Raw genomic sequence first — 144,179 nt, 5'->3', positions numbered from 1 at the left:
CAAGGAGAGATAAGAAGGTCTTCTTAAGTGAACAAAGCAAAGAAATAGAGGAAAACAATAGATTGGGAAAGACTGGAGATCTCTTTAAGAAAATTGGAGATGTCAAGGGAACATTTCACTGAGGATGGGCATGATAAAGGACAGAAACAGTAAGGACGTGACAGAAGCAGAAGAGATTAAGAAGAGGTGGCAAGAATACACAGAAGAACTATACAAAAAAGGTCTTAATGATCTGGATAATCACAATTGTGTGGTCACTCACCTAAAGCCAGATATCCAGGAGTGTGAAGTCAAGTGGGCTTTAGGAGGCATTACAATGAACAAAGCTAGTGGAGGAGATGGAATTCCAGCTAAGCTATTTAAAGTCCTAAAAGATGATGCTGTTAAAATGCTGCACTCAAAGTCAGCAAACTTGGAAAACTCAGCAGTGGCCACAGGACTAGAAAAAGTCAGTTTTCATTCCAATCCCAAAGAAGGGCAATGACAAAGAATATTCAAACTATTAATACCGTACAGTTGTGTTCATTTCACAAGCTAGCAAAGCTATGCTCAAAATCCTTCAAGCTAGGCTTCAGCAGTACATGAACCAAGAATTTTCAGATGTACAAGCTGGGTTTCAAAGAGGCAGAGGAACCAGAGACCAAATTGCCAGCATTTGTTAGATCATGAAGAAAGCAAGAGAGTTCCAGAAAAACATCTACTGCTTCACTGACTAGGCTGAACCCTTTGACTGTGTGGATCACAACAAACTGGGAAATTCTTAAAGAGATGGGAATACCAGACCACCTCACCTGTGTCATGAGAATCCTGTATGTGGATCAAGAGGCAATAACTAGAATTGGACATGGAACAATGCACTGGCTCAAAATTAGGAAAGGAGTATGTCAAGGCTATATATTGCCACCCTACTTACTTAATTTCTATGCAGAGTACATCATGCTAAATGCCAGACAGGATGAATCACAAACCGAAATCAAGATTGCCAGGAGAAATATCAATAGCCTCAGATATGCAGATGATATCACTCCAAATGACAGAAAGTGAAGAGAAACTAAAAAGCTTCTTGAGGGTGAAAGAGGAGAGTGAAAAAGCTGGCTTGAAACTCAACATTCAAAAAACTAAGATCATAGCATCCAGTGCCAACACTTCAGGCAAATAGAAGGGGGAAAAGTGGAAGCATTGACAGGCCATATCGTCAAAGCTGTGGTTTTTCCAGTAGTCATGTATAGATGTGAGAGCTGAGTGCCAAAGAATTAATGCTTTTGAACTGTGGTGCTGGAGAAGACTCTTGAGAGTCCATTTGACTGCAAGAAAATCAAATCAGTCAATCCTAAAGGAAATCAACTCTGAATATTCATTGGAAGGACTGATGCTGAAGTTGAAACCCCAATGCTTTGGTCACCTAATGCGAAAAACCGATTCATTGGAAAAGACTCTGATGGTGGGAAAGACTGAGAACAGGAAGAGAAGGGGGCGACAGAGGATGAGATGGTGAGATAGCATCACCGACTCAGTGGACATAAATTTGAGCAAGCTCTGGGAGATAGAGGACAGAGGAGCCTGGTGGGCTGCAGTCCATGGGTTCGCAGAGTCGGACACAACTTAGTGACTGAACAACAGCAACATCTACAACACACACAACATTGCATACCAATGTTACTCCAATAAAATAAAAAATTATGGGGCTTCCCTGGTGGTCCAGTGGTTGAGTCTGCTTTGCAATGCAGGGGACACCAGTTCAATCCCTGGTATGGGAAGGTCCCACATGCCAAAAACTTCATTTTTTTGTGTGTGTGGTTGAGTAGTATTGAATCTTCTTTATCAGTTCATCCTTTGATGAGCACTTTGGTTACTTCCATATTTTGGTAATTGTAAACAATGCTACTCTGAACATTGGCATGCATGTATATTTTGGTATTAGTGTTTTAGGCCTTTTTTTGGGGGGGGGTATACACCCAGGAGTGGAGTAGCTGGGTCATATGGTAGCTCGATTTTTAGATTTTTTAAATCTTTTAATATATTGCATAAGTATTTTATGATCTAGTTACCAATGTATTTAATTTTTTTCAGTCATTTTTTATTTTTTTTATTTTTTTATTTTTTTTAAATATCATTTTATTAGTTGGAGGCCAATCACTTCACAACATTTCAGTGGGTTTTGTCATACACTGACATGAATCAGCCATAGAGGTACACGTATTCCCCATCCCGATCCCCCCCCCCCACCTCCCTCTCCACCCTACTCCTCAGGGTCTTCCCAGTGCACCAGGCCCGAGCACTTGACTCATGCATCCCACCTGGGCTGGTGGTCTGTTTCACCATAGATAATATACATGCTGTTCTTTCAAAACATCCCACCCTCACCTTCTCCCCCAGAGTTCAAAAGTCTGTTCTGTACTTCTGTGTCTCTTTTTCTGTTTTGCATATAGGGTTATCGCTACCATCTATCTAAATTCCATATATATGTGTTAGTAAAAAACCATTGAGGTTCAGAGGGAAATATATAATAGTCAAAGTAAAAATATAATAGCAATTTCCCATATACTTCCTGCTCCCACACAGGCATAATTCCCCTCATTCTCAACATCCCACAAAAGAGTGGTTCCTTTGTACCATTGGTGGATCTATATTGATATATCACACTAATTCAAAGACCATAGTTTATTTACCTTATGGTTCATTCTTAGTGATACATATTCTGTGAGACTGGCCAAATGTATAGGGACATGAACCCATCATTACAGTATTATACAGATTATTTTCATTATTCTCAGAGTTCTCTAGACTCAGACTATTCATTACCCCATCTCTGCCTCCCTGGGTAACCACTGACCTTTTAGCAGTCTTATAATATGACTTTGATATATAAGATATATTTGGAATCATAATAATAATCCAACCACTATGGAAAACAGTTTGGAGATTCCTTAAAAAACTAGAAGCTACAATATGATCTAGCAACTCCACTACTGGGTATAAACCTGAAACAAAACAAAACAAAAGCAAAAACACTGATTTGAAAGGATATTTAAACCCCAGTGTTCATTGCAGCACTATTCACATTGAAACAATCCAACTTACCATCATCAGTCAGCATATAAGAAATTGCGGTATATATACTTATGCAATGGACTATAACTCAGCCACAAAAAAAGAAAGAAAGAATGTTATTTAAGGCAACATAGACGGACCGAGGGAATATTATGCCTAGTGAAATAAGTCAGATAGAGGAAGACACATGTTATATGATCATTTATATCTGGAATCTAAAAATTAATACAAATGAATTCATGTACAAAACAAAAACAGATTCACAGACACAGAAAGCAAACATATGGTTTCAAAGGAGAAAAGGAGAAGAAGAAGGACAAGTTAGGAGTATAGTACTAACTACTATTGGAGAAGGAAATGGCAACCCACTGCAGTATTCTTGCCTAGGAAATCCGATGGATGGAAGAGCCTGGCGAGCTGTAATCCGTGGGTTTGCAAAGAGTCAGACACGACTGAGTGCCTGACCATACAAACTACTATATGTAACACAGATGAGCAACAAGGATTTACTCTATGGCACAGGGGATTTTATTCAATATCTTATAACAACCTGTAATGGAATGTAATAAAGAGAAAATCCAGGGGGACTTCCCTGGTGGTCCAGTAGTTAAGACTTAGCCTTCCAGTGCAGGGGGAGTGGGTTCAGTCCCTGGATGGGAAGCTAAGATCCCACATGCCTGTGAACATGCCAAAAGAACAAAACATAAAACCAGAAGCATTGTTGCAATAAATTCAATAAAGACTTAAAAAAAAAAAGTCCTTGTTACTCTCTGTTAGTTCCACCCTCTCCTTCCCACACTGTGTACACTAGCCTGTTCTCTGTTTCTGCGTCTCTATTTCACTCAGTCGGTTGTGTCTGACTCTGTGAGACCCTATGGACTGCAACCTGCCAGGATCCTCTGTCCGTGGGATTTCCCAGGCAAGAATACTGGAGTGGGTTACCATTTCCTTCTCCAGGGGATCTTCCACGCCCAGGGATTGAACTAGCGTCTCTTGCACTGGCAGGCAGACTCTTCACCACTGAAACACCAGGGAAGCCCTAGCTTCTACGAAACTGTCCGTATCTCCATAACATATCCTGGACTAACTCGTTTAATCCTGCTTCCCTGAAGTAAGAGAATGAGGGATCTCCAGGACTGACCCACAGAACTCGGCCATCTTCTCTATAAACACCCCTCCTCCACTAGCTAATAAGGTATTCTAACTAGCTGAGGAGCTGAGTTCTTGGGGCTTCAGCTGTCTTTGCATAGTAATAGGTGAAAAAAATATCACGTGACTCCACTTCACGTCACTTCACCATGACGGGTGCCAGACACAAGTGTTTCTGGGACCATAGTCGGGCTTGTACCCACCCATGTGGCCTTGGGCAAGTGGTAATCCTCCCAAGCCTCCATTTTCTCATCTGTAAAATCCGAGAACAAGGGAGATGTCAGAAGTTGAATGAGCAAGAGATAGAGGTGGAAGTATATGGTTTTCAAAGTTACAACATTAACCAATGCAATATAGGGGAACTAGCAATTTAACTATTAAAGAAGTGGGAGGGGTATGACAGAGGTGGTGACATAAGCTAAATGCTTGCTTTGACAGCAGGACATCAGATGTCAAGCATATTATTTAGCAATCAAGAGGTAGCCTTCAGAGGCAGTAAAAACATGACAGGTAAAAGTACTTACCTTTAGGGATTGGGATTCAAGATAGGAAAAGACACAGCTGTAGCTTTTCATTGCTGGATTTTCCAAAGGTTTTGCTTTTTACTTTTATTTATTGATTAAAAAAATTGGGGGGGGGCGGCTGTTGTACCACTTGGCATGTGGTATGACAGTCCCCTAACCAGGGATGAAACACACACACCCTGCACTGGAAGCGTGGAGTCCTAACCACTGGACCCCCAGGGAAATCTTCCAAAGGGTTTGCTTTTTAATCCTGGTCATGTATTACATTGATTTAATTTTTTAAAGAAGAAAATAGCTATAATTCTATTAGCTAGGTTTGTAATAGCTTGACAAGTGAATTGATTTCATCTGTTCTTTTCTCTGGAGTTGAATTTACATGTCCTATGGGGACATTGGAAGGAGTTTATTTTTATAGCTCTGGAAACTGTTAAGTTTCTGGAGTTCCTTAAAGTCTGTTTTGTATGTCTCAATTTATAATATGTTGGTAAATCATTCCAAATAAAGTCTCTTTTCTTGTAAAAATATGTAAAGAAATAGCACCAGATGACTCAAGTTTGAAGTGGGTACTTTCATCCCCGAGGCACTTGAGCAGGGTGGCAGGCAGCCACGGCGGCCTGAGTAGCACCTGCTCTGCTCAGCTGAGCCTGGCCCTGACCTCAGAATCAGAACCTTGATCCCAGTCTGCAAACCCAACCCCCACCCCAACCGCCTCCTCCGGGCCAAACTGGAAACCTTTGACCCATTAACCCCAAGTCCACAGGCCTGAAGGGCCAATAGATAGGCTTCAGGGGACCCACCTGTGCACGTGTTGGTTGCTCAGTTGCGTCCAATGCTTTGCCACTCCATGGGCTGTAGCCCACCAGGCTCCTCTGTTCATGCTCCAGGCAAGAGTGGAGTGGGTTGCCATTTTTCAGGGGATCTTCCCAACACAGGGATCAAACTCGGATCTCCTGCATTGCAGGAAGATTCTCTCTCTCTCTTTTTTTTAATTAATTAATTTATTTTCGGCTGCCTCAGGTTTTAATTGTGGCGCATGGGCTCAGTTGCCCCTTAGTTTGTGGGATCTTTAGTTCCCTGACCAGGGATTGAACCCACATCCCCTGTGTTGGGAAGTGGCTTCTTAACCACTGGACCACCAGAGAAGTTCTGATGCAGGCTGATTCTTCTTCTGAGCCACCAGGGAAGCAACAAAACCCCAGAATTATATTTGCAATTGCATGTTTTTCTGGGAAGGGTGTCCAGATAGTCTTCAGATCGTCAAAGTCTTTGGGACCCTGGAACTGAAAAGGTCTTACCGACTGTAACTCTCTACTACTCCTGATGAAGCAAACTTCAGGGGTTTTTATACCATCATAAACAGTAAAGGGTGATCCTCTACCCTTCCTTATGTTTCAGAGTGGTAGCTAAGAGCTCCAGCTCTAGGTCAGAATGTCTGGATTGGAAGCCTACATTGACCATTTCCTAGCTGTGTGATCTCAGGCGAATTACTTAACCTCTCTGTGTCCCTATTTTCTCAACTATAAAATGAAGCAAATAATATCACCAACCTCATTGACTTGTTTTGAGGTTAAATTCAAAGGCCAAAAAAATTCATTTTTGGCCTTTATTTTGCTTAAAGTCTCCTGTGACCTTCTTGAAGACAGGGGTCATATCTGATTCATTTCTGTGTCTCAAATATCTATCATTGTGCCTGGCATACAGTAGTGCTCAATAAATGAATGCATGGATCTGGAATTCAGGCTTTGCAAAGTTTCTACCCAAGCTTGCCCCAGTTACAACCTTTTTAAAAGCCTTCCATCCTTGATCGAGTGATTTTTAAGTGCCCAATTCATCCATTCACTCATTATCCATTCAATAAACGAATGTTTATTTAGTCCCTATTTTGTGCACCGGGGATATGGCAGTAAAAAAAAACAGCCAAGCCTCTTTAACTCATGGAATTTATATTCTCCTTTCATTTATGAAATCTTTGTGGGGACCTCCGCCTGGCAGTGCCATTCTGATGCCACTTGTTGGGAAGATAGCGGTGAAGGGCACAGACAAGGCCTTTTAGATTTACAATCCTGATGAATAAACACATGCATGCTAAGTCACTTCATCTGTGTCTGACTCTGTGACCCTACAGACAGTAGCCCACCAGGCTCCTCTGTCCATGGGATTCTCCAGGCAAGAATACTGGAGTGGGTTGCCATGCCTTCCTCCAGGAGATCTTCCTGACCCAGGGATCGAACCCACATCTCTTACATCTCCTATATTAGCATGCAGGTTCTTCACCACTAGCGCCACCTGGGAAGTTCTGAATAAATACATGGATATCAATCAAAGCTAGTCTCACACTCAAATCAAAATACTCATAGCTCCCAGGCAGTTTGATAGTCCCAGAGCCCCTGTCTCAAGTACAGGGGCCCTCCTGGTGTCCTCCTCTGGGTTCCCTGTTCCCTTGTACTGGGCTGCCTTCCCTTCCCTTTCCCCTTCCCTGGTTCTGACCCAGGGGCAGAGCCTGGGCTGGCTTGGGACACTCCAGTCTTGCCTGGGCTGTTGTTAGCGTGGGAGTTAGGAGAGCCAGCACTGCTAGGGCGTGTGGGGTGGGGCAGGCAAGAGCTGGCTCTGGGTTGGCAGTAACTGGGACCCCCCAGGCCAAGTGCAGAGAGATACTGCAGAGGTTCTGAGAGTAACCAGGGACACAGGGGCACAGAGCTCACCACACACATCCTTCCTGCTGTTTTCTCTCCATGAACAGGTTTGTAACCATAACATCCTTTGTAGCTGTGGAAGGGAGGGAAGATACAGTCCGTTACGTCAAATAAAATCTTGTTACTGGGTTATGAAGGCTCCACACAGAACCCAGAGGCTGGACAAATCAGCCCGTGACTCCTTTTTTCCAGTTGCCTCTGCCCACACCTACAAGACAAACAGCTGTCTAGTCATCCGACCTCCTCCCACGACACAGCGAGTCTCAGCACCGACCTTCAGCCTGCTTCAGCAGTTCCTCTGGGGTCTCCCCCACCCTCTCATCTTCCACCCTTCCTGACCTCGGGGCACCCAAAGCTATCTGCCTCAGTCTTCCCCTCCCCCCACCTCCCGCCTCAGGTTCTGTAATCAGCTATTTTTACTTCAGTGACTATATACACATTCATTGTGTTTCTTGGGACTGGGGTGGGGGAGCTAGGATTTAGGGGCTACTTCACTTTCAGGAGGACTTCCCTGGTGGCTCAGAGGTAAAAAAAAAAATCCATCTGCCAACGCAGCAGACATGGGTTCAATACCTGGGACGGAAAGGTCCCCTGGAGATGGAAACAGAAACCCACTCCAGTATTCTTGCTTGGAAAATCCTGTGGACAGAGGAGCCTGACGGGCTATAGTCCATGGGGTCGCAAAGAGTTAGACCCAACTTGGCAACTAAATCACCACAACCATCACGTTCAGGGGTCTGAATCATCTCTTGCTTTAGGACTGGCCTTCTACTCAGGTAAAGCAGTTGAAGGAGAGAGTCTGGAAGAACTTCAGAGTGAAGAAAGAGACCACGGCGTGGGTCCCTAGGAGTGCTGGGTTCACCCTCACTTTTATGCAGTGTGGAGCACCTTTAATTTCTTCCCTCCTTTTCCACCTAAATAATCCTTACTTAGTTCTTAAGATTCAGTTCAAACAGCTCCTTTTCCGGGTCACAGTCTCAGAGCCCTCCAGTCCACACGACCTCAAGTTGCTCTGAGTCTGTAGAGCTGTCATTGTATACGCAACAAGTTCAGTCACAGTGCGGGGTGTCTTCTCCTGGGTCGGGAACTGGTCCTACTGGTTATGGGCCATGTGGGTCTCTGTGGAGAAGATGCTTGAGGGCAGAGTCTACACGGCGAACTCTTCTGGGACAGAAGCCAGGCCTCTACCTCTGGGAACCTCTCTCACCCCTTGGCATCTTGATGGTGAGTGGGAGGTATGGACGACCTTGCTGACGGACGGCTGATTGAAGATGGGAACTTGCTGCGTCATTTGATTTCACCCCTGGTAAGACAGGGTGGTAGCTGGCACTTTGGGGAGGGGCCCAGACCTTGATCATTCTCTGCTTCATATGCCGCCTCAGCAAAAAACCGAGGCTGACTAGGAATCCAAAGGAGTGGAAATTACAGGGAACGTCATGCTTTTCTGGGCTCATGTTCCAAACCGATGATAAAACATTCAGGTACACATCCATTCCTAGCTCAGAAACCACAACAGACGGGTTCAAGTGTGGGCAGTAATTAGAGGCCAAGGTGAGAGAACAGAGTCATCCATCGGGCCCTGGAAAACCTCATCAAAGGAAAGGAACACAGAATAAAGGCTCCCTAGGTTTGTTTTGGAAGAAAGGCTGGGATTTTATGTCCTGGCTCCTACACGTACAAGAGGCCTGGCACTGGCTTGGAACGTCCGAATAGAAAACCCGGTGATTATGTGCTGTGGGCAGGGCCGGTCTGGTTTCTCACTGCCACATCCATTTCCCGTGGTGGGTGGCAGGTCTAGAAGGCACAGCGGTGCCAAGTTTTCTCAGCTCTCTTCTCAGTCTGGGGAAGTTAGAATTAAGGCCAAAGGGCATAGTCTGAAAACACACAGTGAGCTACTGTGAAGATGGTTTGAACAAGATGGGCCAAGTTCCAACCAAAACTGCTAGTTCTTTATGAACAGAATCAAAGCCATGGAATATATATTCCAGTGGCAAAACCAGCCTGGGTGAAGAGGCACGGAAAGCAGGAAGAGAGTGAAGAAGCACGTAGTCTGATCTGGGCCAGCAAAGGGTTTGGCCAACTTTATTATCTATCCCGAGGACTGCATGGAAGCACCCAGGAATTTCTGAATCCTGTGAGAGGTTTAGGGTCATGGTCCCTGCTCTCTCCCTTGGCCCTAGTGTCGGCACCCTCTGTTAAGGGAGATGGCTCCTTTCCTTTGTCCTGCCAAACCAACTAAATACAAATGATCTAATTTGGTAAAAATAGTCATTGGATACCTTTACATATAGGAGCTATGGAAGCGGGAGGTCCCCCCAAAAGAGAACCTGTGGTCCCCACCATTTGGGGGCTCAAGGAAGGAGATGGTCACTGGGAAGGTCAGGGCTGGGAGGGTCCCACAGAAAAAAAATTTGCACCATTTTATAGTCCCACCAGTTGTGGATGAGTGTTCCAGTTCCTTCTCATCTCTATTAACACTTGGTTTGGTCAGAAGTTTTTGTTCTAGTCATTCTGTTATTAGTTAATTTCGGCTGGGCTGGGTCGTTGTTGCTGCGCAGGACTTTCTCTAGTTGCAGTGAGCTGGGACTACTCTTCGTTGTGGGCATGGGCTTCGCTTTGTGGTGACGGCTCTTGTTGCAGAGCACGGGCTCTAGGCACGCAGGCTTCAATAGCGGCACTGTAGGCTCAGTAGTTGTGGCCCACCCGCTTTATTTGCTCCTCGGCATGTGGGGCCTTCCCAGACCAGGGATCTAACCTGTGTTCCTTGCATTGGCAGGTGGATTCTTAACCACTGTACCGCCAGGGAAGCCCTCTAGTCATTCCACTGAGTGTATTATTATATACAGTGTTTTTTACTTAACATTACATCATGAGTATTCCCCATGATAATAAATATTCTTTGGAAACACCATTTTCTGTGGATGTATTATATATCATTATATGGGTGACTCATATTCAAGTTAAGTAATTCCCTCTTGGTGAACATTTATTTTATTTGTTGTTTTCTCCATAAATAAAGCTGTTAAAACATCTTTGTCAGAGTAAGTGGTTATTTCCTTAGGATAAATTACTCAAGTAATTCTTTCTTATGGTATAAAAATTAGTAAAATACAGAAGCAGAAGGAAAACCTCATCTACAATTTCACCACTGTGAGAAAACCATTTTCAACAATTTACGGTACAATTTTCCAACTAACTAGCTAACCAGTTAGCACTTACATTTTTGAGAGTCCATTCTTTTTCTTCACTGCACTAAACTGTATCTTGAAATAAGGTTAATTTTCTTCAAAGCTATGTCCATTTGAAAAAGTTATAAAGGATCATAGTGGAGAATGAACATTTTTAGGACTCGATACATACTGTTACATGCATAGCATTTTGGTGCAAGAAAAAGGGATTCTAGCATTTCATCTGTCCAGTGGGCAAATTTGGATGTTCTTAATTGAAAGGATCTGAACCTTAAGGATAATCACCTAGCTTAAGGGCGTGCGTGTGTGTGCTAGGTTGCTTCAGACTTCTCTGACTCTGAGACACTATGGAGCACAGCCCACCAGGCTCCTCTGTCCATGGGGATTCTCCAGGAAAGAATACTGGAGTGGGTTGCCATGCCCTCCTCCACGGGATCTTCAAGACCCCGGGACTGAATCCTTGACTCCAGCATCTTCTGCATTGACAGGCAGATTCTTTATCACTAGAGCCACTTGGGAAGGCCCACAGCAAGGGCAATCCCCTACAAATCTCAGGGCAGACTCAGAGATATCATCTCTAAAAATCTCAGCTGAGACTTCGCTGGTAGTCCAGTAACTAAGACTCTGTGCTCCCAATGCAGGGGCCCGGGTTTGATCCCAAGTCAGGGAACTATTAATAGATCCCACATGCTGCAGCTAAGACCTGAGGCAGTAAAAAACAAAAATAAATATATTTTTTAAAAGGTAGAATGAACTGCTAGACACACCGTCTCTGGACCCAGGGAGAATTTCCTAAATGCTGGGGGTGTACTAAAAGCAGAGAGACCCTGCTGGACTATGGACACAGGCCCTGACAGGCGAATGTCTCCAAGCCTTCAGGCTGGTGAGCCCACAGGCAAAACCACTCTCAAGAAGGGAAGAGGGAAGAGAAAAACTTTGTTTTTTTTTTTTTCCATCCAGGGGTTATATTTATAGGAGTATAGATACAAGCAAGTACTTAGAAGAAACTCTTAGAAAATGTCCCTGTGTTGCCTTTGTACTTCCTACGTGCCAGGCAGTGGATTCAATGCTTTATGTGCATTTACTCCTTCAATATTCACAGTGACTCTATGAAATCATTAATACTTTTACCCCAATTTTTTAGACAAGGAAATAGAGGCTCAGAGAAATTAAGTAAATTGCTTGAGATCACACAGCTCATATGTATGGCCTGAGCCTCTTGGACCAGAGCCCTAATTATATGGACCCACATAGTCCCGTAATTCCCAGCCTGTCCCCTATCTCCTGTACTTGGCAGTTCTCTGAACCGGGCCACAGTCATACCACCTCTGCTCTGGTCATTGTATCTACACGTGAATCTACACCTGGTCACACGGGTACTTTGGAAAGTATAATAGCAGGATGGAAGAAATATGAGTGATTCTCCCAGGGCTCCCAGGTGAAGGAGGCAGCATTGTGTGGCACAAAGGGCATGGGCCTGGGGGTTAGAAGGACTGAGTCCTAGCCTGAGACCTGCCGTAACAGCCTCATGACCACGGGTAAGTCATTTAACCTCTCCAGATCTCTGTCAGTTCCCCAGCATCATTTCCCCGTTTGAATACAAGGCCTCCCTCGGGGTCCTTGTGAGGACTAACTGAGACCATGTATTTCAGTATGAAACCCCTGGAGCCATTCAGCTGCCAGAGCAGACTTCTTGAATGGAATCCATGTGGACTCCTGTCCACTTGCTGGTTATGGAATTCTAAGTAATTTAACTTGCTGGGCTTCAGTCTCTCCTCTGCAGAATGGACCCACCTCATAGGGTTACTGTAAGGTCCAAAGAGATGATGCCTGGGGCTGAGTGAGCAGTACATACATGCTGTGATTATATTAATAACTCTGTAATCTATACCTCCCCCTACTTGGATTGATTTTTTCCCTGTCATGTAAGCCCCCATTCTGCCTGTGTCACCCATGAGGATGGCATGAATTTCCCACAGGCCTCTGGTTCTCTTCAGAGGTTTGCCACAGGGCAAGACATGCTTGGTGTTGTGGTTGGAAAGTGTTTAAGCACAGAGCCAGGCAGATAGCTGACTCCTGCTCATTTTTTTTTTTAAATCAGGTGAACAATATATTTAAAAATCATCACTGCCATGACTCCTGCTCATTGAGGTGAAAGCCTCCTGTCTCTTTTTTCATTGCACAGTGATTTTATTATCATGGACAAGATGCTGTCCCAGAAATACTTCACACCACAATAGTGTCTAGGGGGCTTTTCGGCTGGTGCCAGTGGTAAAGAACCCGCCTGCAATGCAGGAGACATAATGAGACATGGGTTCGATCCCTAAGTTGGGAATATCCCCTGGAGGAGGGCTTGGCAACCCACTCTAGTCTTCTTGCCTGGAGAATCCCATGGACAGAGGAGCCTGGAGGGCTATGGTCTATGGGGTCTCAAAGAGTCGGACACTACTGAGGTGACTTAGTACACACGCACAGTGTCTAAAGTGAAATTCTATTGTGTATGTGTTCCTTCCCTGAAACCAGGGAAGAGCCAGGGCTGCAGAAAGAGTGGGAGCAGGAGGGGAGGGCACTGTACAGACATTACTCATATGCTCTTCACTTTAAAGACTGCTGAAGGCACGGTATCCTTGCCCCTGTGTTTTAATAAAATAGCCTCAGTGGCACATTGCCTCAAAACCTGTAGGCAAATCACACTGATTCAGACCAGATGGACTTTGTAAAATGTCAGCATGTTTGACTTTGCATTCAATTCCAAATATTTCTAATTTCCCTTGTGATCTCTTCTTTGATCCATGGGGTACTTCCAGAAATCTTTCTTTTATTGATTTCTAGCTTAATTTCACTCTGGTTAGAGAACATAATTTGATGTCAATTCTTTTTAAATTGTGAAGGTTTGTTTTTCGGGTCCAGGTTATAGTGGGGTATATTTCATGTGCACTTGAAAAGAGTGGGTAACCACTCTTGGGTGGAGTATCTTATAAAGATTAATTAGGTGAATTTGGCTAATAGTTTTGGTCTTCTCTCTCTTTCCCATTTTTCTATCTGCTTATTCTTTCTTGCTACTAGAGAAGAGTCATGAAATCTCCAACTATAATTATAGATTTCTCTATTCTATCAGTTTTTATTTTAGATATATTCAAGCTCTATTATTGGGTGCTACACATTTAGAATTGTTATGTCTTCTCAATAAAATTATTTTTTATCTTTATGTAATGTACCTCCTATCCCTGGTAATATTTCTTATTTTTTAATCTATCCAGCATTCTTTTGATTTATCCTTCTTTATCCTTTTACTTTTAAACAATTTGCATCTTTATATGGAAAGTATGTTTCTTATAGGCAGCCTACAGTTTGATCCAGCTTTTTCATTTCTATCTGATAATCTCTGACTTTTACTAGGGGTGGCTTAGACTATTTACACTTGATGTAATTATTGCTATGTTGGACTTACAACCTTCATCTTGCTAGTTGTTTTCCATTTGTCACAACTTGTCTTCATTCCTTTTTTCTCTTTTTCTCTCTTCTTTTGAATTAATTTAGTATTTTAAATTATTTCATTTTACCTCCACTTAAACTATCTTAATTGAAAGTGTTCTCATACATACTAAAGTCTTTTGACATACTGATTCATTTAATGCATTATATATTTTTTTCAAGCGCTATGTTTTTATTTATTTATAGCTGTGCTGGGTTTTCATTTGCTGAGCAGGCTTTTCTCTAGTTGTGGTGATTGAGGGCTCCTCTCTAGCTGCAGTGGCGTCTCTTGTCATACTCTTGTAGAGAACAGGCTCTCTAGGGCACAGGCTCAGTGGTTGTGGCACACACGTGGTTTAATTATCCACGGCTTGGGAGATCTTCCCGGATCAGGGATCGAACCCAAATCTCCCGCATTGGCAGGTAGATTCTTTACCACTGAACCACCAAGGAAGCCCTATTTTTAATTTTTTTTTTTTTTTTTTGCTGCTCTAGGTCTTTGTTGCTGCATGTTGGCTTTCACTAGTTGCAGTGGGAACTATTCTCTAGTTATTGTGTGTGGGCTTCTCACTGCCGTGGCTTCTCTTGTTGCAGAGCTTAGACTCTAGGTGAAATGGGATTCAGTAGTTAGAGTGCTTGGGTTCAGTAGTGGTGGGGCACAGGCCTAGTTGCCCTGAGGCATGTGGGATCCTCCCAGACTAGGGATCAAACCTGTGTCCCTTGCACTGGCAGGCATATTCCCAACCACTGAATCATCAGGGAAACCACCACCCCCGCCCCCGCCTTTTTATTTTAATTGAAATAACAGTGGACTTTGGAATCTACCAAACCTGAATTTGAAACCTGACTCTGCTAACCTGACTGGCCATCTGGCCTTTGTCAACTTAATCTCTATGGGATTCAATTTCCCCATTTGTAAAACTGGATGATCATTACTACTCTTCTGAGTACGGTAAAAATCAAATGAAAAAATTTTATAGTATCTAATGCTTACTTTTAAAAAATGCACAATTTGAGAGTTGTGAGTTAAGTTTTATTTGAGGCAAAATGAAGTAATGCTCAAAATTCTCCAAGCCAGCTTCAGCAATACGTGAACCATGAACGTCCAGATGTTCAAGCTGGTTTTAGAAAAGGCAGAGAAACCAGAGATCAAATTGCCAACATCTGCTGGATCATTGAAAAAGCAAGAGAATTCCAGAAAAACATCTATTTCTGCTATATTGATCATGCCAAAGCTTTTCACTGTGTGGCTCACAATGAACTGAAAAATTCTGAAAGAGATGAGAATACCAGACCACCTGACCTGCCTCTTGAGAAACCTGTATGCAGGTCAGGAAGCAACAGTTTGAACTGGACATAGAACAACAAACTGGTTCCAAATAGGAAAAGGAGTACATCAAGGCTGTATATTGTCACCCTGCTTATTTAACTTCTATGCAGAGTACATCATGAGAAATGCTGGGCTGAATGAAGCACAAGCTGGAATCAAGATTGCTGGGAGAAATATCAATAACCTCAGATATGCAGATGACACCACCCTTATGGCAGAAAGTGAAGAAGAACTAAGGAGCCTCTTGATGAAAGTGAAAGAGGAGATTGAAAAATTTGGCTTAAAGCTCAACATTCAGAAAACTGAGATCATGGCATCTGGTCCCATCACTTCATGGCAAATAGATGGGGAAACAATGGAAACAGTGTCAGACTTTATTTTTGGGGGCTCCAAAATCACTGCAGATGGTGATTGCAGCCATGAAATTAAAAGCGGCTTACTCCTTGGAAGGAAAGTTATGACCAACCTAGACAGCATATTAAAAGCAGAGACATTACTTTGCCAACAAAGGTCCATCTAGCCAAGGCTGCAGTTTTTCCAATAGTCATGTATGGATGTGAGAGTTGGACTCTAAAGCAAACTGAGTACCGAAGAATTGATGCTTTTGAACTGTGGTGTTGGAGAAGACTCTTGAGAGTCCCTTGGGCTGGAAGGAGATCCAACCAGTCAATCCTAAAGGAGATCAATCCTTCCAATGAAGGACTGATGTTGAAGCTGAAACTTCAAATACTTTGGCCACCTGATGTGAAGAGTTGACTCATTTGAAAAGACCCTGATGCTGGTGTTATAGCCATGCTTTCCGGGAAACAAACTCACTCAGAAGGACAATGCAGATATGGAGTGCAGTTTACTACACTGGCAGGCCCAAGGCAGAGTCTCCTCTTAGCCAAGGACCCTGACCAGCATTTGTGAAAATCTTTTATACCCCATGTGTCCAAACCCACCAGCCCAAATCCCTTGAGGCTTACAAAGGAAGGGTAAATACAATCAAAATAACCCCATTATTCAAGTGTTCTGTGTTCAAACAGTTAATAATCAATAAGCCTGTGGTTACATTCCCATAGATACTGTCCGGAGGCAGGGGTGATTAGTGTCTGTTTTCTCTTAGGCAATGAGTAACCTGGATGTGATCTTCAAGATTCCCCTGCCCAGAGGGGGTCTTATCCTTCCATTGTCATTCCCACAGGCGCTAAGCACAGAGTTCAGAGTCCACTGGAGAGGTGGCTGCGCACAACCAGCACGGACAGGTCTGAGATGGAATCCAGGCCCTATGAATTCCTTCTTCACTGGGAAAGATTGAGGACAGGAGAAGAAGGGGACGACAGAGGATGAGACGGTTGGATCGCATCACCGACACAATGGACATGAGTTTGGGTAAACTATGGGAGTTGGTAAAGGACAGGGAGACCTGGCATGCTCCAGTCCATGGGATCACAAAGAGTCGGAGACAACTGAGCGACTGAACTGAACTGAACTGAGGACTATAGCCCAGGAGATAATATTTCAGATAACTCTGAGAAACTGCTCCAAACAATCAGGGGAAGATCAGTATATATGTGATCTTGGTGAAGGGGAAGTATATGAAATCAAGCACATAGTTTTGCAGAAGATTTCTGCTCGTCACAAATGTCACCATGAAGGATTTCAGTGCTTTTCTAGATATGAGGAGATGCTAGAATTGGGCTCATAAAACCAGTTCCTGAAAATATCTAACTATCTTAAGATCTGTCCTGCCAGTTTTTCCAGAACACAGTGTGCCTCATTTCTGCTCTCCACCCTGAACTCCCTTCAAAGGGTGTTGAAAATCACCAGCTGCAGCAACACATGATTTAATCCTTGTAGAGCTAGATGACAAGTGCCCATGGCAACTGACAATTTCCCATTGATTCTAGCATAGGTCTAGAACACAATAAAGGATTAATTAGTGCTATTTACTTTCACTGTATTTGTTTTCTACACAGCTCTGTTTCTAAAAGAGATCTGATCTTTATTAAGGAAGCAAATGCACGCATGTGTGTTCAGTTGCTCAGCTGTGTTCTTCTCTTCTCGACCCCATGGACTGTAGCCTTCCAGACTCCTCTGTCCATGGGATTCTCCAGTCAAGAATTCTGGAGTGGGTTGAGATTTCCTCCTCCAGGGAATCTTCCTGACTCAGGGATTAAACCTTGCATCTTCTGCATTGGCAGGCGAATTCTTTACCACTGAGCCACTTGAGAAACCCAAAGGAGCAAATACCTGGCCTATTTACCGTCACTCCTGTATTTCTTCAAGCCCAGCAGAGACATTGCTAACAAATCACAGTGTTGTTTTAAATAAGCAGCACTTCCTTCCTTTTTTCTTTTTAATGTATAATCTTCCTTATTGTGTCACTCAGTTAGCAATGGGCCAAAATATAGAATCCATCCACCACCAAGGACTAATCAACCCTAAAGTCTTTTCAATACATTTATCATTTTAGTTGGGTTAAATCCCCTCTTCCTCTGAGGACTTTTTATCTTTATTTATTAAACATTTTGCTAATGTATTGCAAGGGAAAACTTTAGTTAGTTCAGCTCCAATGATTTCAAATGCTGAATCAATGAGGTTTTTATTTGGCATCTGTGAAACCAGACACTGAAGAAGAGACTGAGGAGAAAGTAAAGTTGTTGGCCAGAGGTCAGGGGCAGGGCCTCAGGCTGGCTCATCAGGCTCCATTTAGAGCCTGACACGAGCATGTGATGAGGGCGTGGCGTCTCGTGATGGGCACCAACTATTCCTCCTGGGGCCTCGGGTGTCACTTGGCTACAGACGGACAAAGAACAATCTGTCATTTGCTTTGAAAAAAGCCTTGACCTTACCCCATCGCAAAGCACCCAACAGTCCTGGTTCAGCTGCCTCTCCCCAACCCAGCCCTGAAAATAAAGCCTTCCTGTTAATGGTGCCAGGCCGTCTGCCATTCCAGGGACTTGCCGGTGCCCAGGGACAGACATGCAGCTCTGTCCCCTAAGGATCCTGAGTCTACTGGGTGGGGACCAGCCTGGTCAGTGGCGCCACCGCTGCCCTCCTTGTAACCCCAGGAAGGGCCTATCTTATAACAGGATTCAGTTCTTATTATTGAGGGAAACATCGGCAAGAGAACAAGCTCACTGCCTGGAGGGAGATTAGGAGAGACCCCTGGAACCCCGGCTCAACCTGTGGGACCCTGTGGGGTTCCGGGGGCCTGAAAGCCTCTCCGTGTCCTGTTTTTTGTTTGTAGGTCAAGCAGTACATATAACAATACCTTTGAGCTCTTCTGCAGAACTAAAACCCACAACAAATGGAAGATGCTACCACTCTGAAGATGTCATTTTCAGAGAAAATCAAGGGACAATTTGCAGTCAGATTAAAAAAACCACAGAAGCTCACCAGAAGATCACCTAGCCAGATTAAAAAAGGAAAATAGGCCCTGCACACACCCTGATCCTTATCAGCAACCCCACTCTTGAACCATGGCTACTGATTCTTTGCAACCCCATGGACAGTAGCCTGCCAGGCTCCTCGGTCCGTGGAATTCTTCAGGCAAGAATACTGGAATAGGTTGCCATTTCCTTCTGCAGGGAATTCTTCCCAACCCAGGGATTGAACCCAGGTCTCCTACATTGCAGGAGGATTCTTTACCATCTGAGCCACAAGATAAAACTCTTCACAAAATGCCCCCAGGTTAGGACACACAGGTTTTGAGGCTGTGCCTCCTGTGTCCCCCTTTGCCTGGCAAAGGAATAAAGCTATTCTTTTCTACTTCACCCAAAACTCTTTCTCCAAGATTTGATTTAGCATTGTTGTATAGAGTTCACTTTAAGCATCAGTAACAGCATGAGATGGTTGGATGGCATCACTGACTCAATGGACATGGGTTTGGGTGGGCTCCAGAAGGTGGTGATAGACAGGGAGGCCTGGCATGCTTAGGTTCATGGGATCGCAAAGAGTTGGACACACCTGAGCGACTGAACCGAACTGAACTGAACAGCATGCAGGGGGGTGAGATTTCTGGACATTTCCCTTATTATGTGTAGAGTATTCTATGCTTTCACCAGTTTGGACCATAATGATAAAGGGGAAGAGTGTCTACTCTTCATACACTCCTATGATTGGGCAGATGTGACCAGAACCCTTACAAATAAATGAGAATCCAGAAAGAGTGCCTTCTCTTCTTATTTATCACAGACAGGACTTCTTTCTCTGGCATTTACTATTTACAAATTGTTTTGGTCCAAATGTATAAGAATGGCAAAAATGAATAAATAAGTGCATAGATGGATGCACACACACACACCAAGATTCATTTTTCTTTTAGATTCTTTTTTAAAAATATTTATTTTGATTTATTCAGTTGCACTTCAACCTTATATTTCAAATCCTAAAAGATAATGCAGTGAAAGTGCTGCACTCAATATGCCAGCAAATTGGGAAAACTCAGCAGTGGCCACAGGACTGGAAAAGGTCAGTTTTCATTCCAATTCCAAAGAAAGGCAATGCCAAAGAATGCTCAAACAACCACACAATTGCACTCATCTCACACGCTAGCAAAGTAAAGCTCAAAATTCTCCAAGTCAGTCTTCAGCAATACGTGAATCATGAACATCCAGATGTTCAAGCTGGTTTTAGAAAAGGCAGAGAAACCAGAGATCAAATTGCCAACATCTGCTGGATCATCGAAAAATCAAGAGAGTTCCAGGAAAACATCTATTCTCCTTTATTGACTATGCCAAAGCCTTTGACTGTATGGATCACAATAAACTGTGGAAAACTCTGAAAGAGATGAGAATACCAGACCACCTGACCTGCCTCTTGAGAAACCTGTATGCAGGTCAGGAAGCAACAGTTTGAATTGGACATAGAACAACAAACAGACTGGTTCCAATAGGAAAAGGAGTACGTCAAGGCTGTATATTGTCACCCTGCTTATTTAACTTCTATGCAGAGTACATCATGAGAAACGCTGGGCTGAATGAAGCACAAGCTGGAATCAAGATTGCTGGGAGAAATATCAATAACCTCAGATATGCAGATGACACCACCCTTATGGCAGAAAGTGAAGAACTAAGGAGCCTCTTGATGAAAGTGAAAGAGGAGATTGAAAAATTTGGCTTAAAGCTCAACATTCAGAAAACTGAGATCATGGCATCCAGTCCCATCACTTCATGGCAAATAGATGGGGAAACAATGGAAACAGTGTCAGACTTTATTTTTGGGGGCTCCAAAATCACTGCAGATGGTGATTGCAGCCATGAAATTAAAAGCGGCTTACTCCTTGGAAGGAAAGTTACGACCAACCTAGACCGCATATTAAAAGCAGAGACTTTACTTTGCCAACAAAGATCCATCTAGCCAAGGCTGCAGTTTTTTCCAGTAGTCATGTACGGATGTGAGAGTTGGACTCTAAAGAAAGCTGAGTACCGAAGAATTGGTGCTTTTGAACTGTGGTGTTGGAGAAGACTCTTGAGAGTCCCTTGGGCTGGAAGGAGATCCAACCAGTTCATCCTAAAGGAGATCAGTCCTGAGTGTTCATTGGAAGGACTAATATTGAAGCTGAAACTCCAATACTTTGACCACCTGATGTGAAGAGCTGACTCATTTGAAAAGACCCTGATGCTGGGAAAGGTTGAAGGCAGGAGGAGAAGGGAACAACAGAGGATGAGATGGTTGGATCACATCACCGACTCAATGGACATGAGTTTGGATAAACTCCAGGAGTTGGTGATGGACAGGGAGGCATGGCATGTTGTAGTCCATGGGGTCACAAAGAGTTGGACATGACTGAGTGACTGAACAGAACTGAGCTGAACTGGGTCTTAATTGCAGCATATGGGATCTATTTCCCTGATCAGAGATCAAACCCCAAGCCCCCTGCACTGGGAGTGTGGAGCCTTAGCCACTGGACCACCAGAGAAGTCCCACACACCAAGATGATTACTCTGAGTTGTTACTGGTGCTTTTGAAATCTCTCTGCAAAGCAGAGGTACAACTTAAACCCATGACCACTGAGTTCTTTTGCCTCAGATACTGCATCATGTTCATGTCTATCTAGAAATGTCACCGATCTGTGCCAACTTGACTTAGACAAAGTAATAATGGTAATGCATAATGACAATCCCCTTAGCCCCTGGATCCAATAGAAACTGTCGCTCTCTAGACCTCCTCTCAGCCCCACCTCAGAACTTCTCTCCCCTTCCTTCTTTCTTCAAAGTTCACTTAAGTGTCTGGGTTTCTGGGAGCCTTTGGTGATTCCTAGGAAAAAATCATCAATCAGGCTCTGTTCCATGGCAGTTTGCTTCTGAAACATGCCCTCTGTCACGTGATATTAAAATGAACTTATCATCTTCTTTTTCTTGTTAGACTGTGAGATCTCTAAAAGCAGAGAACAAGAGTAGTTTGTCATTCTAAAGGCCTAGCTACATCCTCAATAATGGTTACTTGAACTGAATGGGATTTATTTGAATTGAGTTAAAATGATTCATTAACTCAAAATTCAGATATGAATTTATCTGTGGCTCAGCTGGTAAAGAATCCGTCTGAAATGTGGGAGACCTGGGTTTGATCCCTGGGTTGGGAAGATCCCCTAGAGAGGAGAAAGACTACCCACTCCAGTATCCTGGCCTGGAGAATTTCATGGACTGTATAGTCCATGGGGTTGCAAAGAGTCAGACACAACTGAGTGATTTTCACTTTCATTTCACAGTATGACAGGAAGCCTATATGATAATATATCTGCAGTATCAAAAGAACAAGGAGCAAACATTCTCATGAGCCATGTCCAAGTTTGCCACCCATGTGATTGTACATGCATACTGTGGGCAAGACAGCCACATTGAATGCACAAGATTTATAATTTTGAGATACAAGAATGTGATAGAGTGAGGCAGTTTTGAAATGATGGCAAAAATATTGTGTGAGAATGTTTTGCATAGACACCATGTGTTGTTCCCAGAGTTGACTCAAACTAGAACCATACATTTAACTGCAAGTTTGAGACAGCCTCAGAAAAGATTCATGGGTCCCCTCCAGGTACATGTTCTAGAAGTTTTACTATCCTTAATGGTCAACCAGTAATCACACCCTTCTCAGGACTTTGCCTGCATCATCTCATACTGTCCTCCCCACAACCTCATGAGGCAGACAGTATTGACCTCTCACTTCTTAGATGTGCAAATGGAGGCAGACTGAGGGTAAGTCTGGCTCATAGATATTAAGTGGCAAGGTGGGATCTAAACCCAAGCCGGTTTCAGAGTCCACAGTCTCTACATTCCAGGTGTTAAACACAGCAACCCAGTACAACTAATCTACCTCTAGCAAACATGTCCTTGCTTGCATGCATGCTAAGTCGCTTCAGTCATGTCCAACTCTGTGCGACCCTATGGACTGTAGCCCACCAGGCTCCTCTGTCCATGGGATTCTCCAGGCAAGAGTACTGGAGTGGGTTGCTATGCCCTCTTCCAGGGGATCTTCCCAACCCAGGGATTGAACCCACATCTCTTATGTCTCCTGTATTGGCAGGCGAGTTCTTTACCACTAGTGCCACCTGGGAAGACCAAACATGGCCTTAGATCCAAGTTAATCCAAATTATTGAATGTTTACCTCTTGATTCACCAACTCAATGGACATGAGTTTGAGCGAACTCCAGTAGTTGGTGAAGGACAGGGAAGCCTGGCATGCTGCAGTCCATGGGGTCACAAAGAGTTGGACACAACTGAGCAACTAAAGTCACTGGCCTCTTCATCTCCAGTTGTGTCTTTTGTGCAAAAAAGATATTTAGCACTCTATAATCACACCATGACTATTTGAAGAGGGTTCTAAAGCTCTGAGTTTTATTTCTGCAGTTTAAATTAGCTTAATTTTCCTCCCAGAGATGTCCCCTCTTTTCCTATTTTATTAGTCACCCACATTTTTAAGGGCACATTTTAATTTTTTAGATAGACTTCCAAATTATGAAGGCCTAAACTGGATAGGAATATTTTCCAGTTAAGGCCTGATCAAGGCCATATGTGGGAAAAGTATTCAGTTTTGCTTATCTTTCCTCATTAACATTCCAGCATCATGTTGTTTTATTTTCTCAATAGTTTCTCTACTGCTGACTAATTCTGTGCTAGTGACATAGTTGCTAACTTTAAAAATCTCATCATAATTTTTTTTTTTCACTATAGCTCTTGTGAGCCATTTCTCATCTTGTATTTGCGGTATGGCTCATTTTTTTTTTTAAATGTGTCAAGACCAATTTAAAAGGGTCATGATGAGTTAAGTTCTCACTATTTAGGATGTTAGCAACTCCACCTAATTTGGTATCAGCCAACACAAGATGCTTATTCTCAGCTCTATCATGTGGGTCACTGATAAAGTATTCATATCAGTCTTTTCCCATAAATATATTTTTCTGATTTCCAGATTGCCTGGGAGTGTTGAACTAAGTTCACGTTTTAATGCTTTCCAAGAACTATACTTGATTATCTGAGCTTTTTGCTGACTTATGAAAAAAAACAATCACAATTTACTTCCAAATCTGAAGAAATACTGATGTTTGGCCACTGCTCAGTTTCTGGAAGACAACCAAGATTGAATTTATTCTAAATACAGGAGGGACAGCAATGTTCTTTGGAAGCAAAAGCTTGGCCTGTATATCTGGAACTTCTTGTGAGGGCTCTGCTCTCATTTTGTTTCTAGACTGGCATTCCTTGTAGTTATTGCTAAACAGAGAAAAATTACAATCTGGTAGCAAGCCAGGGCAACTATAAACTTAGGATTGGAAGTCTTTAAACACAGGTTTTTATATTGTTTATTTTATATATTGTGTCCTATAAAGGAGAACACAGGCCTTCTTTTATAAAGGAAATTTTATAGCTGTTTCTTTGTTTTCATGTTTGCAGGGTCAACTGATGCATGGCTCGTGCCAATAAATCCCAGACCTGGAGAACCACCTGGAGAGTTTGGAAAATTCACAGGGTCAACTTCTTCTTGTATTTCCTGAATCTCCATCTTGTAGGTGGTGTGTTTTTTTGATGTTTCTATTTTTGTTTTCTTCTAGTTTTATTGAGATATAATAAACATAAGGGTTTCCCTGGTAGCTCAACTAGTAAAGAACCTGCCTGCAATGCAGGAGACCTGGACTCCATCCCTGGGTTGGGAAGATCCCCTGGAGAAGGGAATGGCCACCCACTCCAGTATTCTGGCCTGGAGAATTTTGTGGACTGTATAGTCCATGGAGTTGCAAAGAGTTGGACACAACTAAACAACTTTCACTTCACTTTCAAACATATGGCACTGCACAAGTTTAAGGTATTCAGCATAACGACTTGACTTACATACAACCTGAAAGTGTTATCACAAGTTAAGCGACCATCCATCCTTTCATATAGCTACAAAATTCAAGAAATGGAAAAAAGTATTTTTCCCTAGTGATGAGAACTCCTAGGATTTACTGTCTTAACTTTTACATATAACATACAGCAGTGTTAATTACATTTATCAGGTCATACATTACATTCCTAGTACTTATTTATCTTGTAACCTGAAGTTTGTAACTTTTGACTACCTTCTTCCAGTTCCCCACTCCACCCACCCTACCCAGCCCTCTCTTCTGCCTCCAGTAACCACAAATCAGATCTTTTTTTATGAGTTTGTTTATTCATTTTTGAAGTACAATATACTTGACCTACAACACTACGTTAGTTCCTGGTGTACAACACACTGATTTGATATTTCTATATATTTCAAAATTATAAAATAAACAAAAAATAACCACCTTGAGCAGTCTAGTTACCATGAGTCACCAAACAAAATCTCAGGGTCTCTGGCTATGGGACTCAAGGTCCCAGAGCTACTGCTGGCCTGCTGGTAGGTGGGGTCAGATCTGGATGGCTGGCTGCAGGGCGGGGGTCCTGGTGCTAGTGCTAGCCCTCTAGTGGGTAGAGCTGGGTCCCAGGATCTCTGGTTGTGGGGCCTTGGGAATCCTAGAGCTGATGTCGCTCTGCTGGTGGGCACGGCTGAGGCTTGGGGAGCCCCAGGACTGGTACCCCTGCCCTCCGCCCACTGATGGGTGAGTCTTTGTCCCAGTGCTCATAAGCCCAGAGGCAAGCAGGGTGGGTCTCAGGGTGGCTGGGGGCTCAGAAGAGCCTGGGGCAGTTGACCTCCTGGTGGATGGGGCTGTGTCCCAGTCCAGCCAGCTGCTTGGCTTGGGGCCTCCCAGGACTGGTACTGGGCAGGTCTGAGTCCTGGGCTCAAGAAGGAGGACTCCAAAATGTCAGTTGCCAGCACCAGCATCCTTGAGACAGATGAGCTCCCAAAATAGACTGCTGGCAGTGCATGTGTCCCCAGGGGGAGCCCCACTTGTCTCTTGTCTCTTCGGAAGGCTCTCCAAGGTCAGCAGGTGAGTTGACCCAGGCTCCTTTCAAATTCCCGCTTCTTCCCTGGGCCCCAGAGTGTGAGATTTTGTATGTCCCCTTTAAGAGTGGAGTCTGTTTCCCACAGCCCTATTGAGCTCCTGAAAGTAAGCCCCACTGGTTTAAAGCCAAATGTTCTGAGTGCTCATTCCCCCAGGGCAGGACCCTCTGGCTGGCACCCAAAGCAGGGTTTGGACCCTTTACCTCTTGGGAAGAACCTGCGCAATTGTGATCACCCTCTCATTTGTGAGTCGCCTACCTGCAGATGTGGGTCTTGGCTATACCCTGACTCCACTTCTCCTACCCATCTCCTTGTGTCTCCTTTATATTTTTAGCTGTAGAAGATCTTCTCTGCTAATCTTCAGGTTGTTCTCATTGACAGTTGCTCTATAATGAGCTATAATTTTGGTGTGAATGTGGAAATAAATGAGCTCAGGGTCTCCTTACTCTGTCATCTTGGCCACACTTTTGCAGGTGGTATTGAGATATGGGGGAAGGACATCTCTATTTTTTAAAACCTCTCCAAACTGCTTAAATCATTTATAGCTAATCTAAGTAATGAAGCAGTCATTTGAAGAGGGAATAAACCTACATGTACATATGCAGAAAGATCTTACATTTGCCACACAGAATGTGAAGTAAGTTCCCATTTGACATGAAATTTGTCCTAAATTTTTGATATTTATATATACTTATATACATACACTTACAATGTATACTGTCTACATTTAGATGCATCACCAGTTCAATTCAGTTCAGTTCACCAGAGGTACCTGTTAATCAGAAAGCATACCACGTGTAGTACCAGAGCACCTGTTCCCAGTGTAGCCAGTGAGATGACGGATTGTAGGGAAGAAGAGAGGGTCCCAGGGGAGGGACCTGGAAGTCTGGCATCTCAGGGGGGCTGGGAGCAGTGCTTATTTATCAATACCAACTGGCATGGAAATATTTCATCATTTTCACAGCTGGATGAGGCTTGGTCTCACATTTTCATTCATAAAACAATCCTGGAGGGATTCCTAATAACCTGAAATAAGCAGTCTATCAGTCAACACCCGCTGATTCAAGTAGAAAGATAATTTACTAGGAGCATATTAGGTAAAATCACCAAGAAAGCTCAGAAAATATCAAGAATTAAAGAATGGGCCACCAGACATAACCACAGACAAGCCTACACTGCTGAACCAGTCCAGTGAGCCCCCTGCTGCCACCATCCCTGGTCACTGATGCTGGCACCACACCACTTGCAGATTTTGGGACAGCACTTCACACATCACCTTTTGACATCACCTTTCCCTCTCACTGGACTGTGATCCCCATGAGCATAGGAACGTATCTTATTAATCTCCCAATTTCCAGTCCCCACTTCAGTCTCTGGCACAGAGTGAACAAAATGCTGAATGAAATAAAAGAGCAAATAGAGTTTAATTGCCAGGTATTAGACTAATATAGGCAGAGAGGGTAAGAACTGTACCTGGCTGTCTGTCACTTTAGAGCCTCAGAAACGAACAGGTATACATGCGTTTTTACCCTTCATTCCTCCATTATGGTTGGTTGGACGTGGCTTCAACAAAAACACATGGCTTGGGTTTTGTGGTGGATTCATTTCTGCCTCTTTCTCTAAAGTGAGCATTCTTTTTAGCAGAGATTTGCATAAAACCATGGTGCCATGTAGTTGTTATCTTAATTTCAAATATAAGAGTCCAGATGAAGTGAATTTAGGAGTCAGTTGTACCTGCATCTTTTAGGACTTCTGTTTAAATTGCCTACACACATGAAGGAATATCCAGCCATACCTCTGAGCTTTTCCTAAGCAAGCAACTCAAAACCAAATACGGTTCATGTTGACCAGGATTCTGGAGAGAGGAGGAAGAACCACATAGTGGTTTTCATAGTAGCCACAAAAAGCCAGAAGTAGAGAACACATATCAGAATTCAGTCCCCACTGTACCTGCAAACACCCTATGTAATTCTTCCAAGTTTCATCTGCTTTTCTCCAGGCCATGAGAAGAGTTGGAAGATGAAGGATAATAAAATGATAACAACAATCATGATACAAAAATAGTGGAAGGTCGTTTGTTTACTTATTATTGTATACTATCCACTCACAGAAAAAGATCTGATAAAATTAATTATAAAATATATAAGCTCAGAGAAATGAAAATTTATGTTCAAACAAAAACTTGTACATAAATGTTGATAGCAGCTTTATCTGTAATAACTCCAAGCTGGAAACAACTCATATGTCCTTAGAAGGGTGAACTAAACAAGTTGTGGTACATTCACATCACAGGATACAACTCAGCAATAAAAAGGAACAAACTAGTTTTCTTAATTTTTATTTTATATTGGATTATAGTTGATTTCAATGTTGTGTTGGTTTTAGGTGTACAGCAAAGTGATTCAGTTATATATTTCTAATTTTTTCAGATTCTTTCCCATATAGGTTATTACAGAACCTTGAGCTGAGTTCCCTGTGCTATACAGTGGGTTCTTATTATTTATTTTATATAATGTATATATGTTAATCCAAACTCCTAATTTATCCTTCTCTCCCACCTTTCCCCTTTGATAACCATACATTTATTTTCTGTTTTGTAAATAGTGTGTTTTGTAAAAGCTCATCTGTATCATTTTTTTAGATTCCACATATAAGTGATATCATATGGTATTTGTCTTTGTCTGACTTACTTCACTTTGTATAATAAACTCTAGGTCCATCCATGTTGCTGCAAAAGGCATTATTCTTTTTATGTCCAAGTAATATTCTATTGTATATATCACATCTTCTTTATCCATTCATCTATCCATGCCTTGGATATTGTAAATAGTGCTTCAAAGAATGAATTATTGATACATGCAACATCCTGGATGAATTCCCACAAATTATGTTGACTGAAAAAAACCAATGCCCAAAAGTTAGCTACTGTATGATTTTATGTTTATAATATTCTTGAAATGACATAATTATAGAACTGGAGGACAGATTAATGGTTGTCAGAGGCTGAGGGTGGAGACAGGAGAGAGGTATGTGGCGATAAATGGGCAATATGAGGAATGGAATGCTTTGTATCTTGTCTGGATCGATATCAATATCCTGGTTGTGAAACTGTACTGTAATTGTGCAAGATGTTACCACTGAGAAAACTGGGTAAAGGGTTCACAGGATCCCTCTGTACTATTTCTTACAAATTCGTGTAAACCTGCCACAAAATTTCAAAAATTTTAAATTTAATTTTAAAAAGGAACAACAAAAAAAGACATAAGCAACACAAAATCGGGAAGATAGCAAAAAAAATCTGAGAGACTGGGGCTCTAAGTTCTTATGATTAAGCAGTAAATTTATTTCTGTGCTTCCTTGAAGCAAAAGATGAAGAGGAAACCATGATAAGTTAAATAGTCTTGTTCTGTGATGAAAGAAATCACAGAAAAATTTTAGAAGAGACTGTCTTTTCCCTGGCAGTCAATTCTAGAAGAGAAATGAACTTAATCTTAAAATAGAACATACAGGGCACAAAAACACATCTACAGAATTGAAGCTGACTCAGAGCTCAGGTGCCGTTAATTTTTTAATCCTTGATGGCCCATGACTTGGTTAAGGAATCTTAGAGGAAAAAAATGATACAACTTTCCCAGCTGGTCTTACATAGAAGTGGAGTAGATGATCACCCAAAAAGTTTGACCTTCAGGGAAACCAAAAAGACACTTCCCAGACCAGGGATGTATTTCCTTCCTGCAGTGTCTGAAAGTCCACCATTTAGAACGCACTTCTTTGGCTAAGTACTTTTGCTAAGTAAGTCTACTGAAAATTCAGAGACTGCCCCTTGCTCAAGTAGAACACACAGAAGGGGCCTCTGGGCATCTAAGGTAATCAAAAGAACTTGGGGAGAGAGTGTCACATCCTGATTTCCCTCCTGTGACTCCAGGTGCCTTTCCTATTAAGGGCAACCCCCAACCTGTGCTTCACATCCCAGCCCTCAAGGTCTCAGCTCCTACAAACATCCCCTTCCTCTACCAGATCATCTGTATCAGTATACAGACACATTCCAGACTCCATTCTCCATCTCCCACCCCCAGCCCATCTCCTGTCTCTATAAAGCCAAAATCCAAGACATTCCAACAATAAAACTGCACCCCCTTGATCCTACCTCTCCCCATGTATACTGCCGCATTTCTTTCCTCCCCTTCACAGCAAACCTTCCCTTGTCCATGGTCTTAGTATCCACCATCCACTTTCTCACCTCAGCCCATTTCAAGGGGGCTCCACACCTTAAAGTTTGCACAGTTGTCCTTCACACCCCCAAATCTGATGGTCACCTCTCTCTTGTCCTCTTACTAATTCCCTCCGCAGCATTTCTACCCAGCTGCATGTCACATTTTTTCCTCTGGTCTTCCATGACTTTTCCTCTTGCCTTACTGGCTGATGGCACATTCTGAAGTTGAGTTTTGTTGTTGGAGCATGGAAGGGTTTGCTGCACGTTGCTTGCTCCTCTTCCATCCCCTCTCAGCTGGAGAGTGATCTAAGCTGGTCCTTTGTCTTCTCCAGTTTCATTCTCCTTAGGTCATCTTACCCAGGCCCATGGCCAGTTACCCACAAATCTGTATCCCCAGTTCTCCCCAGAACGCCTGATCTCTACATCCAAAGGCCAACTCATCTCTGCATGGGTGGCTGGTTGACATCTCAAATTTAACATTCCCAAATAGAATTCAAGATTTTCGCCCTCAACCTATTCCTCGCACACTGTCCCTCGTGCAAGCACCAATCACCCAATTCCTCAGGCCAAAGAGTTTAGAGGTTTCTTTGCTTTCACTTTTCTCATCCTCAACATCCAATCCACCAGCAAATCCTGTCAACCATTCCTTATCCGGAACCCATCCCTAGTTCACGAGGCTATCTTCCCTCCCTTGGGCCACCTCTGTAGCCTCTAACAGGCCTCCCAGCCTTCCCTCTCCATCCTCCACCCCAGCCCTGTTTTCCATACCGTGGCCACAGCAATCCTTTCAAATGAAATGGGATCATATTACTCCTTTGCCTAAAATTCTCTATCTGATCCCTATCCTAATTAGATAAAGTCCCAACATCTTGCCACAACCCACAGAGCACAAACTGCTCCCTGCTAACTCCTTCTCAACCCACCCCCTATCAGAAAGGGGCTCCAGCTATGTGGAAGGCCACAGACTATGTCTGCCTTGTCATAGAAGTATCCTCAGGGCTTCATGCAGAGATACACAACACATATTTGTGAAATAATTAAACAATGAGTTGGGCTTCCCTGGTGGCTCAGATGGTAAATAATCTGCCTGTGATGTAGGAGACCTGGGTTCGATCCCTGGGTCGGGAAGATCCCCTGGAGAAGAGAATGTCAACCCACTCCATTATTCTTAACTGGGGAACCCCATGGACACAGGAGCCTGGAGGGCTACAGGCAGACATGACTTGAGTGACTAACAATAAATAAATGCAACAAAATAAAAGCAATGCTTTAGTAAGACAAATTGATGATTCTTAACTGGTAACAACACCTCTGTAACTCAGGATCCTGGCTTGAAAAGGCAGCAGTGTAACCCCCATTCTTCCTGGTTTGCTGTGAGAACTAATGGAAAAATTTTCTCCAGTTCTAAAAACCCACCCACTATGTTCTTTAATGGGTAGATGTTAGTGGGTAGCGTGCAATGACATTTAGGGCTCCTCCTCGTTTCTTCTCTGTGCGCAGTGACACAAGACTCTTCAATCCTCAAGCAAACGCTCCATTTGTGCCTTGTATGTCTGCATCAGCGTGTGATTATCAGCCACCGTGAGGCACGTGCATGAAGGGAAAAGGCTGAGTGTGGGGGAGGAGATCATTACCCCCCAGTAAAGCAGCAGTGTGGGGGGAGGAAGCTGCACGTTCATCCAGAGCCAGTGGGCTCAGAGAAGTCACACGGAAGAACGCACGCCCCTGAAGGAGGAAGCATGCTCTAAACCCACTGCCCTGCTGCTGGCAGGGTCTCAGGTTGATCCCAGCTCTGCAAGCATGTCATCGATTCATTGCTTTTTGTTACTGCTTTTTTTTCTGGAGGGTATGTTTTGCTTTAACGCGCTGTGTTGGTTAACACACTCACGCATGGTTTGGTCCGCACTCATTGTAAAGTAACAGGACTGGGGAAGATGGTATAAAAATCAACCGGCAATCACATACGGAAAGTTGATAGCTACTCATTTTTTTTCTCATCTTCCTTTCCACTGCCTGCCTTTTTTCCCCCCTTCTATAAATATTTAAGTTCATGCCTCTAAAAATGGATGGAGTGTTAGAAAACAATAACACCAAAACAAATTTACCAAATATTCTTCAATAACAAATATTTCCTTAGTGGTAAATTTCCCTTGTACATGTACATATGTAAACACACATTAAATAGTATATGTATCCTAAACTAATTAGCTTATTCAAATCAGGATCCAAGCAAGGACCTTAGATGTCTTCTAAGTCTCTTTTTTTAACCTAAAGTTTCTCTCTCCGTCCTTTATTCCCGTTTTCATTTATGAAAAAGAGGTTATTTTTCATGCATGTATGGCTGAGTCCCTTCGCTGTTCACCAGAAACTATCACAACATTGTTTGTTAATTGGCTATGTGCTTGCATGCGTGCTAAGTCGCTTCATGTCCGACTCTGTGTGACCACATGGACTGCAGCCTGCCAGGCTCCTCTGTCCATGGGATTCTCCAGGCAAGAACACTGGAATAGGTTGCCATGCCCTCCTCCAGGGTACCTCTCCCACCCAGGGACTTGCACAATCAAAATAAATATTAAAATAAAGATTTAAAAAAAAGAAGGATTTTTTTTTCTGTTGAGTTTCCTGCATTTAAAATTTTTCTGATGTAAACTCTGTTGTATTATTTAGCATATTTCTCCTCCTTGAATTTTCTATAAATCAAATGTTAGATTTAGACGCTCAATCAGCTTTGGGTTTTGTTTTTTGGAAGGAACACCTCATAGGTGGTGTTGTATCTTCCCATCTGGGCATTTGAGGACCAGATGTCTCTCATGATGTTAATCACTTGTGATAATCATTGCAGGGACTCGTTATTCCATTAAGGTTTTGCAAGATGGTAAAATTCTAACCATCAAATTAAAAGACGCTTACTCCGTGGAAGGAAAGTTATGACCAACTTAGATAGCATATTAAAAAGCAGACACATTACGTTGCCAACAAAGATCCGTCTAGTCAAGGCTATGGTTTTTCCAGTGGTCATGTATGGATGTGAGAGTTGGACTGTGAAGAAAGCTGAGCGCCGAAGAATTGATGCTTTTGAACTGCGGTGTTGGAGAAGAGTCTTGAGAGTCCCTTGGACTGGAAGGAGATCCAACCAGTCCCTCCTAAAGGAGATCAGTCCTGGGTGTTCATTGGAAGGACTAATGCTGAAGTTGAAACTCTAGTACTTTGGCCACCTCATGTGAAGAGTTGACTCATTGGAAAAGACCCCGATGCTAGGAGGGATTGGGGGCAGGAGGAGAAGGAGTCGACAGAGGATGAGATGGCTGGATGGCATCACTGACTCAATGGACATGAGTTTGAGTAAACTCCAGGAGTTGGTGATGGACAGGAAGGCCTGGCGTGCTGTGATTCATGGGGTTGCAAAAAGTCGTGTCCAACTCTGCGACCACATGGTCTGTAGGCTTCCCTGTCCATCACCAACTCCCAAAGCTTGCTCAAACTCACGTCCATCAAGTCAGTGATGCTATCCAATGATCTTATCTTTTGTCGTCCCCTTCTCCTCCTGCCTTCAATCTTTCCCAGCATCGGGGTCTTTTCTAAGGAGTCAATTCTTCACATCAGGTGGCCCAAGTATTGGAAAAGAGGCAAATTCAAATGCACTAGCCACGCTGCTTGCTAAGAGTGTTCATAAGAGCGTTGGTGCAGGAGGAGGTGGAGAGACCAGTGGACGTGAGAAGTTTCCATGCCTCTCCAGGATCCTGTTTCTGCACAAATGATTCTTAGCTGACCCATTGCTGAGCCTGTAGTCTCCAGGTCACAGGTTCGCCCTAACTGCACGTTCCCTGCAGCTGCTATTAAGCTTCATCCTGACTCTGTAGGTCAACTCTGAGGACAAGAAGTTTACCCTATACTTGAGTCCCTGGTAAACTTTGCAAGGCACTGAACCCTGAGTAGACTATCAGTAAATGACTGATGACTGTCTGTAAATTCAAGAAAAGTTCTTTATTTTATCACTATCATAAAATGAAGTCGCTCAGTCGTGTCCGACTCCTTGCGACCCCATGGACTGTAGCCTACCAGGCTCCTCCCTTCAATTGAATCCTCCTGGATTCTCCAGGCAAGAATACTGGAGTGGGTTGCCATTTCCTTCTCCAGGGGATTTTCCCAACTCAGGGATTGAACCCGGGTCTCCTGCATTCCAGGCAGACACTTTAACCTCTGAGCCATCCTCAAAAGCACTTCTGAAGTGTTTCTCTGGCCACAGGGCTGCATGGAAAGACAGTTTCACCCTTCAATAAGCTTTTATTTATTCATTTATTTATTGTTTGGAAGTGACTCTTTAAGTCTTTATTGAATTTGTTACAATATTGTTTCTCTTTAATTTTTCTTTTTTTTTTTTTTGCCAAGAAGCATGTGGGATCTTAGCTCCCAACCAGGGATCAAACCCTCACCTCCTTCACTGGAAGGCCCCAGTGCAGGAGGCCCAGGTTCGATGCCTGCTCAGGGAACTAGGTTCCACATGAAATATTTTAGAAGTAAATAATTAAAAATGTTTTAGATGGGTACTGGCTGACACAGGAGTATGTTTGAGATGTACCACTTTGTGTAGGAGGGAGGTTGCAGACAAGGGTACACAGAATGACCTCATTTTTGTTTGTACATACATGCACACAAATGATTGAAAGGAGATTTACCTAAACATCAACAATGAGTTATCCTGAGTGATGAGATTATGGGCACTTTTTTTCCTTTGTGTTTTCTAAGGTTCTTTTTTTTTTTTTTTGCACTGAACAAGGATTAATTATGTAATTAGGCAGATGGTAGCATTAAACATCATTCCTAGAAGTACAGGTTGATATGGGGCAACTACAAATAGACTTTGGTTCTAAATAGCTCCAGTGTTCTGACACTGGCGAGCTGGGGTGGGACAGGTGTTCCCTGCAAAGGTACCAGGTGTGGGTGGCCAGCTTCGTGCCAGGTTTCAGAGTGACCTGAGCTCTTGGGCCCCAGGACTTTCTCCTATTGCTCTGCCCAGGCCTCTGGCTTAGAGACAGGAGAAGTAAGGGAAATGAGATCAAACCCTTCTGTACAAAGAGGATGAGGGGCCCCAAGGTACAAAGCCAGTGGTGCAGGACATCAAGCCACTTGGCATGGCTCCCCCACCTACACTGCCTCAGGGCCTGCCCACAGACAGAAACTCCAGGCAGAGAACAGCAAACCCACTGCCAGACACAGACTGCTCTGGAGACATCCTGCAAAAACAAGGGCATAGTTCACCCTGTGCTCTTGGTGCCCTGAAACCGCTTGCTTTCTGCAACCTGAAACTTGCTCAGAGGGAGGAGAGCTGAAGGGCAATGGTCCTGGAGGAGGCACATTTATTTTTCTTTCTTGGTAAAAAAAAAGAAAATTAGCTAGAGTTCTCTGGTGGCGTTAGTGATAAAGAACCTGCCTGCCAATGCAGGAGATATAAGAGACAAGGGTTTGATCTTTGGGTCAGGAAGATTCCCTGGAGGAGGGCATGGCAACCCACACCAGTATTCTTGCCAGGACAATCTATGGACAGAGAAGCCTGGCGGGCTACAATCCATGGGGTTGCAAAGAGTCAGACCTGACTGAGCGACTTAGCACGCACACACTGGTGGCCTAGTGATTAGGATTCTGGGCCCAGGTTCAACCTCTGGTCAGGGAACTGAGATCCTCTAAGCCTTGTAGTGCAGCAAAAAAAAAAAAAAAAAAAATTAGCTAGAGACCAAAATGCCGTATGTCAAGTTCTAAGTAGGGTGATTTGTATCTATGATGGAACTGAAGCTCAAACAGAGGTAAGAATGGAAATGCTGACATGGTTGACCCGGCTGAATCCTAGAAGAGGGTGATAGTTCAAATGTTACAGGAGCCTGCAGGGGTCACCCTGAGAACTAAGACTGAATAGAAAACATTTTGCAGCCCTTGGAAAAGGTTAAGAAATAACATGATCTTTGCTTCATGAAGTCTTCCCTGCTTTCCTAACCAAGCCCACAGCCCAGCTTAACTGCACAAGCCCCATTGCCACCTGAACCCTATTAGAAACCCAGGAAATATCCCCTGATACTCCCACCCCATCTCTGCCTCTCCAGACCCGTCACATCTTCCAGGGGTTTGGAAAATGTGCTGCAAGACCAATGCTCTATGCTCATCTCCCAATCTCCCGACCTGAGAGGCTCTCTCCTTTAAGACCTATTGCATTGTGTTTCTTGATTTCTGACTTCTAGACTCCTTTCTGTACATGTGCTTATCTTATCCTTCCACTTTTTTCCAGAAAGCAACCTGAATAAAGACCATATGTGGTCCAGCTCTATGCCCACACGTCAGGTTTGACATAAATATCTGCTGAACATTTTTTTAAAGTTTTTTAATTTTAGAACAGTTCTAAAGAAAGTTGCAAAGACATATTGGAAATTCCTGTATCCCCACATCCAGTTTCTGATCACTAACATTTTATATTAGTGTGTTACTTTCCTTATTACTGTTGCTTGGGTGCTAAGTTGGGTCCAGCTATTTTGCAACCCCATGGACTGCAGTGCACCAAACTCCTCTGTCCATGGGATTTCCCAGGCAAGAATACTGGACTGGATTGCCATTTCCTTCCCCAGTCGATCTTCCTGACCCAGGGATGGAACCCACATCTCCTGCATTGGCAGGCAGATTCTTTACCACTAAGCCACCAGGAAAGTCCATGGTACATTAAGGAACCAATACTGCTACATTGTAATGAACTATAATCCATACTTCATTAGCATTTCCTTAGTTTCTGCATATCCTATCCAGGATACTAGATTAGATTTAGTCATCACGTGGCAATTTTCAGACTTTCCCTGTTTTAATTAGGATATAATTCACATACCATAAAATTCACTCTTTTATCAGGGATAGTCTATTGACAAAGTTGTGTAAAATTAGCACTATCTAATTCCAAGGCATTTACATCACCCCAAAAAGAAATCCTGCTAGCAGTCAATCCCCATTTCCTCCTCTCCTTAGTGTCTGGCAACCACTAATCTACCTTGTCTTTATGGATTTCCCTATTCTGGACGTTTCATAGAATTGTAATCACAGAATATGTTGCCGTTTCTGTCTGGCTTCTTTCACTTCTGGCTTTCACTTCTGGCTTCTTTCACTTCTTTCACTTTTCAAGTTTCATTCACCTTGTAGCAAGAATTAGTACACCGTTCCTTTTTATGACGATATAATATTTCATTGCATGGATATACCATATTTTTGTTTATTCATTCATCAGTTGCTGATCATTTGGTTTGTTCCACTTCTTTGTCTATTATGAATGATGTCTTTGTCTTTGAATATTTGTGGACCAGTTTTGACGTAAACATATGTTTTCGATTCTCTTGGGTATACACCTAAGAGTGGAATGCTAGGTCGTGTGGTATATGCTTAACTTTTTGAGGAACTGACAGTTTTCTTAAATGGTTGCAACATTTTACATTCCCATCAGGAATGTTGTGAAGGTTCTGATTCCTCCACATCCTTATCAACACCTGCTCTTCTCTAGCTTTTTGCTCATAGCTATCCTAGTGGGTGTGAAGTAAGAGTTCACTGTGGGTTTGATTTAACAACTAAAAATGTTGAATGCTTTCTCATGTGCTTAGTAGCCATTTGTACATCTTCTCTGGAGTAATGTCTATTCAAACCTTTTGCCAAGTTTTTTTGTTTGTTTGTTTGTTTGCCAAGTTTTAAATTGGATTACTTTTTATTGTCAAATTGTAAGAGTTTATTATGTATTCTTAATACTAGACCCTTATCATATATAGGAGTTACAAATATCTCCTCCCATTCTGTGGATTGTGTTTTCACATTTTTCTCTATGACAGCTTTATTGATAAAAACAATGTATATACTGAATTATATATCAATTGCTAACAGCTTTATTAAAATATAATTCATATGCCATGAATTCATCATTAAAGCGTACAATTTCATTTTCTTAGTATATTCACAAATTGTGGTACAATCATTACCCTAATTTTCTTTCTTTCTATTTTATTATTTTTATTTGGCTTCGCTGGGTCTTAGTAGGAGTGTGTTGGATCTAGCTTCCCAACCAAGGATTGAACCCAGGTCTTTTGCACTGAGAGTGCCGAGTCTTGGCCACCAGACCAACAGGTAACTCCCCCTAATTTTTTCTTTGAAACACAAAAGTTATTCATTTTGATGACGTCCAATTGATCATTCTCTGGCTGCTTATGCTTTTGATATTATCCACATTTAAGAAACCATTACCTAGTCCAAGATCAGGAAAATTACTCCTACATTTTAAGAGTTCTCTAGTTTTAGCCCTTATATTTAGGCTTATGGTTTACTTGAGTCAAATTTTACATAAAATATAAAGTAGGGACCCAACTTCACTCTTGCTTGCACATCCTGTCTCACTTGTTCACGATGATAAAGTCAGCTGGCACGTTGTAAGCTCTTTTTGGAGGGACTTTCGTGGAAAAGGACCGAGGAAGGCCTTGGGCCAACAGCATGCCAGGAACTCAGTCCTGCCAACAACCACTTGAGTCATGCTGGAAGCAGATGACCTCTCTTTTGCAACATTCCCCACCACTGCAATCAGTTATCTGAATTCTTCCCCAAGACTGTCAAGTCAGAACTACCTGTATCTTTTCTATACTGAACTCCCCGCACCGAACATGGTACCTAGCATAGAGTTAATGAAAAAAATGAATAAAAGATTGAAGGAATTAATAAATAAAGGACAATAAAGCCTCACAGGTCAGAAAGAAGGCAGGAGAAAAAAAAGAAGCCCAGTGCCTTAGTAAAGACAGTAATAAAAGTCTCAAAATTCCCAGGATTTACTTTTTAAATATAAAAAAAAAAACCCACAAAAATAAAACCATGTCAACATGTTCTAGATAAAAATTTGTTATGACAGAGTGCATTATAACCAAATTCCCTAAGCAAATAAAAAGTTCCACAGGGGTTAGTTCATAGTTCAAGATTTTTTTCTTTTCTCCCCAGGATCTTTATTTGAGAAAAATGCTGCAATTTTAACATGAGTAACAGGAGTTGACCTGGAACATAAGGGATGACAGTGAAGCCAGGCTGTGTGTTGTACAGAAGATGCCCTGCATGATCAACAGGCTGGAGCTGCTGTGCCTCTGTTCTTGATATAAATCTGGGGAACCTTTAGCTAAATGCAAAAAGGAGGATTTTTGAAATTTGAGGATAAACCCATGGCCACAGGAAGGTAAATTCACTGATTGTTTTAGTTGGTGAAACTCCTACAAGACTTTTTAAAGGATAATACTGTATACAATCAGCAGTCAAAAAACAGCTTCCTCCAGCTGGCTCCCTGCAAGGGCATGCAGGGCTCGGCTCCCCTTTGCAGCCCGCTCTTCTTCCTCTCCGCCTCGCACACCCTCGCCCTGTACACCCAGGACTCTGGCCGTCCTCGGTCACAGGACATACCTTTTCATCTCTGGGCCTCTACACACTGTCTCTCTCGACTGGAGGCTCCTGTTTAGTGCCACCCAGTCCCCACAACACCAATTTCAAAATCTGAACGCTCCTGACTCCCCTGGAAAAGTGACAAGTGAGAGTGAAAGTCGCTCAGTTATGTCCGACTCTTTGCCACCCCATGGACTATAGAGTCAATGGAATTCTCCAGGCCAGAATACCAGAGAGGGTAGCCTTTCCCTTCTCCAGGGGATCTTCCCAACCCAGGGATCAAACCCAGGTCTCCTGCATTGCAGGTGGATTCTTTACCAACTAAGCTATGAGGGAAGCCCAATTCCCCTGGAAGTGAGGGCTGTAGTGATCTATTGATCTGTCCTCAAAGGGCACTTGGATTTATCTCTTTAAAGGTCTAACTCATTCAGTGTTGTATCACTAGCAGGCATGTGTTTTACTGATCCTCTCTTGACTACTCAGATCAGAGGATATGGTCTCTGTTTTGATGATCTTTTTTCCTTACATAAACCAGCACAAGGATGTGGATAGAGCAAGGGCTAGAAACATAAGTTTTTTTAAATAAACAAATGAAAAAAATGAATGAAATGTACATGCTAAAAGGCCTTTAAATGAGTCAGATGTACTTTATATCCCAATGCCAATAATAATATAGCCACAGAAAGAGATTTAATGTTAAAAATATTCTATTTTGCCTTTTTATGATATTTTGTTTTCAGATGTACCAATTACTCTCTCTCATAAAACAAAAAGGAACTCAAAAATGAAAACAGAATGTTCTTCTGTTATGTCTTACTCTTTGAGACTGCAGCACACCAGGCCTCCCTGTCCCTCACCATCTCCCAGAGTTTACCCAAGTTCATATCCATTGCATTCATTGGTGATGCTATATAAGCATCTCATCCTCTGCCTCCCTCTTCTACTTTACCTTCAATCTTTCCCAGAATCGGGGACTTTTCCAGTGAATTGGCTCTTGGCATCAGGTGGCCAAAGTATTGGAGTTTCTGCATCAGTCCTTCCAATGAATATTTAGGGTTGATTTTCTTTAGGATTCACTGGTTTGATCTCCTTGCTGTCCAAAGGACTCTCAAGAGTCTTCTCCAGCATCACAGTTCAAAAGCATCAATTCTCTTAAGGTGCTCAGCCTTCTTTATGATCCAACTCTTACATCCTTACATAACTACTAGAAAGACCAAAGCTTTGACTATATGGACCTTTGTTGACAAAGTGATGTCTTTGCTTTTTTTCTTTTCCTTTGCTTTTTAATACACTATCTATGTTTGTCATAGCCTTCTTTCCAAGAAGCAAGGGTCTTTTAATTTCATGGCTGCAGTCACCAGCCTGTGATTTTGGAGCCCAAGAAGAAAAAAATCTATTACTACTTCCACTCTTTCCCCTCTACTTGCCATGAAGTGATGGGACCAGATGCCATGATCTTTGTTTTTTTTATGTTGAGTTTTAAGCCAGCTTTTTTACTCTCCTCCTTTACCCTCATCAAAAGGCTCTTCAGTACCCCTTTCTGCCATTAGAGTGGTATCATCTGCATATCTGAGGTTGTTGATACTTCTCCCAGCAGTCTTGATTCCAGCTTGTAACTCATCCAGCCCAATATTTTGCATGATGTATTCAGCATATAAGTTAAATAAACAGAGTGACAATATTCAGCCTTGTCATACTCCTTTCCTAACTTTGAACCAGTCTGTTGTTCCATGTAAGGTTCTAACTGTTGCTTCTTGACCTGCATACAGGTTTCTCAGGAGCCAGGTCAAAACGATCTGGTATTCCTACTCTTTAAAAACCTTCCACACTTTGCTGTGAACCACACAGTCAAAGGCTTTCGTGTAGTCAATGAAGCAAAAGTAAATGTTTTTGGGGAATTCCCTTGCTTTCTCTATGATCCAACGAATGTTGGCAATTTGATCTCTGGTTCCTCTGCCTTTTCTAAACCCAGCTTGTACATTTGGAAGTTCTCCATTCAAGTACTGCTGAAGCCTAGCTTGAAGGATGTTGAACACAACCTTACCAGCATGGGGCTTCCCTGGTAGCTCAGTTGGTAAAGAATCCACCTGCAATGCAGGAGACCCCAGTTCAATTCCTGGGTCAGGAAGATCCCCTGGAGAAGGGGTAGGCTACCCACTCCAGTATTCTTGGACTTCCCTTGCTGGCTCAGCTGGTAAAGAATCCCCCTGCAATGCAGGAGACCTGCGTTTAATCCCCGGGTTGGGAAGATTCCCTGGAGAAGGGAAAGGCTACCCACTCCAGTAATCTGGCCTGGAAAATTCCATGTACTGTACAGTTCATGGGGTGGCAAAGAGTTGGACACGACTGAGTGACTTTTACTTTCTTTCACTTTACTAGCATAGGAAGTGAGCCCAGTTGTCTGGTGGTGTGGTGACTCAGATGGTAAAGAATCTGCCTCCAATGTAGGAGACCCAGGTTCGATCCCCAGGTTGGGAAGATCCCCTGAAGAAGGGAATGGCAAGTCACTCCAGCATTCTTGCCTGGAAAATTCCCTGGACGGGGAGCCTGGCAGGCTATAGTCCATGGGGTCACAAAGAGTTGGACATGACTAAGCAACTTTCACTTTTGAACATTTTTTAACACTGCCCTTCTTTGGAATTGGGAAGAAAACTGACATTTTCCAGTCCTGCAGCCACTGCTGAGTTTTCTAAATTTGCTGACATATTGAGTGCAGCACTTTAACAGCATCTTTTAGGATTTTAAATAGCTCAGCTGGAATTCCATCACTTCCACTAGCTTTATTGGTAGTAATGCTTCCTAAGGTCCACTTGACTTCATATACCAGGATGTCTGGCTCTAGGTGAGTGACGATACCATCATGGTTATCTGGGTCATCAATACCTTTTTTGTACAGTTCTTCTGTGTATTCCTGCCACCTCTCCTTAACCTCTTCTACCTCTGTTAAGTCTTCACCATTTTTGTCCTTCATCATGCCCATCCTGGCATGAAATGTTCCTTTGATAGCTCCAATTTTCTTAGAGATCTCTAGTCTTTCCCATTTTATTGTTTTCTTCTACTTCTTTGCATTGTTCATTGAGCAGTATAAAAAGGCAAATGTCCTAATACATTACTCTAAACAGTCATGTAAAGCCAAGAAAGTAAATAATTAACAAAATAAACTATTAAATATAGCAAAATGAGCTTTTCAAAAGCTTCCTAGAATTCTTTAGTCTACTGTTGAACTTTTAGCAAGATAATCTGGATAAATTTTAAAGTTTAATAATAAACATTAGTCTTATATAAGTGATTAAGTCAAAGTAGTTTACTTCAAATATAAGAATTAACTACAGAAGTGGAATGTATAGATTATTTAGGGAATGTTGTTTGAGAGGACAGTGTTCTCATGACTAAGTCCAGTGTATCCTGAATCCTCACGTTATTTCTTTCTATCAGGGAAGACGATTTCCCAGACTTCATGCTTTCTTCTGGATCAAGGGGGATAAGGGTATGGGGGTTGAACTGACATCGAGGCTCCCCCAAGATGCCAACTCTGTGGAAAGAATTATTGGTATAGATGAATCTTTGCTGAGGTCAAACACTAAGGCACAACTAAGGTTGTGCTTTGTATGTGTATAAAGCTAAGACTGATACACACACACACACACACACACACACAGATTTATGCACCTATTACTTTTTTTAAGCTTTCCCTATTTCTATGAACCACCACTGTAGTCTTAAATATGGGTCCAAAAACTTGACACCGAGCAAGATTTTGTACCACATTTCCCAAAGATTATTCTTCTAATGGGAAAACCTCAGTCTTACAAAGTCTGCTACTCACTTCACCAAATTAAAACTGTTTGAAGTCTAGTATAACTTTCTAGTTTTTTCTAGCCTAGATGCGTATACCAAGAGCTGATCTGGAAAGAAAACAGGTGGACAGGAGCCAGGGATGGTAGGAAGACTGTGTTTCCACCTTTTTTCAACTTTCTGGCAGAAGCACTGTATCTGAGCCCCTGCCCCTCCTGGGTCCCAACTAGGAAGCAACACACAACTCTCTGTCTCTCCTTCCTCTCCCCTGGGGCCACTTACATTGGCATGTGCAAAGAGTCCAGAGTTTCCCTGGGCTCTTGCATCTGGGCTGGGAATTTCGTGCCTATTTGACGGTACTTTTTCTCAGAGACATTCTGAGCTTTTTCTCTGAGAGAGGGCAGCAGAGTGGACATGACTGGAGAGCGCATGTGAATGGCTTTTTTAATCGCTGGGCGTTTTGCCATCATTCTCCTGGCAGGGAGAAGTAGGGATGACATTTAGGTCACATCATCCTGTTTTCTAGCAACGTCCTTGAACTTAGGAGAGTCAAAAGGTCATACCTGAATTGTACAAAAGTCATGCGCTTCTTTTCCCCTCCTGACTCTTCATCCTCACGCTTCCTTCGAGGAATGTTGAACATGTTGGAACGAAAGAGCCTTCCTATTTCTTCCTCAATCTCTGTGAAGTGTTGACGTCGGAAGACAATCCAGGCTACGTATGTACAGAATGTATAAAAGGACTACGACAGAAGACAGACAAGAATCACAGTCCACAGCAATGACATGAAAAATGACATGGGAAACTCCTGTCTATGGAACACCGCTAAGGAGACGCAAACCAAGATGACCCACTCTCTCCACATGCCTGAAGAGCTGTAGGAACTTATACACGTACTCACTTTTGCAGGAGGAAAATCAGACCAAAGATTTAAGGAATGGCACACAGTTTATTAGGATCCTTTTTAGAAGATATTTACTAAAAATATCTGCCTGAAAAGTAACTATTGGTTATTGCTATACTTCATGTTTCATGTCAAACAGCAGAGTCCCCAAAGGTAAGTAACTCACCTCAAAGAATTTCCAGTCTTTTTGTGTATCTGATATTTTCCCCCTGAAATAAAACAAATCACAACTATAGGTTAAAAGGGAAGCTCAATATTCCAGTGATCTAGGCAATCCTTTATCTTCAAAAGGGCTCTTTGCAGATTATTACCAATGATCTCATAACTATTTGCTCACATAAATGCTATCAAAAAGGCACTGTGAATGAGTGCCAATGTCTTTTTCTTCAACTTCCGAGGTTACCCAGCTCAAAACCCCTAGTGTTTGGTTAATCAATATATCCTGTGATAAACCATAATGGAAAAGAACATGAAAAATGATGTTTATGTGACTGAATCACTTTGTACAGCAGAAATTAACACAACATTGTAAATTAACTACACTTTATTAAAAAAATAAATAAAGTGGGACTCATAGAAAAAGCTAAAATAAATTAATAGAAATTCAAGATATACATAATGAGTATAAATTCAGGATAAACAAGCCAGCAAGGAAATACATTCTTCCAAATATATCTGGTAAAGTGTATGTCCGGGAGGTGAGAAGAGGGAAACAGTGGTGAAGAGGTAACACAAGGTGTTAGCAGGAATGGAAATAAAGAACTAGAGACTGACTTTAAAATAAAGAAAAAAAAAATCTCAAACAGTGGTTATGGCTATTGGATGCAAAAAGAGTCAGAAACAAAACAGACACAGGTTGATAAGAGCGTAATCCAGAAGAAATATAATACAACCCACAAATGTGACTTAAAACCTTCTAGGAGTAACAGTAAAAAGAAACAGGTGATATTAATTTTAATAATATACTTATTTTACCCCCAAATATTATCATTTCAATATATAATCAATATTTTAAGTTATCAGTGAGTTATTTTATTCACTTTTAAACTCCTTCTACAGTGCATATTTCACACTTACAGCACATATTAATGTGGATCAGCCACATTCCAAGCACTCAGTAGCCACAGGTGGTAAGTGGCTGCCATGCTGGTCAACAAAGAGGCCTTACATTTACCTGCGAGGGTAAAATCCAAAGGAAAGAGGGGGAAGCCAGGCTGTTGGTAAACTCAGAGACTGTCACAGTCTGTTTGTGGTTTCTTTTTCCTTCCTGCTAAATGAGACTCTTAGCTCTAAACCAAATCATATTTTCAGTCATTCCTGAAGGGGTGTAAAGCCTAGAGCCAGACATATGGGGTTCTGGGGTGGGGAGAGAAAAAAAAACTGTGTTCCCACTAGGACCCCTGCTGCCTTAGGTTTAAAAGATGGTCAAGGCCTGCTCTGTACAAGGGAAGAGAAATTTCAAAGGCATGTGCTTTGGGGAGGGAAAAGAGGCCTTGGTGCAAGTGACTGAAGGTAAGGGTTGGGGAGAAGGACTTTAAGATGACTTAAGCACCTGAGCTTCAAAGAAACCTCTTTGTCCCCATTCCCATCCCCACCGCCAGTCAGGTGACAGCTGCCCTGAGCGCAGAGGAGGAGGGTATGCCTTCTAGGGTAGAGGTGGGGTTGGAGCCAGAATTGGCCATAACCAAAGACCAGATCCAGTTCTATGGGCCTGTGCCATTTGGAGGTTTTCTCATCTATCCCGGAAAACACAGCACTTTTACTCAACAAGTTCATCAAAATTTTGCTGAAGCTTTTGTAATATCAGGATTTCACAGATGTATTTAGAACAGAAAGACATGTCCTCCTACTTCTCAAGAATCATGAAAGCACTAAATTAACAGCCGCTAAATTATTGGTTCTACTGAAAGCTTTATCTCCAGAGATAAACAGCATAAGGTGTTCTAGTCCAACATTAAGTATGCATACATTAGAAAGAAAAGTCAGAAAATACACAGAATAGAAGCTTGTTCACAACAGGAAGAAGTTAAATAATGTTAAAATCAGTTCATAACTCATAACTGGCAAAAACATTGTCCTTATCTTCTCTAAATAAAAACAACCAAAAAGAGCAATACAAACTTCATGCAAGGATACAATCAACACCCATGGCCAATTAACAACTTTTTCTGGTAAAGTCATGTTATAATCTGTTTTACTCAATATCCATTGTTCAGCAATTTGGCCTATATAAAATTTGTTACGTGAATGGGGGTAGTGAGCTAAAAAACTGATTATTCTCCAAAGCAGGTGACATGACCCACAATGGCAGAAAGACCAACATCTCTAGGTAATGTACTGAGGCAATCACTTGTAAAAATGAGTTCTTTTAAAAATTTGTATAAAAAAATACAATGTAATAAAAATGTACTTAAAAATGTTTTTTAGAGTGTTCTTTTAACCTTGTTATAGATGGAATGTGTCTTTCCTCCACCCTAATTCATATGTTGAAGCCCTTAAAACCTTTCCAAAGTGATGATAATTGGAATTGGGGCCTTTGGGGGATAACTGAGCTTAGATGAGGTCAAGAGGATGTGGCCCCATAATGGGGTTAGTGTCCTTTAAAGAAGAGGAAAAGACACTAGGAAGCTGTCTAGATTTGTTATATTTTTCCTTTCAACTCCAATTCCAGTTCCTATGGAATATTGTTCTTTACAGCATTGGACTTTACTTTCACCACCAGACACAGCCACAACTGAGTTTCTGCTTTGGTCTAGCCACTTTATTCCTGATAAATCTAGACAGTATATTAAAAAGCAGAGAAATCACTTTGCTGACAAAGGTCCATATAGTCAAAGCTATGGTTTTTCCAGTAGTCATGCATTGATGTGAGAGCTGGACCATTAAAAAAAGCTGAGTGCTGAAGAACTGATGTTTTTGAACTGTGGTGCTGGAGAACACTTTGGAGGGTCCCTTGGACAGCAAGGAGATCAAACTAGTCAATCCTAAAGAAAACCAACCCTGAATATTCATTGGAAGGACTTGTTGAAGCTGAAGCTAGAATACTTTGACCACCTGATGTGAAGAGCTGACTCACTGGAAAAAATCCTGATGCTGGGAAAGATTGAAGGCAAAAGGAGAAGGGGGCAGCAGAGAATGAGATGGTTAGATGGCATCACTGACTCAATGGACATGAATTTGACCAAACTCTGGGAGATAGTGGAGGACAGAGAAACCTGGCGTGCTATAATCCATGAGGTGGCAAAGAGTCAGACATGACTCAATGACTGAATAACAACAACAAAAAAACAGCGCAAATGAACAAAGTTACTTATATAAAGATATTCAATGTTAAAACAGAAAGCATAAAAACTGAAACTACACAGTGTACATAAGAGGAATGATTAAGCAAACTGGTACATTTTATCACAGAATAATCACAGTGCTATTCAAAGTAGTAGGTGAGATTATATAAGCAGAATACTAGAATAAGGCTCACAGAAAAAATGTGGAACACATAAAAGTATATACAATACAAATATTTGTATTTTGAAAAATGTGGGGGAATGTGGAGACAAGAGAAATTATGTATTGGGTTCTTTGCCAATAAAGTTTAAAAAAATTTTAAAAGTCTGACCATGACCAGAGACGGGTCTTGAGCCTATTGTGAAATTAGTACTCAGAGAGGGAGATTTGGGGTTAAGGATTGGAATTTTCTCTCCTGTGATCCCCAACTTTCCTGTGATATGACAGTTTAAAATTTTAATTATATTAGTTATTATAAACTGTCATCCTAAGGTAAAAAATATCCTTCCACAAATGGGGTCATTTTACTACTCCTACCTTACTCATACCCACAACTGTTTCTAAAAAACAAGCAGCAGAAGGGCAGAGGACACACCCAATACCCACTTCAACACTGGCCCATCACTCGGCTTCTTACCCAAGGCAGCCAAGTAGCCCTTGTCTGGCAACAGGAAAGCAAGATTTCATTGAGCTGATATAATTTGAGAGAATTTTTTTACTTTTACTGTTCTTACTCTTTTATTTGGAAGATAATTGCTTGATAATATTGTGTTGGTTTCTGCCATACAACAACGTGAATCAGAAGTAAGTATACATATGTCCCCTCTCTCTTGAACATCCCTCCTCATCCCACCCCTCTAGGTCATCAGAGCACCAGGCTGAGCTCCCTGTGTATACTGCAACTTCCTACTAGCTATCTATTTTACATACAGTAATATATATGTTTCAATCCTATTCAATCTGAAAGAAACTTAAACCCAAGTGGTAGCAGGTTGTTAAAATACCTGTCACACTAGAAACTAACACAGCATTGTAAATCAACTTTAATTGAAAGAAAGAAAAAAAAATCGGCTGAGATTCTGGGGTTCTTCCTGGACTCACTTGGCTCTCTCCAACACTACATTACATGAGTTTGGGACAGTCTCAGTTGAGCCCACTTATTCTGTACAACAAAGAATAAGCCTTTCTCAAGGGCACCAAAAGTCAAAGTTAAGGGTCGTTAAGGATGTGGATATACACACAAGTGAAGATCTAAATGGGTGCTTACTTTCCGCAGCTCATGTGATGCTTATCAGGCATTCCCAAGCCCAGGACGAGGACACAGTACTTCTGTGCCAAGTATTTCTGTGCTGCTTCTAACTTACTGATAATCATTTCCATTTCTTTTTTCTCTACAAGGCCTCTGAAAAGAAAAACAAAAATCTGGATTAATTTCTTTTTTCTCTACAAGGCCCCCTGAAGAGAAAAACAATAATCTGGATTAATTTGGTAAATGTCTTTATCAACTAGTGAAAAGTCAGAAGTATAAACTATTTTGAAAGAAACAGAAGTGAGTCAACACATTTCACTTATCGTTTCTTTTTTTTTATTTGAGCTGGGGCAGAGGAAGGTCCTCCAAGTCCTTGGCATTTATCATTGTAATCAGCATCTCCAGTTTATGCCGAATATTATTAATTTATTTTATTTATTTTTGGTTGTGCTGAGTTTTCAGTCCTGAACCTGGGCCTTTCCTAGTCGCAGAGGGTTACTCTTCCATTGCAGTGTGAGGGCTTCTCATTACAGTGCCTTCTCTTGTTGCGGGGCACAGGCTCTAGAGCGTGGGCTCAGTAGTTGTGGCTCATGGGCTTAGTTGCTCTGCAGCCTGAGGGATCTTCCCAGATGAGGGATCAAACCTGTGTCCTCTGCAGTGACAGGGGGGTTCCTATCCAGTGTACCACCAGGGAAGTCCTGAGTATTCATTTTTTAAAGATTCTTTATATACTGTGTGCTATGTACTCTTGAGAGTCCTGAGTGTTCATTGGAAGGATTGAACTCCAATACTTTGGCCACCTGATGCAAAGAGCTCATTTGAAAAGATTCTGATGCTGTGAAAGATTGAGGGTGGGAGGAAAAGGGGCTGAGGATGAGATGGTTGAATGGCATCACGGACTCAATAGATATGAGTTTGAGTAAACTCCAGGAGTTGGTGATGGACAGGGAGGCCTGGCGTGCTTCAGCCCATGGGGTCTCAAAGAGTCAGACACGGTTGAGAGACTGATGTACCCTTAATTTTATACAGAGACAGTCCTAATTGAGAACAGCTCAACTAACAAATTCCCTATCCTAGTTTCTGAGGCAGTGAGTAGCCCACTTTCCTGCTGTTTCGCTATAACAGCCATGGAGACTTTCCCACCTTAGCTGCCTATGGGTTTTCTGACGTTCCTACTACGTTTGGGGGCTCAATGTTTGAACTACTCAACGTTTATCCACCCTCAGTTCTTCGTTTGCTAAAAAGGCACTAGTGAGGAACTACTCTGGGAACTCTGGCATCAATTACAATCACCTTCCTGCTTCCCAGTAAAACACAGCCCCATCCAATTGAATTGCAAATGTACTTTCTAAAAGACAATCTGTTTTTAGGTTATAGCATGTCTGAAGCCTAATTTTAGAAGCTTTGCAGTACAATACAATAGGAAACAATATTGCCGACAATATATTCCAGTGATTGCTATTGAAAAATGAAGTGTCACTATCTTGTTTCCTGCCCTTTTGTTTTCAGAAAGATTTAAACCAGATGAAATGCACTTTAAACAACAGGAACAGCAGACTGCCCCTTCTGCTGTTAACCACTAGACTAACCACAGGAGGATAAGCTGTGGGGAAAGGGAGTGGGTTTAAGGATATCATAGATGTTTCCAAGCACAAAACTTTATCACACATGGTGAGAAGGCCTGTGAGTCATAAGAATAACATGAGCTTCTGCAGAAGATAAAAGTGGGTTCCAACTTTAAATGCCCAAATATCATATAACCCAACACACACTCTCCCAGGAGCACCCCAGTGACCATCACTGTTTCCTGCCTCCCTGTTTCCTTCAGAAGCACCACCTTCAGCCTTTACCTCTACTTTGCCAAATCCGCCAATAGTTAATCTCTCCTTTTGCTGCTGAAAACAAAGCAAACCAAACAACAACGAAGAAATGGTTTGAAATGTTTGGGCAAATGGTTCTCAAGTCTTAATAGTGTAAAAAATTTCACCTGGGGTATTTGCTAGAAGTCCAAATTTCCAATGCCAACTCCTCTTTCAGATTTTGGTTCCATTAAATCTGGGTAGAGCCTAGCATTTAAAACAAACCCAGGTATAATCCTCTGGAAAAAATTTTGGTAATAATTTCAAGTGCCACACAATTAGCCATAAGTTTTGATCCAACAATCTCTCCTGGAAATTTTTTTAAAAAATCATCCAAAGTTAGGGGAGAAATGTAACATATGAAGGTATCAATGCAATTATTTATGTCTATCAGAAAAACTGGAGACTCCAAAAATATATAAAATGGAAGGATAATAGGAATAGTAATACAGGCTGGAGTAACACAGCCAATTACTGTTTAAGGACTTGACAAGGATCTAACATATGAGTCCCTGTGGGATTTAAGCCAGGCACCAAAGTCTGTGCTGTTATCACTATACTACATTGCTTCTTAACAGGCAGATCTATAAGTCACTAACATACAGTGGCTTGATGGAACGGTATGCCAACATTAAAAATTATAATTATGAAGCTTGTAACAACTTGAAAATACTTATGATGTTTAAAACTGCATACATAATTGAGCCTTTGTTCGGAAGCTGTAAGTCCTAATTACAAATGGATAGCCTTAGCGACAGAATGCCAATCTGACTAGTGAGGGATGAGAGCACACCACACAGACAGACTGTGGAGTCAGAGGCATGCGTTCTGGTCTCAGCTCCACCACTAACTTGGCAGGTAACCTCCAGCCAGCTATTTAAACTCTCTGAGCCTTAGCCTCATCATCGGTAAAATGGGGATAAGGCTTCTTCTTCTGGAATGAGGTCTTTTAGTCATCTAAGATCATCAAAGTTTATCTTTGACATCTTTCTATATCTCTTCCCACTCACCTCTCACAGGTTATAGGCTTTCCTTCCAAGTGTCAACCACTAGGTTAGGATAAAATGTATTATCTAATCTGGACAATAACTGAAAGTGAGTGCTAACTATTATCTCTATGTTAGACCTCATTATTTTGACTGAAATTAATTTTTAAGTTATGCCCAGATATCTCAATGTAATTTAATTTGTTTCTATTATAATAAATAAACCAATCAACTAATGGAAACTTGAAAATGAAGGTATGCTTTTTTAGAATCACACCACAGAACCATTACTTTTAAGGCTTGAATTTTTCAGTCATTATGTAACTGATTCATTCTATGAAAATATACAAATATCACTGAAAAAAAAGGTGAGTGTTAGTCGCTCAGTTGTGTCTGACTCTTTGCAACCCCATGGACTGTAGCCCCCCAGACTACTCTGTCCATGGAATTCTTCAGGCAACAATACTAGAGTGGATAGCCATTCCCCTCTTCAGGGGATCTTCCCAACCCAGGGATTGAACCCAGGTCTCCTGCACTGCAGACAGATTCTTTATCATCTGAGCCACCAAGGAACCCCTAACCAAATATTACTGGGTTCTATAATTTTAGTACATTTCAAAAATAACTAAGAAACGTTTCTTCTCTGTTATCTATTCTTATAGATTAAGAACTGAAACAATGTCTCTGACTTGAGTAGCAATAACCTACAGAATTTGAAAACACCATACAAAATAAAAGCTAATATGCTATCAAAGTCTAATAAATTTCATCTTTGGAAACAGTAAGACTCCTCAAAGTTTCTGAGCCCACGGCTAGCTTGAGCCCCTCTGCTACCATAGAAACACTTCATAATCCCTGGCTGCTCTGCTGGATGTTGCATATTATAATGGCTTTACTGGAGCAGCAATGTTTGAATTATTTATTTGGTTCCTTAGAAAACTGCTATCCCAATACATTCATCTGTCCACAAAATGTTTCTCAGGCTGCTTGTTTATGTGCAAGGATTTTGCATTTTGAAAACATTCCACAGCAACAAACTGATGACTCCTATCCAGCATTTCTAAGAGCTAAATCATTGGGTTGGTTCCACATGTACTGGGGAGGGCAATGGAAAAGTTTCATGGCTTGCAAAGGTCACCATGCCTGAGAGGCATTGTTCCGCTTGGGACGCTGAGTTCCCAGATTCTTGCCCTGTATAGCTCTGAGCCACCTCCACCTAAAGTGATTAAATTCTGCATATGTAGCCTAAGAAATCTTGTTTTCTTCTGTGATGCGGAAAATCATTTGGGTCAAACCTGTTAATTTTTTTTAATTCTTAGTTTTTTTTTTAATTAGATGCTTACAAATGCTTTAGCAAGAACTTTGTAAGCATGAAAAACAGAAATGATATCTATATCCACATTGTTCAATTCCTCTGAATTGAGGAATATTATAAAATAGATCTCATTTCAAAAACTTGCTAAATAAAAGTAAAGTATTTTATTAATAACTTCCTAACACTGACTACAAGTTGGAATCATTATATTTTTGAGTCACTGGATTAAATAAAATACCTTGTTAAAATTAATTTCACCTGTATCTTTTTACAATTTAAAAATATAGCTATCAGAAAAGTTTAAATTACATACATAGCTCTCAAAAGTTGAGCATACTCTTCTATTGGGCAGTGCTGGTCTATATTATTTGGAATATTTAGTTAACAGAATACCCATCTGAATTATTCAGTGAGCATTAAAACTGGAGAACTCAAAAAAAAAAAAAAAACTGGAGAACTCCTCCCTATAAAATGTTTAAAAATAATAAACATTTTATTTTTTTTATCTTATAAGAGAAATACTAAATAACATTTTATCTTAATAATCCAAGATTTCTCAATTCCCATCATCTCTTTAGCCTACACAAAAGTTAGTTTTAATACTGGCAGTGATACAGCTTTGAAGTGCACTATGGGGAATTTCCTGGTGGTCCAGCGGTTAGGACTGGTGCTTTCACTGCCAGGGCCCTGGGTTCAGTCCCTGGTGGGGAACTAACATCCTGGAAGCCCCGAGGCTCAGCCAGAAATAAAGAAATCAATTTTTTTAAATGCACTATAAAATTCTACTTACACCATATAGCTTTTGGGTTTCTTTTCCTGTGAGATTTTTTCCAAGTAATAATATAAGTAGTACAACAATGCCATAAGGAAATTGTCAAGATTCTTATTCCTATGAGGAGATTAAAAGAAAATAATGACAACGTATTTCAATCATGAAGCTAGTCATAAAAAAATACATGGGCACACAACACAAGAAGAAGTAGAAGTACATGTCAGCATACCCATCACACAACTAATTTACATTTAAAATTCTATCTATTATAACTGTTGAAGATATAAGAAATCTGACTTTTGTAAGCAAAACTTTTTAGGAGGTCACAATTGAATTACAATTTTGCTTATCAGTTAGTTTTCATTTTTTAAAATTTTGTATACTATAGGTAACTTTATTGTTTAAAAAATGTACACAAATGTATGAGGTAAAAAGGCTCTCCCCTCACTCTTTTGGTCACCATCTTACTCCTTAGTGGAACCCACTGTTAAGAGTTTGGCATGAACCCATCCTAACCTTTCTAGAGCACATATAAGGTCCTTCCCTACCAACACACATACATATGCATGAATATATGCTTTAAATTTTTTTTCTAACAAATGGGGCAATGCTGTATACACAAGTCTTTGAAACTTGCTTCTGTCACTTATCTGTGTAGGATGGACCTCTTTTCCATGATACCGTGTACAAATTTTTCTCATTTTTTTCAACAGCTGGATAAAGTATTCTGTAGCTCATAATTTAATCCTATACTGATGGATATTTAGGTTTTTAAAAAATATTATAGACATTGCTGCAGTAATCATGCAAAAATCATAGCCACATTTTTTAGTAACTTCCTAGAAGTGAAAAGGCTAGGACACAGAATATCTCTACATTAAAGTTTCATATAAGTTTTGCTCTCCAAAAAGATTGCATTGATTTACAGTCCTACGTCATGTGTTTTAAAACTAAAAGCCTTTGTTTTCTTTCCAAATATTCTTACAAAATTTTTGCTGCTTCTTTTCTAGCCCCAGATGGAAATGTTTACTGTGGCATGCTTTCCTTAACCATACCTTGAGAGCAAGATGAAGATGAGCAGTGCAGACTTTTTTTTCCACGATATTAATAATTACCTGTCCTAGGCTGGGTTCTCTCAGAAACGTGCATGAGACAGATATGAGAGTAAGTAGTTTACTTGGAAGTGACCAGAGTAAACATCAGTAAGGCAGCGGAGAGGTGAGACAGAAAAGGGGTGCTAACAAGTTCATTATCACTGTGTAGTTCAGTCCCATGGGGGACTCTGGGAGACAGTGTAGAAAACTCAAGAGTTATCCTGACAGGTGGAAGGTGGGCTATTTATCTGCCAACTCTCCCTCCAGCACATCGCTGACTGGAGGCTGTTTCTGGGACGCTGACTCCCTAGTGTCCCAAGCTTGCCCTGTAGTCTGGCTGAGGGTGCTCCTGCCACAGAATAAAGCAAGCATCAGGCAGAGACTCTCAGATGTTTGCCATGAATGGTCTTCACTGAATGCTGAGGGAATCTGAGGGCGCTCCCACAGGTCAGGACACCCATTTTCCACTGAGCGGTCGCAAGTGCAGCTGTCACGTGGAGCACCTTCCATGCACAGCTACCTGCGACACCAGGGCTTCCAAACTTGTATCTGAGGAAACTGACGCTTAGGAAGGACAAGAAGCTCTGCCAGAGTCACACACCTAGTACTTGGGGCTGCCAGACGTGAGAACACTGATCTTCAGTAAGTGAGCATACCCTTTAACTAACATACACACAGTGCATACTTGCTGGAACTCTGACAATATGCTCTCCATACTCTTTGACTTTATTTTGGGCTCCTGTGACCTGACTTTTTCTCCCTTTGGTCTCAATCTTTGAAACAGAATCCTGAGAGGATGGCTAGCATAGAGCCAGCTCTTCCTCCTAAACTCAGATTTTTCATCATTTATCAGATGGAATGACTTCAAAATAAAAGATAAAGGATCTAAAACGTCTCACAAGCGTTACATACCTCATAAATGTTGTAAAGGAACAGATACGCGGCATCTCAGTATCTTGTAGTAAAAGCAAAGCCACAACTGAAGGGAGAGAAGATGGACAGTTGAAAAAGGAACAAACTGCTGCCTTAGAGGCTGACACCAGGGAACACATGTAAGGGTGATGACACAGTTACTCACATTTAGCATCGTGGAGTGTAACGTTGCCCTGCTGACTCCGTTTCTCCAAGCCTCTGGGAGACTTATCATCTCTTAGAGCAAACCGTTTATCTGTCAACCTGTTAGGGGACATGACAGTTTCTAGGAGTGCTTTAAAAAAAAATTTTTTTTTTTAATTTTTGGCTATGCTGGGTCCTTGTTGCTGCAAGGGGTTTTCTGGTTGCACAAGCAGGGGTTACTCTTTAGTTGCAGTGAGCAGGTTTCCCATTGCCAGGGCTTCTTTCTTTGGGGACCACAGGCTCTAGGGCACGTGGACTTCTGCAGTTGCAGCACATGGACTCAGTAGATATGGCTCCCAGGCTCTAGAACACAGGCTCAACAGTTGTGGGACATGGGCCTAGCTGCTCCACAGCATGTGGGATCTCCCCGGATCAGGGATGGAACTCGAATCTCCTGCACAGCAGGTGGATTCTTTACCACTGAATCCCCAGGGAAGCCCTTTAGTAGTCCTTTGAAAGATTTTAGTTGTATTTAATCTATCCTGAGGCACAGAAAGTATTTACTATAAAGTAAGAAGACCCTGAGTGTTATGCATGGGTTTCATTTAATGTAGGATCATTTTGGAATATATTTTATTAAACATTGTATATACTATGCTAGGGATAGGAGGAATGCATACTGCCTGACATAAAATGAAAATACCAATTTCACCCAAAATAGAACATTTAGCTCATCTATTTTTGGCATATCTATCCTTTTCAATTCTTTTTAAAAGTATAAGAAGCTGAAAATTCATTTGTAGCCAAATTATCACAAGGATACACTGGGATGACTAGCTCCCATCATAACTGTGAAATAGTGCATGTTCTTTCCTTGATGCGTATTTACATTTCAACTTAAGATGATGGGAGTGATATTTTCTTAAGAGTTTGTAGAGGCGTAAGCCATTCTGCTAAGAGGCACTATCAGCAACACTGCCATGGTGGTAGTTAAGCTACCTGTCTGAAGCTGGACCATCAATTTCAACAAAGTGAACTGCTTTGCCTTTCTTTCCTCTTTCCTTGAGTTCTACTGCAGGTGTAAAACTGTAATAGAAATGAGAAAATTAGGAACTTCATCTTTTCTTGGGAGAAACTAATCAGAGCATTGCCATGGCTCATGGAACCTTAGGGCTGATACGTATTGTGTGTCCTGGAGAGAATCGGAGGCACAGCCACACTTAATCCATGTATTCACATGTGGAACCACCACCTAGGAAAAGATGAAAAGATCGGACTTTGTATTCGGCATCTGCATATCACTAGACCCCAGAATATCACCATAAACAAAACATTTCATCTGAAACTCCAGCTGTAACTTCACAAGAAATAGAAGGCTTGTGATCAATTTGGAAGGATTTTTTTTTTTTTTTAATTTACTGAGTACTTGTTACGTGCAAAGTGCTTCGAAGTATGATCTCATTCAATCCTCATAGCAACTCTATGAGGAAAATATTACTACTGTCACAATTTGTCCATTATGAGAAAGACTGAATTTTAGAAAGAGATCAAGTAAACTGACCAAGATCACTTAGCAAGTTGCAGAGCCAGAACTGGGGCCAGTTCTCTAGCTACAGAGCCATGTGTTTACCCACCAGGCAGTCGTGCCTCCCAAGCAGGACTCAGTTGTCATCGCTGTGGACTCTTCTAGAAGCTTGATTATCTCTAAGGAGGTTTAAGGACCTTTACTTAACTCAGGGTTTCTTAGACTCTTTAGTTTTTGTACAACCATTATTAAGCAGTAATGGGCCTAACTAACAATGGACCACAATTAAGCAACAATAAATATATACTGAGGCCACACTCTGTGTCAGGCATTGCTGTAATATCAAAAATAAGTGTTGTCTGACAAAGGTGTCCACTTTCACTACTATTATTCAACATAGTTTTGGAAGTCCTAGCTACAGCAATCAGAGAAGAAAAAGAGATAAAAGGAATCCAGATTGGAAAAGAAGTAGTAAAGCTCTGTTTGCAGGTGACATGATACTGTACATAGAAAACCCTAAAGATAGTATCAGAAAATTACTTGAGCTAATCAGTGATTTTTAGCAAAGTTGCAGGATACAAAATCAATACACAGAAATCATTTGCATTTCTATATACTAACAATGAAAAATCAGAAAGAGAAATTAGGAAATCAATCCTATTCACCATTGCAACAGAAAGAATTAAATATCTAGGAATAAACTTACCTAAGGAGACAAAAGAATTGTACATAGAAAATTATAAGACACTGATGAAAGAAATCAAAGATGACATAAACAGATGGAGAGATATTCCATGTTCCTGGGTAGGAAGAATCAATATTGTGAAAATGACTATACTACCAAATGCAATCTATAGATTCAATGTGATCCCTATCAAATTACCAATGGCATTTTTCATAAAACTAGAACAAAAAGTTTCACAATTCATATGGAAACACAAAAGACCCCAAATAGCCAAAGCAGTCTTGAGAAAGAAGAACGGAGCTGGAAGAATCAACTTTCTTGACTTCAGGTTACACCACAAAGCTATGGTCATCAAGACAGTATGGTACTGGCACACAAACAGAAATACAGACCAAAGGAACAAAATAGAAAGCCCAGAAATAAACCTATGCACCTATGGGTACCTTATTTTTGACAAAGGAGGCAAGAATATACAATGGGGTAAAGACAGCCTCTTCGATAAATGGTGCTGGGAAAACTGAACACACATGTAAAAGAATGAAATTTAGAACACTTCCTAACACCATACACAAAGATGAACTCAAAATGGATTAAACACCTACAGGTAAGACTAGAAACTATAAAACTCTCAGAGGAACACATAGACAGAACACTCGATGACATAAATCAAAGCAAGATTCTCTATGACCCACCTCCTAGAATAATGACCCACTCCCTAGAATAGAAATATGACCCACCTCCTAGAATAATGGAAATAAAAGCAAAAATAAACAAGTGGACCTGATTAAACTTATAAGCTTTTGCACAGCAAAGGAAACTATAAGCAAGGTGAAAAGACAACCCTCAGAATGGGAGAAAATAATAGCAAATGAAACAACTGACCAAGGATTAATTTCCAAAATATACAAGCAGCTCATACAACTCAATGCCAGAAAAACAACCCAATCAAAAAGTGGGGGAAAGACCTAAACAGACATTTCTCCAAAGAAAACATACAGATGGCTAACAAAGACATGAAAAGATGCTCAACACTGCTCATAATCAGAGAAATGCAAATCAAAACCACAATGAGATATAGCCTCACACTGGTCAGAATGGCCATCATCAAAAAGTCTACAAACAATAAATGCTGGACAGGGTGTGGAGAAAAAGGAATGCTCTTGCACTGTTGGTGGGAATGTAAATTGATACAACCACTATGGAAGACAGTATGGAGATTCCTTAAAAAACTAGGAATAAAATCACCATATGACTCAGCAATCCCACTCCTAGGTATCTACCCTGAGGAAACCAAAATTGAAAAAGACACATGTATCCCATTGTTCACTGCAGCACTATTTACAATAGTTAGAACATGGAAGCAACCTAGATGTCCATCGACAGATGAACGGATAAAGAAGTTGTGGTACATATACACAATGGAATATTACTCAACCATAAAAAAGAACACATTTGAGTCAGTTCAGATAAGGTGGATGAACCTAGAACCTATTATACAGAGTGAAGTGAGTCAGAAAGAGAAAGATAACTATCATATTCTAACACACATACACGGAATCTAGAAAAATGGTACTGAAGAATTTATTTACAGGGCAGTAGTGGAGAAACAGACACAGAGAATAGACTTCTGGACATGGGGAGAGGGGAGGAGAGGGTGAGATGTATGGAAAGAGTAACATGGAAACTTACATTACCATGTGTAAAATAGACAGCCAATGGGAATTTGCTGTATGGCTCAGGAAACTCAAACAGGGGCTCTGTATCAACCAAGAGGGGTGGGATGAGGTGGGAGATGGGAGGGAGGTTCAAAAGGTGGGGGGGGGGGGTATATGTATACCTATGGCTGATTCATGTTGAGGTTTGACAGAAAACAACAAAATTCTGTAAAGCAATTATCCTTCAATAAAAAAATAAATTTAAAAAAAACCATTGTCTGATTACAGTCAATGCGCAGACTCTCAGGATTATTAGGAAATGCTTAATAGGAAAACAGAAAAAAGTGTTTTAAAGATCAGCAGGATGCAGTTCCTGCCTTATAAAGAATGCATTTTCTAAGAGAATTGTGGTGTCTACCAAATACATTAGTTTGGCAGCCATTGTGGATTATGATGTTTATTTTTCTGCCTGAAATAATGCCACACTGATAACATGACTTAGAAGCTTAATCTCTGCCCACAGTTACAGGTCTCTTTGTTAAGTTTAAGTGTAGATACAGTAGATAGCAGCACTTTTTCCCAGACTAATCATTCTCTAAGCATGAACATACACTCTTATCATCTCCTTGTCAACATGTTTTTTTTTTTTTCAACATAAGTTTTGAAACAACTTCCTTTACATTTTTTCTGGCATTGGTTGCCCACAAAGTCATAATTTTAGAGAAACACCTCCCACAGGAATAATAAAGTTTATCAGTTTGGTACTTTCTTCTTCCAGGAGTTTTTGCCAACATCCTGGCAATATTCAGATTGAAAACTAGGTTAGAATCTAAAAGCATGTATATACTTTTAGATATGTCACCTCAAGGGAATGACTTTTTTCTTTTTTTTCAGAACATTGGCACCAAGTTGGTTAGTGGATGATTCCTGAACTTTTCATTCTTTCTTGTCCTCTTCTTATCACTGGTCTCCATGGATTGGGTATTTAGGGGGAGGGTGTGCTGAAAGACTGAGGGAATGGTGAGAAAAAAAGAAGTGAAAGGATACAAAATGGTGATAGTGGCTATCTCCAGAGAGAGATGGGGATTGGACAGGACAGAGGTGGTGTGGTGATGAAGAGAGCTGTATGCTTTTGTATTATTTGCGGGTGTGTTTTTTTTTTTGTAATAACAAGAATTTGTGTCACGTGCATGCTGTCATGTCTGACTCTTTCTGACCTTTGGACTGTAGCCTTCTTTTAGGCTCCTCCGTCCATGGGATTTTCCAGGCAAGAATACTGGAGTTAAAAAAAAAAAAAAAAAAGAATACTGGAGTAGACTGCCATTTCCTCCTCCAAGAATAAAAAGAATGTACTGTTATATAACCCATGTACCTTAAAAAATGTTGATAGAGGTATAGAGGAAGTGGTGTGGTCAATACATTCTATTGACAGACCATTTAGTCTTTAACAAGATGGTCAATTCCCCTAAACATTTAGACATTTTCTAAAATGTGAAAGTCCATTCTGTGAAGTCCATTCTGCTTGCTGGATATCTAATGTGCAGCATTAATATTAATATAACCAGCCTGTATAAGAACACAAAGCTGTTTTCAGTTTTCCCTTGGACCATCAACGTGTTTTGGGCACTTATAAGCCATTGGCTGTTAACTCTCCCCCCAGGCTAAAGAAATTTCAGGTCACCAGCCCGTCCCATGGTTTCTCTTCTCTAGAAGATGAGAGAATATAGAAACACCCAATCTCAGTTATTGTCAAATGAAACTGCTTCCCTCCTAACCTTGTTTCAGATCCATCTCTACAATTCAACATTTCTTCCCCTATTAGTTTGCCTGAGTTAAACTGGAGATGAGAGAGCCTTATGATAAGGAAAAGGACACATTTGGGATCTTACAGATCAGGTCTGTGAACTAAGTCAAGTGAACTTAGAATTATAAAGTCATAAGACCATAGAATTTGGGGTTAGAGGACATCAAAAAAATCATCCAGTACATGGATGTCATTTTACTGATGGAGAACTAAGGCTCAGAGAGGCTGACCATGTCTCAGCATTTGGAACTTGTGGCAGTGCATGCCCTTAGCCAACAGTCTGACATTTACTGCTAAACCTTCATCTTTATTTTTATGACCTCTGGACACATAACACCTTCCCACACTTGTCTGAGTGGTTTTTAACTTGGCTAAAGTCATCCTCTGGTTCAGATGGTGAGATGGATTCCTCCTTGTGAGTGTCCTCCCATAGCTCTGAAAGCAGACTATGCTCATAGTGCTTTTGGAATCACTAAGCAGCAGCACTAGTAATAATTGAAAATTGTCCCTTAAATTGCACCTCTGATTGGCTCCCAAACCACAGTCTGACCTAGCTCCATACTTTCTTCCAATCTTCACAGTCCCCCCTTCAATCTGGCAACCTATTTAGACCATGTTGTGTTGATGTGCTTTCCTGATATTTATAGAACAATCATGTCATTTTCCTTTGCCCTGAAACAAATGAGAAAAAACAGTCATATTTTCTCCTAGAACTCATCACTAAGATGCAGAGGGTTGGACCACTCTTGGCTTCCACACCAGTTAGAGCTCTTCAGGGGTTACGAGTCTTTTCTTAGGCTATGGTGAAAAATAAGTCCAAGGCTTCTGAAGGTATAGTTTCCTGTGCATCCTCAGGGGAGTCCATGACCTTAAGACTCTGACAGGGGCTGATTCTCTCTCAGCTGGAAGTAGAAGGCAACTGAAACACGAAATGATAGAACTACAGACACTCTGTCAGAGAGATGCATGTCTTGTGGGCCAACTCACCTGTGAATAAAGGTATTCCTTTTTTCAAAAGATACTCTGATGGGGACCATTTTAAAAGTCTTTATTGAATTTGTTACAATATTGCTTCTGTTTTATGTTTGGATTTTTGGTCCCAACGCATGTGGTATCTTAGCTCCCTGACCAAGGATTGAACCCATGCTCCTGCATTGGAAGACGAAGTCTTAACCACTGGACAGCCAGGGAAGTCTCCAACGTATTCCCTCTTTAACAAATAAGAAAGAAATGGGCATGCAAGCTGATGAACTATGCAATGCCCTCATTTACTCCTCAGAAGGCATTATTATTTAATTTTCTGAATAAGGGAACTTATAATTAACAAGGCTAAGTAACTTGACAAATTATGACCACCAAATTAGTAGCAGAACCAGGATTTGAACCCAGGTCTCCCTCCAAACCACTCTCCATGGTCTTTTTCTTAAGAAATAATGACTACCCTTTCCCTGCCCATTACTGTGTTATTTCATGCATGGAGATAATGGGTATACTGCTATATTCTGATACAGTTATCCTCCTCAGGGTATAATCTGCAAAGGTCAGACAAACTCTGCCTGTGAATAGGGCACTACTTCTCTGAAGGGTAAGAGTCCCAGTGTCATTCATCCAGGAAAGATGCCAGGAACTGCAAGGCGGGGGAGAGGAAAAGGGGTCATCTTCTCTTGACCTGAATCTGAGAGTACCTAGATGTCTGTGAACTCCTGTTGGCTAGTGGGTGTAAAAGGTGGTCTACCTACCCTAGGTGGAGGGAGACCAAAACCATGGAAGAAATTCCCAAGGTCTTAAATTGATGTGCTAGAACTTGAACACTCCTGAGATCAAGCTGTTACTTTGCAAAGCAGATTATCTGGGTATATGACACCAAATTCCCTCCCACAGCCCCCATGTCCTCAGTACAGTATGCACTTGTTCAGTAAACATTTGGTGAGTGCCTACTCTGTGAAATTCTGGAGATGGCTTCAGGGATGTGAAGATGACTAAGACAGTTCCTGCCACTGAGGGCTTACAGTCTATTGGAGGGAGATACTGTTTAAAGTGGAAAGGACTTTGGCATCAGATAAATCTTGGTTCGAAATGTCAGTTCTGCTGTTCTGACTATGTAACTTTGGCTTAATTGCTTAACCTCCCTGAGCCATGTTTCTTTATCTATGAAGTGGAGAGGAAATATTAACACTCACCTTTCAAGGCTGTTTTATGAATCAGAAAAATATGCAAATGCCTGGGACATAACAGGTGCATAGCAGATGGTGGCTAGTCTTGTTAGTTTAGCAAAAACACTTTTAATAGAGTCAATATTTTCCCAGTGGAGAATTAAAACTAGTTCTAATCTTCCCTAGTAGCTCAGTTGGTAAAGAATCTGCCTGCAATGCAGGAGAACCTGGTTCGATTTCTGGGTAGGGAAGATCTGCTGGAGAAGGGATAGTCTACCCATTCCAGTATTCTTGGGCTTCCCTTATGGCTCAGCTGGTAAAGAATCCACCTGCAATGCGGGAAACCTGGGTTTGATTCTTGGGTTGGGAAGATAGGATCCCCTGGAGAAGGGAAAGGCTACCCACTCCAGTATCCTGGCCTGGGTCACAAAGAGTCGGACGTGACTTTCACTTTCTTTCTTCTAATCTAATAATTTTACCTTGTAAAATTTACTGTCTATTGCAGCAGGTATAACACGGTCTCATTAATGTAAAACTCTTTCTATAACTCAAAAAAGCAATTTTATAAAGTAGTTAATAATATAGAGTGTTAACCAAGTAGACCTAGATTTAAAACATCTTAGTCACCTCTGAGTTGTGTGATCTGGCCAAGTCAGTTAGCTTTCCTCAAACTTCTTAGCCCTTTGACATCAGTTTCTTCATATATAAAAGTGGATTAACATGCAACTGTTTCAAAGCGTTAATAAACTGATTAGCACAGTTTCTGGTACATAGGAAGCAGCTGATAAATGTCATCAGAAAGTGATATCTGGAAGGCTGCCAAAATAGTTATCTCCAGATGGTGAGAGTTCAGGAGACATTCATTTTATTCTTTGTACTCTTCTGTATTGCTTGAATTTTTTTTTTTACACAAACATGTAATTTTCATAAAAGCTATAATATAATAAAATTGTTAACATTTACCTTCTGAATTCAAGTGTTTTGGTTTCATCCTTCCAGTACCACATACCTAATCGCAATCCCAATTGCTGTAAAATGAAATGATTGCAGCAAAAATAATTAAAGGTTCAATTTAAAAGCAACACGTCATAATGAACTTTTAACAATAATTCTATTTGCTCTTTAACGCTATAGAGCCTTAAACTTTCTTTTTTTAACTTGATGCCAGGATTCTATCTTATTATTTCGGGGTGTAGTTTCAGTAAACAGTAAGGAAGGGAGGAAAGTAGGGGAGAAAGGAAGGAAGGGAAGGAACAGCGGAAGGCTAAGAGCCTGCATCACCTCAAGGCTCACCATACCTATTTACCGATTAATTGGGACTTAGACCACAATAAACTGGTGCTCAAGGCGGCCCCAATCTTTCAGAGAAGTTAAGCACCTGTTGTAACCCTGACCCAGGCCTTCAAAAGCAAGCGAGCGTACTACAGGTTCGCGCTCTCTAAGGCTGCGTAGCTACCAGCCCGGAGCCTTTCCTCTCCGGGGGTCCCAGCCGGACCAAGCAGGGCTGCTTCCTCCGAGGCTTTCTTATTTCGCAGACAACCCATCAGAGGTGGTGAGGTGGAACTTCCCTACATCTGGATATCAGCGTGGGGAGCCGGAATTCAATTCTGACCGTTTGCTGAACACACCTCCATCATCTGGTTTTCGTAGACCACTTTGCCCAGGTCTCTTCGAGTGCGGCTCGCCCCAGGTTACGGCGGCGCCCCTCCCGGGGAGCGCGGAAGGCAAGGCCGCGGCCCAGCCACCAAGCCCCTTCGGGCGCCGGAGGTGGGCGGGGGCCGCGGGGTTGTCCTTCTACCCGCCGTGGGGTGGGGGTCGGCCGAAGCTGCACTTACATCCGACCGGGCAGAGTGAGAGTCCCACCGCCGCCGCCTCGAATAAAACTCCGGGACACTGCTCATGGTCTCCAGCGCGCCGCTTCAGAGCGTCGCCTGGAAACCGTGGCTGGGGGCGGGGCCGGGGCTGGGGGCGGGACCCTGCTTCCTACGCCGCGGCGGCTGGTGGGCGTAGCTCCCGCCTCTGCCAACACCCTGGGCTGCCGTGGAGCACTGGCGTCTCATTGCGAAGCTGCCCGAGGGTTTCTTCTTTAGGGGTCAGTTCTTGCCTTCCCACCGAGAAGCCGACCACGTCACTGGCTTTGTTTTTAATTAGAAAAACTAGATTCAGTTCCATAGGGAAGCTCCCTTTGTTCCCAAGTTTGCTAGCACTAAATGAAGTTTAAATCCAGGTTGGAGAAACAAACAAAAAAAAACATCCAGACTGGGACTAAATTAAGTGGGATGGAGTGGGGGGTGGGGTGGCGTGGCGTGAGCGGCGCAACCGTGGAAATCAAGGTTTTTGAAACTGGGTTCTGCAGCATAACTAGATGTGGAAGTCTGAAGTCGTCTGAAGATACCCAAATGATCGGTGTTTGAGGATTCTTAAGGAGCAATGTATGTAAAGCATCACCCTGAAGTAAAGTACTGAGAATTAGTGTTGCTGAAAGCAAAGAACCTTGGTTTGTGTCAATGGGTATTCAACAGTGTCTCTCAATTGTGTACAACTCTTTTGCAGCCCCCTATGGACTGTAACCCATTATGCTCCTCCGTCCATGGGATTTCCCAGGCAAGAATACTGGAGTAGGGAGCCATTTCCTTCTCCAGGGGATGGAACCCCCTCTCTCCTGCTTTGACAAGTGGATTCTTAACCACTGAGCAACCTGGGAAAGTCCACGTTCAACTTCATTTCTGCATTTACTTTTCAAACCATGTGTCTCGTAATTTCTTCTTACAACTGAGTTGATATGCAGATTGTTTGGTATTTTCCCCCTTCTAACACTGATGGTAAGCAATGCTAAATGACACTATATGACTGGGAATGCCTCATATATTCTGCTTTTGTTTTAGCCCCACAACTTAATTAGCATTAAATAGATGGTCAGTAAATACCTGATTTTATTTTCATATAAACTTTACATTGGTGGGATGATGGGTAACACCCATTTACTAGTTGGTTTCTTTTTTTTTTTTTTTCAGCTGCACTCTGCACACATGTGGGATCTTAGTGCCCCAACCAGGCATTGAATTTGGCACCCCCTACATCAGAAGGTGGAGTTTTAACCACTGGGGAAGTTCCTCGCATAAACTTTACGAACAAGAGCAATAGACACTCCACTGCTTCCCCTTAACCCCACCATCCTAGTCTACTTGGTAACACACAATCACTGTTCACAGTAGTATAGAATTGTAAACACCAAGATTCATGATCCACTCTCGAGTCCACTGCTGGTAACTGCTCCAATTGGCTCAGATATAAGGAAACCCACCAGTACACTGGCAATGTTGCTCTGAGGCTATGGCCTTAGAGGCTGGCTTATTATAAGATGACTCATTTGAAAATAATTCACCAAAATATCCCAGTCATCAAATGCTTGTCTCCAACCTGGGTATTTAACTTTGGGTGGGAACAAGGAGAAATAATGAGTTGAAGCTCCAAAAAGGATCAAGGAAGAACAAGGACTCTGGGTGGTACCAATTTACCACACTTCCAGGCAACCTCTTCAGTTTAGCTAAATGAGTGAAGAAATGCTAATAGAAAACCAAAGATCTTTTATACCTTACCATGTTTAACTTTAGACTGTCTAATATACAAAACTAAAGGTAAAAATAAAGGAATTGAGAACCCAAAATAATGACCTACATAAAAGTTACATGACAAGTTACCACAGGTTTGCCAGAGGGACATGTTAATACTTAGAGGAAACCCTGGATAACTCTGAAGGTTCCATCTTATATTTCTGTGTCACTAGACCCTAAGGAAAGAGGGAGTAAAAATTGTTTTTATGACTCTAAATCACTATTTTTAAAGTGACCCATTCATCAATTAGATTTTCCACCAGTTAGTTTTTTTTTAAAGACATTAGAAACTCATAACCTAATATGGAAATATAATTTTCTCTTAAAAAACAAAATCATAATGCAATGAAGTAGGGGAAAGGTGCTGTCTAAATATTTAATAATTTCAAATGCCCTGTAAGGGAAATTTTTTTTTTTTTGGCCTAATTAAGTTCTCAAGATCAAAGAACTAAGAGCATATGACATAAAACTAAGTTGACTGTCTCAAATTTTAGGCCCAAGATATTAACTAGATATTATGCATATTTATACTATGAAAAAATCAGTGGACAGATTTTCAAAATGTTATAATTCTACTTTTAAAACTAATATAAGAAACAGCAATACCAGTATTTGAATTAGCAACTCCATTTCTGGTGCTTATTTCTTCAATCTTCAATTAAAACATCCTAATCTGTACTTAAAGGGATGGAGGAAGAGTCTGACTTTTTCACTTGTTTAAGGGAAAAACATTTCAACATTAAGTAGCACACTATTAAATTTTAGAAATACATATATCCTAAAATATCTCCATCCCAAAAGCTGAAAATACTTGTAAAAAGCTATAAAAAGAATAAATACTGAACTCTTCTTCTAAAGATCCATAATTTTTCTTGAAGGATTTAAATTTTATATCTAATTTTAATGCTTAAGGATAGTCCTTCAAAACAGTTGCCTCATACATTAAATATACAGAAACAATTGAATATTACTGTTGTTTTATATATATATATATATATATATATATATATATATATATATTCCTTTAGCAGTTGTCTTGTGATCATATGGATTTGAGAATCTTTAAAACTTCAGTTCCAGTGTAAAAGCAAGACAAATATGCCTCACAACTTTTAAAAACTACATCCAATCGAAATACCTTATCATGAGCCCAGTATTTGATCTTCATAAGAGAGACCTTTTGATTTCATCTAGTCAGATTATATTCATGTTTAAGATTATACACAGAATATTTTTAGTTCTCCTTGACATAGAAAATATATTATGTATTTTAATATGTATGCTAAATTTAAAGATGTAAAGAGCACTAGTATCTCCTAATGCACAAGTCAGATACATTAACTTCCATTATACATATAAATTAATATGATAACAAATTTAGAGTAATCTTGTTTTGAAATCTCATACAACTAAAATACTCTGAACAATTTTGACAGGTGTCTAGATTCATTGCCTCAAAACAGGGACAATTATGTTAATTAGACATTCAAGAAAGAAGAAATTAAGTCCCCGTTATAAGAAACGTACTTTTTCAATCCCTAAGCATTTTATACATATTTCATTAGCTGTAGTCATGACCACTAGTCCCTAGCATAGTATTACTTTCAAGGGCAAGTGATGTTAATTATTCCTTAAACTGTAATTTAGCCTCATCCTGAACTCAAGTACTTTTTCCATTGTCATTTGACTATGGCTGATCTAACATCTGCTAAAGGGTTCCCATGAGTTATTGAGTTACCAACTTCAACTGACCCTGGAAACATGAATGGCTACTTTAGTGGCTTTTTATCTTAAGCAATATTTAGATCTGGGTAAATTTGAGAAGACAAAATTAAAAGCACTCAAGAGTTTTACAAATTACTTTTCAAAATAACAGAAAATGAAGTATCTACATAGATTGATGTTAGTGTTACAGCAAGTTACCAGAGGTCAGGCTATAGGATCAAAGAGATTACCATTTGGCATTTTTCTGATCCTTTAGAAACTAATATCTTCTAAAAATGAGGTCTAGTCAAACTAATACCAAACTGCACTTAAAGAAAGACCCCCCTATACTTTGTATACTTTGAAGTTAGAGCAAGGGATAAACACTCAATAAAGAACTAACAAAAGGTTAACAGAATGAGTATCATCTTGGTAAAAACTCAGGTGAAACGTCACTCTAAGGCTACTAATTACCTGACTCTTTTAATACCAAGGTAACTTGTCAAATATTTATGCGATGCTATCTGCAATGAAATATCCTTAATGCTTCTTTGCTGAAAACTTTCCACTCTGGCAACAGCACTGAAAAACTCAAGTTGTGTTCACCTTTCAGAATGTAAGGAACAACTACCTTTTAAAAAAAGGTCTATTTTGAAGCAATTTTACAACTGCCTTTTTATCTTCCTCCCCCCACCCAAATGAGACTTGTTAAAAGAAAAAAAAAATCATAGGTACAAAGAGTCAGCGCTTACATGAGAGGACTGTGACCGAAGCTCAATACTTTTAGGCTATTTTGTTCTCTAGTTTTTATATTTCAAAAATTCCTCTCTCTGCTTGATATGAAAGAGTCCACTAGTAAGTTTAAAATTAGCTTCTATATGTCACTGTTATCTTATGAACAACAGGAAGTAAATCTACATCACTTGGAAGGAGATATTAAATTGTCTGTATGGTGAAAACATTAGATTAACTATGCATTTTCCAATCAGCTTTACTCAATTTCTTTCAAATTCTCCTTAAAGAGAATAAATCAGTACAAAGCAGATGAGTCAGTCCACTAAAATATAAACATGAACCCCCCCTCCTTCCAAGGATGTGGATTTTTAAAGCTTAAGCCCAGGATAGTGGATTTCAAAGGGTTATATTTCTATCTGTAACAATCTCAAATTGGAAATATTGGAAAATGAACAAGTTGCATATTGACAAAATACAGGACTATCTTGCAGTTTATCTTTTAAAAAAAGAAATATATTCTAGTGATTTAAGGCAGGTATTGAAAAAGCACTATGATCGTCAAATCAGAACAACAAAAAACTATTATCTTCCTTTACAATCCAAGTAATTTAAGTGCTGAAAACATATTCTTCTTGAATTTGCCACATGCCCAGAATTTGAACTGTTTTACTAGAAAAAGTTGACAAAAGTTTGACTGAATTTGAACTCAATATTAAGTGGCTTTAACCTTTGTCTGTTGGATCTTGTTTCAGACACCTGTATGCAGCAGAAAGCAAACCTGTTTCATATTATGTTAGGTTATTTTCAGAAGACAACTCCTTTTGTTTACAGAAAGAATCTTTGTACTTAACCCTGGAATACAGCTTGTATTTTGCTGGAATATTCAGGTGGATTTTCACTTGAACATTTATGCCAACTCTGGTTTCTGTGTTATAAGGAGGGTAAAGTTTACCCAGATCTTCTCCCCTTAAGTTGCTGGTAATTCAAAGCAGGAAACTCATCTGAGAATTAGATAAGATTGAGTTAGACAAATATCACCTTATACTAATACCTTATTTAGTTAAAGACCCACATGGGTAAAACAGTAAGAAAACAAGATTGAAAACTCCAAGACAGTAATTTTTAGATCAATTTCAGCTTTTTACTTTTAAATCTGTATTTATGCGTTTGCAAAAAGTATGCCTTTCTTTAACATTACTGCAATGTTCACTTTTCAAGTAGTACATACAAATAAGCAATTCAAGCTTCTATGTACTTTATTGTTACCAAACTTCTACAGAACCTGTGTGAAAACTTCAGGTTTCCCGTCTCAAATCTCCATGCACAAACTAAGCTAACCAAAAAACGTTCAAGTCAGCAAACAAGCAAAATGCATTAAAGAGATATCTTAAATAATGTTTCTAAAAAATCAAACTTTAGAACTAATCTTGTATCATTAAACTAAGTTGCTGCACCTTTCCTTTCATATGCATACACCGGTTAAACACTTCCAATAATAGATCTCGTATTTGGCACAAGGACATTTCAAAGAAGAAACAGAAACAAAAGGAAAAAGAAAATAGAAAGGAAAAGAGGTTTTTACGCTGTCTTGAGTGCAGGTTTAGTCCACTTCCTCGATGGTCGGTCCGCCGGATGCTCCTGAACCGCCGCCGCCGCCAGAGCCGCCTTGGTATAGTTTGCTGATGATGGGGTTGCACACTCTTTCGAGCTCTTTCTGCTTGTGTTCATACTCATCTTTTTCCGCCATCTGGTTCCGGTCGAGCCAGTTGATCACCTCCTGACACTTGTCGAGAATCTTGTTTTTGTCCTGATCGCTAATCTTGCCCCTCAGTTTCTCGTCTTCCACCGTCTGCTTGATGTTGTAGGTATAGGACTCCACAGCGTTTTTGGCGGCTACTCGGTCGCGATTGGCCTCATCTTCCGACTTGTACCGCTCCGCCTCCTGCACCATCCGGTCAATGTCATCCTTGCTCAGACGACCCTTGTCGTTGGTAATGGTGATTTTGTTTTCTTTACCGGTGCTCTTGTCGGCGGCGGTGACGTTGAGGATGCCATTGGCGTCGATGTCGAAGGTGACCTCGATCTGGGGGACCCCGCGGGGCGCTGGGGGGATCCCGGTCAGGTCGAACTTGCCCAACAGGTTATTGTCCTTGGTCATGGCCCGTTCGCCCTCGTACACCTGCACCAGCACGCTGCTCTGGTTGTCTGAGTAGGTGGTGAAGGTCTGCGTCTGCTTGGTGGGGATCGTGGTGTTCCTTTTGATGAGAGGAGTCATGACGCCGCCAGCCGTCTCGATGCCCAGGGACAACGGGGTCACGTCGAGTAGCAGCAGGTCCTGTACGTTCTCTGACTTGTCCCCGATGAGAATGGCTGCCTGCACCGCGGCTCCGTAGGCCACTGCCTCGTCGGGGTTGATACTCTTGTTCAGCTCCTTGCCATTGAAGAAATCCTGCAGCAGCTTCTGGATCTTAGGGATGCGAGTGGAGCCGCCCACCAGCACGATCTCCTGGATCTGGCCCTTGTCCAGCTTGGCATCGCGCAGAGCCTTCTCCACCGGCTCCAGGGTCCCGCGGAAAAGGTCTGCGTTGAGCTCCTCGAAGCGGGCGCGGGTGATGGACGTGTAGAAATCCACGCCCTCGTAGAGCGAGTCGATCTCGATGCTGGCCTGCGTGGACGAGCTCAGGGTGCGCTTGGCGCGCTCGCAGGCGGTGCGGAGTCGCCGCACCGCACGCTTGTTGGGTGCAATGTCCTTCTTGTGCTTACGTTTGAACTCCTCCGCCAGGTGGCTCACCATGCGGTTATCGAAGTCCTCCCCGCCCAGATGAGTGTCGCCAGCCGTGGACTTCACTTCGAAGATGCCGTCCTCGATGGTCAGGATGGACACGTCGAAGGTGCCGCCGCCCAGGTCGAAGATAAGCACGTTCTTCTCGCCTCCCGCGCAGCCCTTCTTGTCCAGGCCGTAGGCAATGGCCGCCGCCGTGGGCTCGTTGATGATGCGCAGCACGTTGAGGCCCGTAATGGTGCCCGCGTCCTTGGTGGCCTGGCGCTGCGAGTCATTGAAATAGGCCGGGACGGTGATGACCGCGCTCTGCACCTTGCCCCCCAGGTAGGCTTCGGCAATCTCCTTCATTTTAGTGAGGACCATGGAGGAGATCTCCTCGGGGAAGAAGGTCTTGATCTCTCCTTTGTACTCCACCTGCACTTTGGGCTTCCCTCCCTCGCTCACCACCCGGAACGGCCAGTGCTTCATGTCAGACTGCACTGTGGCGTCCTCGAACTTCCGACCGATCAGCCTCTTGGCGTCGAAGATGGTATTGGTGGGGTTCATGGCCACCTGGTTCTTGGCTGCATCGCCGATGAGGCGCTCGGTATCGGTGAAGGCCACGTAGCTGGGGGTGGTACGGTTGCCCTGGTCGTTGGCGATGATCTCCACCTTGCCATGTTGGAAGACCCCCACGCACGAGTAGGTGGTGCCCAGGTCGATGCCAATAGCCGGGCCGCGGGCAGACATCCTGACTGAAAGACAGGCAAGCGACGTTAGACGAGAACACCTGGGGCAGAAAATCTACGGCCTCAACTAACGGTCACCTAGCACCAGACTCCGCGAACGCAACCAGCGTCTCTCACTCCCCTCCCTCGGCTCCCCACTCTTATAGTCGCCTCCCCGCCGCCTTTTGGAAACTCTCAGAGCCAATCCGCTCTCGGGACCGCCCGCCACAGGCTTGCCGGGATCGGAGTGACCGGCCTGAGGCCCAACAGACTTCTAGATGGATGAGGGGCGGGACTCCGGGCCGCGCTAGGACGCGAGGGGCGGCCGTTATGCAAATGAGACCCCTCCCACTTGTCCAAGGCGGCCCGCCGTCTCCGCGGCCCCAGAGCGGCCTGCAGCTTGGGGGCGTTAGGCTCGCGCCTCAGGCCAGGTGTTCGCGCTTTTTCTCGATCTTCACCTTCCCTGAGGCGGGATTCGTCGAAGTCAGTTGGATTGGCAGGGCACGCAGCCAATGAGTAGCGCGGACCTCCAAGTAGGGCGGGGAGGAAAGGATTGGGGCGTGGCGCTGGGAGGAGTCGCGGAAGCTGAGCCGGGAGAAGAGAACCATCTAGACGGTTCGCTCAGTTCTTAAATCCTAAAATGTCGATCAGTTACTAGTGTCTCGGCCAACCTAGCTCGCTGGGGCGGGGCAATTCGTTCTGAGTTGATGGCACCGAAGAACTAGGGCCAGAGCTGGCTTTTTTCTTCCGCCTGCTTGTGGGCTTTGGCTTGGCGTGGCCTGGGCTTGAGGGCGGCTACGGCCCCGGGGGGAGGAGCTGGGTGGGGTGGAGGAGTGAGAAATGAAGTTTCTAGAATGGGCAGTCGGCGTCCTGTAATTTAATTTTGCGTGCTTCGCAGCGTCTTGGTGTGAGCTTTGGGTATCTTATCTGGCGGGCGGGGGCAGCAGGAGACCGGGAGAGCTACCCGGGAGGCTGACCATTTTTCCCTGCGCGCAGCGGCCTACAGTATGGGAGGGAGGCATGGGCGTGGTTGCAACTCGTCCCCTTTCTTGACCTCACTTTGCGTTTCTCCTGCTTGTCCTACCACTTTAAGCTCCCAAGTTTCATCTCCCTGTTCTCTCGCCACTGCTTTTGTTATTTTCCGTTTCAAGTGCTTTATCCGCCGCTTCGAGTTCTCCGGGACGTCTGTGGTCAAACCCCACACGTTGAAGTATAAAATAACCGGTCTCACGCCTCTCACGATTCTCTTAACCCAGGCGAGCGTAAACTCAGCTGAGTGAGAACTCTCAGAGGAGGTAGATAGAAAGGGGCGCAATTCATTCTGTCGTGTTTAAGAGTAATATGGGATAGGTGATAGAAGCAGGCGCCTATACATGGGCTCCGGAAGGAAGACAGTAAAAAAACAGCGATAACACTTCACCTTATGTTGGGAAGCTGGAGACATTCATTCAGCCTTACCAAGTCCCAGGATGTGAGAGTAAGACTACGAGTGCAATAGTGTGTCTTTATGAGGTTGACAGCTCAATAAAGAGCTAAAAATAGCTCAAGAGAAGTGCTATGGGGAACACAAAAGAGGCAGCGCATCCAGTAGGGGAAACTAATGTTCCCGAGGGCTTCCTGTAAGAGGTGACATGCCAGCCTCTGACCTTTGTCATTCTTTGCATGGGCTGTAGCATGGGCAAAGATGAGAGCAGTGTGTGCTGGGGGCAGCTACAAGTTGAAGGTTGGTGTCAGTACATGAGGAGGGATACAAACAAGAAACAGTCTTTTCAGGTGGACGGGATATGCCATGATCTTTTCCCAGAGGCTATGGGGTCATGGAGAGAAGCATCTTTTGAAGGAAGTTAATGTATGGTTCATATCCAAGTTCTTTGAGACAGTGCTGGAGAAAAGCTTTTAAGAGAAACAAAAGTTATCTATAATTTAAAAATAACATTGACAGAATCCTATAAAGTTAACCAATGGATATTTAAGTTTCTTTTATCTAGTTGTGCATGTAATTTACAATTTTTAAAAGTATATTTGCTATTACTTTGTTAATCTGATTTCACAATTGCCATCTCTTTTTCCATTAAAGAAGTTAAGGAAGAATTTTTAACTAGGAAAACTTTTTTTAAAAATTAGGAATACGAGGATCAAACCAAAAATTTCTATTGAAGTTGCCTTAAATGGTAAGTACAGATTTCTTGATTTTATTCTTAGAAATTTTTGTCTTTCGTGCAGTTTAAAAGGGGAGTTTAGGGAGTTAGCGGGCTGGAGAGCAATACACAGTCTTTATAAAACTAATGATATGTGATTTAGAGATAGGGCCCAACTACAATTGAAAGCAAAAGAGAACTGCGAGAAACACTGACTCTTCAGATCTGTTGTATTCAGTCCTCACAAACTTACCTTAAGCAAAGCAAGATTGTGAAAAAGCAGACATGCCAATTCTTACACACAAAAACCAAAATTAGAGCTTCAGAAGGGAGAGGTTCTTTTGTATAGTAACTATGTACTATCTGTCTGCACAGTTATTACATTTTGCCATCTAACTACCACATTCGTTAGTACAACTTTCTGAAACCACAGTAGCAATTTTGTCTGTATTTTCATTAGCTGTATTTTTTCTGCTCTCACTTTTCACTCAGCAAATTGATGTTTCATACTTTAAATGGCATCCTGAGCTTGTCCCAAAAAGACACAGCGTTTGCACTTTTATTTTATATGAAATAAATTTTTGCAGTTCTGGAACATTATCATATACTGACCTTTCTTGGATTTTTTAATATTTTTCCTCATTTGTATTGATTAAAACAATTCTTTTTTCTATTTTATGATTGTGGCTCATAATTCTTTAAAATTGTGGCACATTAAAAATGATTAAACTTAGCAAACTTAAGATGAAATGATATTCATCAACTTCAGTAATGGTGCGGCAAAACAGGTAAAGCCCTACCTACCGGTGGGAATGCAAATTAGTACAGTCTTTCTGGAGGACTATGTGACAATATTTTTTCTTTACCTTAAATATGACCGTACCCTTCATTTAGCATTACTATGTGGGATTTATCTTAGGGAGATAATGGAGAATGCAGGTATATTATTTATGATAACAGTGATAAAGGGGAAATGGCTTAAATATCTGACAATAAGAAATAATTATTTGACCTATAGTCGTGAATTAAAAATTGTTTACAGGATTTTTAATGACACAGGAAAATGTTTATGGTATAATTAAGTGGAAAAATTAGATACAACAATTTTATATCATCTTATCCTATATGTAGGATAATCATACATATGAGAATTGCATCAAAAAATAGTTATCTCTGGAGGGTGGGATTATCAGTAATTTTTCTAAATTTTCTCTTTAACAGATGATTTTTAAAACTTGGCTATCAGCATTCAACTGAAATACAATTCACAAATCCTACTATTTACATAGAAATTACTACTGATTTTCAACAGGTGAGATCTGTTTGGCAGATTATAAATAATAGGGTGTTTCAAAATATTTTTAAAATCCAAAGACTAAGATTTTACATAGTCTGGATAAAACAAAAACTATATGTGTGTCAAATTTTCTCTGATGAACCCCCCAAACCCAGAAGATTACCTGGAACACAGTAGTAATTCACTTGCTCAGTGTTTATGAAAAGTGATCTGAGACATGTTAAAAACTGGAAATAATAACTTCACTTTTTCCCTGTATAAGAGGAAGATTCTTTGTTTGCCTCTTACATTTCTGTACTAAATAATCCTGCAGAGACCAAAAATTGAAACAAATTCACATCTGAAAATACTTGTACCTAGAGATACAAAGATGAATGAGATGAGGTCTAAAACTGTGTGCTGGTGGTAGTAAGGCCTACCCTAAGGAGATTACCTGAGCAAGAATACATTTTTTCCAGAATTACTAGTAAAGAAATTTACAGATATTCTGAAACCCTCTCATTCCCTACCCAGGCACAAGCTTCATAAAGATTGTGGATTGAAGAGGTAATGTTGCTCTGAACAGAGGAGTGGAGTCAGTAGCAGCCTGTAATTTGAGAACCTATCAGCAAACTGGAGTTCAATTTCTTATTATATTTAAAATCTCTATGAATACTGCCATTTTATAATTCTTAGGATGTACCCAGTCCCAAAACATTTCTCCAATCACCTGTTACTAAAATTTCACCATCTGTTTCTTTGAATCTTAAAACACTCAGTCTTTAAAAGTTCTATTCGAATTGTAGATACACAATAATTGGAATAGGACACTACCTTGCCTTGTATGAAAGGCTAAGGGTCCCAAACCTGGAAGAGAGACTTTTCTAAAAAAGTGAATCTGTGTAATAGCAGACAAACTGTACCTTCTTCAGATTTGTAGAGTGCTAACCTCGAAGACAAGCCTCTTGTAGAATACTCCGAAATAATTTAAAAGAAGTAAAAGTTGCTCAGTTGTGTCCGGCTCTTTGCGACCCCATGGACTATACAGACCATAGAATTCTCTAGGCCAGAATACTAGAGTGCATAGCCTTTCCCTTCTCCAGGCAATCTTCCTAACCCAGGGATTGAACCCAGGTCTCCTGCATTGCAGGCGAATGTATAGTCCATTGGGTTGCAGTCAGACTCGACTGAGCAACTTTCACAAAAGAAGTGAAGGTGTTGTCTTATATATGGAGAATCAAATTCAATACACCATCATTGCTAATACTTATTAACTTCTGTGAAATTATGGCACTTATCTTTCAGAACTTACTTGAAATGTAGAGAAAACTCATTGCTGATCACTTGAAAAAAGAAAAACAATTTTTTAAACTCTCAAACGGAAATTTAACAAAATGAACTACATTGATAAGGTAGCTATTTCTCTGAATAAATTGTTATTTTGAGAAATAGATTAAGCCTCTAAAAGAACTAAATACTATGTCAGTGAATTTTTATAAATAATTACCTATTTTTATATTATGGGGAAACCTAATTTGTTACCATCTGTTTGCCATGAGATAGTACTTTTCTAGTCATTCTGTATTGAAAGAAACCAGGATTTGGAAATAAGAATTTTAGTTAATTCTTTGTGCACTTCTTAAGGTGCTCAGGAATACTATAATTAGCTATATCAGATACTTTATTATTCTGGTATTATAGAATGAAAGGGACAGATAACTTTTCAGTCAAATAATTTTTTAAAAAGAGCAAGGTTAGAAAAGTACAGTATAAAAAAAGTAATATAAAGACATTTTAAATTCTGAACATAGAGGAGGAAATTTTATTAGATAAAGCATGGATTAAAAAATGTAACAAAAATTCTCTATGTAACCCAATACTCCATTTTATACTAATATACATAGTCACATTATAGAATGCATTTATATCATTTATAATTATTATGATTTATTACATTTGTAGTTTAGTACAGTCAAAATTTAAGCCATGTTTCTCTTGTAAATCTAATTCCACCAGTAATCAAAAATTGTTGAGTTTCTACTATATTGATCTGGCACCTTGAATTATTGATAGTATTCTTTTATCTTTACTGTTTTCTGTTTACTTGTTAGAAGTCTGCAGTTCTATATGCTTGTTCATATTTCTAGAAGAAACTGGCTATAGTTTTTGTTTTTTAGACTGTAACACTTCTCTAAGTTTGTTTTATTTCTCTTAAAGCAGATGAATTCTTATGAATTTGAAATCTTTAGTGGGTTTCTTATCTCCCTTCTCACCCCTGTACCCAGTATCACATTTTAATTAATTTTTTCTGGTTTTTTGTTAGTCTAATTATGAGAATATTCATGTTATTATCCTGCTTTATATCTAGAGAAGTTAAATGACTTAAATTCTGCATCTGCTCTTAAGTATGCTCTTAAGTTAGATCTCTTTGTGCAACTCCTTATTAAAACATTTGATGGCATGGGCATAAAAACAAAATAACCATTTCTGAATATATACATCTTGATATTGCAGATGAAACAATAATGATTATGATGATGATATTGAGTTGACTACACAGTTAACCAAAACTACAAATATATTCACAATATGCAAATAATATGGCTGTAAGATTAGTATGGTTGATAAATGTATGTATATCTATCATCAGGTTAAAATATCATCAAACATTTCTTTTTCCCATGAAAGCTTTTTTTAAACATGTTAACAGTTGTTTCAGTCAATACTTAGTTGAATTTTGTCTTGAAATTTGAAAACTGAGAAGCATGGTATTATGTATTAATACCAAGAATAAAGGTTTAACAGCAGCTTATTCTGCCTATTAGGTTACATTGCTAAGTTGAAAAGAAAATGTGACTTGATACATTCTTCTTGGTTGTCTGTGATCTGTGAATATATACCACTGTGGAAGTAATACCGCTTCTGTTTTTTCTTAAAGCAACAGACTTAAAAGGGAGCCTCATTAATATTAATAATCAAGATTTGTGACTGGTATATACAGTGAAAAAAAAGAAAGGCAAATGTCACATTACAGTAAGCAATAACTAGATTATCTTGTTAAAATATTGGTCTTACATGTCTTCTTCTTTGTACCCACATCTTTTTATTTATAACCTAAACTACAGATTTGGGATGTAATTTTTGAAACTAACTACATTTCATGATATATAAACTGTAATTCCATTTAAGTTTAGAATTATATGTGTTTACACAGATAGGTGATTGTCTTACTTTATAATGTATTTCTAGTAGCCTAACAAGCCCTTTTATTTTAGGAGGGACTCTTGAAGATAATTAGCATATAAAGTTTCATTTCAGTGTAGCTTTAATCACTGATGTTGTTGTTTTCTTTAGCAGATTTTTCACAAATAATAGGAGAGTCACTGTGAATCGATTTTGTCACAACAAAGTGATTCCAAAGTGATCTTTACTGAGTTTTCTTGGATCCTTGCAACTGGAACTTTTGGGGTTGATGAGGTTTGTCAGAAGACAGAAAAGATGGTGTCACTTCAGATCTGATATTCCTGGGTCTGGACTTAAAGATTATCTGTTGATGATTGATTCTTCCCCATGTCCTCTCCAAATTCAGATCTCACTTCTCCAGAGGTTTAGAAGGCCCTATTTGACCACTGCCACACAGAAAAAGACAAAACTCAAGAAAAATAATATTACAAGTTGACTGCTCTACAAGATACAACGTAAATCTTAGTTAGGTCAGAATTTCATGACTTTTGGCACCAGGCCAGCACACAGTTAATTGAACCAAAAATGGGAACAAAAGCACAGATCCTAAAACTTAGATTTAATTTCTTCCCCAATATAATTCACTGTTCCCTTTAAATATAAGGTATTCTTTTCACCAATATAATTTTTCAGCATTGGGGCAACTTTTTCTTACAAGGGCTAGCATAGAATGGGTAGGACTCATAAATATGAAACAAGAGGAGGACAGTCAGGTAAAGTAGGGAGGAAGGAAGCAGTTAAAAAGTATTTTCCTTCAAATAAAATAATTTTACAATGTACTTGTTAATAGCAAATCTCTGAATGAAACATACATCTAACAGGTTCATGTTCTTTTTATGAGTGCCTTCAGCCATCAGGTAACATTGTTCTCTTTAAATATTGTTTTACACTCTGCAAATGGAAATAAAGTACACCCACACACAAAAAGGAGTGTTCCTTCAAATTCCTAAGTTCATAGTGCTCCTAACCTGCCCCAATGATTCTGTTTCCTGTTTTTACTTATTACAGTGGTGATTAGTACATTGATACATTTAATTCAGAGGCAAGTACTGAATAATAATCTTCATACAATCTTTTTCTTGCAAGTAAGATGATAAAAAAAAATTATAAATGGCTTCCTGCCCACTAGTGGTCTGTGGTGGAATTTGACAGAAAGGATGAAAAATTTTGTCACTAATAATGGACCTTAGTGATTGAGTTCCCCTAAATATAGTAAGGGAGCAACTTAAATGGATTTAACTTCTTAATGCTAAGTCAACTAAGCATATGCATATAAATATGTAAGTGCTATTAAACTGGTTTAAAATTAGCATAAGTTTATAAGCTGCTATTGTCATTTAGTTTATATTTACCAATACTTAGAGACAAACATTCTAAATCCTTGCACTTTCACCTTTTGCCAGCACATAAATTTATAAGTAGCTAAATTTCACTTGGTCTAGACTTGACCCATATGTTGGGGCTTTCCTGGTGGCTCAGTAGTAAAGAATCCGCCTGCCAATGCAAGAGACACAGGCTCAATCCCTGGTTCAGGAAGATACCCTGGAGAAGGAAATGGCAACCACTCTAGTATTCTTGCCTGGGAAATCCCATGGACAGAGGAGCCGGGAGGGCTAGTCCATGGGGTCACTTAGGGACTAAAGTGACTCTTAGTCATGACTAAGAGCCATGACCTAGGGACTAAACAGCAACAATCCCTATGTTACCATGGAGTATGTCCTTGAGTTTGATAGAAGGCAATGAGAGCGGGCCACCTAAAAGACTTTAGATATTTTGTACGGAATCTTCACCTTCTCCTCCTTCTAGTCTGTTTTAAAAAATAGCATTTGGCAGATAGTAGAGAGATCATTGAAGTAGTAGGCTTTGTTAAGTAACAGAAAACCTATTGCATAGGTTTTAGAAATCAGGCAATAGATGCATGAAATTAAAATCTAATTAGATGGGGAGGGATGTTGTTTAACTTAAACCAGTAGACTATTCCATTTCCTAAAAGTTTGCTGCTAGGTTAGGGTGGATATACAATTGTTGTTCCCTGAAATTATCATTTCTTTTACAAGTAAGATTGTAAGTTTACACTAGAAATACATAGATATTTTTGGTAAATTGAATTATAAATAGCTAGAATAACTTGTTTTTAGACAGATTGCTCTGTAAACTTTAATCCTTACAAAATGATAATTAGGGATTTTGTTTTTAGCCAAATAAATGAAGAATTTCTTATCCACATCACCTGCTAAGCCAAAAACAGGAAAACATTCTGGGGTCCTGATTTGAGGGGGGCACAATGGAGATTTTCAAATGATTTATCACATAACCAATAAAAGGAAATGGTGACTGGTCAGAGAGGTTAAAATATAACAATCAGGAATAGGAAAAACAGGCAAAACATCACAGAGGTAGAAATATAAAGGAAAATTAAAACATAAAGAGTATTTAATATTCATTTCTAAAACATTCTGAATTATCAAATAAAAATGTTTTGCTTCTGACTGATATATTTTCACATTATTCAACATGTTCATTTAGGTACCACTATTACCAGCTATCTTACCAGGCACAGTAGATGACAGATGATGAACAAGGAGCAAAGAATCTCATAGGAGCTTTGTCATACGTGTTCCCTGAACTGAAAAGGCTTTTCTTTGTAGTTCTTGGTTGGTAAAGTATGTTGCTTAATGGTTAAGTACAGGAATGTAGGAATCAAATAGGTCTAGTTTCAAGTTTCAGTGCTAGTATTTAGTTTCTGTATGATCTTAGGAAAAAGACTCAGTTTCACTGAACCTCAGTCCCCCATCTGGAAAGTTATTGATAGAATACTTACCTCATAAGGCCATGAGGATTCATTAAAATTACATCTGTATCAAGTGTTTAGCAGAGTAAAAGAGTGTTAATGAAATGGATGATGGGATTACTGAGAGCCCTGGAATGGATAGTTCATAGATTTCCAAATCTGGGCCACAAGTTCTTAACACCAAATATAACTTTACTTGCCAGTTCCCTGGCATTCATTCTATCACTTTCTTTACTGCACCTCAGGTATCAGGAGATAGGAGACATTCCACAAAGGTATGTTCCCACAGAGCCTTCTGGTACCCTGGAATCTTAGGCATTGTCAAAGCCTTCAGAGCACTTCTATCACCGAGAAGCAAATGTCACAAAGGAGGTTGGGGTGGCGATGAATGATGAGGAGCTAATCAAAGTAGATTAATGGCGAAAAAAACATGTGTAACTCATAAAACCCATTTAGAATTAAATATACCAAACTACTTTATTCTCAACTATGTATGCATATACATATTCTGGTTGACACTAATTTAGCATTTTGTTAACAAGTTTTATGTTTAACTTACTGTTAACTCTGGTTCTTTGGGGAATTTTCCACAGATCTATTAAATACAGTTCTTTTTAACTAGTGATATATAGGAACATGTATTGTTTAACCAGAGAAAGTTACAAACCACCACCAGCTTCTCTTCCCACTTTTTATAAACATTGGAATATTATCTCACATGTTTATGTTTGGCATGTTCATAAAAGCTGTTTCATTAGGCATTTTGTAGCTCTAATGGAATTAATCAGATTATTTTAGCCTATTAAATTCTATATTTACTCACCTCATCTTTTTAAACTCAATGTTTCTACCTGTCTCATATTTTTGTTCTTAACTTAGTCTATTATTTTTCCTTTTAATTGGTGCTGACTACTCTAGAAAACTCTGTCCTTATTTTAATTATTTAATTTTTGTATCTAGCCCTTGGAGTGCTTCTTTTTGTTTATACCCAAACTTAACATTAGCCATTTTACTCATGTAAGTCATTTCTCTGAATATTCTTACTTTAAAAATACAGGATTAAGACAAATTTCTGAGTCCTAATCCACTAATCTCTGAGATTCTTAGTCCTGTTTACTAAAAATTATAAACATGAGCTGCACTGGAATTGGTGGCAAGCTTGCTAAGTACTGAATCCATTCCGCGAAGATTTTTGCTGGCGAACAAAAGGCCCTTTAAGAAAGACCGTATTTGTAAGAAAAAACAAGATTCCACATATACCTATCTAGATTTCCCCTTCATTTTCACATTTGGAGCCTAATCACGTAAATGACAAAGACAGTAGGAGGAGGCAACATCCACAACCTTGATTCACTGTCTTCATAGCACTGGAGGGCAAGAAGCGGTATTAAGTAGGCACAGCTCTGTAGCTCCACTCTGTGAGAGGGAAGAAGTGAGAGAAAACTGGGCTAGACAGGTGTCGGATAGTTCCCCCTAGTTTTAAAAGGAGGCATGTAGTCATTAAATGAACTCTTTCTTAATGAGGAAAATTATACATATACTCAAAGAAACTTGTACTGCTGTAGCTAGCTGCAAAACAAAAGGCGTGTGTCCTGTGTAACACACGGGGAAAACACATCCTGCGGTGTGGCTTTGTGAAACTATAAACATCTCAAGTTATGTAAAATTAGAGATTATGTTTAATGTTTATATATTTGCTTGCTAATTGGCTGTTAGTATGTGTCTAAAACTAAACCCCTTTCCCAATGGGTTAGAAATCATTTTTTACAGAGTGGTAGTATTTAGAAAGCCTTCTGTTCTTTAAGGTCTTCCCAGGTGGCTCAGTGGTAAAGAATTCACCTGCCAATGCAAGAGACATGGGTTCAATCCCTGGGTCAGGAAGATCCCCTGGAAAAGGAAATGGCAACCCACTCTGGTATTCTTGCCTGGAAAATCCCATGGAAATAGGAACCTGGCCGGCTACAGTTCATGGGGTCACAAAAGGAGTGGAACACAACCTAGGGACTAAGCAACAAACTTGTTCTTTAATGGTGGGAAAGCCATTGCAATAGAGGCTTTGAAGAGGGTCATGGAAAAAAGTGGGTCCACAGAAAGTGATGTCTACTAAGATGCTATATACTTTGGAAATTTGGTTTGAGAGCTTCTCTCTATTCTCTGATGGTCTCTGGGTTTGTTACAGAACTTTTATCAAGTTTCTATCAGTAATGTCTATACATTTTTCATTTTAAGTTGCATTTCAGATTTAATAACTTGATAAACTACTGTATCCAAGAACTAAGATGAATCATTTTTCTTGCTTTTTCTGCTACATGGCTTTTTAAAAAAAATCCTGATTTCTCATTTGTCTTTTTTGTGTATTTCCCCCACCTCTACTTCCCATTATTTTGTTCTAATACTGTATGGCTCCTGTACTATTTCAGTTCTTACTTAACACCTCAACATGTCCTCACAAATCTCTGAGCACACACTCTGGTCTTCTCTTTCAACTAAATCTATGCTAGTCAATATGTCTCTCAGTTCTCTTGGCAAACTTGTTCTTTTATGCAAATTGTATACAAAAATATGACTTGCATATCTTTAAAATGTGATGTAAACAAAAAGAACAATACTGTTAAATTACTGTTCATAATCACAAAATTATACTTTTAAATATAGGAGTTATTTAAAATCCCTTTCATTATGAGACGGGTATTACTATGCAAGTAATTTACATTAAAACGCATTCTATCCGACAGATGTGTTGATTTGTGGGCCAGTTTTAATTCACATGTAATTCATGTAAACCTCGTGTCAGCAACAACTAACAGTAATACTAATTTATCTAAAAAATGATAAACTGTCTCCATTTATATACTGTTATTATTTTATAGTCCTCAAATTTTATAGTCCTTTACAGAAAAAAAAAGCATGTTGATAAACTAATTTTCCATAACACACTTTCTCCAAATCTTAGTATAAAACACAAGACATGGTTTTTTTGCACACTACTTTTATAGAACAACCAGAGTTGTGATTGATTTCTTTATTTTATTAGATTTATCAATATACATGGCAGCTTTCTCAAATCTCAAAGTAAGTTCCAAAAGTATGTCATTTTAAAGGTGAAAAATCATTTTCCTTTAGATGTCATCTTCCTAGAAAGCTATTAAAGTCTATTTATAAACAAAAATAATTGATAAACTAACACACTTTAGAAATCAAAATATTTTAAATTATTTTAAATGAATACAAGATATGCTTTTTTAATTAACTATCATAGTTAAATTTAATATCACAAAACAAAATGACTTGTCCCCACTAATCTGTCAAGTGGAGTAAAGTCATTGGGTTTTTACACTTAATATAAGTTTTAAATGTGATTATTAAATGATAATATTTTATCAATTATAGGAAATATTCATTTATAGGAATTTCCTTAGGTCCATCAATCTTTTTAGGCCAAGTTTGAGCCCATGTCAACCTTCAAGGTTAGATTCAGCGCACCTAACCTGCCTACTAAGTTTTCAATTTAAGAATATGAATTTCACTGGTAAGACAGGGAAATAAACAGTGGCTAAATCATTGTTCAACTTACAAAAAAAAAAAGCTAAAGTAAATGGGATAGTTTTAAATAACTACTTAAAAAAACTTTTTTTTTTTTAATTTAAACAGGAATGGCCAATGATATTGGGTTTAAAATTTCACAAGGTAGCCTTAAAAAACAAAATAAAATAAAAATTGTGACATCATCACCTTATTGATTAAAAAAAAAAAACAACCTAAGCTTCAATAGTCACTGAAGGGCTAACAACCACTTGTAATCTACATTTAAAAGTAATTTTAATCATAGCTAAAACAAACTAAAAACAAAGTATTAAGAAATAACAAAAATGATAAACATTTAATAACACCTAAAATGTAAATACTTAAGATCCTAAACAAAAATATTAAAGGTAAAAGGGCCTTGAAAATTTTTTTCAGCAAGTCATCTTATAAAATCATTTTCTAAATAGCTCATATCCTTTGCTTTGGTGTTTTGTCTCCTATCAGCTAAACATTATACAGTAGAAAATCCTTATGTTCTTTTCAAATGCTTGGCGTTATAATGTGATCTCATATCTTTCCTCAAGTTAAATTTTGCTCCACATATTCCACATGTATACAGATGAATATCCATGTGCTGTTCCAACTGTTCATTATTTGGAAATATCTGAAAGCAGACCTGGCATATAGTCTCACCAGCAGATAAATGAGAAATCATATGCCGTACATGGTCATGTTTTCTGAAGTTGCCTTGATCACAAATGGAACAGACATACCTGGCCATGCCTTTGTGCATGTCATTGTGCAGACGCAACTGACGTTCTCTTAAAAATTGCTTCCCACATGTCTGACAAACAAACTGTTTTTCCTTGGTATGAACAGTATAGTGTTCTCTTAAGTGACACCGCTGATAAAATCCTTTCCCACACAGGTTACAAAAATGCTTTCGTCTGTGATCTCTTTCATTCTCTTCCATGATGGCACTCTTAAACATTTCTTGGTCTAGGCAGCTAGACATATGTTCAACCACTAGATTTTCAGTTTCAAATCGCTGGCCACAATTAGGACATCGAAAAGGACAGGCAGAATGTTTAAATAACTGCTTTTTTTGGATACTGTTTATCTGGAAATGATTGTCTCTAAAGTCATCCAACATTTCAACAAACATATCCCTTATTTCTGACTGTTCATCAGGATTCTCTTCCATGTCCATCTTCTCCTCAACATTTCCTAACCCATTCATGGTCAGATCTTGGGGCTCTCCACATCTCTGGGCATGCTCCTGAAGCTGTCTACCCTTCACAAGTATTTGTCCACATTTGCCACATGCACAGATATTTTCGATGTGTTTGGCTAAGTAATGAGATGACAGGTCCTCCTCAGTTATTGTGAGCCCACACAGCTCACAAGAAGCATTTTCAGTGTCTTCTCGTACAGGACTGTTGTTGTTCGGTGGCCTCATATTTTCTAAACCACTTCTTTCATCAGCATTTATTGACATCCGAGGTTTTAGAGTTTTCCTCCCACTTTTTTTAATGCTGACATCTTCTTCAACGTAGTATCTATAAAATGGCTCTTCAGCTTCATCTTCTAACTCATCATTGTCAGTAGACTCATTACAGTCTTTATCAGTAACTTTAATAATGTTAAAGTCTTTCAGTTCATCTGTAGGAATATCCTCTGGTTCCATCTTAATGATGATTCTTTTCCTCTCAGCGGCTCTGCTCTTTTCTTCACTGGCTAGTTCAGACTCCACTGTGCTACTTTTTCTGCTTCCAGTGGTTGAAGCTGAATCATCAGCAGCCTGGCTTGTGTCTCCTCTGTATTTGTCTGTCTGTGCAGAAAAGGTTTTAGAAGAATCCTTTTCACTAAATTCAGCTTTGATATTACTGTCTTTTCCATCTCTAATATCCACTAATCTATGATAGGATCTTGTGTTTTGGTATGAATGTCTGTTAGTACAGGTTAGTACATGCTCATCTAATAATTTTTCACAGCTAAAGCCAAATCCACAACTATCACAGGTAAAACTCCGTCCAAAGCGTCGTGATACACGTTCTTTTGGAGTAGATAATTTGGACACAGAACTCTTTTTACATACATCAAATAATGGCTCAGGAAAATTACCTAATTGCAACGACTCTTCATCAGGCTCTCTATTATGTGGTGTATTCACTGTTGAACTTGGCTCTGCACACCACCTATTAGCTTCACTGCCATTTCTAGCCACAGTGTCTTCATACATTCTCACCCCAAATATCATTTTGCTGTTCTGTTTGCTAGAAGCAGAAGATGAACATTTTGAACTAGAACAATCTGCATCCTGTATGTCTTCTAAGCAGTCAGGAACATTGTACAGCTGTAGGTAGTTCATTGCCACTTTAAACTGTTCAAAACTGGAAGGAGCTGTCATAATTTTTCCTAAATACATGAACTGCAAAATGAGATCAAAACACTCAGCACTAATTTTCATGTTGCTGAGATTCAGTTGTGCAGTACTATGTTGATGGTTCATGAAAAACATTCTGAAATAGGAGCTACAAGCAGCTAGAACTGCTTTGTGTGCTTGAAAGTAAATGTCATCAATTGCAATACAACAGTCACAGAGAAAACCCCATTCCCTTTGGTTGTTTAGCTGCTGAAGGACGTAGCTGCTGTGGCTGGGCTTTGCCATCTTCTATTAGAGACCTATGTAAAACAAAAACATTAAAGTCAGACAAGAAATCAGAAAAGCACTTGAAAAAAAAAAAAAAAAGCTGTCCATTCTAATGTAGTAAAACTCAATTAATATATACCTGAATCATTTTTAAAACTTAAAGGTGAAGATACCCAGCCATTTATTCAAGCTTCTCATTTTTATTTTAAGAAATACAAAATACAAGCAAAGGTATCAAAAGCAAAACCCATCATTTTGGTTTCTTTACAACTCGAGAAGGAAACATGCAATTTCAAACTAAATTTGAAAGGAAAAAAGACACTAGTTTTAAAGTACTTGAAGAATACAAACAGTGAAAACAAATAAAATAGCAATTTGAATTTAAAGTTAGTAATTCAATTGCAGAATATTAAAAACTCTTCAGGTGATTGATATAAAGGAATTATTGCTCATCCTTAAGTGTGATACAGGTATTTTGGTTGTGTTAAAAGCATCCTATCTTTTATATACACATACTGCTGTGTTTACTGATGAAATGATACATCTAAGATATGCTTGAAAATAATCCAGTGGGTGGGTATGGAGCTATAAATGATATAAGATTGGTCCTGTGGTGATAACCTTCGAAGCTAGGAGGTAGGTTTAATTCTATTTTTGTATGTTTGAAAGTTTCTTTAGAAAAATTCTACTCGCTAAAGCTTATTAGATTACATGCAAATGGCACCAAATAGGTTTGGTCAATGCCTGTCTCTTAATTTATTGGAGAAGGAATAATTCTGTATAAAGAAACAGGGGACCTATTTGGGAAGGAGGTATCTGTCCTTAGATTGTAAATTTTTCTTCATTTTTCAATCATTAAAAAAAGATACACAAAAGTAACACATGCTTATTGAAAAGAATTAAAACATAAAAGTGCATAGAATAAAAACACACCTTAGGTCACATACCTCTTTCCAGAGATAACCTCTCCAATTATTTATCTTCAAATCTGTTTATATGTATGCATACAGAGTCAACAGCTATTGAGTACCCACTACATGCCATACAAATAGTTTTGCTTCGGGTTTTTTTTTTTTTTTTTTAACCTAAATGATGTTTTACTGTATATACCTTTCTGCAACTAGTTTTCTTCACTTATCAACATATAAATATTTTTAAGGTACAGAGCTGATGCTGAATAAAGAGAGGAGCACTGTAAGTCCAATTATATTACAAAGCTAAAGTAAGAGCCAATTTTAGCCTTAATTTTTAACCTGTACAAATAAAACTTCAGAATCTATCTTCTACTTGAAAACAAGTTCCTACGCAATTTGACTGAACATAAAAAGAACAACTGAACAAGCTGTTCAGAAAAATAAAACATTCATGTCTCCAAACCTTTTAATCTCTGCAGTGATAATTAGAAATTATCTAAATTTTCTTACTTCTACTTGCTTTTTATCTGTCACAAATCACATGTGGGTCACATACCCCTGTCCCCCACTGCGTAAAGATCACCCTGCTTGTTTTTTTCCTGCCTGAAATCAGAGTTACACAGTGGGGATGTGCCCCTGGTGAAATGAAAATGGCTTATGAGACCTACTGCCATCTTTAAATTGAAACGTCTGGGCCTCTTCTAGAAGCCAGATAATGTAGTATTACAAGTAGGTATAATATTTCAACCTTGTGTAACTTAGGTATCTGTACCAGAATTGAGTCATGTTCAGTATGTAAATATATACAAAATGCAATGTATGCTCAGATATTTATCAATGTGTTATTTATAACTCAAAATGCCTGGTAATAAGGGAGTTGTAAGTAAACCAAGGTAAATCCACTTCCTAAAATTCACTGTCATGTGGCCTTTATGAAAATTATATTTATGAATGAAGGCTATAAAAGAAAATGAGAAAAGTTTTCAGGATGGAAAGTCAAGTAAATAACCACAAACTATGAAGTTATATAAAAATTACAATAACATAAAACAACAGCAACAAAACCTTATTTAAAGAGTTAAAACACACATTCACACACAAGTATTGACCTCCAAGCCCATTTTATGTAGGATGAGATTTCTAGGTCTGTAGACATTTTACAGCAAGGGTCCCCAACCTCCAGGATCTAATGCTTAATGATGTGAGGTGGAGCTGATGAAGTGCATAATAATAAAGTGCATAATAAATGTAATGCACTTGACTCATCCCCAAACTACCCCCCTGGCCCCAGACCTTGGAAAACTTGCCTTCCACGAAACTGGTCCCTGGTGCCAAAAAGATTGGGGACACCACTGTTCTACAGGATTCAGAGAGACCTTTAATGAATAAAGAGGTAGAAGGATAGATATTATCTCAAATTTTCTTCTAATAATAAGAGTTGTTAAAAAATGAAACAAACTCATCTAGAGGATAATGACTGTCCCATCTAGAAGCAGGGAAGAAACTTTGTTGAAGACAGTACAGTGAAAAGGGCACAGACTTTGGGTCAGATAGGCCTGAGTTCCAACTCAGCTTTGCCACCTTAGATAACCTGTTTGTCCTCATTGACCCCAAATTTCCTGAACTGTCAAAGTGAGGATAATTACACCTCAAAAATCATATCAACATGAGACTTCACAGGAGCCATCTGTGAAATGTTTAGTGCTTGGCATGTGATAACTAATGGAAGTAATAGTGGCAGTTGTGATGGTGATGATGCTTCCTTAAGCACAGGAGGGAAGTCTGACTAGACAGTCTTAAATTTTCCTTCCAAATAAGAGCCCATCTGTATGAAAGCCAGCAGTTTATCTGTTAAAAGTTTTAGGTTTAAATGTCTTATGATTGAAATAATGACATTAAGAGCATAAAAGCTCCAAAGACCTTTCTAATCTAAAGGAAAAGCAGTTTTATGGTCAGCAAAAAAATGAATGCAGCCACATAGACCAATATGATAGGCACATCTGTAGCTACAGTTATAATTCACTTAAATTATTGAACATACATTCTGTGTTAAACAAAACACTAAAACAAGTAAAAGAATCAAGAGCATTCTAACACACATTAACTAAAAAATCTGTTGAGTATTTTGGTGTACCAGGCACTGTATAAAGTACTGAGAATCAGCAACAACAAAGGTATCCTATAATCTCAAAGATACATCACTGAGGGCAACTTATTGTTCTAGATGAGTTACTTCACTCAACACATACTCACCTACTATGCACGAAGGCAATGTGCCGCGATGGACAGAACAAGGGCTCGGGGACCAAGAGACCTGAGTATGAATCCCACCACCACGTCTCTGTATTTCTATCTTCCCCTCATAAATTAATGCTAACACTACAGCTCTTAGGCTGATCTAAAACTGTAGTTTCCACAACATTACAACCAAGTTCTGAGTAAAGCTGATTTTAGGGAGAGTAACCTTTAATAGCAATCATTCACACATTAGCATGAACAACTCTCTTCTTGTTACACCTCATTCAGAAAAGCTTTAAGGCGGCTTAATAACACCAAAACAAAAACAAACAGAAAGGCAGGAGGTGGAATCATGGGTGAAGAATCTAAATTCCGGTCAGACTTTTAGCTTGTTATGTCTTGAGAATGATTTTGCATTAAAATCTTTATTTTCACACACTTTTATTAAACAATAGTTTCACTTGGAGATGCGGCGGGGGTGAGGGAAGGAAAAAACAAGTTTCACTCAAATTCCAAAAGAAGTTTGCTTTTTTTTATATCTTTAATAATGCTACCCAAAAAACACAGTGAACTTTGTTACAGTAAAGCTTGTTACCTGTTTTTAACAAATGTTTAGATTTCAATTCTTGTTTTTATAATGACATTCTGCGATTGCTTTTGTTTGTATATTACTAGCTGCATCACTGGTAGAGCAAGTTTGTACAGCTACAAGTCAAAGGCTGGGGTTGAGAGCAGAAACCAAAGTTGATCCAAAGCCAAGGGTTCTCCCAAGGCTAAAAGGAAACCCAGTGTGGATATAGTTCTCTAGAGGAGTAAGGAGTTAGGTGATGCACTGGATTTTTAAAATTTTAGTTTGAAAAAGTTTAACCAGCTTTCTCAAATTCAAAACCAGCTACCAAGCACATTAAGAATATTCAGTAATTTAGATACTCAGAGGCTTTTAGAGTTTAGAGATCTAATCTGGTCCAACAGGCATATTTCATAGGACAGTGATGTAGCGCTGTTAAAACAATGTATCAAGGAGGGCTAACTGTGGTAAAGTAGGAACTGGGATTCCTGACCATCCAGATGGTACTAACCATTAAACAGTGTTGTTACTACATACTCCTTGTAGTGTGCCCTTCTGCAAAGAACAGTCAGCAAGGATTGGGCATGAGTCCTCAACACAAGATTTATTAAGATCCTTGCACAAGAAACTATACAATATCTTTTAACTCCATCTATAATGTGGTTTTGTCTGTATGTGTGCATCTAGTCTTATTCAGTAGATGTGTTCCCTAAATTATACTTTAAGCTATTTCAGTAAATTTCTCACTGACATAGTAAGGTTTCAGAAATATTTTTCTTTCATTGCTAAATCTCTTAAATGGAAAAAAACATTTTTGCTGGATGTTTTTTGTTGCCCTGCTGCTGCTAAGTCACTTCAGTCGTGTCCGACTCTATGCGACCCCATAGACAGAAGTCCACCAGGCTCCCCCCCTCCCTGGGATTCTCCAGGCAAGAACACTGGAGTGGGTTGCCATTTCCTTCTCCAATGCATGAAAGTGAAAAGTGAAAGGGAAGTTGCTCAGTCGTGTCTGACCCCATGGACTGCAGCCTACCAGGCCCCTCTGTCCATGGGATTTTCCAGGCAAGAGTACTGCCATAGCTTTAGTCAAGTGATAATTTAAGGGTCTATAAATAACCCTATAAAGTAAATGAAAAAGTAACTTAAAGGAATTTTGGAGTGACTCCTTCCATAAGGCGAATAACCACCCTCTAATCTGTGTCACTGACTTGCATTACTAAGAACACTCCTCTGAGAACCATTTGCATAGCTCAGGGCTTCCCAGGTGGCTCAGTGGTAAAGAATCTTCCTGCCAATGCAGGAGAGCTGAGTTCAATCCCTGGTTTGGGAAGATCCCTGGAAAAGGAAATGACAACCCACTCCAGTCTTCTTGCCTGGAAAAATCCCATGGACAGGGGAGCCTGGGGGGGCTACAGTCCACAGGGTCACAAAGAGTCAGACACGACTAAGCACACACACGCAGTTGAGTTTACAGTTCAGCATCCAAATCTCTGAACTACTAACAATTACCTCTGGGTCTCAAAGGTAATTGTAAGTACATACATTCATTTCCTCATATCTATTTCTATGTCTTATATGATAAATGTATGTCTATGGATTTAACTTGAGGGCTATAGACTAGATTCTTAAGAAGCCTGAAATATAGTGAAAGGATTCTCTTCTGCTTATAAACCAGAATATCAGAATGTATTAAACACCCACCATGTTCCTAACACAGCATAAAGCACTGAGGTGGAGGGTAGAGAAGGATGGTATATGGTAGAGCTAATTCCATATGAGGGATTACATTTTATTTTTTTACTTTGCTGAGTGGTGCAGCTTGTGGGATCTTAGTTCCTCGACCACAGATTGAACCCGTGCCCCGGCAGTGAATGTGCTGGGTCCTAATCACTAAACCACCAGGGAATTCCCTGAGGGATTACATTTTAAACCAGGAAACAATTTGAGTAAAATTAAATACTAAATTATATTCAATAAAGTTCAATAAGAGAAAAGCATGAATTGTACTAGAACAGTGGCTTTTAGGAAGGATTTGACTGAAGTCTCCATAAATGAGGAAAAGAAAGACAAGTAGAAAGCAAGGGGAAAGACATTTCAGATATCTGCATTGGTGTGTACGTAAACAAGTGGGGAGAGGTACACATCAGCAAAAATAAAAGCTTGAAAATGTAATGGGAGGGAAGATAAATTTGTTTCACTGGCCTTACTATCAAGCAGATGTGTGTGTGTGTAACATATATCTGCTTAAACTGGAGCCTGGCATGTCAATAGTGAGATATATAGTATTATATATAAAACATGTATATGTGCATGTAAATATGTATATCATTTGATCATTTAATCCTCATAACAATCCTACAAAGTATGTTCTAAGACCCATTTTCAGATAACAAAACAGAACACAATGTTCTATAACTTTCCTAGGGCCATAGAGAACTTGGTGAGATTAGAACACAAGCAATATGACTCTTGAGCCTGAGATCATAGCCTTAATGACTTTGCTGCCTATAAAAATAAGGTCACCTTGGCAAAATTCTTCCTCGAATACCATTTTCCAGGGTATACAGTGCTCCAATCTCTAAATTTAACCTCAGTAAAATTCTTTTGGTTTTTTCCTTGAGATTTCCAGGAAAAACTGGTTATACAGGTTTGTTTCCTAAAGAGAACAGGTTTTTATTCAAGGTACTGAAATTGGACAGTCATGATCAAGTTTAGAGTATTTTATTCACTTTTTAGAATAGGCATCCTGACTGATTATTAGACTGCAAATTCAGTAGTTAGTACAGGAAGTTCTGAAATTATACTGGGTTATGTTCCAAAACTTTATTTTTAAGTTATTTGGAACTTAAAACATATTCCCATAGAAACAAAGCTATAAATGGTGGCTCCATTCGGTCCTCACACCATAAAGTCTTTTAAAAACCCCAATGAGGCTGTGTATTAATTCGTCCTAACTGTGCTGTGCAGTGCATGTCATGCTAAGTCAATTCAGTTATGATTGACTCTGTGTGCCCCTATGGACTGTAGTCCACCAGGCTCCTCTGTCCACGGGATTCTCCAGGCAAGAACACTGGAGTGGGTTGCCGTGCCCGGCTCCAATGGATCTTCCTCACCCAGGGATCAAACCCATGTCTCTTAAGTCTCCTGCATTAGTAGGCAGGTTCTTTACCACTAGCACCAACCGTTCTGTAGTAGTATTAATACTTGCACCTTTAGCACTAACAGAGGGACTCTACAGCAATGCCTACTACACTCAGCTCTCTAGGATGGGGACAAGCTTAACGGCCTTTGTGTTCCCTGTGCCTAGCACAATTCCCATGGAGTTGGCACTTAATGCATGCTTGTTAAATGAAAATATTAAATAAGAACCCAGGGAGCAGACATTGATAGATTTGAATACCAGCTCTCCTACTTACCCAACTACAAATTTTCACCTCTCTGAGCCTGCTTTCTCAACTATAAAATAGAGATAACCATACTCCTCATGGAACTCTTATATAAACTAGAGATGAAAACTGTCTTTCTAATCCAAGAGCAATAGAATTTTTCTTAAACATTAATGTCATCATTGTGAACAAAATTCACAGAATTTTACCAAGTGATCAAGTTCAACCTGCTGCTTTATAGATGAGAAAATGAACTGAGGCCCTGAGATATTAAGTCATATACTCAGTCATATCTAATTTTTGTAGATGACAGGATAGGACCTTGGTCTCTTTAATTCTGGTCTGGGGCTCCTCCTACAATTCTAACAGCTGCCCCCCACATACAGCAACATCTGGCTGTCTACTAGCTCCTCTGCATCAGTTTTGTTTTTCTGAAAAATAGGAACTGTTCAAATTTGCAGGGTTTGTTTGCACCTACACAAAATGGCCTGAGGCTGTTATACTTTTGGAGAGTGTAGTTTGTGAGTGGTTAGTATTTTTCTGTCTCCTTACTTGTCCAGGCCAACTGCCTATCACCTCTAAAAGGTCTGCTGATCTCCTGTAGCCCAGCACTTCTGTTATGGGTTATGAAATTCAACAAAAATTCATTGAAACTGAGTCTACATAAATAATTTAATTTTCTGTGAGGACCTAGGGAAGTGTTCTATGAGTATGATAAGGTTTTAATTCATGCACTTTGTTTAACCTATCTTAATTTTTGATAGGCAACAAACTGCCTTACTCTTTGCTGAGGCTGTCAACCAAATAACTTCTGAATAACTGAGGTGATACTGTAGGCAAGGCGCTAGGTCTAGGAAATGAATTTATTCACACAGAATGCAAAGAAAACAGTGACTTCTGAAATACTCTCTCTCTCCAGGAGGGGAAAAGGAAAAGCATTTAATTCAGTCTACATTTTGATCTGTTCATCCTGAGAAGGCAACATGGCATCTTCTGACCACCAGGGGGCACTGGGTGAACAGCAGGCCTCTCTCAGCAAAAGGCAGCTTCACCAGGAAGTCCCCTTCCGCACGTGGCATTCAGATTCTTAGGGTTCATTTTGTGGAACCCTATTCGTCAACATGCTCACTCTGTGATTTTGTCTGAGCACCTAAAACTGCTCTTCCCCTGCTTCCATCATGCACTAACCATCCAGGATACTTGTGAGTCACCTAGGACTTCGGCCTCAGTTTACTAAGTTTTACCAATTTTCTCACTAAATATTTCTCAAATTTGCCCCCTCTATTTCATCCTTACCTTTCCTGTCCTCTGAGGCATCAAATCTTTACTCCTAAATTATTACAATAGGTTCCTTAACTGGTTCCTCAAATCTATCCTTCACCCTCAGATGATTCATAAAGAACAAAAATCAGACCTCGTCATTCTGCTTCTCTGAGTCCTTTCACATACCCTCAGACTGAAATGCAAACTCCTTAAGGAAAGCATACAAAAGCCCTTCCGGTCCACCCATCTAGTCTCCTATGTGGTTACTTACTGCTTCAAACTTCAGACAAGCAGCATCAAACTGCTTGCCACCTCCCCTATCCTCCAACTCCATATACTTCATATATTTCTTACCTCCATTTTTATTCATGCTAACTGGTTTTTAGCTGTCTGTTTTCAGCTAACTGTCTGAACCCACCAAATATCTTTTAAGAATCAGTTAATCACCTTCTCCAGAAAGTCCTCTGTAAGACCTCCCTCTCCCGGTGTTTTAGGCTTTGATATTCCTGTGTATTATTTCTTTATTTTGCATTAACTATGCTATTTTTTAAATCATCAGAACAGCAACATAAAGCAGATGTTAATGCACAGACTAACCAGACTGCATGGATTCAAATTCTGGCTCTGTCACTTAGTAGATGTATGAACTCGAGCAGGTTACATCTGTGCCTCAATTCTCTCATCTGAGAACGGGGATGGTAATCCTCCCTAGGGCTTCCCTGGTGGCTCTGGGAGTAAAGAATCTGCCTGCAATCCAGGAGACCTGCGTTTGATCCCTAGGTCGGGAAGATCCCCTGGAGAAGGGAATGACAACCCACTCCAGTATTCTTGGTTGGAGAATTCCATGGACAAAGGGGCAAGGAGGGCCACAGTCCATGGGGTTACGAAGAATTGGACACAACTGAACGACTAACACACAATCTTCCCTAGGGTTTAGGGTTACTGTAAGGAGGTGTGTCATGGAGCAACTGCTAAATAAGAATCAGTTACCACAATTATCCATATGTTGTCTCCCGGCTAGACTGTGAGCAACTTGAAGGCCAGGACTTTAGCTTGTTCCATTCTCTGCAGCACGGTGTGTACTCAGTAAATGCTGCTGAATGAAAACTGGTGAGGCAGCTCTAAGATGATGGGAGGGACTATCCAGCTTCCTTCTTTCAGCAAGTCCACATCTATTTTTAATTGTATTGTTTTCAATTGTGTAGCTCCAAGTGTTAAATTTTTAATATTAACCAAAATCCTGAAAACTTCACACACCTTGAAACCAATAAATGAGTATCATAAAAAGTATGTTCAGGGGCTTCCCTGGTGGCTCAGTAGTAAAGAATCTGCCTGCCAGTGCAGGAGACTGGTTCAATCCCTGATCTGGGAAGATCCCACATGCTGCAGAGCAACTAAGACCATGTGCCACAACTATTGAGCCCGTGCTCCAGAGCCCAGGAGCTGCAACTACTGAGCCCACGTGTCCTGGAGCCTGTGCTCCACAACATGAGAAACCACCCCAACGAGAAGCCCGTGCACCACTACTAGACAGTAGCCTCTGCTTGCCACAACTAGAAAAAAAGTCTGTGCAGCAATGAAGACCCAACACGGCCAAAAATAAATAAATTAAATCATTAAAAACAACAACAAAAAGTACCTGGCCTCCAGAATTTTGAAAAAATTAAAAAAAAAAAAGGTATGTTTATTTTAAGAAGCTTAACTCCATTTTTAAGTCTTAAGTCTATTTAATATTCCCCCTCATCCCAAACTAACACAGCAAACACCTTTTTACTTTCATACAAATAATGTATCATCCAAACTGGGATGCTTTATCACCACACTCAACAGCAGGGATTATTATGATGTGGTTCCCCTGCTTCACTGTAAGCTCCCTGAGATCAGGGCACTGTCTTAGTCATCTCTGTGTCCCAACCTCTAACAGCTGCCTGACATTTAGTTGGTATTTGATCAGTTTTTGCATGAATAAGTGTTGAAGAAGGCAAGTTTTGTTTTGCTTATCAACTTTTTGCATTATTTCAATGATGGCTACTTTTATATAATAGTCAAAAATTACAATGTGATTTTCCATACATTATACAACTGATTTTTACAACAACCCTGAGGTAGGTATTTTTACTATCCTCATTTTGTGAATGAAGAAACAGATTCAGTGGTTGATGCTCAAGTGCTCATCTTATAAGATGGGACTCAAACTCTGACTCTTTGATTCAGAGCCCTAAGTTTCAGTGTTTTCAGCCAGAAAACACTCTTCCTGGCAAATGACTATTAACTGAAGTGTCCCTTTGGACATTCTAAGCCTCCCAGAATCATCCCATTCTTCTAAAAGGCCACACTGCAGGTAGAATGCCCTGCCCTCCCTATTTCCTCTTCCATCTGCTGATTCCCACTGCCCATCAAAGGAAGCCCTCCTCTAATACAAAAGATTTAAAGTGAGGGTGGAGCTCTTCAATTATCTCTAAAAATGATCACATCTCAAACAAACAACAGAAAATCTGGTTGGATATTTAATTCTTTTAATTTTCTAATTTTATTTTGAAAGTGATTTTAAATTCAAATCACAGAAAAAGAAAAAAAAAAAAAAAACTCATGTCCTCAACACTCTCAACCAATGTTGTAATTTAACTTCTATGTACTATTTCAGCAATTTGTTTTCAGAATATCAACTACTTCACAGCTTACTCTTCTTGAAAATACCAGGCTAAGAAATAAGTGATTCTGTACTCTTAAGACTTCTTATATGTGCCACAATATGAGTATACTTAGAAATCTAACTTAAATATGTACTGTCTCCTTCTAGGCCACATCTGAAACCCACAGTCGTTAATCTTCTTTCCTCGATGTTTGGCATGTTACCTCTGGATACAGATCCAGAGGGACCTCTCACCTCATATCAGCACAGTGATATCTTGGCAGTGGTCTTATTTAAGTATATCTACTCCTCCCCAACTATAAATTATGAAACTCTTTACAAATATGAAGGTTTGGTTTTGCTTCAGTGAGTTCGGCCAGTATAAATCAACCCATCAAAGGCTTGACACCAACATTAACATTAAAAGTGTGAGAACTAGCCTGCCAAGCTACAGTAAGTACTTCATAAGGACAAACCCAAAATAGCAGCCCTGTTATATTTAAACTCTCATGTCTGTTACTTAATCATAGAATTTTAAATCACTCTAATGCAAAACTTTCCCTTTTTCTCTACCTCGCCAATTCTCACCAATCAGAACAGTGAACAGAGAGCATGAGTTCATGAGCCCATGAATCATCACGGCTGTCCCTAGCCAGGGTGGGTACACACCGCAGCACAGTATGACCAAATGTTGCCCTCTCTCATTTTAAACAAGGAATTGACTGTTAACAGTGATTATCTCTAAGGAGTGGGAGTCAAAATTACTTTCATTTTTGTTTTTTATGTACTTCGGTATAGGTTGAATTTTTATAAAGAAAATGAATTTTATTAAAAAAAGTATTTCTATTCTGAGAGGAAAAAAAAAGGCATGAATCACTTTTAATTTGGTTCCCATAATAGTATTAGAATAATTTCAATTTTTACGGTAAGAGATAACAGCACAAGAAAATGTCAGGAGACAAGATCCTACAGGGACCAACTCAAGCAAATTTTTTTGTTTGTTTTCAAATGTATCTCAAATTTTTTGGGCAGAGGGGAAGACAACAGATTGTAGCTTAAAAATAAAATTTATGGAAAATTTTTTGTATTCTTGTCTCAAATGGCTCTCTCCCCTTTGGACCAGAGCTTAATAGCAAAGGCTTAGCACTTCTCTTGGATGGAGGAGAGGCCTGAAAGCAGGCACTTCTTTTCTCTTGCACATTAGAATGGTTATTCTGCAAGGAACAAAGAGATACCCTTAAAAAGCTCCATGAACTATATCTTCCCCAGAGCCTGGCAAAAGAGGAGAACGAGGAAATAGTACAAAAATTTAGCTGCATTAAAGCGAAATCAAACACAAGGTCAAGAGCAAGTGTCTGAGACTGCTCTGCCCTGCTAGGGTCCTGGTTAAATATGGTTTCTCTTTACTCTGACAACGATGCATCAGGGCTACCCCCTGCCTCCAATTTAGGCCATACTGGGGTACAAAGAATAGAAAGGCTTCGGGTAAGATTGCTTAACTGGAGCAGTTATTATTCGATACCATGAACATTTCGTTGTAATGGAGAAACCTGCTTTTAAAATGAATGTAAGATGTTGACTGAGGGTTCTACTTGCAGACTATCATTATTTTATCAATCTCTGGGAAAGTATTTCACCATCACTACGGTTCAGTTTTTTCTGTTTAAGATAAGGAAGCCCCAACTAGCTTCTTCCAAATCAATTCAGTTATTACTGAGACTTTATTAGATATCTAGCAAGTGACTCAAAAGTTTTGAGGTTCTGATGGCCAGCCATCATTCAAGCTTCATCGTTTTGTATTCCAAATTTCATCATATCCATTTACAATGACAAAATTTCCTGATTTCAAAGGAAAATGTGGTGATTGCTTAGTAGTTATCATCAGAACGGCATCCTTCACCAAATTGCTCTGGAGTGCCTTGAACTTGAGCTCAAACGACTGATTCTAAGTCTCAAAGTGCCTGGGACCACATCTTGGGATCGAGTGTCAAAGGGGAAATATTTCGTTCCTGGCATAGTTTTCCTGACGTGATAGATATTGCATAGCAATATACGCGCCAGTAAAGAACCTGCGCGTGCCTACCAGTTTGATTTAGAAATATTATTACATACAAACGCCGTACTGTTCCCAGAAAACATCAAGGACTTTCATCAACATCTCCCTGACGCTCCCAGCTTGGAAAATGTCATGTCAGCCTTTCAGATCACGCAGATGCGCTGCTTAGGTACGAAGGGAGACGGAATGAGTGGCTGAGCTCACTCAAATCTACATATTTTAGTGGTAACTGCTCCCGATCTACATCCAACATATTTACCGAACACTAACAGAACTCTAGTAAGCGCCCACCACTGGAAAGGAAAGCACTTTCTTCCCAGGAAACAGATCTTTCCACTAAAAATCCCCAAACCCGAGACCTACCACTTTTTACTGAACAAAAAAGCGAGTGTGCCGGCAAGAGGGGGTGGGAAAAAGCGTGGCAAGAATTTGCACTGCTCTTGCGCCTCCTCCCTCGGAGCGCGCCCAAGTCTGCGGCCTCGGGCTCCGGGACACTTCCCCTCCCACCCGCCAAGGAGCCGCGGCTGTAAGTTGAGAGAAGCGGGCTCTGGGCACGTCAATCAACCGGCTCCTCCCGCCTCCCGTCTACACCTCCCCTCCCCCCCCCCTCAAAAAAATAAAGGCAGAGAAAGAAAGGGAAAAGAAGGTAACTAATTTGGGAACTAGTCTCTGTGGGGGCTTCGCCTCCGACCCAGGGAGGCCGCACGTCCCCGACTGGGCGCGCTGGTGGGCGGCGGGATCAAGCAGGCGGCCCGGCAGTCAGCCGTCACCGGGTCCTCGCCGCGCGCCCGCCGCGCTCCGGCTCCCCGCACTGGTCGGCGCCGCTCGGGTCCCGCACTCTGCCGAGCCCGCCGCCCCTCGCCCTGCGGCCCGGGCCAAAGTTGCGCAAATAGCCCCATAACTGGCAAATACTCACCGGCCGCAGCAGGAACCGGGGCTGCGGAGATTTTAGGGAGTTTAAGGCAAATCGGCAGCGGGAAAGGCGGGCGGAGGCGAAGGGGCCGAAAGCTGCAGTGGCGGCGGCGCGCGGCGCTCGGGCTGGGCTGCGCGGAGAGGCTCTGGCTCTGCCAGGGACTGCGCTGCAACAAAGGACTTCCGCTGCCGCACAGCCGCGCCTGCTGCACCGCACTGAGCCGGCCCCGCTTACGCGGCGACTCCGGGTCTGCCCACCAGTTCGCTGCGGCGTCCGCCAGCCTTCCCCTCCCTCTCGACCGCCCACCCACTCCGCCGCTGGCTGCTAGGGGCACCCGCGGTCGCCTGTTTGTTGCAACAAGTTTCTGCGTCGGGCTCCGAGGAGGCTGGCGCAACCCGCACCGCGGGGGCCGGCGCGGCGGCGGCCTGACCACCCCTCTCGCCCCTTTCCCAAGGGTAGGCTTGGGACCTCCTCCTCCTCCTGTTTGCACAGCTGGATGGGACTGGGCTCCTCCCGGCTCCCCAAGGGCAGGCTGCTGCTTTCCCACTCGTCCAGATGTCAGAGCCCGGCCCCAGAGGGCCCAGCAGCTGGGACCCTCCCTCACAGTACGTTCCTAGCGTTCGGGGGCGCCGGAACCCTCGTCCCGTCCCGTGCGCTACCAGTCGCTTCAGGGTCGCCCATTTCCCGCACCTCCCCCACGCTTGCCTTCCGTGGGCCTGTCCGCTTCTGGCCTTGAGTCACTTCCCCCGCCATGCCCCACCCCGCCCAGCCCGCCTCCCCTCCTAGGCTCCCAGGGCTTAAGCTTCCCTGGCCCCGCGCCCTCACTCTTCCCGCGAAGACGCGGGTGCACCCTTTCCCGCCCCCATCTCTGAATTGAGGTGGTGCCTGTGTTTTTTGCACACCCTGGGGAAAGTCCCCGGGTCACGCGGTTGTGTGTGGGGGGGAGCCTGTGACGCTCAGGCTGGTCTCCACGCTTCCGCCTACAGTCACGACTAGCAACCGTGGCGAAGGCACCCGGAACGCGGGCCGACCCCCGCCAGGCCAGTTGAGCTGGCTGGCCGACGCGCACGTATGCACGCACGCACGCACGCACACTTCGGCCCCCGCGCCTCTGGTTCCTCAGCTACGAGGCGCGCGGTCACGTGGGGCCCTTCGCGGGGCGGCTGGCGCGGGAAGCCGCGCGAGAGCGGGCCGCGGGTGCGTGAGCCGGCGCCGCCGCGTGACGTACGCGGCGCGGGAGGCACCCCTCCCGCACAGAGACCTCGGCCGCCTGCCTGCCGCGGCGGCCTCTGGGTAAGCGACGCGGCCCGGCCCCTATGGGCTGCCCCGGGCTCAGTCCCTCCCGCCGCGAGCCGCCTGGGGCGGCGGCCTGCAGCTGCGCCGGTCGCGGGACAGATGCAAGTAGCTGGGGAGATGGGTGTTTCTGGTCCGTTTGAGATGTCAATCAGGGCACTGGAGGAAAATGGCAACCGTCAGTGAGAGCTGGGCGGAGGATATCCAGAGCGGCCTTTCTCTGCCCACACCAGGCGGCCGCCGGGCCCGACGCAGGCCGGGACTGGGCTCCGGGGCGCTTCAAATGAACGGAGACCTTCCGGCTGGGGGTCCCGGGGCGACCCGGTGTGGGTAGCCCCCACGGGCCTGAGGCATTCTCCAGGCTGCTGCACCCCCGACCCCTCTCGCCAGTGGGCGGGTCTCCAGGTGCCACTTGCGGGATGCTGCAGGCACTGTCCTCCGTCTCCCCTCCACAGCCCCGTTTGTGATTACCCCGTGTCTAGGGCCGGAATTCCCCCTCATCTCCATAATTCTTTTTTCAGATTATGTTAATCTCATTCTAAGTCAGTTTTTCTTTTTAAAGCCTGCTCCATCTATCGCTGCCTTCTTTAGCACTCTTTATTTGGAGAAATCAAGCTGTTAAATTGTTTAGGCAGTGCCTAGCACCGTACCTGGAAATTGACAGGAGCTGACGTGTTTCATAAATTAACGCCCCGGTTCCCCCCAGTGGCATGCATTCTCTTGAGACTTCTCTTTGGCAAAGCTGCTATTCTCACAGGATTTTGTGAAGTATGTAAAGTACACCTTAGAATCACAAGTCTTAAAGCCAAAGGGGCCTAATAGAAAATGCAGTTCATCCCTCTCATTTTACAGGTGAGGACACCGGGCCAAAAGACTAGCTTGATCGAAGTCCCATACCTCTTCATTAACTAGACTCCAGGGCTCTAGATGTCTTGGTCTTCACAGTCCTCACCACACCAGGAGTGCGATGCCAGTTTAACCCACTCTTTGTAGAGACTTATCTGCTAGAGGTGATTATACTTGATTCCGGTTATTGAGAAATCAGACTTGGCTAGTGTGATGACTCTGGCATCTTAAGGAATGTGGTTGGCACTATTTCTAGGTGGAATAGACTGCTTTTTAATGTACTTTGAGCTCAAAGCTTGTCCCCCTCCCCCGCACAAAAACATTCAGCTCTGTTTTCTGCAAGAATAACCAAGATGTGCAGCATTAGTTGCTTCCTTGGATAAAGGCGCCAGAGATCACTTTGGCAATCTGAATATGGTTTAATTAAGAGTAAAGTATTAATCCGTTATCAGACATCAGGTCTCTAATAGAGAACACTGATGGGATAGGAAGCAGAATAGATGAGTCCTGATGGTTGGGAGGTTTTCATGAACCAATAGAACATCACAGGGATAATCAGCAAGAAGACAGGAGGGGACCTCGTATAACTTGCTGTACCTTTTCTCCCAACGCAGCTCTGAATGTCTTATTTGGAGGTAGTAGAGATGGATTTGGTCCTTGTTTATTGAGTAAACAGCCCAACAGCAACCTGCAGTGGCCCGCTGCTCTTTCATAGATGGATTATGAATACTTACCAAAATGGAGGTAGTATTGTCTCCCATCTTAAAAGCAAGGAAACAGGCTCAGAAAGATTTACCTGGTTTCGATGATGCTGTCATTTGCAGTAGAATTCAAGGCTAAATCACTTTATCTCCCAAGTTTGGTCAGTGCTCTTTTGCATTAGATCTTGCTACCACTTCAAGCCAGGAAGGGGATGAGTGAATCGCCTGTGGCTGATTTATTGGCGCCTGTGGTTGCCCAGAGAGGCTGAGCAGGACTTTCAGCTGCCCTCTATGCCTTAGAAAGCAGAGCTGTGTGCTTCCACCCTATCTCCTGAGGGGAGTGCGGAGGAGCCAGGCTGTCTAGCTGGGGAGGAGGGGCCCAAGTGCCTTGGCCATAAATTATCCTGGTCAGGGCTGTGCTGGGAAGTGTTGCATAATGCCCTCCCCAACACTGAACTAAAGTGATTTATTTACTATGGTCCGTAGATGGTGCTTGACCATCTTGTTAAAGAAAAACCTGTACATTTTAGTAATAAAGGCCAGAAAAGAGTTGGGGGTTTTATATTATTGCAGGTTTTTTCCTTGTCTTAAAGAGCAGTGCAGGTGCTCTTATCTTGATAAATTATAAAGTACTTCTACACCACTTCCTGTGCCCCCTTTCTGCTTATTTATTCCAAATTGCATGTGAACTTCAGTCTCCTGAGAGAAGAATGCTAAGAAAAGTACTATTCCAGTTTATAGTTACCAGCACAGGCTGTGGAGTCAAATATAGCTTTTGATCCCCACTTTGTACTATTTGCTTGTTGTATGTCCTAAGCCTAGGTTTTTTCTTATCTGTGAAGTGGAAATAGAAATAATGCATATAAAAAAAAAGAAAGAATACATATAGTCATGGTGAGGATTAAAAGAGATAGTGTACATAGAGCATTTAGCACAAGGCCTTACACATACCATTTACTCTATAATAGTAGCTATTGATAACTAACAATATTTCCTCTAGAAAAGATATTGCTGCTTGAACTTGCTTAGGGAGAGTGGAGGAAGAGGAAAGAAAGTGTTTGAAGCAAACAGTAGTTTCAGGATTATTGGTTGAATTTATTAACACATCTGCTTTTTCTAGCAGGAATTTTTTTTTTCTTTTTTAAAAAAATCTTACCTGGAGAAAAAGTGTTTATAGTGTTAAGTTAGTTACTTTTGAATATTTTTTCTAATTCATTATTTCCCTGGTTACAAATCAATCATACAATGGCTCTTTAATTCCTCCTGAGAAATCCTAGACACTTTAAGCAAAGGGTTTCATTAACGCATGTGGATAATGTGTTTGTGGAACATTCCATGGCAAAGGAAGCCTTGGTTCGTCTATATTCAGAAGTTATAATCATTCTTGTTTGTACTGTATTCCAGGTCTGTACCAGCATTGTTGTTTTCCAGTTTTCTCCTGCCCTGTCAGTGGCTTGCTTTTTCTTTCAGAAATGCAGACTTAATTTTTTTAGTGGACTGAGAGGAAACTTTTCCTTTCCTTTACAGGGTTCTGATATTTTTAAGATCCAGCAGCAATTTGCACTCACTGGTGTTAGCTTTCATGTTTGCCTGGCATTGCGGCTTTATCAGGCATCCCACGTGTTGGGTAGATGGGGGTAGAGATGTAGTAGGCTGGCTGTGTCTACCAACAGGCAGCAGGCCCCAAACTAACGTTTCCCCTGTTCCGTTAAAGGTTTCTAGAGCTTAACTGCTCTTCCTGTATCATCTACCACGTCTGCTCCTTACCCTCTTCTCTTACATTCTCAGAGATATTTTCAGTAGCAAATGCCTAGAATTACTGCAGGTTTTACCTCACACAATACTTTTCAGATTTTGAATTTCCATGTCATTTTCAGATATTATAAAAATAGATATAATAGTGTCTGAGTGAATATACCTCTTTTTCCTAAGTACTTTTAAAAAAGAAGTTTGAAAATGGTATGTGCTTCATCTGCCCCCAAGACCCATACTACTTTGGGAATATTTCTGTTTCTTGATCTGGCAAGTTTTTAGTTTAAAGTTAAAATTAGAATTACAGTGGATGATTTTGGTTCATTTAATGTAATTCATATAATTCCCACATTTTAAGCCCTTCTTGTGAAATAGCTTTTCTCTGTAATTTTAGTGTGTGAAATAGTCTCTTGGATTTCCTGGGTCCCTTGTTCTTCTAATGCAGTGGTTCTTAATTGAGGCATTATATTAGAATCACCTGTATGTTATTCGCTCAGTCCTGTCCAGCTCTTTGTTACCCCACAGGCTGTAGCCTGCCAGGCTCCCCGGTCCATGAAATTCTCCAGGCAAGAGATACTCAAGTGGGTTGCTGTTAACTTTTCCAGGAATCACCTGAGGATGTTAAAAAAGGCTCTGTGCCTCACCCTCAGCAGTTCTGTTTGGGTTAATCTGGAGTAGGAGTCAGACTTCAGTACAGCTCTGCATGGAAGGTTTTACAAGGCAGTTAGAGCCACTATTCTGGAGAAGATGATTTCTGCAAACATTCTTTCTCTTGGTTATAAAACATTACACTGCCACAATCATGTGAAGGTAAATTAAAAAGTTAAAATCATTATATAAATTCTTAGTAAGTAGCACTTTGGATATTTCTGCTTTTACCTTTGTATTTATAGCCATGAGTAAGTATCTCAAAAAAGCTATACACATTCCTAGGCCAACTTTCCTGTCTCCATGTCCTAATAATTAATAATAAAGTAACAGTGGTAGAAACCACAAAGAAAATAAGTGTTTTCCAGAGAAACGGATGTCTTACTTCTTTTGTTTATTCTTTTATTGAAGTCTTATAGCCTGCCTGAATGAAAAGTTGCATGTTGTAGGACATTATTCTGGCTGTCATAGATCTGAGAGTCCAGATCTGAGAGTCCAGTCTGTCTATTATAAGATTTTTTTTTAATAAACTCAAAGATGTTGGATATCAAGGTAACGTTGAAACTGTTCTAGCTTACTTAGATTGAGCTAATCCAGAGTTATTACAGTCTAGTAAGTAAATAATTTTTTGTAGTCTCTTAAATATCAGTGCTATTATTATAAATATCACTTTGATAACAGGCAAACCGTTTTAAGATGTAGCACCATTACATTTGGCTATAGCGTTTGTAAATACAGTGGTAAGTTATTTTATTGCAACCTCTCTTACATTTTAAATCTCCACCAAAATTTCTCACGTGTAACTTCTAAGATGTTTCTGTACACATAGGAAACTTTGACTGTTCCACATACTAAAGAAAATAAAATGGGTAGACAAAAAATGATGACCAAAGTCTATATTAAAAGCCTCTCTAATAATTTGTAAAGTAAGTTGTATTAGAAAATGTTCTGAATTAACTATGTGATGTTTTGGTTCTAGTAACATGAAGTAAAGTCTGGTTGTGCTGCCTTAAAACATGTCTATAATGCAAAAAAGTTTGAATGAACTTATATATATGACTTTTTATTTAACAGATTTGAGTTTATTTCATTTTATAAACTTGAAACATTTATCCCCTTATTTGGTTCAATATACTTGCAGAATCTGCCATCATTATGTATGTTGATAGTTCTAGATGGGGATTTTTGAAGAAAGGGTACTGAGTTTAAGATCAGACTTGAAGTTCTGCCAGTACCATTTAACGGGTAGTTATCTGATTTTGGGTACCTTTCCTGCCTTCTCTGAGCTTATGGTTTCTTAACCTGAAAATGGAAATAATACAGGATCTGCTTTAGTACCTCATAGGATCAAAAAAAGATAGTGTCGGAGAGAGGTTCTCAAAGTGTGGTCCATGGACACCTTGAAGTTTCCTGAATTTCTTTCAGTGGGTTTACAAGTATCTCCCTTTTGCCAAGGCAGTTTCTCTTAATACATTTGAACCAAAACAGCATGTGGCAATAGATTGATTGAAAAGGCAGAGAAAAGAACCCAGCTATAGTTTTTAAAGCCAGGTATTATTAAAGAAGATTGCAAACTATAAGTGCCACCCTTCAAAGTGGATAAGAATCCACCTACCCGGTACAGGGGACACAGGTTCAATCCCTGGTGTTGGAAGATTCCACGTGCTGCGGAGCATCTAAGCCCACACGCCACGGCTACTAAACGCATGCTCTAGAGCCCTTAAGCCGCAACTACTGAGACTGTGCCGCAGCTACTGAAGCCCACATGCCCCAGAGCCCACGTGCTGCAGATACTGAAGCCTAAGCGCCTAGAGTCTGTGTTCCGCAACAAGGAGAGCTACCGCTGTGAGAAGCCCACGCACCGCAACGAAGAGTAGCCCCAGCTTGCTGCAGCTAGGGAAAGCCCACACACATACACAAAAAGCAGTGAAGACCCACTGCAGCCAAAAATAAATATTTTTAAAAACCGATGCCACCCATCTCACTTTAAGAAGTTATGTTTTGGAATATATGTGTTATTTATATTAATATGTAATGGGTTTTTTGTTATTTCAAACATTAAAATTTTTTAAATTTCTCACTCTAATTCTGAATATGATAAATGGTGATGAACATAACCCACATAACAGCCCTTAGTACTTTTCTTAAGAGTGTAAATAAATCTGGAGAACAAAACTTTAGAACAACTGATAAAGGGTAATGACTGAGTAGTTCTATCAGGAAAATTATGCAAGTGAAAATTGTAAACTTGAAAAAAAGTTTGAAAACGACCATATGGCATTAGAGAGTGATAAAAAGCAAGCAGAAACTAGAATGAGGTCTACACTTGGAAGAACAGAACAGTTGTGAATAGTTTTCCATTTTTATGGCTTTTAACCTGAGAAAGGCCCGAGTTGGGAACTCTGAGGGCATGCCTAAAACTGTGATAGTAATCTGTAGTCTTGCTTGAAGAAAAGAGGACAGACTTCAAAGTGACCACATAGGTAGAAAGTAGGGAGGAAAATCCAGAAAGGTCGTTGCAGGGACCCCCAAATACTGTATATAAACTCAGCTTAAATCTCTTGCCAACCCTGAAATGTATATGTGTGTTGAGCAGCCTCCAAACAGCACACCTAACAAAAAAAACCCCAAACCATATTGGAGGCAGAACTTGGGAGTTTAAGTTCAGCCTAGTTAATTTGCAAAAACAAAACAAAAAAACATCAGTGCTGTTTGGAAGAATATTATAGTACCTAGAATCTTTAGTAATGACAGTGTCTAAGATATTATCCAAAATGATGAGACACATGAAGAAACAGGAAACTATCATCCTAATTGAGATTGACCCCAAGAGACCCAGAGGTTGGGTTTAACTGAGAAGATTTAAAGCAACTACTGTAACTGCTGAAGGGTGTAAAGGAAAATAAGGTCATAATATGTGAATAAACTGGAAATCTCAGCAGAGAAATAGAAAAAGTGAGATGAAAATTTTAGTCCTGAAACTATATCTGAGATAAAAAATGGGTTAACAGGAATGATGGTGAACTTGAAGATAGGTAAATGGAAATGATCTGTATCTGAAGCAGAAAGAGAAATTACTGTGTGTGAAAGTTCTTTATAAACGTCAACACTGTATTAACATCAAGGATTAATGGGTTTCTTTCAAGGCCTAAACTCACCTCTTTCCTCTGCATATAGACTGACTTCATAGTTTGTAAACCAGTGCCATCTAAGAGTACTCTGAGATTCTCTCTCCTTACCTCAACTATGTGCTTCCCACTATCAAAAAAAAAAAAAAAAAGAGATCCTTTTTTTTTTTCTCCATGGCTCACTGCTGCACTTATACTTTTGATTCTATCCCCAGCTTCTAGAGATTCTACCACTCTTCGGCCTGAAAGTCTTTGATCTGTAGTTCCCTCATCCTGTTCTATCTGTACCTATCCTCAGTGGCCTCTGCTTTCTAACATTCTAACATCCCACTGGAATCAGATACTTTGCTCTTTCCCAGTTGAGAGAAACCTCTTGGTCAGCACACTTGGGGGGTGTTTGTAATAGGCCTCATCCCCATGTCTCTCAGCCACCCCTCCCATCAAGGTTCTTGCCTTTTTTTTTTTTTTTTTAAGGTTCTTACCTTTTCTCGTGTTGTGTGAGTCGCTGCATCGTGTCCGACTCTTTGCGACCCCGTGGACTGTAGCCTGCCAGGCTCCTCTGTCCATGAGGTTCTCCAGGCAAGAATACTGGCATGGGTTGCCATTCCCTTCAGAGGATCCACCTTTTCTTTACCTCCCTCAGTAACAATATATTTTCTTATTTCTCTTTGTCTGTCTAGTTGTATCTGTGTTTCTCAAGGATTCATTTTTAGCTTTTTTTCCTACTCTTTTCTTATTTTACTTGGCAATCCCATCCATTCCTGGTGACTTCAGCCCAGTGATTTCGGAGGACCTCCTCTCCAGTGCTGCTTGTTGTCTCCACTGGTAACTGAACATTTCTACTTAGATGTCCTAGGGTGGACACCTCAAACTCACTGTATCCAAAGTGAAGCTTCTCTCTTACCAAGTCAGTTTCTGTGCCTCTCCTCTGGCATTCTGCTATACCACCTGTATATCAACACTGCACATGGCAGTCACTCTGCAAATAGGACCCCGAGGAATGAATGAATGCTTCCAGTTGCCAAGCTGGAATTCTGAAACTCACTTTTGACTTGATCTTCCCTGTGACTGACCACATCCAGTTCTCTGCCAATGCTTGTCAGCTCTCCATCTGGTATATCTTCTTGTATTCCTTTCTTCATTCCCACTGCCATTATCTGGATGTTACGAAAGACTACTTGCTGGTCTTTATTGCTCCATGTCTTTTCCTTGTTAATCTTTTATATTCGTTGCTACTAGAGCAGTCTTGATTCTCAGGCCTAATGATGATGATTTTACTCATTCTGGTTTTTTATTTTTTCCTGCCTGGAATGCTATGTTCACCTTCTCCATTTTCATCTAAATCCAGTTCTAATGGCTTATTTCTCATTGGGTTTCCTGTCATTTATCTCCCCCTCATGCTGTCCAATTGCTCTTACGGCACTTAATCACTTTTGCTTCATGTCATAGTTACTCTGTTTTATGTTTTGTCTCCTCTATTAGCTTATTGACTGTAACATCACTGTAATTTTTTTCTGTCCCTGTGCCTTGTACAGTGCATGCTTTCAAATACTTTCCTTTATTAAATTTCTCTTCACAAAGTATTTGTTTGATAAGTGAATTTAACTGTTACTCATAGACCATTAACCACAGATTTTTATATATGTGACTTTTTAGTGTATGCTATTTTCATTTCTACATGGTTCAATAGTTCACTATACTAAGGCACTATTTATATACACCATGTGTGTATATATATATATAGAGAGAGAGAGAGAGAGAGAGAGAGCTGTTGAAAATGTTTATGATCCAAGGGGGGTTTTTTGGAGACAATTTGTAAGACTGGTTTAAGGTACGTCAAGCTTAACTATTTTATTGAATCTAAGACCTATTTTTCACATATTGAAATATCCAATATAAAATTTTTATTTGGTTTTTTAATCTCCTTATAAATTGGTGGTATTTTAGAATCAGGGAAATGTGGTAGATACAATAAATAATGACTTTTGGTTAAATGGCCTTTTGGAACAATACCCACAACTTGGATTTTTTATTATGTTCTTAGAGGATAGGCTCAGGTCGCTGGAGTTTCTGTTATTTTAATTTCTTATTTTATTTATCCTTAAAAGCTTTTAAAATGAGATAAAAAGGGATATGGGTTTTGTTTCGTTACTCGAGGGAGGACCAGGGGAAACTATTATGTTTGAATTAGGAGAATTTTTTAAAGTAGTGTGTGAATATAGAGTTAAAAGCAGTTTTAGGATTCTTAAAGTATAATATTATTCATATAAAAACCTTCTTAAGGGATATATGGGACTTCCCTGGTGGCTCAGATGGTAAAGCGTCTGCCTACAACGCAGGAGACCCGGGTTCAATCCCTGGGTTGGGAAGATCTCCTGGAGAAGGAAATGGCAACCTGCTCCAGTATTCTTGCCTGGAAAATCCCATGGACGGAGGAACCTGGTAGGCTACAGTCCATGCGGTCCCAAAGAGTCGGACACGACTGAACTACTTCACTTTCACTTTCAAGGGATATGTACATATGGAGTAGAAATATGATAATGTACAGTAGAGTCATGAACAGTAAATCAAGATGGTAGTTGCCTTTGGAGGCAAGGAGTAGGGGGTGGGTAGGGGATAGAATGAGGGAGAAATGCAGTGGTTTTCTACCCTATTTGTAATTGTTTACTTTCTGTGCCCAGGGCTAGGTGCATGGGAGGTGGATGCTTGTTACATTGTTCTCTTTATCTACTTACCTGAAATACTTCAGCATATTCAAACAGGATAGTTCCCCGCCCCCCACTCTTAAGTCCCTGCTCTCTAGTTTCCCTGGCAGAAAGGAAAGGGGTTTCTTTGAACCTTTCCAGACATGTTTACATAAACAAGAATATATTTATGCATAAATTCTTAGCCCACCTTTAAAAATAAAATAACAACTCTACCACTTTTTCATAAATAGTAGTCTTCTCTACACAATTTTACATTTTGCTCTTTTTTTACTTAGTATGTATTGGAGATTATTCCATATTAGTACATTAAAAACATGGTTTTAGCAAAAATAGCTTTAACCTTTTATCAGTAATAATTGCTTTAGTTTTTACCAGTTTTAAATGTTTATTTTGCTGTGTCACATTTGCTTAAGTAGCAGGAATCTGGGTTTCTCCCTGGTTCTTCTTTCCAGGTATTCCTCTGAGACTTCCCAGGGTGCTTGCTGACTGTTCCCTCTGCTCCTTGAGTTGGTGGGTGGTATCTTTTTCTGGGAGGTGGAGAGGAGGACCCTGGGGGACTGGAGTCCAGTGCCCAGGTTTGAATCCCCAGCTCTGCATCTCACTAGCAGCGTGATCTTGGGTCAGTGAACTCTGTGTGCTGATTGTTTCCTCACCTGTAAAATGGATTGATTATTTCCTTTCTCGTAGAATTGTATTGAAAAGTAAATGAGTGAAAAATTCCTGACACACAGGAAACATTATAAACAGTTGACGATTTTTATTACCCATCACTCAGCATTTTGCATCCCAAGCTACTGCCAGTCTCGACAGCTAACCCCCCACTCTCATCACTGACCTCCTTAAGACTTTGATCTGTCTGGTTAGTGAGAAAGCTTCATTTTTTAGGACCTGCTCTTTTAGAGGAGGTTCTCCCAGACACTAGTGATGCCCTTTATACCACAGCTGCCTTCTCTTTGAAGCACCAGGGCTCTCTGCACAGTTGAGGTGGAGAAGGTGGATGGAGAGGATGGCACAGCCTCCCGCTTTCAGGGCGCCCTCAAATGTTCTTGCTGCTCTGCTCACCCTAGGCTTCTCCACCAGAATTCTTTTGCACGTTCTTCAGGAGGCATGATTCCCCACTCCCCGCCCCAGACCAGTGGTCCCATCCAGCATTCTACTTCTTCGGGAACCTCCATGCTTATATGTGTCTGAGTCCAGTTAAGATCAGGGCTTAGGTTCTTTCCCACTGGGCTCCAAGCCCCATGTGGCGTGACATCTATTTTAAGGGCTTCTGTGACTGATAAGTTTCCCAAACTTTATATGATAGGCGACCAGTGTCCCCTGAGTATGCAGAGGATCCCTAAGGAGCAGGGAGAGCTCTTGCCTAGCCAGGACACACTGTAATGTTATTAACATTTATAGTTGACATTTGAACAGTAGTTTCCATTGCAAGGTGCTTTTCATGTAACTTATCTCATCTGGCCCTGAGGCAAAGATCAGTACCTCATTCGCATTTTTGCCAGTGAGGAAACTGAGGACTAGAAACATTGTGGTCACATAGATAAAAAAGGACAGACTTCCTCTTTCACATCTTTGGCACCCACTGCAAGTCACTTTATTACCAGATTTTAAAAAGGCCATGTGTTAACATTTTCAGTAGGGTTGATATTAGTTATTCATAATGGGATATTTAATGTTAGCTAAGTTTAGGGTTAGATTAACAGTATTGAAAACTGTTGAGTAATTTCATTTAGATTTAGGTCTCCCAGTCCTCTGTAGGTTTGTGTGAACTATAGCCAATTTGGTAAATAAAAAATATATATATATTGTCCTTTTTCTCAGAGCCACAATGGACACAGCTAGCCATAGCCTTGTCCTTCTGCAACAGCTGAACATGCAGCGAGAATTTGGTTTTCTGTGTGATTGCACCGTTGCTATTGGAGACGTCTACTTCAAAGCCCACAGAGCAGTGCTTGCTGCTTTTTCTAACTATTTCAAGATGATATTTATTCACCAAACAAGGTAAGGAGGTGCTTTTGTAAATCAGAAGAATTTTTAATAACCTCATTTTGGGTATTCTTTTTTTATGGGATCACCTTAGTAAATAATAAAGAAATTATCATTTTTTTACACATCTGTAATTAAGCTCTGTATAGAATCCATGGTGGAAGATAAGAATGAAAACAATAATACGTAAAGTTTATTTATTTGTTTAATCCCATAACCAACCACTAAGCATGTATCTAATGTAAATTCTACTGTTATCCATACTTTCTTAGGGAAAAAGAAACTGTGATTGAGTTATTAAGTAACTTGTTCATCTAGGATTACACGCACAGCTAATAAGTGAAACTCAAATGCAAATCTGTGCTCTTAGTCACTAAGTTGTTGATTTCTTTCCTTAACATTTTCATAGCAAGATTTCAATGTCATAACTCCACCCACCTCGTGGTGGTGGCGAGGAGCCCCGCCTGTGGGCGGGGCAGTCGTTCCACCCTTCTTTCCTCTGCGGGCTCCGCCTCTCCGCGGGCAGCGGTGTCCTCAGCCCGTTTCTGGCCGCGCCGCTGAATTCGACCCTGGGTTGAGTGGCGCCGTCCCCACGGAGGGTGGGCCGATATTCCATATTGTAATTCAAAGGTCATTTGTTTCGAATATTTCTTCAAAAAATTTTTTTTAAATTTAGGTTAACTCAACATGGATAGGGAGAGGGGTATAAAATGGTATCCAGATTCTGAGTTCTTGGTAAAGAATAGCTTTAATGCATCTTAGGTTAAAAGTGATGGAACACTATGCTTTTTTAGAAGATTTTACTTCTGGCATTTCTTTGGCAGTCCAGTGGTTAAGACTCTGTACTTCCCCTGCAGGGGGCGCAGGTTCGATCTCTGGTCAGGGAACTAAGATCACAGGCCAGGTGGCTTGGCCAAAAATAAAAAAAAGACATTTATAGTCTAAGAGAGAGGTAATGCGTGTAAGGAAAATAATTGCAGGTGTAATTGATCTCTTTGTGCCTCAGTTTCCTTCTCTGTAAAACACTAGTATATCCACTCCATGGTGTTGAGATGATTAAATGGATTAATAATATTAAAGTGTTTGCAGCAGAGCTTTGCACTGTTAGCTGCTGCTATTAATAATTTCTGTGATGTCTATAGTCGAAGTGTTGCACAAAGTAGACTGGAGTGTCAGCAGACTTATTTTGAGAGAGTTAGAAAGATTTTATAGAGACTCTGAATCTTAAAGGATCAGGAGGAGTTTTTCACATGTTACAGAGGAATGCCAATAATTGCAATTATAGGTGGAGGAAATAAATGCACGAAAACATTCGCAGATATGAACCAGGCTAGCACATTCAAGAAATGGAGTAAATCAGAATGATTGGCATGTATGATAAAAAGGGGAAAGAGATTAGAGTCCAGGACAGGTCATGGGAAGCCTTTTCCATCTCACACAAGTTTCCTCTCCAACTTAAGTGTCAATGTAGAAACTAGATTAGGAACGCTACCTTCACGTCAGCCTCATTTGAGAGCAGTGAGTTGGTTTAGTTCTTAAAGCACCTGTTTTTTACCAGGCACCATGCTAGGCTAAATTCAGGAGATGCATAGGTAACAGGCCTGCTCTGTGATATTTCTGCTGAGTAACTAAAATTCCTCACTTAAAAGACCTCTGTGCTGATACTAAAAAAAAAAAACCCTGCCACAGACCATGGCAGTGAGTAGGTCAGAGGTAAGAGTGAAACCCAAGAGGGAATCCTAAAATATCAGGACTAAAGAAATGGATTGCTGGCATACAGACTGCTTTCTGATGTGTTGAGGCAAACTTTCGTTTCAGGGAAGGTATGTCCATCGACTGATGCCATTGTTCCTTGTTATCTAGCCTCTCCCTCAGGTTCTCTTTATCTTAATTTTAACAGTGTTTCCTGATTTCTTGTTACACAATTATTTCCATCTATCTTCTGAATTCTAGATTCATATGTGAAAAATTGGGCTTGAGACTAATTTAAAGCTTTTCAAAATTACACTTGTATTCATTTGTGATCTAAAGAGTAGATATATTAATATACTTGGAAGCCAAAATAAGGTGAGTATGATTTAAATTCTATATGGTACCAATTCCAATAAGCCCTTTGAAATTTTTAAATTATTTTTTATTGTGGCAAAATATATATAAACATAAAATTTACCATTTTAACCATTAATTGTACAGTTCAAGGGCATGAATCATATCCATAGTGTTGTGTAACTATCACCATTACCTATTTCTAAAACTTTTCATCACCCCAGAAAGAAACTGTAACCATTATATAATAACCCCCCATCCTCTCCACTCTCAAGTTCCTGGTAACCTCTAATCTATTTTCTGTCTCTGAATTTTCCAAATCTAGATGTTTCTTACAAGTGGCATCATATAAAATTTGTCCCGTTATGTCTGGCTTATTTAATTTAGCATGTTTTCAGGATTCATCCATGTTGTAGTATATATCAGAACCTGATTGCTTTTTATGGCTGAGTAACGTTCCACTGTACGTATATACTGCATTTTGTTTCTCCATTCATCTATTGATGGATAGTTGGGTGGTGTTCTGCTTTTGGTTAATGTAAAATGCCCTTGGTTTGTGGATTTCCATTTGACTCCTTGAATTCAGTTCTTTTGGTTATATTCCCAGTAGACTGTTAAGTTCCTTAAGGGCAGGGTATCTGTTTTATTCATTTTTCTACCCCCTGCATGCAGTTTAAGTGCATATCACTTGGGAGTCACTAAATGTTGAACTAATCAGAATATCTGTGTTTCTTAACTTTAGGCAGTAGATTGAATACCTGAAGACTTGGTGCTGGGCCATAAAACTGGTATACAATGAAAATCTGAGCTTTTGTTACTGTGTTTCATCAAGGCAAATTGTTAAATTAGAAGTTAGGAAGAAACTGCTTTAGCCTTAGACTGTATGCTGTTAACTAAAAAGGCCAACTGGGTTGTTTCATTCTGTATGGGTCTGTTTTTTTGTTTTTAACAGTGAATGCATAAAAATACAACCAACTGACATCCAGCCTGACATATTCAGCTATTTGTTGCACATTATGTACACGGGGAAAGGGCCAAAACAGATTGTGGACCATAGTCGTTTGGAGGAAGGGATTCGATTTCTTCACGCCGACTACCTTTCTCACATTGCAACTGAAATGAATCAAGTGTTCTCACCAGAGACTGTGCAGTCCTCAAATTTATATGGCATTCAGATCTCAACGACCCAAAAAACAGCTGTCAAACCAGGGCTGGAGGTCAAGGAAGCTCCTTCCAATAACAGTGGAAACAGAGCTGCTGTCCAGGGTGACCACCCCCAGTTGCAGCTCTCTCTTGCTATTGGGCTGGATGATGGCACTGCAGACCAGCAGAGGGCCCATCCTGCCTCCCAGGCCTTGGAGGAGCACCAGAAGCCCCCAGTGTCTATCAAGCAGGAGAGATGTGACCCAGAATCTGTGATCTCCCAGAGCCGCCCCTCACCTTCATCAGAGGTGACAGGCCCCACTTTCACCGAAAGCGGTATCAAAATACACTTATGCCATTACTGTGGGGAACGTTTTGATTCCCGTAGTAATCTAAGACAACATCTCCACACCCACGTGTCTGGATCCCTCCCATTTGGTGTCCCTGCTTCCATTCTGGAGAGTAATGACCTTGGTGAAGTGCATCCACTTAATGAAAATAGCGAGGCTCTTGACTGCCGCGGGCTCAGCTCCTTTATTGTCAAGGAGAATGAGCAGCAGCCTGACCTCTCAAACCGGGGTGCCACAGAGCCTTTGCAGATCAGTCAGGTGTCTTTGATCTCCAAAGACACCGAGCCAGTAGAATTAAACTGTAATTTTTCTTTTTCAAGGAAAAGAAAAATCAGCTGTACCATCTGTGGTCATAAGTTTCTCCGAAAGAGCCAATTGCTGGAGCACATGTACACACACAAAGGTAAATCTTACAGGTATAACCGGTGCCAAAGGTTCGGTAATGCATTAGCCCAGAGATTTCCGCCATATTGTGACAGCTGGTCTGACATCCCCCTGAAGAGTTCTCGTTTGTCGCAAGAACAGTTAGATTCACCTTGTGCCTTAGAGTCAGAACTCACACAAGAAAATGTGGACACGATCCTGGTTGAGTAGCAGTTTCTCCTTCAGAATTTTTATATCAATTCTGAAAAAGGAATTCCACATGTGTTTTTTTATTCATAAATTATTTTCCTCCTCAAGTTCTTTACCATTTGTCCATAGTTCTAAGGTTGTATATACTACATCTTTTTATTGTAAAGATCTATCAATACATTGCTGCCAAAATGTAACCTTCCACTGGGGCTGTCTTTTCCTCAGTTAAATGACAATTTAGAAATGAGAAATCAATGTGGAAGTATGGAAATTTTTTCAGGTTGTAGAATCTGTAAAGGCAAATTGAATATGAAATAAGTGTAATCTTTTTTAAAGAATGTTCTAAACTATCACTTTTGGTTAATGTTCCACATGAATCAAGCCCCTATGAGGATTATTTTAAAATATTTTCTGCCGTATAGGAAATTAATAGTTATATTAGTATATAATATATGTTATAATGTATAAAACATTTGTTTGAGGGCATAACTATACCAAATCATGAGTAGTTTTAAATTACTATTTATTTGCTAGTTGGGCAACATCTTGCATGCATGCTCAGTCATTCAGACAGATTCTGGGGTATGATTCTTTGTGACCCCACAAAGTGTCTGACTGTGACCCCATGGACTGTAGCCTGCCAGACTCCTCTGTCCATTGGATTATCCAGGCAAGAAAACTGAAGTGGGTTGCCATTATGTGACTTTATTTATTTAACATTGAGCATACCTCATTTTCAATAAATATTTTATTTAAAAGAGAGAAAAAGAGAAGAGTCGGAAACACACAAAAACTTAGCGAGTCAGTAAGATACATATACATAGGTAAGCATAGATGCCTCCAGAGTTAGAGACAGCAGTTCAGACACATCTGTGTGGACTGACACCCTGGTGTTGTTACCTTAATCTAGTGTTTTCTTAAAGAACTTAAGAGCAGTTCGAGATTTTTATGACAAGAGGTTTATATGAGCTTAAGAGGAAAATGATAGAATACAAATTATCTTTCTATCCATAGTATCAGAAGATTTTATAGGCTGCTTGAGTTGACATTAATTTTCTAACAAAAACCTGAAAAGGTACTTTTTCAGGTACTTTTTCAGGTACTTTTTCAGTGGCACAGTTTTCACTTTTTTTCTGGTACATAAAACCAGCAGAGTAGATATAGTCAGTGTACTAGAACTATGTTTAAAAATCATGACCAGCCTTCCCTCTGTGAGTCAACTTAACTCCCCTTTCTAATAGTGAAACTTACAAAGCTAAAACTCCAGAAAAATTAAAATTAATGGACCAAATGGCAGATTCTTCTGCTGTGTGTAGCTGGGAAAAAGCTGGTCAAACTTCACCATAGAGGATAGATCTAAATTGTTTCTGATATGTTTAAATTTTAAATACTAGATAGTCAAGAATAATCAAAGAGAGAGGCTTTAGAACACCCTCGTCTTTTTTGTATGTTGCCCTGTTAAATTCTAACTCTCACAAGTATTTTAGTAAATTTAATAAATTTGGTTTCTACAACTTAGAATTTAACTGCATACAAAAACTCTAATCTCCCTGATGACTACACACTTTACAGTTCCTGACATCAGAGTTCCTTAAGTATCTGAGTTTAGTCAGGAGGGAGCTCAGAGAGAAATCCATCTCGTTTTAAGGGTGCTAGGAATTTCTCTGAGTTATCAGTGAGTTTAGGCAGATTATAAAATGGTAAGTTTTTCTTAAGAAGTGGATGAGGAAAACCAATGGGCACTATCTAAGGTGGTTGAACTTCTGTCCTAGACAAGGATGTGAAGCCTCGTGGGGTCAGGATTAACATGCTAAGAGCAAAATCTAAGTAGCTATTGATACAAAGTCAGTTGTATCCGTCAGTAGTTAAAACAAATGTATTGCTCTTTAGTATCAGAACTTCATCTAATCATATTCTTAAATCATTTCAGCAATTATTCAAACTTACACTGTCCTCAATGATTTCATCACATAAGGTGAACACAAATATTAACGTTGATTTCATGTATCTTAGGCTATTCTGGATATATTCCCTAGCCTCCTTCAAGTAAAATTTTATTTTTTCTTGTTTAGATAAAAATCTTCTTGATTTTTCTGTTCTGTTTTCTTTCCTACTTGCTCAGTCATTAGTCCTTGACCCAAAAAGTGTGTGTAGCTTAAAGGGTGGGATTTAGTGTGCATATGAGTTGTGGGTAGGACAGCAGTTCAAGGCAGAGTCTGGATGAGGCAGGAGTTTGCTTTTGGCTGACTGTCCATAATAGACAACGCTAACTTAAAGCAGACATTTATCTACTTTGTTGAGTGTTAAGAAAGGAGTGATTAACTGTATTTTTATTCTTGTTCATAAGGTTCCTTTTAATATTAGGAATTCAAAGCAAGTGTTCTTTCCTTCATCTTCATAGTATTCTGTCTGTATTAGGAAGTGGGAAAATGAATACTCCATTTTATAGAAAAAAATCCCCAAATCTTGGTTCCAGAGAGCCAGTGAGTAGTGGTGTGGGGAATGATTCCAGTTTTATCTTTTTCATTTGTTCAACAGGAATATTTTAAAAATTACTTTATAACTAATATTGTGCCCTGAGTATTTTTAAAGACATGATTCCTAAGAAAATCTACCTTGTATAAAAAAGTTCCTCCAGCTAAAGGCTTTAATTTTGACTACATCATTTATAAAATGGAGCTGTTATGTTAGCCATATAGTATGGTCTGCATAATGATTGTCAAACTCTTAAAACTGAAAATGCTGCATGCACCTTAGTGTATCAGGCAAGTACTAAACAGACATTTCCCCTTTGGATCAGCTTAGAATTTTCCCTTTTTTCTAGATCCCACATATAGTTGTTTTCTGGAGGAAAACAGACTGTTGCAGTATTTGTTCTTGTTAGTGTATTGTTAAACTCAGTATCTGATAAGTGTAGTCTGCCTTATAAGAAAACCAACATTTCTGGATTTATCTCTTGAAATTATTATTTCTTTCTCTGAATTATTATTCACTTTCCCATCTGTGAAGTGTGTGAAAGCAATCCCTACCTCACAGGGGTGTTGTGAGGATTTGTTTTAAAATTGTGGTAAGTTAAATCAGTATTATTGATAAAAACCAACCATATAGGGACTTCTCCAGTGGTCCAGTGGTTAAGACTTCACTTCCCAACGCAGGGGGTGCCGGCTCAGTCCTTGGTCAGGGAGTTAAGATCCCACATACCTCATGGGTCAAGAAACCAAAACATAAAAACAGAAGCTGTATTGTAACGAATTCAATAAAGACTTAAAAAAAACCTCAACCATATAAAGAAAACTACATTCTGCATTTTTTATGTAGCTAAACCTTTAACTTTAGTATTCCAACTCATAAATTCTAGAATGTCTTCAGAAGCAGTCATGTGCTATTTAATACTCAATAATTGATTGGTAAAATTTTTTACTTTTTACAAATATCCTAGAAACAGCAGAATTGCTAGAATTCCTATGCTACCTTAGTTTAATCATAAGTATTTCTCTTTAGCCTTTAACAAGAAAGATAGTAATTCTTTGGCATTATTGGGAATGAAAACTTTCCAAGTTCAATGTTATTGAAAGTTCCCCCAAACATTGTTTACATATAGGAAAAGGAACAAAAGCAGTGGCGAAAATATCATTTTCATTTCTTTGATGTAGATCATCTCAAAAGTAGATAGAGACAAGAAATAGAATAGGGTTAATAACATAGTAATTTATTATGTTCTATCAAAATAGTATTGGAAAAGGTTTCACTTAAAACTGAAGGAAATACTTATTAATCATGGAAAAAGATAGTCTGGAAAATGTATAATTCCATTAATGTTTATTTGCACAGGTGAATTCTTGACGTTGTAACTCAGATCGTTGACAAGTATCCATTTTTTGTCTAATTGAGGTAAAAAATAGGCCGTGTGAAGAAATTTCATAAGGTAACTTGTATCTTTGTATGTTTTAAACTAAATGTAGCTCTGTGGTATTTTATTATAATTAATTTTTAAATTCCTGAGAATGAAATCTGTAAATTATTATTCTTTGCTGTACTTCTGTATTTGTATGCTTGAACTTTCTGAAGACTGGTGAGATTATACAGTCCTTAGCCTGTCTGTCTTAAATGTAAGGAGTTACAGACTGTGATTTTTGTCTTCAAGACCTGCAGAACCCTTTTTGCTTCAGTGTGTATCTGTCCACACTTGATTACTTAGTAGATATTGTTCCGGTGCGATTGGTGGACTGTCATCAACTCTTCTATTTTGTGCCAAATAGTCATTTAGTCAGATTAAATCAAATATCAACTTAAAATGCTTTCAAAGAAACTTGGATTTCAAAACCTTAAACCAAAAAAAAGGAAAAGGGAAATTTCCTGGTTGTCCAGTAGTTAGGACTCCGCTTTCACTGCTGAGGGCCTGGGCTTGATCCCTGGTTGGGGAGCTAAGATCCCACAAGCTATGTGGCACAGGCAAAAAAACCCCAAAACCAAAAAAAAAAAAAACCAAACCCCAAAACCTGTACAATGAAAAAGGCCCCCTGAAGAAATCTTCAAAGTACTACTAACACATAGTAACATATAATACAAGAGACTGAAATCAATAATATATTGTATGCTTAAACTCTTCCATCTAATGTACTGTGAATTTGCTTCAGAAATATTCTTTCAGAAAGTTTTGTATTCTCCATTTGGAACGAAAACAGTGAATTTCATGTACTTTATCATGACAAATAAATTAATGTGGCTTGATCGTAAACAAAACTTTTTATTAGCTCAGCTTATAGAATGTGTTCTTATTTTACAGCAGTGTCTGCCAAATGTTGTCTTCCTAGTGTTGAGGTAAGTAGTCTCTACCAGGTAACATTTTGGATGTGTGATGCAAAAATGCATCAGTGGGTCCAGTTCTTATCAACCATAATCTGTGTTAATAAAAAAGTGGTGCCCTCATCAAGTGCTTCCCAGCTGCCATCTCTGGAAAGAAAGGTAGTATCTAGTACTTTCCTGGAAGTTTCTTGCTTTGCTCCTTTCTCTCTTCCTTTTTTACTATCCCTCCAGTAGCGGAATCTGCAACAGCGATTCTTAGCCAGGATATATTAATCGGGTTCTCCAGAGAAACAGAGCCACACTGTGTGTGTATGTGTCTGTGTTTGTGAGAGAGGGAGAAAGGGAGAGAAAGAGATTGATTGACTGATTGATTATAAAGAATTGGCTTATGCAAATACGGAGGCCAAGTCCCAAGATCTGCAGGTGGCAAGCTGGAGACCCAGGGGAGCGGGTGAGGTAGTTCCAGTCCAAACTTTGCAGCTTGAGACTCAGGCAGGAAAAGACCACTGTCCCAGCTTAATAGGCAGAAGCTCCACTATTCTCAGGAGGGTCAGCCTTTTTGTTCAGTTCAGGCCTTCAGTTGATTGTAGGAGAGCTACTCACTGGAGAGAGGAAGTCCTCACTCAGTCTACTGAGTCAAATGTTAACTCACTCAGAAACAGGGACACGCCCCTGATAATGGTTGACCACATTCTGGGTGCCCTGCGGCCCTGTCAGGCTGACACACAGTTCGTGATCACACTGGCTGGTCCCCCCCACCACGGTGGCCCTCAGCAGTGTGGAGGTGCTTGTCACAGCCGGGTGGGGCTCGGAGAAGCTTGCTGCTGGTGTCTAGTGGGTAGGTAAATCAGGGGTGCTCTGAACAGCCTACAGCACAGAGTGTAGCCCCCACAACAAAGAATCGTCCAGCCAAAATGTCAGTGGTGCCAAGAATTAAATTTCTATTTGTATTAACTTTGTCCCATCTTTTCAAAGATAAAAATGTGATTATTAAAAATTATAGATATATTAAGCAACAGGACAGCCTAAAATCTACTCATATAATCTTTGAACTAAACAATTGTGTCCCTAATAAGTTCTCTGTGAAATTTAAATGTGATCATAAGTTGTAATTTGTATAAATATTTAATTTGGCCATAAGGTGGCACCAGTGTACCTTTTAAAAGTCTTTCACATAGCTTTGACTAGGCTGATAAAGGTCCGTCTAGTCAAAGCTGTGGTTTTTCCAGTAGTCATGTATGGATGTGAGAGTTGGACTATAAAGAAAGCCGATCGCCGAAGAATTGATGCTTTTGAACTGTGGTGTTGGAGAAGACTCTTGAGAGTTCCTTGGACTGCAGGGAGATCCAACCAGTCCATCCTAAAGGAAATGAGTCCTGAATATTCATTGGGAGGACTGATGCTGAAGCTGAAACTCCAATACTTTGGCCACCTGTTAGAAAGAGCTGACTCATTGGAAAAGACCTTGATGTTGGGAAAGACAGAAAGCAGGAGGAGAAGAGGACGACAGAGGATGAGATGGTTGAACAGCATTGCCGACTCAATGGACATGAGTTTCAGCAAACTCCAGGAAATGGTGAAGGACAAGGAAGCCTGGTGTGCTGCATTCCACGGGGTCACAAAGAGTCGGACATGACTGAGCCGCTGAACTTACTGAACTGAACTTTATGATCAAATTTGGCATCACTATTTGTTTAATTCACATTTATTTAGTACTTAGCTTCTTTGGGATTTTGTCTCACTTTATAGAGTTATGATTAATGAGAAGATTCCTAACATTCCATAATACATTAGGTACTGAAATATATTCACATCCCGCTTTGATCAAGATGCTCCCAATTTACTTGTATAGCAACAGATAACTTGAAAATATCATTTAGTATGCTGCTTTTATCAAGAACTTCTGAGGATTCTTGTAAGTCTTTAACATTAAGTGAAAGTGTTAGTCACTCAGTCGTGTATGACTGTTTGCGATCCCATGACTGTAGCCTACCAGGCTCCTCTGTCCATAGAATCTTCTAGGCAAGAAGACAGGAGTGGGTTGCCATTTCCTTCTCCAGGGGATCTTCCCAACCCAGGGATCAAACCTGGGTCTCCTGCATAGCAAGCAGATTCTTTACCATTAAGGCTTAGGCATTTTAGTCTCAATCACATTTGTTCCTCTAATCAGGCATCAAACTCAGTTTTTAGTGTTCTGCCAGGTTAGTAGATAAATCCAGGGGCATATGAGTAAATACTCCCTAGTTTCTTAACTTTTGTTTCTTTCCTTCATATGCACAGCCAGTGAGGTTAGCCTGTATATTATTTTCTGGAACTTTTTCTTTCAACTGTGATTTAACAACTGACTTTTTAAGTTGGTGTTCTTTTTCCATCTTCCTTCACTTCCTTACAGCCAGTTTCATTCTCTGAGTAGGCTGAGACATTCTCTCATAGAGTTCTTGTGCCTTCCAATGCTGAGTGAATGCAGGCTACCCTTTCCTTTCCACCGTTTCTGCTTGCAGTAGTACTATGAATATTATCCTCGGGCTTTGTGCCTCATCACTAAATACTTCTCTTAAATTTATTTTACAACTGATTAACCAGCTTGGACAATAAACCTGCTTCCTTCCAGATAAATTCTCTTCGGTGTTTATATAATGTTGAAACTTTTCTGTTGAAACAACTTGGTGATATTGTATCAAAATAATGGAAATAAAAGATCTTCCTTTAATCTGCTAGAAATCCTTGGTGTCCTTTCATGTCAGAAATCTGAAGGAATAGCAGTGCTATAGGAGGGCTGCTCTGCACAGCTGGTCCTTGCTTTAGTGGAGAAGAGGAGGAGAGGAGTGTGCAAGAAAGAGGCCTTCATCACCTGAAGTCACCTGTTGTATGATCCATGTTATTACTCAGTTTCGAAAAGGTTAATGTTAGATTCTTGTGGACCAAACAGGCCCTCGAAGAATGAGATCTTATGCATTTAGCTCTGCCACATTTTTCTGTAAGGGAAGCCATATGGTACTTAGTCCAAACCATATGTAGGTAAGTATCTAATTTTAAAAAAATAGGTTTTTTTGATAACTGGCATTTGTACCAAGTGCCTTGTAGGGAGGAAAATCTAAAGAACCTATGGTTTGGTTCTTTAGGAAAAGGATGCAACATTTTCAGAGAGAAGAGAAAAAGTTTTGAAATTTAGACCAAAGGTTCCAGTGGAGTGCATCTCAAAAAGATTTTTTTACTGGACCAGTTCTCATTTCCCACATTGCCCTTCTTCTACATATGTGCACAGTCCATGCTGTGAGCTCAGTGGTACCTGTCCTCTATCACAGCATTTTAAAATTTGGGAGGAAAGGCATATAAATGGAGAACTTTTTAAAAATGTTGAACGTCTCCTGTTTCACTGTTAACATAACCACAGTTTTTCAGATTTCTCCAGTTGGTGGTGAGCTTCAGACCCACCATGTAGAGCCATGCAAATTATGCACAATAACACCAGGGAGCACCACTCACCAAATGCATGCTTCTGGCTTTAGGCTTGCAGTTTGCACAGCTGTGCAGGGCAACCCTTTCTTTCCTTGAAAGTGAAAGTGAAATTGAAGTCACTCAGTCGGTCCGACTCTCTGTGACCGCGTGGACTGTAGCCCACCAGGCCCCTCCGTCCAAGGGATTCTCCAGGCAAGAATACTGGAGTGGGTTGCCAGTTCCTTCTCCAGGGGATCTTCCCGACCCAGGGATCAAACCCAGGTCTCCCGCATTGTGGGCAGATGCTTTAACCTCTGAACCACCTCTCCTTATCCTGGTTTAAATGTTGAATTTAAGAAGCCCTTATTTTGAATTTATGCAGCAAGTGGCAGTTTTCACTTGTGTATCCAAGAAATTATATTAAACTAGAATCCACAGGTGGTATAAAGAACAATGAAGAAAAAATGAATACTCCCTAGGTGACTCAACCATGTGTGTTTGTTAAAATGTAGAACTATGCACTAAACAGGGTAGATTTTACTGTATGTAAATTACACCATAATGAAGAAAAAATTAAGACCACCCAGATAAATATAGAAAAGTCTTAAAGTTTAATGAGCCATAATGATTATCATTCACTATTAATCCTCCCATGGGTCAGAAAAAACAAAAACAAAAAAACACCACCACCATCTAGACATTAAGAGTACAGAGAAAAAAAGAGGGGAAAAAAAGAGTACAGAGAAAACCTCATGAAACTAAAAAGGTAATTCTGAAATTCACTCTGAAATCAGACAAATTACTGATAGGGCTGTGGCACATCTGGATAAAAGATTAAACTCTCATGTTGAGTTTTTCACCTGAATTGAATTATGAGTGACCAGTTATTTTGGCATTTGGTGCATCTCAGCTTTACACAGAGGACAAGGACAATTCCAACTAGTCATTCTGATCAGGGAGATAGAAACAGTTTCAGTTGACCTGTTTAAAGGAGAGGTGACACTATGTTTTTATACTACAAATGGTTTTTCCACCTGGAACCTCTGCATTGTAATTTATATATGAAGATATCTGATTGACTTGAGCATACACGCTGGTAGCTGCATTAATCATGACTGTGATTGATCACAGATGTGGTCCAGAGGCCCACTTGTCACTGTACTGACAAGACCTTCCTGTGACCTACAGATACAGTATGGATTTGGGATTCAAAGGTTTGAGTACAAGTATACAAATGACTGCACCTGCTTTTGTCACTCCTAGGAGGAAGAAATGGCTATCCACTCCAGTATTCTTGCCAGGAAAATGCTATGGATAGAAGAACCTGGTAGGCTATAGTCCGTGGAGTTGCCAAGAATGGGACATGACTGAGCATGCACAAACATCTCCTGGGAGTACAAAATTGGAAGACCTATTTTTTTGGCCACAGTTATAGCTGAAAAAAATATAGGAAAGGTTTAATCCCTGCCCCTTGCACTGTCATAAAGATCAAGATAGAGTTTCCCAGGTGATGCTAGTGGTAAAGAACCCTCCTACCAATGGCAGGAGACGTAAGAGACGTGGGTTCGATCCTTGGGTTGGGAAGATCCCCTGGAGGAGGACTCAGCAACCCACTCCAGTATTCTTGCCTAGAGAATCCCCATGGACAGAGGAGCCTGGCAGGCTACAGTCCATAGGGTTGCAAAGAGTTGGACACAACTGAAGTGACTTAACATGCATGCGAAGATCAAGATAAGGCCAAAAGTCCTATTTGAGTCTAGCCATGAAACAAATTGTGAAGAAAAGTGCATCTGGTCTTGTAAAATGCAGAAACTGCTAGACACTGCTACCATTGCTATTATGATAAGTTAGAGACAGTTTTAAGTTGAGGAGTTTTCCACCCTAGGAGGCATCCTCCCCTCACCTAGGTTTTTCTTAACTGTGGTATCTGTGCCCAGCTTAGCTGAGGATTTTCTGTGAATGTATAGTGTGCTCATGTACAGATACATATTTACTCACTCTTTTTCCTAAGTTCAGAAAGCCTCCAATGATCTCAAGCTTCAGGGAAATAAAGAAAGGTATGCACCTCACAAAGTGATTGGGGGCTCCAGACTTAGCATAAAAGGGCAGAATCGCCTGTGAGGACAAGTGTTGGAAAAGGTTATGTACTTTTCTCTTAAATTAGAAAGATGTGACTTAATAAAAAAATTTAATTCCACAAAGTGTGAAATATTAAATACCCTATGTACAGTGTACATTAACAAGACATTTTACTTCAGAACAAAGTTTAGTTTTAGGACTTTTAAGATGTTATCAACTTTAAATTGATCCCAAGGTTTGGAAAGCACATTCTTTTCTAGAGCCTAATCATTGTCATTGGTCTGTGCTTCAGAAAAACAGGGTTGTCAATGTTTAGGGAAGAAAATTGGTGTCTTAGTAAACACAGAACTTTAGAAACATCCAGCTTTAGCAGGCACCATCTGAAAAAGCATTTTTTTGCATTCAAGTTGCTTAGTTATTTGGTAACCATATAGATTATTAACAATGTGTCAGTTAATGCAGAGAAAACAACTTGAGAACAGCAAGAGATGATGAAAACACTTCTGTCAGGTTCATAGATGGAATCAAAATCAGAATTGCCCTTTAGGTGGAATTATTTCAGTGAAATTGAATTCAAGTTCAAGGTGTTTTCTTTCTCTTTCCTGGAGGTGGGCTCTTTTAGGCATGTCATCATAAAATCTGGCCAACACTCAGCAGAGCAAAACTTCTGGTGGTGCTAACTCAGTTTCAATCTGTGATCTTTATGGTTTTAGGAAATTCACGTATTATACCATGCTTCTCTTAAAAGACCTGGGTAAATAAACATGAACCAATATAACATTTATTTTATATTAATATTCAGTACATATATTAATTCAGATTAAAACTTTTTTTTACAGAGTATTATTTCTTTAATATTTGCATCTGATCCACGGTAATATAGTACTAATTTTAATAAGAAATACAAATTAGAACTTTTGCTTTCATAATAGCTCATCCAATTAACATTTTTACAAAGAACTACTATAAATATGTAACATTATGCAGGCTTTTTTTCTGCACCTGTTCACAAATCAGAAGGAATATACTTTGAAACTACTTAGAAACCAAATGCTATCAAGCTGCCCCTGCATTTATCTGACCAGCTGCCCCTGCATTTATATGACCATCTCCCCACCCTTGACAAAATGAATTCCTCCCTCTCTCGTCTCCCTCGCAGTGCATCGCAGCGCTGTGTCCCTGTGGCTCTTTCTTAACCCCCATCTCAGCTTCAGTTGCTGCTGTTTCTCAGGCTGGGCTTTTCAAGGCAGAGAGAGCCTGTCCCCTTTATCAGTGTTTGGGATGGGTCATACCCAAAACATTGAATAAATTGAATTCAACCTAAATTTAAGTAGTTGCTTTCTGTTAATTTTTTGTAACTAAGGATCTTTTCAAAAATGTACCATAAAATGTACTATATACTGAAAATTTGAATTCTGTATAATAAGAAACTAAGTTACACAATAAAACATCACAGGAATTTGAACCTAAAGAACTCTAAACCTTAAATAAAGATCTTTAAAATTGCAGAAAGGGCAGGCAGAGAAGTCCACCCCTAATGTATTGAGTATCAGGTGAAATTAAAAAGCAGACTTCACACATCTGAATAAAGTTGACATTAAAAGGATCTCGTCAAACAATGGGATTCTAAAACCTAACAATTATGTTAAAAATTCTGCTGTAAACTGTCCCTCCCCCCTCAAATTAATTTTTAACTATAAAAAAATAAGGCAACTTGAAGTTAGAAACTTATGGATGAAGTTAACTCTGAATTTTTTGCAGAAGCCAGATTGGACTGGTACCCTCACAAACTGTATTTCTAAAAGCCTTTAGCAGGAAGGTGAGTCACACATACTGGTGAAATAACGTATTCTCTCAGAAATACATCAATCGAGTGTCTAAGACTTCACTAAATAGTAGACCAATTAAGATCACAAACTTCATGCTGTCAAATAGATTATCTTCAAAGAAAATTATGCAGACAGTTTTTCTGAAGAACTCCATCTGTGCCACATGCTTATTGTTCTTTGAGGTGGAGGAGGTGGCAGGGAACCTAATTTCTAGTTGAATGTTCTTTTGTTTCCTGCTGCCTTTACTTAAATGTTACCAGGGACTATTTTTATACCCTATAAAGTACTTTGAGAAAATGTTAAGCGGCTAGTGCTACACAAAATAGAGGAGGATTTTCTTATTCTTGTTGTAAAGCAAACTGAATAACACGACTCTCAAAAGGGGGAATATAATGTGTTGAAAAATCATCTGATAAACCAGCTAGCCTTGTAAAATTCTGAGTTCAAGAGGAACTGAATCCTAGCTAATTGATGAATGTTCATTAAAAGCAGCATTCATACCACAGCAAATTTAAAGGAAAACTAATGTGGTGTTATTAAATTGCCTTTTAAGTGATATTTTAATATTGTCAAGTGGATGTGAATTGAATAAGAACTTATTTACATTCACTTGATGTCTTACATATAAGGTCAAATTGCTTAAAATAAAAAATGCTTTATGAGAGACTCCTAAGTCATCTGATTCTTGATTATTTCTATAAGAGCAAAACAACTTAGATCATCTTACAATTCACAGTAGTAGAATTTGGCCATGTAGCAGAAATAATCAGATTGAGACCAGTGCATTTCTGGATTTCTTTTTCAAACTGCAATCCTACTTACTTAATTCACCAGATATTCTCAATAGAAAAGACTGAGGAGAAACCATTTAAGAATGAATGCAAATAGAATACACATTTCATCACAAAAACACTCAATTATAATACATTCTAACCAAATATGTACCACACCACAAGGGAAAAAAACAGTAGAAACCTAGGACTACTTAGTCTTAAAAAATATTCATTACACATTTTTATCTCACATGTTTTTAAAACTCCCAAATAAATATATCTAAACATTTGAAAATATTTTCAATACTGGTAAGCGCTATACTTTTTGCTCATTCATGAGAAATTACTAAAAACTTACAATCAAGTATATTGGCTTGAGCCATCCTTTCAATAAATGAAGGCAGGATTCTTCAAAACTCTGTAAAATGCACCAACTTTAGTCAGTTTTTAAAAAAATTGCTCACTTTTAAATATGTAGTTGCTGGTAGCTATCCAAGTCCGTTAGCACCACATATAGTGAATTAAAAAGTATTTTTAGGGAGGATGACTTAGCAGTCTTTTGTTTAAGAATTATATAATTAAAAGAAATTGATTTCTTGGGTCATGTTTTGAAAGATCCACTTTTCATCTTGCTAAATTGAAGGATTGGTAGTTTCCTTCCTTGCGCTCCCCTCCCTGCAAGGTTATAAGCATGAAGGGAGGAAAATCTGGGGAAATACTTTTACACTTCAACAAATAATATCCATTATCTGGTTCAGTTCCAAAGTCACGTTCTTCTGCCAGAGGTCTCAATATACACTTAGAGGAAGAAACAAGATTCTAAGGGACAAATTAGCACATACTTTCTGTATGCAATCCATAAATAATGCAGGAAGTCACCAGATCGTTTGGAATCATCTAACATACATTCTTTTCTTTAAGAACATATGCATACCTTTAACAAGTACCTTACAACTCAAGCGAAAGTCCTTTGCTATTTCATCTACTTTCAGAGTGACACTGTCACTCAGTAGGGGACTGTACAGTGTGAACCCTGACCTGTGAGGTAGGGAAGTGTATTGCAGTCTTATGGCCATTTCACACAAGGAAAGGTTGAAACAATTACTTTTTCAAAAAATATGGCAATCACTGAGATCGATGATTTAAATAACTAAATAAAACACTAGCCCTTCTTGTTATATTAAGTTCATATTTTTGTGTAAGGGATTAGCTGGACTAGAAGTACTGATGAAAAAGTAAATTTTCAATATCCATGTAAAATGTTTACTGGTGTCTCTTAACACATAGGCACAATGAAAGAATACTAGTATTTCAAATATAATGTACTTTAGTAGTAACTTTTCACTTTCTATTCAGCTATGTATTTGGCTTATTCTTGAGCAAGAATGAATAATATTTTCATTAAATTATTGTGATTTCCTAATAAATCACAATCCAACCAGTCCATCCTAGAGGAAATCAGTCCTGAATATTCATTGGAAGGACTGATGTTGAAGCTGAAACTTCAATACTTTGGCCACCTGATGCGAAGAGCTGACTCATTTGAAAAGACCCTGATGGCTCGGAAAGATTGAGGGCGGGAGGAGAAGGGGATGACAGAGGATGAGGTGGTTGGGTGACATCACCGACTCAATGGACAAGAGTTTGAGTAAGCTCTAGGAGTTGGTGCTGGACAGGGAGGCCTGGAGTGCTGCAGTCCATGGGGTCGCAAAGAGTCGGACACGACTGAGCGACTGAACTGAACTGATTGTGGTTTTCTAGGACTTTTACTGCCAGGTTGGCTTTGAATCCACTCTCCCCTCTTTGAGAGATTGATGAATACAGTCTCCAGAGATTTAATCTTGCAAGATGAATCCTGTGTTACCTGTGATCACTTGTTACTTGGGAAGTTTGTCTTCTTCTAGATAGAAAATAATATTCCACTTTTTGTTTTTGTTGTTGCCTTTTTTTTTTTTTTTAAGGTTTTCAGTAGGTGATCTTGCACAAGTGGATTTACACAGGTCTATCTGGGGTAGAAGAAAGATGGAGAGGGAAAATGCACTCCCTGTTTCCACACCTTTGCACTTGGTAATTATTTGCCTGTTTGAAGTAATTTGTGAATGACTTTTGTAAGGAACTTGAGCAAGACTAGGAAACCACTCATGTTTAAGCAAACTATATATATATATATATATTTTGGATTGCAATATTATTTTCAGGTAAGGCTACTGCCTAGGAGTGTGCAGTGGTCTTACTACTATAAATCACACATTCACAAAAACAGTTCACCATATTCATCATTTCAAATAACATAAAAGTGCACTGTAAAAAAAAAAGTTGTTGAAAACAGAATGCGATGTTAACCTATACACAGTGTTGAACTATCAAAAGGAAACCAGGCTTTGTGACATCAGAGGACATGAAGGAGCTTATGGCATATTGCAAGTACTCATTAAATGTATCTTCTCCCAAGCAATCTAATCTCCAGAAACCATTTTAGCAACTCCCCTGATGTCACTTTTCATTGCAATTTGTACTGACTTCCTCCAATCCAGAAGTGGCTGCATTTCAGTGGTAGGGAGGGTTTTATAACTTGATTAATTCTTTAGCACTTCTGGGTTGGAATTGTGTTGGGTTCAATTCCACAGATGCTAAATCTCTCATTTGTTGCTGAAAAAAGAAATGCCACAAATATGTAAAATAATTAACCATTAAGCTTTTGTTTTTCCCTCCCATGATCTAGAAATTGTCACTGTAGACGATTGTTTATTGTATTATCATCAGAGGCCATTTCATTAACAAGCTGTTCTATAGACAACTGGATAGCATTCTTGACAAGAGAAGAAGCTGTTTCTATTAAGAGTGTTTCATATTGTTCTGAAGTTCTACCCTCAAAACTACTGTCATTAGCAAAAACCCCTACTTGCTCATTTTCAATTGAAATTAAGAATGGCTTAGGGACATTTTTAGATTTCTTAACATCAAATTCACTGATTTCAGTGTCTGTGATAATAATAGCAATTGGCTCCATTCTTTTGCTTTCTTCTGGTTTGGGTTTTTCTGCAGTGATCTCATTTTCTTGAAAATCTGATTCCTGGCTCAATTCAGTATCTTTTGGCCTACTCTCCTCAACAACAATCTCTCTACTTTCATGCTCCTTCCAATCTGGTCCACTTTCTAGGACACCATTTCTGGCTTCTTCCAGAATTTGTCGATCTGGAACTGCAGACGAGGGAGGAACCTCAGAACCCACTGGGAGCTCCTGTTCTGTGTCTGAAGCTTCCAATGGGCTCACTTGCTGAGGTTGAATGCTTTGTTTTTCCTCAAGCATTTCAGTATCTTTTTCAAGGATTAGCGTTCCTGTTTGAATAGCAGAATGACCCATATCTACCTCAAGTTCTACTGAAATCACTTTCTCTCCAGGAGAAGTTATGCTGTCATTCACATTTGATTCACAGACCTCATCATCCCCTTTCTGTGAGACATCTTCCCTTACATCCTGGGGCAACTTGCTCTCTGTTGCCTGGTCATCTGATTGGGTCAGAGTTTTTGTAACCAGATTTTCCGCCTCTTGGACTTTGACACTGCGGTCTGAGTCTTCTATGATTTTGGAGTGATTACTTCTTTTCTCTCCTTTTGAGAATTTTATGCAGGGAATCTTGAGTCTGGATTTTGCCTTTTTCTTAGAAGGATTAGCATCCTCAGCATTGATTTCAGATTGCAGTTTAGCCTCAAAGGGCTTTTGCTGCTTTGAAGACTCTGACCTTTTCCTGCGTGTTACAAGGCGTTTGATTGAGGCCCAGGCCCCCCTGGGGTGCTGTGGCTGATCAGAAGCTCCTGCTTCTGGAGGATACTTCCTTGCTGCATCAGCAGCTTTAGAGCTGGCTTCAGGCTTTATTGCTTTGGCTGCTTTTTTCCTTCTCTTGAAGCAGAGCATCGATGCTTTTTCCTCCTGCCTCTCATCCTGAGATCTAACTTCTGCTGATCTTGTCTCAACCTTACTTTCTACTTGTATTTCAGAAACTGTGATCTCCATTTTCACATTACACTCTTTCTTCCTCTAGAAAACTGTATCGTCTCTTCCTTAGCAGTCTATTGTGACAAAAAAGTGGGCAAAAATATCACACTGAGTAAAATTTCTTCCAGATGTAATCATTCCTTTCGTCTTACTCCATACAGTCATTTTAGGTGGTTTCTCCAGTTATACAAATGCCTACATTCTCTATTACTTGTAATTTCGCTAATTTCTTCATGAAAGCCCTTTTACTGGATAGATTTTTGTTTTATTTAAGGAGCAACCTGATAAGAGAAAAGAGGGATATTTTATTTCACCATCAGTCTATTGTTTTCTATAGAGACTATTTCAGTTGAATGCATATGATTCTACTTGGCATATTTCCCATATACTAATTTACTGAAATGACTGGAGAATAAAAATTGGGGTTTATTTTTGCCCTATCCAAAAGACTTCAGTGTGAATTTATTTTACTCCCTTTTCTTTGTTAAAACTTTATTTTGGATTACTCTGCAGATCTGTTATTATTTTATCAATTTTGGAGTTGTGCTGTTTCTATGAATTGTTTATTTAATTCTCTGAATTGCAAATTAACAAACAAAAATCACCACCACCACCACCAAAAACAACAAAAAAACAATGAAGAGCAGGGTGATAGCAAGTTAATGTAATTTTTTATTCCATGCAATAAAGAGTTCTGAAGTTGCAAAGATCTTAGAGATTATTTGAGATTTATTCAAGTCGAGCCAGGTGAAAAAACTCCAGCGTGGGTAGCTGGCCTGCTGAAGGTCTCACAGTTAGATGAAGTCAGAGCCAGAGTTAGAACTGAAGACTCTGACTCTCTAATGTTCTTTCCAGTATACCATAAGGTTTCTGTTCTAAAAATGTATGTTCCATGAAGGAGGTGCTACTTTTCATACATGCTTGTGGGAAATTTAACATTACCGTCATTCTCTACTTGTAAATTTGTTTGTATAATTTTGACATTTTTTTCTAAGTATCTGCTGTTTAAACATTTTCTATAATGAGCACATAGTTGAAGGTCACAGTGAATGATAATGATAGTTGACATTTATTGAGCAGCTCCTATGTATTAGGAAGTGCTAAGCACTTTTATATACACCTCTAATCCTCCCACAACATCACAGAGGAGGTGGTGTGATCACCATCTACAGATGAAGAAATTGAGGCCTAGATAGGTTAAGTAACTTGCTCTAGATTATACAACTAGTTGATAACAGAGCTCAGATTCAACCCAAGATTGCCTGTTTTCAAAGCTTCTCCTCTGAAACTGGGCTTTAAGAGTTTCATCAGAGAAATGAATTGTTTGGAGATACTAATCTGCACTAGACTCACTTGTCAAAAAATTTAATAACTGCTTAATGGTCATGTAACCATAATGTAACCCATCAACTCATAACTGAACCAAGACTCAGGATAAGTTCTTGCTATTTTAAAATCAAGCTTTTGAAATTCTTTGTATTTTATTATCTTGGCTCTGGAACTAATTTGAAAGCCAAACATAAGATGATAAGATATGCAATTGGCAAACTAATTAGTGCCATAAATATAAAGGTATATTTTAAAATCAGTCCACAGAGTGGTATGAGGGTACCAATGAACAGAGATGTGAGGTGGTCACCTAACAAAAATCCTATGAATTTTAGATGGATGTCCTTAAATAAACAAAGGGACTCTTTCTCTGTACTGTTTTGTGTTTGTTTTTTAATGTAAATCCTTCACTGTTGAAGGTTTATTTGGGTAGCCCCTGATTCCATGAACCACAGAAGGAACTGGAACTCTGAAAATCAGTTCATCATCTAAGTAAATATCCCCTCAGGTTGAGTCTTACATACTCCATTCCTCTGACAGAAAGACAAAGTCATCCTAGAACAATGATAAAACTAAAATATGAACATTTTTACAATGTCCCTCCTCATATGCTTCCATAACACAAGCACCACAGCTGATTATAGCTCTTTAAGTCTCCTCCCTTCTTGTGAGTTCTCAGCGCCTGGGAGTTTTTATTAACCAGAGGATGTAGAGCCAATAGAAATATTGAAATTAGACCATGTTTAGAAACGTATCATTTGAAATTATCCTAGATTGCCCAAAGACAACTGCTTGAGAAGCTCACTTGAATGTATATCAGATGAAGAAATACAACAAATATCCAAATAAAACCTAACTGAAATGGGGAAGGAGCAGGACAGCGACACTAAAACTTCGCATAACACCAAGCTGCAAATGATTCGTCCTTAACCTGCGCAGAGAGTTTTATCGCCTCGGCAATCTTAAGGTCCCTGTTCTAATCTCCTGATAGAACCGCAAGTTTACAGCCACAGAAAACACCCCTCCCCATATTCCCGTGAGCAGAGAAGCACGGAGGCAAAGAGCAGTCGCTCTCGGGGGGGAAAGTAGTGAATCTCTCCCATCTCCCGGGGCGGACCGCGAAGCTTCCTCCTGGACGAAGGCGTCTCTCCGGCTTGACGTGCGCTTGGCAGGAGCCAGAGCGCAGGAGAAAGTACTCAAAAAGGAAAATGCTGGGGCGTGGAGCAGGTAACCCAGCTTCAAGTTCTCTGCACAATGATAATGGCCAGGAACCCCACACCATATTTCCCCCCCAAAGGGCAAAGAATGAAAAAAGCTATCAGCAACACCTGCTCCTAGGAGGAGATGTAACACGATGAGGTGGGTGGACAGAGCCGATGAGGGTCGTTCTGGCTGGAGATGCCTGCGGACAAACGACCTTCCTGATTCTCACCCCGGCCACCTTGGGTGGTCCAGCGGGCACCTCCCGCCTACTCCGCCGCACAGGCGATCAGCGGACCGGACACCTGCCCGCACCCTCTCCCCCGCAACCTCCTCGCCCTCCTCACTTACCACCGGGTCCCTGACCGACGCAGGGCCGGACGCCGGGGCACTCGGGAAGCCACGGTCGCACCGGGAGCGAGCAGCCCTCTGCAGAGGGACCGCAGCCCCGCGGCGCCCCCTCCCCAGAGCGCGGGGACCGGCAGGCGGCGGCACCAATGCGCGCGGAGGGGGCGGGCGAGGGGCGGGCGCGGGGCGGGGCCGGGCTGGGGGCGGCGGGCGGTGCGGGTAGGAGATCCAGAGGTCTCTCCATCTAGTAGTTCGCCCGGCCGCTGAGACGCCGACCGTCGCGCTTCCAGCCTGGCGGCAATCCCCGCCGCGCGACCTCATCGGGAGCCAACGAGAACGAGCCGACAGATGGGGAAGGGACCGGGATCGAAAGCCTCCTCTATTTTTTTCTCAGACGCAGAGTAGTTAAATCCAATTTTAAATGACAGGCATCCCACTATAAATCCCCCCACTGAATATTTAAGTCACAGTATTCAGCATATTTTAAAAGTAGGATTCAAAACTTTGCAGTGAACCTTGTTTGGAGAGAAAATGACATTATATGAGTTGAGAGAGAAAGGGGGGGGGGGAACCTCATTACACCGAAACCCACTCCTGGGAAAGTTTTGGATATATCAAGGTTCACAGCAAAGGGTTTCAGAACCCCAAGACAGAGTAGGCTCTTCTCTCCCTAAGTGTCTAGAAGGCGGGTAGAAATGATGCAATCTGTGTCCCATCGATTTCAGAACACAGGAACCCAGCTCCACCCATCCTTTATACCTTGTATAGATTCCCAAGATTAAGCGGCTTACTAGTTACCCTTGTTTCCCTTCAGGATGTTCCTAGGTGCCTGCTTAACCTTGTCCCTCTCAGCTGAGGGATGGGGGGGGCGGGTGGAGAATTGGAGAGGTGTTCCTCTTCCTCACAACTCCAGTCCTGATCAGAGCAAGGGTACTGGCATTATCTATTCTGCCTGACTGGAGGGTAGATTCAGCTTAGCTATTGTGTATTTTCACACATTTTGAGTATTTACAAATTCTTAAGCTTTAGTGAAAAGCACTGTAAGCATTTATTTGTCCATGTAATCCATTGTGTGCAATACATTAACACCAATGAAAGGTGTTGCATGAGTGACTTGCTTTGGGTTTAATATGACCTACAAGGGCACTCCTGGGAGCTCCAGAGGTGAGGTCCTCCAGGATGCTCGGCTCCTCGCTCCTCCTCTGGCCCCTCCCATGCACACCACCCAGATGAAGAACTTAATTAAGATGGAGGGAAGAACTTCTGAAAAGTAGTTGTACTTATCTCTTTTCTTTTATAGGATCATGATACTTTACAGGTAAACCTCAGTTACCCATTTGGGGATGTTTTTCCAGGAATATATTTTACCTTTGTTAAGATTCTATAGCTTTATCTAAGACTTACTAAGCAAAGAACTATTAGCATACAAAAGTAAAGCTGAATCTAATCAGTCAAGAGCTTAGAGACAAAAGCTGTAAAACAGGAAAATCCATAAGCATCCAGTTTATAGTATTTATAATTAAGAATTCAATTTATCTTTGTTTATTCAGCAAATCTTTGTGAAGATGTCTCAGATGGGTTACTGACCCTGCTGTTAGTTTTAAACTTTAATCAAAAGAAATCCATGCCATTCATAACCAACTGAGGTGCTATTGTTGAGATACAAATTTTCTCAAATCTAGCAGATCTGGGAGTTTGCAGCAATTTCAAGCAAAAATAAGATGAGACTATCTAGATGAAGACAGGGTAGAATAGCTGTCTTATTAGGAAGTAATTGGAAATGGAATAAGCAACAGATAAACACAATAAAGGCCATCTTAATGACATAGATCTCATTCCATCTGCTTTTCTTTAAAAAAAAAAAAGACTACTGAAAGGTGGTTTGGGGTAAGAGGTGAATTGATTTTGTATTTGGAGGGCAGATTTCTTTAAGGTATATTACATATAACTCATCTCCAACCTCCAAGACACACATAGTATAGAATCATAAATAAAATACTGTAGTGTGGTTTTTCTTTAGGATGTAACTAGAACCCAAGGCTTAATCAGAGTTTCAAAAAATATATCCAGTACCTCATACATGAAAGAAATCTGTCATCCTTGAACTCATTTAAGTGACAGTTAGTAAGCTATTACCCATATCATTGTCTGCTATTCCATTAGTAGCTTTTTATTACATAATGAGAAACAGGCTCTAAATATATCTTCAATCTGATGAGAAATTACCCTACCTACAGCTTATCTTGTTAATATCACCAGATACAGTGTGCCAATAAAATCGCTTATTTATCTGATCTCTACAGATGATACCATTTCTTCCATTCTAGTCCCTATCCACCCACAGCCTGGGTCTGCAGTTACCAAAAATGGTTTTTAATTCCTTGCTAATAATTCTTACATGTTATGAGACCTCCTGGGAGTAAGCCCTCCACTTCCCTTCCATGGTACACCATTAAATGAACGTGGCTCCAGCTGTCTGCTGATTTGATCTGTTTCCGGGCACCACCAGGGTTGCCCCAGCCAACATAAACTTGACACTAATTCTGCTGCAATCTGCTTTACTTGACAGCACATAAACATTTTCTTCCTTGAATTGAGAGCATATATACATCTTCATTGCACAGCAAGCCTCTGAGGTGCAGATCCGAGGAGATGCAGTCTGTTTATCAGTAACATTACGAATATAGGGAGGGAAGCCTTTAACCACTCGGTCAGAGCAGGGACAGGGAGGCCGGTGATCTTGAAGGACGCCTAGGCCCAAAGGAAAGACACTAGTCCTTCTCTGGCCACACACACTACTCCAAAGCCACTAATGCTTGGCAGTACTGTTCTTTATTCCAAGCTCTTGAGCTTGGAATACCAGGTAAAAACTATTTATTTATTGTATTGAAAGTGAGTCACTCAGTCATGTGTGTCCAACTCTTTGTGACTCCATGGACTAGGCAGTCAATGGAATTCTCCAGCCCAGAATACTGGGGTGGGTAGCCATTCCCTTCTCCAGGGGATCTTCCCAAGCCAGGGATAGAACCCAGTTCTCCCACATTGCAGGAGGATTCTTTACCAGCTGAGCCACCAGGGAAGCCCATTTATGTATTAGGGCTTTGTTTATAATCTTTGTCTTCCCACCAGTTGTGTTCAGTACTTCTAGAAATATTAAAGATTAAGCCCACACGGCTGGGACTTCCCTGGAGGTCCAGTGGTTAGGACTCTCTGGCTTCCACTGCAGGGGGCATGAGTTTGATCCCTGGTCTGGGAACTAAGACCGCACAAGCTGTGTAGCGAAGCCAAAACATATATACGACAAACAAACCCACATGACTTTTGATGATATAAGAAAGCCTTAATTTTTTAAGATGGTCTTCAGGTTACCTAGACTAACAATACACTGCTTTACTCTCCTGTTTACAAACTGAATTCCCAGCAGGTCCCATTCCAGGTGAGGTTTTATAGGACATGAAAAAAAACAACAACAAACACTGGAAATAGTGAACTCTGTGCAGATGGCCCCAGTGATGCTTCCGAACAGGAACTGACAACATCACCGGGTGTGTACGATGTGCCAGGAAGCATACAAAGCATGATGGAGCTGGGGCTCTGTGCTTGGACCCCCTCTGCCATATGCCCACTGGTGTCATTTCTTTAGACTGTGAAACTGACAGTATTACAACACTGATATGAACAACTTAGGGGATTAAACGTAATAAAACCAAGGACACCAGGAAAAAACGCTGCTCTGCAATGCTAACTGCAGCACTGGCACCAGTGTGGGTGTGACATCTGGAAGGGCCCAATGCAGCAAGAGAAAGGGGAAAGGGAAGGAAAAATGCAGAGGAAGAACAGAGATGGATGATAAACAAAAAGAGAAGGGAAAACATTCGAGGGGAAAAAAACATCCTGTAGGGAGGGCTAGAGAGCTCAGGCACAGGGTAGAAGCTAAATAATCATTTGCTGAGCCAACAGAGCCAAAAGAGCCGTCCTACGCTTAATACTGTGTAACCATCCTTTCTGAGGACTTTTAAAAATGAATGGTGCTGGGGACTTCCCTGGTGGTCCAGTGGCTAAGACTCTCAGCTCCCAATGCAGGGGGCCCAGGTTTGATCCCTGGTCGGGGAACTAGATCCCACATGCTGCAACTAAGACCTGGCACAGCCAAATAAATAAATAAAATATTAAAAAAAAAAAAAAAAAAAAAAGGAATGGTGCTGAAGCTGTGACAGCAATGGGAATTCTAAGGAAGTTCAGGATAAAAACCTATATAAACAATATTTTCTCAGAGTAAAAAAAAAAACAACAGTATTTTGGGCTTCCCTGGTGGTCCAGTGGTTAAGACTCCAAGCTTCCAAAGCAGAGGGCATGGGTTCAATCCCTGTTGGGGAAGTTTCACATGCACGCAGTGTGGCAAAGAAAAAAAAAGTAGCTCCCAAAAAACTAGACTGACTTACTACTGACCAAGGCAATGAGGCCAAGAAAGCATTTTAAAAAAACCATATATATATATA

General features: G+C 40.5%; 5 protein-coding genes, 1 long non-coding RNA gene and 2 other non-coding genes across 28 annotated transcripts; 4 read left to right on the top strand and 4 right to left on the bottom strand.

The window, feature by feature from the left end:
• Nucleotides 1-40,150: 40,150 nt before the first annotated feature.
• Nucleotides 40,151-65,510, bottom strand: PPP1R36 (protein phosphatase 1 regulatory subunit 36). 7 transcript variants are annotated; one of them, XM_065941328.1, is made up of 11 exons: nt 65,405-65,510; nt 56,914-56,999; nt 56,747-56,833; nt 55,770-55,867; nt 55,604-55,670; nt 53,616-53,714; nt 48,684-48,818; nt 44,298-44,340; nt 43,791-43,969; nt 43,510-43,701; nt 40,151-42,964 (listed from the first exon to the last, which is right to left on the bottom strand). In XM_065941328.1, exons 1-11 carry the CDS (start codon nt 65,468-65,470, stop codon nt 42,781-42,783), a joined length of 1,236 nt encoding a protein of 411 aa, XP_065797400.1. In that variant the 5' UTR covers nt 65,471-65,510; the 3' UTR covers nt 40,151-42,780. The 7 variants fall into 7 exon arrangements, with proteins under 7 accessions (XP_065797400.1, XP_065797402.1, XP_065797404.1 ...); XM_065941330.1 differs by lacking the exon at nt 56,914-56,999 and adding an exon at nt 64,533-64,597 and having other exon boundaries at nt 65,405-65,501; XM_065941332.1 differs by lacking the exons at nt 56,914-56,999; nt 65,405-65,510 and adding exons at nt 64,533-64,597; nt 65,198-65,393.
• Nucleotides 65,511-70,741: 5,231 nt separating this feature from the next.
• On the bottom strand, nt 70,742-73,271 carry HSPA2 (heat shock protein family A (Hsp70) member 2). Its single transcript, XM_065941079.1, has one exon. The coding sequence runs from the start codon at nt 73,131-73,133 to the stop codon at nt 71,223-71,225; it is 1,911 nt and encodes a 636-aa protein (XP_065797151.1). The 5' UTR covers nt 73,134-73,271; the 3' UTR covers nt 70,742-71,222.
• Nucleotides 73,272-73,678: 407 nt separating this feature from the next.
• Nucleotides 73,679-78,221, top strand: LOC136172188 (uncharacterized). 3 transcript variants are annotated; one of them, XR_010663969.1, is made up of 4 exons: nt 73,679-73,726; nt 75,236-75,282; nt 76,471-76,561; nt 77,831-78,221. It is a non-coding gene; the product is annotated as an uncharacterized lncRNA (long non-coding RNA). The 3 variants fall into 3 exon arrangements; XR_010663968.1 differs by lacking the exon at nt 73,679-73,726 and adding an exon at nt 73,914-74,018; XR_010663970.1 differs by lacking the exon at nt 73,679-73,726 and adding an exon at nt 73,938-74,588.
• LOC136172804 (small nucleolar RNA SNORD2) lies at nt 77,803-77,871 on the top strand. Its single transcript, XR_010664138.1, has one exon. It is a non-coding gene; the product is annotated as a small nucleolar RNA SNORD2 (small nucleolar RNA).
• A 112-nt stretch (nt 78,222-78,333) lies between the features above and the next one.
• ZBTB1 (zinc finger and BTB domain containing 1) lies at nt 78,334-103,422 on the bottom strand. Of its 6 annotated transcripts, none has more exons than XM_065941356.1 (4): nt 102,711-103,422; nt 86,858-88,769; nt 83,820-83,975; nt 78,334-80,154 (listed from the first exon to the last, which is right to left on the bottom strand). In XM_065941356.1, the coding sequence occupies exons 2-3, from the start codon at nt 88,753-88,755 to the stop codon at nt 83,843-83,845; spliced, it is 2,031 nt and encodes a 676-aa protein (XP_065797428.1). In that variant the 5' UTR covers nt 88,756-88,769; nt 102,711-103,422; the 3' UTR covers nt 78,334-80,154; nt 83,820-83,842. The 6 variants fall into 6 exon arrangements, with proteins under 6 accessions (XP_065797428.1, XP_065797429.1, XP_065797427.1 ...); XM_065941357.1 differs by having other exon boundaries at nt 83,904-83,975; XM_065941355.1 differs by having other exon boundaries at nt 78,334-83,975.
• Nucleotides 103,423-103,502: 80 nt separating this feature from the next.
• ZBTB25 (zinc finger and BTB domain containing 25) lies at nt 103,503-129,443 on the top strand. Of its 8 annotated transcripts, none has more exons than XR_010664017.1 (5): nt 103,503-104,000; nt 115,605-115,784; nt 118,768-123,806; nt 124,668-124,702; nt 129,389-129,443. XR_010664017.1 is itself a non-coding variant. In XM_065941733.1 (4 exons), exons 2-4 carry the CDS (start codon nt 115,612-115,614, stop codon nt 124,919-124,921), a joined length of 1,371 nt encoding a protein of 456 aa, XP_065797805.1. In that variant the 5' UTR covers nt 103,503-104,000; nt 115,605-115,611; the 3' UTR covers nt 124,922-127,396. The 8 variants fall into 8 exon arrangements, 3 of the variants coding, with proteins under 3 accessions (XP_065797805.1, XP_065797808.1, XP_065797807.1); XR_010664019.1 differs by lacking the exon at nt 129,389-129,443 and having other exon boundaries at nt 118,768-119,711; nt 123,713-123,806; nt 124,668-124,804; XR_010664020.1 differs by lacking the exon at nt 129,389-129,443 and having other exon boundaries at nt 118,768-119,711; nt 123,713-123,806; nt 124,671-124,791.
• On the top strand, nt 113,373-113,444 carry TRNAC-ACA (transfer RNA cysteine (anticodon ACA)). The gene has a single exon. It is a non-coding gene; the product is annotated as a tRNA-Cys (tRNA).
• Nucleotides 129,444-134,838: 5,395 nt separating the features above from the next.
• AKAP5 (A-kinase anchoring protein 5) lies at nt 134,839-139,799 on the bottom strand. The gene is made up of 2 exons (XM_065941077.1): nt 139,684-139,799; nt 134,839-137,084 (listed from the first exon to the last, which is right to left on the bottom strand). Exon 2 carries the CDS (start codon nt 136,819-136,821, stop codon nt 135,535-135,537), a length of 1,287 nt encoding a protein of 428 aa, XP_065797149.1. The 5' UTR covers nt 136,822-137,084; nt 139,684-139,799; the 3' UTR covers nt 134,839-135,534.
• Between the last annotated feature and the right edge of the window lie 4,380 nt (nt 139,800-144,179).

The sequence above is a fragment of the Muntiacus reevesi genome, chromosome 7 (assembly GCF_963930625.1).
Source record: "Muntiacus reevesi chromosome 7, mMunRee1.1, whole genome shotgun sequence".
NCBI classification, from domain to species: Eukaryota; Metazoa; Chordata; class Mammalia; order Artiodactyla; family Cervidae; genus Muntiacus; species Muntiacus reevesi.
The sequence above is the reverse complement of the archived record's forward strand: the minus strand, read 5'-3'. Positions and strand labels throughout refer to the sequence as shown.

Bases quoted from the DNA above. Each gene is read 5' to 3' on its own strand.
- PPP1R36 (XM_065941328.1), bottom strand. From the start codon at position 65,470: ATGAGCAGTGTCCCGGAGTTTTATTCGAGGCGGCGGCGGTGGGACTCT. The intron at 57,000-65,404 runs GTAAGTGCAGCT...ATCTTTTCCTAG, and splicing joins CTCACTCTGCCCGGTCGGAT to GTGGTGGTTCCACATGTGAA. The intron at 48,819-53,615 runs GTAAGTAGAATT...TTTTCTTTTCAG, and splicing joins AAACCCAAAAGCTATATGGT to AGGCCTTGTAGAGAAAAAAG.
- HSPA2 (XM_065941079.1), bottom strand. From the start codon at position 73,133: ATGTCTGCCCGCGGCCCGGCTATTGGCATCGACCTGGGCACCACCTAC.
- ZBTB1 (XM_065941354.1), bottom strand. From the start codon at position 88,755: ATGGCAAAGCCCAGCCACAGCAGCTACGTCCTTCAGCAGCTAAACAAC.
- ZBTB25 (XM_065941733.1), top strand. From the start codon at position 115,612: ATGGACACAGCTAGCCATAGCCTTGTCCTTCTGCAACAGCTGAACATG. The intron at 115,785-118,767 runs GTAAGGAGGTGC...TGTTTTTAACAG, and splicing joins ATATTTATTCACCAAACAAG to TGAATGCATAAAAATACAAC. The intron at 119,712-124,667 runs GTAAATCTTACA...CTTATTTTACAG, and splicing joins GCACATGTACACACACAAAG to CAGTGTCTGCCAAATGTTGT.
- AKAP5 (XM_065941077.1), bottom strand. From the start codon at position 136,821: ATGGAGATCACAGTTTCTGAAATACAAGTAGAAAGTAAGGTTGAGACA.